Source organism: Mustela putorius, unplaced genomic scaffold, assembly GCF_011764305.1.
Source record: "Mustela putorius furo isolate JIRA1106 unplaced genomic scaffold, ASM1176430v1.1 tig00000596_pilon_pilon_pilon, whole genome shotgun sequence".
Taxonomy (NCBI): domain Eukaryota; kingdom Metazoa; phylum Chordata; class Mammalia; order Carnivora; family Mustelidae; genus Mustela; species Mustela putorius.
The window spans coordinates 15,040,004-15,174,867 of record NW_025421428.1 but is presented as its reverse complement, the minus strand read 5'-3'; the positions used below and the strand labels follow the sequence as shown (position 1 = coordinate 15,174,867).

Genomic DNA, 134,864 nt, shown 5'->3' with positions numbered 1-134,864 from the left:
CCCGGTTGTCCTGGTGGATGCTCTGTTTGCCGCGCTCAGCTGCTGGTCCCGTGGGTGCCGGAGTTGGAGCCCTTCTTGAAGCGTCTGGAGTGCGGAGAGAGACGATCTGTGCTCCGTCCCCATGGCCGTGACCTGCATGAGTGCGTTTCTAAAGCTCTACCAGTTTGCACGCATCCTCTTTCCTGTCCTGTTGCCACCCGCTGAAGCTAACTGGGGCGCGATGTCCACCTCGAAGTTCAGACTGTCCTGAGCCTTTACATGGGAGCGACCCTCAGAGCAGCCGGCCGCTCCTAGGCTGCAGCGGGAAACTCGTGCACGTGCCCCTCCAAGAACCCCGTCCGTGTGACCTTTATTCCCCGACTAGCTCATGGGCTTCCCCTGCTGTTGATTGGCTTTGTGGCCGTGGTACCGTACGTGGACAGTGTTCTTTTTTACTTCCTAGTTGGACGGTTGAGCCACTCCGATTGCTTCCATCTTCTGTCTGATCGGAGCGCGGCCGGGATGGGGCCAGCGGTCACCGTGTGCTGCCCCGGGCCTCACTGTCCTGTGCGCTCTGTAGCCCAGGGCGTCCGTACGGGCCGAGGTGCGCCCATCGGCCTGAAGCCCACGCGAGCTGTGGAGGGAGGGAAGGGAGGTGAGCGAGCGCAGCGTGGCGTCCGTGCCTCAGCCGTCGGAGGCCGACTGGGGAGCTGCCGGCTGGGGGAGTGGGCCCCGTGGAGCAGTGGGCGGGCTTCGTGGGTCAGAGGTTATGGGAAGGATGGGTCCGGTGTGGGAAGCCCCTCCAGGAGAGAGGGGGGCGTCTGGCTGGTTGTGTGCAGGGCAAGAAGTGCTCAATGTGGACCGAGTAACCTCCTGACAGGGCTGGTGGACCGGAATAGGAGGGATTGGTTTAGGAGACCAGTGTGGACCAGATGGCCTGCGGTGTTCCATGCTGGGTGGGGTTTCTTTCGTGATGTGTGTCTGGGAAGGTTTGTTTGGTGGGGACTGATGAGAGACGGAGCCTGGCAGGATTCTTCTAGCAGGTTGGAGTGGGCAGAGGCAGTCCGGTGGGATATCTGGGATCAGCTCTCAGCGTGTTTCGGCTGCCATGATGACATTACATAGCCTGGATGACATCTGTCTCCCCCAGTACTGGGGGCTGCAAGCCCGGGACCCTGGCGCTGGCAGCATCGGCATGCGGCGAGCCTGCTTCCCGCCGTGGGGGTGGCTGCTCCGTGCCAGGGCAGGAGGGACGGGAGAGCTCTGGGGCCTCCTTACGAGGGCGCTGACCCCCCGGTGAGGGTGGCACCTCCTCACGCCTTCAGCCCGGGGCTGGGATTCACTCTGCGGGTTTGGCGGGTGCACATAGGGTCCCTAGCAGAGCTGGGGGGTGTTTTGCTTGATGGGCCGAGGCCTAGCCTAGCCTGTCTGCCGCAGGGACGACAGAGCGGATGAGGCCCTGGAGACGGGCTGGGCTGACGTTGGGGTGGGAGGTGGGCCCGCACAGCTTTTCTGCTCTCGTGTCTTTCCGACTCCTCCGCCCTTGCTGTGCGCCTAACCCGTGCGCTTCCGGGCCCCTCGGTGACTGTCCTCTACTCGCTTCAGACTCACTCACACAAAATTAGATCGCCGTCAGTTCAGCGAGTGTGTGCTGTGGACTCGGGGGTCCTTGACAAGCCTCTCAGGGCTCGGGGAGTGCCCGACTTGGCCGCACACTCGGACACCTGGGATGCACCCGAGGGGACAGGCACCTGGGGAAGGAGCAGGTGCTGTGGCAGCGCAGGTGAGGGGAGCGTGAGGGAATCTCGAGTGTTCCATTCAAGTTAAATGGGGCTTGAGTTTGTTGTGGCTTAGGTGGGGAAGAACCAGGTGGAGGTGAGGGCACAGGCGGTCGGAAGCCGGGATGAAGGGGAGATAGGGTGGGGCCCCTTCTTGCCCAGGGGCCACCAGCCGTGCAGCTGGGACTGGCGTGGGCTCTGGGTGCCTGGTGGGAAGGCGAGTGTGCGTTGGAAGAGATGCCTGGGGCCTGGCCTTGGGCTGCCTTGAATGGCTGGTGGGGAAAGTGGGGTTTTGTTGGGTCAGCTGGGGAGCTGTTGAAGGTTCCTGAGGCCAGAAGAGACGTTGGAAACCTGTGCCTTCCAGAGAAGTCTCTGTAGGGTAGGGTAATGCCCCTCGTGAGGCAGATGCACCGGGAAGAATTTTCCTTCGGACCCCTGGGAAAATCGGCTCTGCGGAGAGACACTTTGCACACGAACGTACAACAAAGCGCACACGTTCCGAGAGTGTAGTTTCAGGAGCCTGAGCACGGTCAAGGTGAGCTCTTTGCTCTGACCGTGTGTCAGGGGTCAGAGTGTGTCCGCGTGTGCCCCTCTAGCGGGTCCCAGCCCAGAGCCTCTCTGCTGTGCGGAGAGGTACGCACGGCCCTAGAAAATCCGAGCTTACCCTCAGCCCCTGGAGCAGTTTCCTGTGTCTGGGGGTGCCTGGCTGGTGCAGTCAGTTGGGCTTCCAGCTGTTGGTTTCAGCTCAGGGTGGTGGGATCGAGCCCCACTTCAGGCTCCATGCTCAGGGTGGAGTCTGCTTGAGTTTCTCTTTCCCGCTGCCCCTTCCCTGGGCGGAATAAGTAAATAAGTAGATAAACAAAGTTTGTTTCCCACTTCGAATGTCTCTATTTCTCCTAAATCCCTTCACCAGATGTGGAATCTGGTTGATGGCTCTTTACCACAAGCGCGTGAAAAAGGTGTTGCTGCTTCGTGGCTCCGGGAGATTCCTGCTGTCTGTCGAGCTCGGGGCACCTGCACCTGTTTGGAGTGCAGGGTTTCTCTTCAGCTGCTTCCAAATATATTTTTTTTTGTCTTTAATTTTCAAGAGTTAGTGATGATGTGTCTCAGTGTGGATTTCTTTGGGTTTGTGTTATTTGGGGTTCACTCGGTTTCTTGGAACCTGTGGATTTATCGTTTCTGCCGTATTTGGGAGGTTTTCAGCCATTATTTTCTTCTCATACTCTTTCAGTCCTGCTCACTGTCCCCTCTGTTCGGGGACTCCAGGGACCTGGATTTTGGCTCTCGTGCTCTCCTGCAGGCCCTGAGGCTCATTTGTCTTCGGCGTGCTGTCTGTCTGTCCAGCTTGGAGGACTGTGTCTCTGCCCACAGGCTCACTGCCGCTGCCCTCCATCATGTCCGCTGTTGAGCCCAGCCAGCCGGTGCAGTTTGTTGCTCTAGTTTGCAGTTTTGTTTTCAGTTCTTTTATCACTTCTTTTTCTTTGCTGAAATTCTCAATTTTTCTTGTTTCGGGAGGATTTGTTGTTGCTTGTGGAATCACTTTTATGAGAGTTGCTTTAAAGTCCTCGTCGGAGAGCTCCGAACCTTCTGCTCGCTTTGGTGTTGGTGTCAGTCGGTGGTCTTTTCTCATGAGTCATGAGTTTCCTGGTTCTGGGTGTGACAAGGGATTCTTGATCATTTTTGTGTCGGGAGCCTCTGGGTCCCATCTGCAGTTCCTGCAGCGTCATCCCTAGTCAAGCACAGCACGGCGGCCTGGGCCTGCCTGTGTGCAGCGTGGTGCCAAGGACAGTCTAGCGTTCAGGCCCGAGTGCTTTTGGGACGGCTGCCTGGTGTGTCTGCGGCCGGGGGGCTGCCGTTGTGCCTGCTGGTGCTGTTTTTAAAGGCGGAAGAGCTTCCTGGCGCTGGAGGGCCTGGCGTCTCTGGAGGACAGAGAGCGTGTCCCGGGCCGGGTGCTGGCCGTGGTGGGGTCCCCCTGTGCAGACCGTCGGGGGCTGGGGCTGGAAGGAGAGTACCTCCAGACGGCGGGCTGTGTGGAGCGAGGTGTTCCAGACTGCTCAGTAGTGCGGCTTCTTGTCTGCCCCTCGCTGGTTCTGCCGGGCCGGCCTGCTGTGTGGGGCTCCCGGTCAGTGTGGGGCAGGAATGAGCCCACTCGGCTTGCCTTCTGTTTCGAGGCGGAGGGTCAAGAAAGCCCGGTCTGGACACTCCTGTTGGGTGGGAGGTCATGAGCTGCCCCATGGCTGTGCCGCTCCTCCAGTGCGGGGGTCCCAGAACGCTTTGCCCTCCTCAGGCGGCTTTCATATTCTCCTTTTGGTTGTCTTTTGACTTTCTTCCGAGGTTTGTCGTTGGACTTGAGAGGAGCAGGGAGGGACAAGTCCGTGCCTCCTGTCCTTGAGCACTTGGCCACAGGGCCCTCACGGCTGCTCGGAGTTTGTGTTGTGTTCTCCGGTTCGGCCGCGCCGCCAGCAGGCTCTTCCGTGCGTGCGCCTCCGCCTGGACCCTGGGTTTCGTGAACTTTGCAAGTGCGGAAGATTCTTGTGTGTTTGCTGGAGGACAGTTTCTGCCCCGTTTTCTCTCCTTCGTCTTCCTGTGACACGCGCAGACCCCTCGTTTTCCTTCTGTGCTGCGTGTCCTCCTCCGTGGCTGGTCCGCGGCTCACCAGTGCAGCCGACTGAAGCTTCCTCACTGCACGTTTTTGTTCTGCAACTTCCGCTTCGTCATTTTTCTTACCTGTCAAGTTCTTTTTTCTTTTTTTGTAATTTCCAGATTGTGTTTCTTTCAAAATGCTTCCCCATCTTTTAAAAATATTTTATATTTTTTATAGTTTTATATTTTTATTTTATTTTTAAATATTTTGAAGATTTTGGGGCGCCTGGGTGGCTCAGTGGGTTAAGCTGCTGCCTTCGGCTCAGGTCATGATCTCGGTCCTGGGATCGAGCCCCGCATCGGGCTCTCTGCTCAGCAGGGAGCCTGCTTCCTCCTCTCTCTCTCTCCCTCTCTGCCTGCTTGTGATCTCTCTCTCTCTCTGTCAAATAAATAATAAATCTTAAAAAAAAAAGATTTTGAAGATTTTATTTATCTGAGAGAGAGTGCGCGCGCGCACACACGAGAGAGCACAAGCAGGGGGAGCAGCAGAGGGAGAGGGAGAAGCCGACTCCCCGCTGAGCAGGGAGTCCGATGCGGGACTGGATCCCAGGACGCCGGGATCCTGACCTGAGCTGAAGGCAGCCGTCTCACCGACTGAGCCCCCCAGGCGCCCCTTCGTCTTGTCTTTTCTCCTTCCGTTGTTTAGCTGGAGGCCTCCGCTGAGTACTCTTAAGTCAGCTCGTCACCCCAGCCGTCGTCTCTGGAACCTGTTGCTTCGCCTTTGTTTCGTTGCCGTTTAATTAGGACGTGTCTGGGCGCTGTTTTCTTCTAGTCGGTTCTGTTTGGTTTGGCTGGGCTTCGTAAGCCTGCAGACCTGTGTCCTCCAGTAAGTACGGGAGAGTTTGGCCCTGACTTACTCAGAAGCTTCCAGGCACCAGTCTCTTCCCTGCATGACCGGCATCAGACGTCCGATGTCGCCCCGCTGCTCCCTGAGGCTCTTCCTTCTCTTCCGTCTGTCCCTTCAGCTTGATGATGTCACGCACACGTCTCGGCTTCACTGACCCACTTCCCCGTCCTCTTCATTCTCCTTCCTGCTCAGGGAACATTTGGTCGATACGCCATATTGTTCTGTCCTCAAATTTTGGTCCCCCCCCCCCCAGTTTTATTTCTCTGCTGAGAACTTTTATCGTCTCATTTATTTCCAGAGTCCTGACCTTGATCTTGTAGAGCCTGGTTGTAGTCTGTGCTTTGAAGTCTGGTCATTCTGACATCGGGGTCATCTCAGCGTTGGCGTCTGTTGCTTGAGTCCCCCCCCCCCCCCACAAGAATTGGTCACATTTTCCTGGTTTTTATTTTATTTTGTTTTTAAAAAAGATTTATTTATTAGTCAGAGAGAGAGAGAGAGCGAGCACAGGCAGACAGAATGGTAGGCAGAGACAGAGAGAGAAGCAGGCTCCCTGCCGAGCAAGGAGCCCAGTGCGGGGCTTGATCCCAGAACGCTGGGATCATGACCTGGGCCGAAGGCAGCGGCTTAACCAGTTGAGCCACCCAAGCGCCCCTATTTTATTTTTTAAAAAAGATGTGTTTACGTATTTCAGAGAGCGAGCGAGAGCACAAGTGAGAGTGCATGAGGGGAGGTCAGGGAGGGGAGCAGAGCATCCCAAGCAGACTGAGCTGAGCATGGAGCCCGTGGGTTTATTCCATGACCCTGAGGTCATGACCTGAGCTGAAACTGAGTCAGACGCTCACCCGACTGAGCTACCCAGGCGCCCCTTTCCTCGTTTTTAGTGTGGACGAATTATGGATTGTGCCTTGGACATTTTGACTGTTGCACTGTGGGGCGTGTTCTAGGTCCTGCTGAGGTGTTCTGGTGCTTTGTTTGTAGTGGGTGGTAGTAATCACCTTTAGGTTCAGGCCATGGGTCTGTTGTGCTGTTGGTGTGCAGTGAGTTCAAGGTCATTTTGGTTCTTTGGGTCTCTCCCTCATGCATGTAGCTCAGGGTTGTGTGGGTTCATCCATGGAATTAGGGATCCCCTTCCTGGCTCTCCTTTCTTGGATTCTCCCTACACTTTCTGGCTCCAAGAAGCCCCTCTTCTCCGGCTAGGACAGGGCTTCAGGTGGAGTCCTAGCTGCCAGAGATGTCACCGTGCAGCCCCAGCGTACCTGGGGTGGGGCGGCCAGCGAAGAGAGGTCGGCAAACGGCAGCTGCCCTGATGTCCTCAGACCACGGAGGCCCCTCCCCTCTCGTGTTCTGGCTCCTGCACAGTCCCCACCGTCCTGTAACCAGGGCAGGCTGGAAGGGAAGAGAGGAAATCCAGCCGGGTCCCACTTGCCAGCACGCAGGGCCCTTTCCTTGGCCATCTGGCAGGAAGGACCCGGTTTGCGTCAGAATTTTGTGTGTCCCCCGTGCGGTGCTGCGTCGGGCTGCCCTCGGCTCAGAGATAGGAGAGGAGCTGGGTACAGAGCTGGGGACCCCATAAGTGTGGCTCCTTCGGGCTTGGCTTCTGCTCGCACAGTTGCCTGCTGTTGTTGGCGTCAGGAACCCTCCCGTGGCTGCTTTCGGTTTCCTGCAGAGTTCATGGTGGTCCCGGGGGGAGAGGCTGACCTGACCTCCTTCAGCCTGGCAGTCCTGCAGGCCCGGGAGCCGGCCGCTCCTGCTCGCTGTCTCTGCTGGCTTTGCTGTTTTGCTCCTCTGCTTCTTGCCGTTTGTGCTGAGAGGATGAGGTGTCTGGGGGATGGCAGGGACCCTCGGAGGCCCGAGACGGAGCCTCCTCTGGGGGGAGCGTGCGTTTGTAGACCCTGGCCCCAGTCGCCGGTCACCTCCCTCCCCTGTGCTGCTCCAGCTGCTCTCAGGGTCTGCTGAGCCTCTGGTGCTAGCCTGTTCTTGGGGTGCAGCCTTTGGGGCTTTCAGCCGAGAGTGTCTGCAAGGTTACCCAGGTTCCCTGCTCTTCGCCCTGCCCTGCAAATCCAAAATTTGCCCTTATAACTTGAAAGGTGCTAGAAATGTGGCTTACTCTCTTTCTCTTTTTCTTCTTCTTTCTTTTTTAAGATTTTATTTATCTCAGAGAGCCGAGCCAGTAGCACAGGCACAAGTCAAGGGGACAGGCAGAGGGAGAGAAGCAGGCTTCCCACTGAGCATGGAGTCCGACACAGAGCTCGATCCCACAACCCTGAGATCATGACCTGAACTGAAGGTAGACCCTTCACAGCCTGAGCCCCCAGGCGCCCCAGCTGCAGGATCCTCCTGGGACACAGGGTGGACTGGACAGCATGCTGTAGCGGCATGGGCTCTCTGGAACGTGTCCGGTGACCTTGTCCGCGTCAGCTAGCCGGGCCCTCGAAGGTGTCAGTTCTGTGTGTACCTACCGTCTGGGGTGTGTGACCTCCTGGTACTGGACAGCCCCTCTCCGTGCGGGGGTGTAAGGATCCCGACTTTGCGTCTGGTCATGAGTCTTCCCTTGCCAGATACGGGGTACTCACCTGCTTCACACTGGTCCTGCTGGCGGGCACTGTGGTGGAACCCCAGGGGTGGTAGCTGCGGGTGCTCTCTCTTCCCTGGGGAGAGGGACTAGCACTTCCTGGGGAGTCTCTGAGGTGTGAGCTAGGAGGGTCTTGCCGGGACACTGGCACTGGGGTTTGTGCTCAACCCTTCCCTCCCCTAGGCACCGTCCTTGGTCAGAGAGCTGTTCTCCGAGCTGTGCCCCCGGCCTCGAAGTGAAGGGGAGAGGGAGGGTGGGGCGGGGCCCGCGGGGGGCTGACACGTCTGCTGCTCGCGGTGCCGCGTGCTGGCCCGGGCCGTGGTGTCTCCACCTCCGCGGGGTAGCACTGTGCGGTCTGCAGCCCCCTCTTCTCTTCAGCAGTGCCCGGCCCTCCTCTGCTCTGGTCTTGGGTTTCCCTGCACCCTGGGACTTCTTTTTAATGGAGTTTCTCACAGTTTTGTGTTAGTGTTTTCATTCATTTAAGAAACATTTGCGGGGCGACTGGGTGGCTCAGTGGGTTAAGCCACTGCCTTCGGCTCAGGTCATGATCCCGGGGTCCTGGGATCAAGTCCCGCATCGGGCTGTCTGCTCAGCGGGGAGCCTGATTCCTCCTCTCTCTCTGCCTGCCTCTCTGCCTACTTGTGATCTCTCTCTGTCAAATAAATAAATAAAATCTTTAAAAAAAAAAAAGAAAAGAAACATTTGCTCTTCCTCCTTGGAGCGTGCTTGTAAACACCCGTCGGTCCCCGTCAGAGGACTCTGACGTTTGGGCCCTCGCGGGGTCGGGGGTCTCTTGACTGTAGGTTCCCTCTGTTTTCTTTGCAGAGTAAATCCAGATCATGTTTTGGGTATTCGGACTCTGACATGTGAGACTCTGGATCCTGTTAAGATCTAGAAAGTTTTTCTTTAAACCGGCGGCCCAGTTAGGCCAAGACCAAGTCTGCCTGCCTCGTGTGCGGCTCAGCTCCGTGTTCGTTGGGTCCTGAAAGGCCTGGGCCACTCTGGCCGGCCCACAGGACACCACAGTGAAACCTGGGTCCCAGCGTAGTTCTCAAGTCGTTGCTGTGCTGATCCCATTGGGGTCATGCCGGGGCCACTTGGGTTGTGTGGGACAGGACCACAGACTCGGGGATTCCCTATGCAGCATCCGCTCCTGCTTTCTGAGGCAGGGGGTGCCCAGGGTCTGTCCTTCTGGTCTGGCTGGAAGACGAGTCTGTGCTTCCTGCAGCCGAGGCAGCCCCAGAACAGCGGCGGCGAGGGCGCCTGCTTGCACGACTGTTGGCTGTGGCGTTGCTGCTGTGCTCGGCGGCTGTAGAGCAGGAGGGTTCACGGGTTCCGCCTGGCACAGCTGCTCGGCTTTCTTGCATTCCTGGCGTAGGCTTGGGGTGTGGGCAGATTCGAAGGCCTCTGGCTGATTTTACTGCCCTTATGATGATTTGTGGGGCTTGTCCCCATGCGTCCCCAGTGAGAGGTGGTGTAGGTGTCCTTGATGGGGACCGTCACAGCCGCCTCTGGCACCTCAGCAGTGGCCACTCTCAGTGGCACGAGTGCTGACGTCTTGGCACCCGCCCGTGGTGGGAGATGGGCTGCGGCAGGGCATGGCGGGGCTGCTGGAAGCCCTGGACTGAGGTTCTGTCCTGCTGGTTGTGGGCGGCTGGGTGGTCTTTGCTGTCCTCAGACCCCCTGGAGCCTGTTGGGGTCTTGGGCTTCCGTGGGGGGCCGTAGCGGAGTGTCGGCGAGGGGCTCCCTTGCCTAGCTCTGGGTGCAGGGGACGTGGCGGCAGTCTGCAGGGCGGAACGTGGCGACGGATGGGTGCTTCCTTGGCGTGCCTCTTTAACCTCTTGAAGTCCTTGACGGTCCTGTGGAGGAGAGTGGCAGCTAATGCTTACGTGAGGCCTGAGACCCAGGACTCCAGCCCTCCCCTCAGCACCAGGACTCAGCTCTCTGCCGTGGACAGGGGGGACAGGCCCTCTTAGCACCTGAGGATCTGGGAGGCCCAGTGGTAGGAAGCGCTGCCCTCCGTCGCCTGCGCACCTGCTGCCATCTCCATTCCGGCACTTGCTGTGCGCCCTCCCTCTGTGGAGTGGGCTGGCCCGAGCCCTCCCATTGCCCACACGGTCTTTGCGTCACATGCACCTGCGGGTCCTAGCCCTGTGTCGCTGGCCATCCACAGTGTGCCTGCTGTCACTGCGGGCCTGTGTCACCGGGACCCCTGTCCCCCAGACCGCGCTCTTGTGGCCCCATGTTCTGCTGGGTTGCCAGGCATCGCCCTCCCGCTCGGGAGCCTCCTGCCTTCCAGCTCTCTGCTGGGTGCGCCTTCGGCTTGTGGCCTCTGCCCTCACACTCCCCTGCTGCTTCCCCTTTCCTGCCTTCTGTCTGTCCTTCCGTCCATCCTTTCCTTCCTTCTGTCCATCCCTCTCAGCCAGACAGCTGGCCGCCACCAGCACTAGCAGTGGCGCCCTCCGCAGCCCCTTCGTCCGTCCCCCTCCTCACCCGGCTCCTCCCAGGGCCAGCGCTGCCTCCCACTTGTAAATCCACGGGCACCTTCCAGTCTCTTGGGTCTTGTGTCGCGGATCACTGCCGCTTGGATGTGTTCTCTTCTGACCCCACCTTCTGGGGTCCCCCGTGCCCTGACCTCTTCTCCGTGTCAGGGCTTGGCAGCCATCCGTGGGCGGTGGGTACTCTGCACGCTCTCCCCGTGGCCGCCCTGACGATTTCTGGGGTGTGGGTCCCAGCCAGCTCCTTTCTCCAGCGCTTGGGTCTCTGGGTTTTTCTGCGTCTGCTGGGAGCCCTGCGAGAGCCCCCGGATGCCGCGGAGCTGTCGTGCCCGGCCGAGAGCGTCCTTCTCTCCTGGCCGTACCCTGAGCTTCTGGTGTTTGAGTTAGCAGAAGCCCCGTCCTCGTCGGCCAAGCGGGAGACTCGCCGTCTCCTCGGTCGCACCGCAGACCTGGTGCCCCTCCCGCTGCTGCCTGTTCACGGCCAGCCCCCGTCGTCGCTCAGGCCGCTGACTGCAGTGGGGCTCTGGCAGCGAGTGACCCCTGTCCTCTGACTCCCCCGATCCCCCCGGGGCCGGTCGCCCCCGTTACTCTAGTCCCCTGAGCACCTGTGCCCGCCTCAGTCCCTGACGACCCCACGGACACCCCGAGTCCCTCCTGTGCGGGCAGTGGGTACGGGCCTAGTCGGTCACCTGGTGGGCGAGTAACAAAGTGGCCTGTGTGGCTGGCTCCTCCTGCGGCCTCGAGCCGTGGTTTCCCAGAATCCTCTCTTCAGGGTCCTGGCCTCAGGTGTCCCTCATGTGTCGTCGTCCCGGCCCCCTTCCTGCCCCATCGGCTGCGACGGCCTGCTCCCTGCCCTGCGGGGCCGGCCTGGGGTCTCGTCTGTGCCCCACTGCGCCTGTCCCCTCTACATGGTGCCCAGAGCCTTGTGTCCGTGTCACTTGGTGACTTCTCCGTCGTCTGAAGAGGCTCTGCCCAGGCGGCGGCTCTGGCTCGTTTGACCCCTCGTTTCTGCACGTTTTTGGCTCACGGGAGGCCCTCAGTAAGTGAGCCCTAAACAAACGGGTAATTGTGACCATCTGATCTTGGCTTGTAGAGGAGAGGGAATCAGTCACTGGGCATAGGTCCAAGATGTTTGCAAGTTGTCTTTTTTTAAAATGGTTGTTGACTTCAGTAAAACCAATGGGAAATTTCAGAAATGTGCCCAAGCAGCCCTGGCAGGCGCTGAGCCCCTGAGGCAGCTGGTTCGCTGACTCTGCTGGAGGGGGACGGGGTGGGGAGGGGCTGCTGCGGCCCTGGGGGGCGGGTACGGGGTCCCGCGGGGACACGGGGCAGCAGGGGGCCTGTGTCGAGGTCCAGAGTGTGTACCTGGAGCGGGTGCATTTTCCCGTAACTGCCAGGGTCCTGATTCCGTAGGTTAGGTGAGTCAGTGATAGGACTCATGTTCATGTCCATACGTGATTAAAAAGTAGTTTATGGGAATCAATTTATAGCAACTATTTATTTATTTATTTATTTGACAGAGAGCTCACAACCAGGCAGAGAGAGAGGGAAGCAGACTCCCCATGGAGCAGGGAGCCTGATGTGGGGCTCGATCCCAGGACCCTGAGATCATGACCTGAGCCAAAGGCAGAGGCTTAACCCACTGAGCCCCCCAGACGCCCCTGTAGTGATTATTTTTGAAGCTCCCACTAAGTGGGCCTCCTGTAAAAGCGAAGGCAGCTGCTGGGTCGTGATGGGTGATCTGTCCAGCCTCGCCAGCTTCCGGGGTTCAGCTCGAGTGTCTTTCTGCCCCTGTGTTCCAGGACCTCTGTCCTTCCTAGGGCCAGCCCCCCACTGTGCCTGGGTCCCGTCCCCTCCATGGCAGTGGCTGTCAGTTTCTGGATCTGTTTCAGAGTGAAAGTCAGCCAGAGTTGCCAGAAGGTTGGCAGGAAGAGAACTGGATGACCCTGAAGCTTTAGGTTTGAGCAGCTGACCTTGAGATGGAGCCGCCCAGGAGGGCGGGCGGGGGAGGTGGAGGTCCCTGACAGCGGCTAGGCTCTGTGGTGGCAGCCTCCACCTGCCAGTCTCCAGGGGGCGGAGGGGTGGAGCAGCTCAGGGGAGGGGCTGGCGTCAGGGTGTGCAGCCTGCCGGCCTGAGGTCACCTGCCTGGTGAAATGGGCAGTGCCTCTTCCAGTGTTTGGAGAAATGGGAACCAGCAGAGGGGATGGAGGTGGGGCAGGTGTGGAGAGAGGCAGAGGACTTGGCGGGGGTGATCCCGAGGCCCCAGTGCTGGCTGGTCCCACTGCCCCTGCCCAGGGCAGCCTTGTGTGTTGCCCCTGAAAATGTCCTCGGACCGTGGACTCCCTGGCTCACTGTCCTCCCCTGACTTCGTGCTGCTGGGGACCAGGTCTGGCGTCCTCCGCGCGTCCTCCAGGCTGCTCTCCGCTCCCTGTCCTGGCTCCTGTCCGTCCCTTAGCACCTGGCCCTGCCTCGGCCCCCACTCTCGCGTGACCATCGCATACCAAGAAGGCAGAAATCTTCTCCCTGTGTTTGCTCCACTGGGCCTTGCGGCTTTTATTGGTGGGACGGTCTGTTGTGACTCAGAAGCCTGGGCGATTTCAAAATAGGATTGTCTCTGACAGGGTCCATTCATTCTGGAGCTGTTGGCTGCTTTGTCCCTGAGGCAAGGGTGGGACCCTCTGGCCCTGGTCCTTCCTCCCTGCCCACTGGGCTACCCTGATGCTCTCATCGGGCTTTGAGCCAGGAGCTTGAAAACAAAGGGCAGCGTACAGGGTAGCTACTGTTGTTGGAAGTAAGCGCTAAGGAGACGGGACACGGAGGAGGCCCAGAGCCACAGTGAAGTGACTCAGGCTCTGAGAAGAGTGCGGAGGCCGGAGGGTGGGGGGCAGGAGGGCAGGCGGAGGGGGCTTTGGGGGTCCCTGGCAAGGTTGCCTCTTCCTCAGGCAGTACCACTGAGAGTTGGACCAGAGCCTGGACTGTGCAGGGAGAGGGCGTGCTGCCGGCCCCCGGTCTCAGCCGTGGGTGTCGTGGGTTTCCTTCAGCAGCCTCCTCGGAGAGACTGGGCTCGTCTGAACCCTTCCACAGGTGGGGATGGTTCAAATAGCTCGGCCAGCCTGTGTGGGGGAGGTCTCAGGCTGGAGAGTTAAAGGTCTGCGGGCCTCTCCAGCGGAGACCAGCTTCTGTGCAGGCTGTTTCCCAATCCACTTGAGTACAGAGTGTCCCCACTTTTGGGGGACAGCAGTTGACATCGTGCAGGGCGAGTGTGAGGGACACCACAGGGCTGACCATTCCAGCCATTTAGAAAACGAGTGTCCCCAGCTGTGCACAGACAGCCTGTGTATTCATGCGGGAGGTGGTGTAGACACCGACTCCGGCTGCGCTCGTGGCCGGCGTGTTCATGCGGGAGGTGGTGTAGACACCGACTCCGGCTACGCTCGTGGCCGGCGTGTTCATGCGGGAGGTGGTGTAGACACCGACTCCGGCTGCGCTCGTGGCCGGCGTGCTCTTGTGGGAGGTGGTGTAGACTCGACTCTGGCTGCGCTCATGGCCGGCGTGTTCATGCGGGAGGTAGTGTAGACACCGACTCCGGCTGCGCTCGTGGCCGGCGGCGTGTTCATGCGGGAAGTGGTGTAGACACCGACTCCGGCTGCGTTCGTGGTTGGTTTCTGCTGCTTGTGACCTTGAGCACCTGGTGTACTCGCTCTGTGCTTCTGTTTCCTCATTCGTAATGCTCGATTTGATGGAGTTGTGATGCTTCATGGGCACGGCTTGGGTGGCCCTGATGCTGCCTGGTCCAAAGTCGGGTGAAGGCCCGGCGCCGCTGCTCTGACCATGGCGCGGTGGCCAGAGGCCCGGCCTTCTCGTCCGTCAAGACCGCAGTATTCAGCCTCGCTCTCCTCTGGATGAGCTGGATGTCAGGGGAGAGATGCGCTCAACTCCTTCCCAGCGCTGATGTCGGCGGTGCTGCCCGCTGTCCCACGGGGTGACCAGCTGCTGGGTGGTCCTGGGGGCCGCACGCGTTGCCGGTGGTGGGACCAGGTGCCCCGCCTCCAGCCTCACTGTGTCTCGGTCGCTTTTTGCCTCCATTACCCCCTTGGGGCTCCCACACCCCCTTCTGGTTCTCCTGTGTCGGGAAGAGGTGGTGGTGGGGAAGCTGCTCCGGGGGGTGCCTTGCCCAGGCCCTCCCAGCTAGGGTGAGCAGCCCGTTTGCCTCTGCCAGGGGAGAAGGTGTGGGAGTGTGCAGTCCTGGGGTCTCTTTATGTCATCAGTCACCCATCGGGATCAGCGGCAGCTCTGTGCTCTGTTAGTGTTCTGAACGGACGCGTCACGCTCATGTGGTCCTCTCTTCCCTCGGCCCAGATGACGTCCCCGAGGACCTCAGGGACCCCTTTTACATTGACCAGTACGAGCAGGAGCACATCAAGCCGCCCGTCACCAAGCTCCTGCTGTCCAGTGAGCTGTACTGCCGTGTTTGCAGCCTCATCCTCAAGGGGGACCAGGTGGCTGCCCTACAGGGACACCAGTCTGTCATCCAAGCCCTGTCCCGGAAAGGTATTTACGTGATGGAGAGTGACGACACCCCCGTGACGGACCCCGACCTCAGCCACGCGCCCATAAAGATGGTGAGTTTCCCGCGCGTTTGTGGGGGTGGGGGCCGTCGCCGCGGGGACTGCTTTTACGGCTTCTAGGGCCACGGCCACCAGCATGGCGCCCTGGCCTGTCCTGCTGCCGGCTGTCCCCCCGTGGCCCAGCTGCACGTGGCGTGGTCTGCCCAAAACTTGAGGCAGAGGTAGCACGAGCACAAGAGTCCCGCAGGCCGGCCGAGGTTTGTGTGTGTGCGAGGTGTTGGCGAGGTCCTGAGCTGCGCGTGTCTCGGGGGGCCCGTCGCTGCAGAGAGTGGGGAAGGAGCCGCTTCCTCTCCGCGCTGGTCGGCGTTGGGAGAGCTCCGTGGACGCCGAGCGTGGGCCGAGACCTGTTAATAAAAACAGCTGGAGGCAGAGGTTTTGCAGGTGTTGTGCTCCACCGTCCCTGAGCCTGTCCTGTTGGGTGGTTTCGTGCGTATCGCCTGTGTGTGTCGCGACACAGAAGGAAACGTGCCTGTCTTTCCCCGTCCCCACTTTCCTCTGGGGGCCGCACCGCTGGTGGGACTGCGCCGGCGGTTCCCCCTGCTTCCCTGTTGCTGCTTGGGCTGGTCACTGGCGTTTTGCACTCGTGGGCTTTGTGACGATGTGTTGTGCGAGTCAAGAGGCTGTTCCTCGGTTCTGGGAAGAAAGGGTGCAAAGGTGTGCTGTGTCGCCAGCCTTCAGGGCTCCTGACTGGCACCCGGGGGCCCGTTTGTCGTCCTGCGGCCTTGGACACACCTCTTCCCCTTGGACCTTTTGTCTCAGCCCTGAAACAGGGTCCCCCCCCAAGGGGCTCTCCAGGTTGCCATGGAGATGAGAAAGGCACGGGGTCCTCCACACCACAGAGTGCCGAGTTGGCCGGAGCCTGGGGACGGATAATGTGCAGATAGTGACCTTGTCAGAACGGAGCTGGGTTGGAATCTGCGAGCCGGGTCTGTGTTGAACCTGACTGTTGCTTCTGCTTCCAGAGCGCCCACATGGCGATGGTGGACGCCCTCATGATGGCCTACACCGTGGAGATGATCAGCATCGAGAAGGTGGTGGCCAGCGTCAAGCGCTTCTCGACATTCAGCGCCTCGAAGGAGCTTCCGTACGACCTCGAGGACGCCATGGTGTTCTGGGTGAACAAGGTGAGTGCCGGGGGCCGCGGCCAGGGCGGGGGCGAGGGGCTGCAAGCGTCTCCTCGAGCCGTGTGAAGGGCTGGGGTGCCCCTTGGGCGGTAGGTGCTGTCTCCACAGAGGACGGGAGGCACCTCCTTGCGTGTCCCACTGAGAACCAGCCCCGAGCGGGGCCCGTGAGGGCAGGAAGCGAGTGTGCTGTGTGCGCCCTGCGCCTGCGGCCGTGCGGACCGAGAGGGCTCCGCGCCTGGCCGTGGAAAGGCGGGGTGTGAGCGGGGCCTGTCGGGTCCCGGCCTGTCGAGGTTCATCTCCCTGCCTCTGGGCATTCAAGGAGGCCTCGATTTTACAAGGTGCTTTGGCGATTAAGAGAAAAGTGGTATTTTCCTGAGTGCCGTTTCCCCCTCTTGAGTTCAGGAGCCGCCAGTGTAATCTGCAGAGTGTGGAAGTAGTTTTAGTGGCTTGTGTTATTGATAGGGTTACCTCACCAAAGCTTTTTGGTTAATAAGCATCCTGATTTGCACGTGTGCCCTGGGGGACGCTTGGGTCATAAAGCAGAGGGAACAGAAGACGGAGCTGTGCCTTGTCACGCTGTTTGAGTGTGCCACGAGTTGTGAATGACGTCCTCATACAGTTGTGCGTGCATTCTTTACAGTGTAAGGCTTTGATAAGAGGCGAGGTAAGGATCCGTGGCCGTGGAATAAGTCAATCATGGTGAAGCCAGGCCCTGGTGTGTGGGTCGGCTCCTTTGAAAGGACCTTCCTTCATTGTCCTGAGAAGCACGGCCTTATGTCAAGTGCCTGTTGTAAATTCTCACTAAGACGCCCGTTGTGTACTTGGTTTCCCACCCAGGTATAGGTCAGGGGGATCAGATGGAGGACCAGATGACCTAGAGCTCTTCCCAGTGAGGTAGAGGCCTTCTCCAGGGTTCACTGGAACCTCTGGGTCCTGGTGTGGACTTGGAAGCTGGCCATGGCCATGGCCTAGCAGGTCGCCTCTTACTTGTCGCTGCATGTCTTACTTGTCGCTTGTGTAATCCCACACGTGTCGGAAGCACCCACAAGAACTTGGTTAAAAAATGATGTTTGGGGGGTTGCCTGGGTGGCTCAGTGGGTTAAAGCCTCTGCCTTCAGCTCAGGTCATGATCTCAGCATCCTGGGATCGAGCCCTGTGTTGGGCTCTCTGCTCAGTGGGGAGCCTGCTTCCCCCTCTCTCCCCTGCCTGCCTCTCTGCCCCCTTGTGATTTCTGTCAAATGGATAAGATTTAAAACAAACAAACAAAGAAAAAGATGTTTGGGGCTGCTGTGTGTTTTCATAGGAAACTGAACCCCGAGTGATTCTTTCCTTCTTTGTTTTGTTTGGAGAGCGAGAGGTAGGGAGGGACAGAGGAAGAGGGAGCAAGACACTCAAACAGGCTTCACGCGGAGTGTGGCGTCCGTTCTGGTGCCACCGTCCTGAGATCATGAGCTAAGGTGAAACTTAGAGTCCACTGCTTTGCCCGTGCTCGCAGGGGTTGTTTCTGTAAATCCAGCGTGAGCTTCTGAGGTCAGGCGTTGGGTGTGTGTGTTCTTACCGGCGACCTACAAAGCTACGTTTGTTTCGGGAGGTCAGCATAGCGATTGGACAGCTCTCTCCCAGCCGTGGTTACCGCAGACAGAGCCGCTGTCCGTCGCCACACGGCCTGCGCAGGGTGTCTTGACCTTGTGCTCTATGTTCCTCCTTCCCTCACCGCTGAAGTTCAAGTTCTAGCCTTTCTCCCCCTCTAACAACTTGCATTGAGTTTTTCCGTTTATAAACGAAATGACATGGTCATTATAGAAAATTTAGAAAACACCATGAGTAAACAAAATCAAATATATATTTGCTGTAACTTTTCCAGTTGGAAATGTAGCGTTTTAATATAAACTCTCATCATTTTTGTTCATTTGGATGTAATATGTAGGCTTAAAGGCACAACTGGGTGCTTCCAGCTGCTGGGCCCCCAGCTGAGGCTTGCTCTTGGCAGGATGGGGAGGGGTGTCTGGGCTGGCCTGCGGCCCGCCTGCTGTAGTCTCTGGGTGTGGGCTACGTAGGTGGCCATGCGCATTTTGCTTCTGCTCGCCACCTAGGTGAGGTTTTTTTCTAAAGGCTTTAGAGTGGTTTCTGCAGGTTCTGAGTGTGGCGGTCGGACTGGTGTTTCATACTGTTAGTTCATGAAGGCGTCTTACTCCGCGACTTCCCCTAGATCGGAGATGACTGAAAAAGAACTTGCCATTTTTAAGGGTGAAACATAGTGTCATCTTTTACTTTTATGTTTTCATTCACTGGGCAAATCAGAGTTTAAAAAATAGGGTATATGTTTGGCTATTTCTTTTTTTTCCCCCCAGTAAATTGTTTATCATCTTTGGTCATATTTCTTTGGGGGTGGGGTGTATTCCTTTTCTCCCCTACGTGATCACGTTTCACATATTTTAGGGGTTGCCCTCCGTGTTGCAGTGTTTTTGTACACGGTTCTCCAGGTTCTTGTTGCCTCTGTTTGCCTGTGGGCCGTGCCTTCGATGCGGAAGGTGGTTGTCGTGTGGTTCGGCAGCGTCACTTTCATCCGTTCACGGCTGTTTTCTGGCACTAACCTCTGTTGTAAAGAAATGCCCTGCTTCTGGCGTATCTGCTTCTGGTAGGCATTCGCTCATGGGACCTTCCCCTTAGGTCCCTGGCGGCCTCCTGTGGTCACGTGGCCTGCTGGGGTTGGATCTGCAGTCAGAGGTGACATAACTGTGACTAGGAATGACATTGTCACAGCTCGCGACCCCTTTCTTGAGTGCCGCACTTTGGTTTTCCTGGAGTTAATACTTGCTTCTGTTTTTTTGGTGACTTTTCTTTGTCCTTGCTCAGTAGTTACATTTTTATTCAGTGTTCTCCATGTTTCGCTAGTTCCTTAGCATTTCCATGTGAACACAAGCTTCTTACGTTGATCGATTTTCCCTCCTTTGTGTTCTTCGACGCTGGCCGAGTGCTGAGCCCTGGCCAGGGCTGCTGCGCTCACAGCTTCACGGCGGTTTCGCTCCAGCGTGGACTCCCAGTGTCAGACGGGGGCTGTGCTCACTCAGCTGCTTGCGAGGCTCCTCTGGGATGTGCGCTCCGATGCAGGGCAAGATGCACCCCACGCTCTCTGCACTCAGGGTTTTCCTGGAGCTGTGACGAGCCGTGAGGTCCCCAAAGCCTTTCCCACATGGACTCCAGTGGCTGTGGGTCCTCGGGCGCCTGGTGGCTTGGAAGGGGGCCTAGAGACCTTCCCACCTTCCTTCTGCGGGTGGGTTTTCTTCCCACTGAAAACTGCTGCATGTTTAACAAGGTTCAGGCGCTCGGGAGTTCCCGTAGGAGCTTTCTCTCCGGCATCAGTCTTCATGCCTGAGGACATCTGGGTCTTCTTCGAAGCTGTGCTTGTCGGCAGTGTGTTCCCCAGATTCCTGCTGGGTGAGTAGGCTTGGGTACAGATTTTGGCTTTTCTCACTGCCGTGTTGGCCTGTTTTCACTTGGGAACATGTTTCTGTGGGTTCACTTCCTTTCTGTGTCTGTGTGCTGCCCCCCCTTTCAGCCACTGTGGAGTCGATGCCTGTCGGCGACCTCTGGGTTTTTTTCCTCTGCGGCATCACTTCTAGGGACTGTGCTGCCCAGCCTGAGTGGTTCGGTGGTTGCCACCTAGCTCTTGCCTACCTGCCGGCTGGCCCTTGCCGCACCACCATCTGGAGAGCCCTTGGCGTCCGTGCTGGGCCGGCCCCCGTTCTCCCTCTCAGCTGGTGCTGCTGTGCCGGGAGCGTGTGCGGACATGGCCGCGTGCTCAGAAAGGTTGTGGCTTTGCCCGCATCCCCAGCTTCTGAGCAGGCCCCTTTCCCTCCCGCTGGGTCATCGGGCACTCTGGAGGGGCCTGGGGATTGCCCTCCCTCGGGCTGGGACTCCCCACTGAGCTGTTCTCCAGAGTCCCTGCTCTCTGTGAGTGACTGAGCTGTCCTGTGTCCGGAGTTCTGGAGTTGGACCAGCACCATCTTGCTGTGGCTTTTTTCATTTTTCTTGATGGCTGGCCAGTTGCTTAGTCTTTGACAAACAAACAAAACCTACCTTCACTGCTGTATGTTTGAGTTTTGACAAGTGGCTGTGTGTTTAACACTCACAGTCAAGGTGACATCTCCGTCACTTCACAGAGTCCCTTTGTCCCCTGTACAGTAGTGCTATAGCCTAGATCACTGCTGGTCTGCTTTCTTCCGTGGGGGTTAGTGTTAGCTCTTTCAGGTTTTGATAGAAATAGACCCGTGTATGTGCTCATTTTGTGGCTCGCTGCTTCCGTGGAATGAAATGGTTCTGACATCGATCCACGCTAGTGTGTCTGCCAGCGGTTTTCTTTTCGAACTCAGGAGGCTTCCGTTGTATGAGCAGAGCGTGGCTTCCCGGTCCCCTGCTGATGGGCACCACGCTTGTTCCCAGGGTCCGTCTCTTGTGACTGACCCTGCCAGGGACACTGTGCACAGGTCCACAGGCGGGGTGTGTTTTCGTCTCGTTGAGTAGCGTACAGAGGAGTACATGGACATATGACCGACCGTTGGAGGAGGTTGCCGGAGTGTCTTCGCAAGTGACGAATCTCCCACTAATGAGGGAGCCCCGGTGCCCCTGACTGTTGCCAGCACTTGGCCTCGTTGGTCTGTCCAGGTGCCCTTGGAGCGGACGTGTGCAGCCAGCTTCCCACGGCTTTCCTCCGTTCCTTCCCGAGGACTGGAGACGCTTGTAGGTAGTCTGTGGTTAGCTGCGTGTTCAAGTATGCTGCCCGACTTCGGGTTTTGTATTTAATTCTGTGTCAGTTTGGGTGACTTGTGACTTCTAAGGAATCTCAGTTTTACCTAAATGATTGAATTAAATTATTATCCCTTCAATGTGTGCATGTCTGTAGTGACGTCTCCTCTTGTTGCTGTCACTTGAGTTTCTTTCCTCCGTTTGGTCTGCTTTGTCATCTTCTGTGATCTTCTAAAAACATGCTTTAGATTTTTCCTGATTTCTTTTATTTGCTATTGAACTTTTCTTCCTTTTTATTTTGAGTTCGCTTTGCTCTCCTCTCTGGTTGAAGGCAGAAAGCGAGCACTTACAGCCCTGTCTCCGCGCCAGCCTGTAGCTCTCCAGCAGGAGCGCCCTGTTTGCGTGCTGGGGCGCTTGTCCTTCTCAGGGCGCCGCCCGCAGCTCCCCCTGCGGCATCCTCCTCCCCCCGTGGCTTACCTGGAGTGTGGGCTGAGTCTGCGCGTGGCTGGGCGGCTGCTGGGCTCCTGCAGTGCTCCGGTTTCACACTCTCTTGTGCTCAGACAGTAGAGTCCGCGATGTCAGCCCCGACTCTGTTGGGGTCTGACGGTCTGCAGAGCGGCTTTCTTGAGCACTCAGCGGGTGAGGGCACACGGCGCGTGCTGTGCCAGCACTGTGGGGTGCTCTGCCATGGGCGCCCCGGCTGTGGGCGCCCTGTCCCGCCGCCTGTGACAGGCCTTGTGGTCTCGGTGCCCGTCTTGGGTTCTGCTCCTCTGTGTTTGTCCTTGCGGTCTGCTGTTACAGGTACGGTCTCTAGGATTTCTGTATCTCCTGGATGGATTAACCCTTTTGTCATCAGGGAGTGTCTGTCTCTCGTCCAGGTGCCCGTCCTCGTCCCCAGGGCCGCCTCCACTCCTGAAGCACAGCCGCTCAGCTTCCTGACCACTGGCGCGCTTGTGCCGCGTCTCTCCCTTCCTCCTCTTAACGTCTTCGCGCTCTGTTGGCGGTCTTCCCTTTTTTATTTTAATTTTTTTAAAGTTCTCGTTTTCAGTAATCCCTGCCATTATGGGGCTCGAACACACAAGCCCCTAAGATCAAGAGTCCAGGGTCCACACTGAGCCACCCAGGCGCCCCTCTCCCGTCTTTCTCTTTAACACGAGCACCGGCCTTGTCGCTGAAGTGTTCAGAGCGGTCACGTGTAATGTGGTTCCTGAGACCTGTGGGCTTGAGATGGGCTTTCTAGTTTTTTTTTTCCTTTCCTCATTTTTTCCTTTTCTTTCTTCTTTTATGGCTTATGTTGGACTATTTCTCAGTACTCTGCTTTATCCAGTAGTTTTTGGGGGCTCGTTTAGGGTTTACAGTATGCATCTTTACTTCTGCACAGTTGACTTCAGATAAAGCGATACCGTTTCACAAATGATGTCAGAAGCGCCTTTTCCCTTCCCGACCTCTGTGGTGCTGGTGGCATTCACTCCCTGCAAGCGCAGACATGCTACTTTGCTTTCAACAGTTAGCCTTTTAAAAAAATCACTATTGTTATTATTATTATTTTAAAGATTTTATTTATTTATTGGGCAGACAGAGATCACAAGTAGGCAGAGAGGCAGGCAGAGAGAGAGGAGGAAGCAGGCTCCCTGCTGAGCAGAGAGCCCGATGCGGGACTCGATCCCAGGACCCTGAGATCATGACCTGAGCCGAAGGCAGAGGCTTTACCCCACTGAGCCACCCACATGCTCTGCCCGTGTTCTTGTTTAATAAAACACTCAGTTTTGGGCGCATGGGTGGCACGGTGACTGCCTTCGGCTCAGGTCATGATCCCGGGGTCCTGGGATCAGGTCCCGAGTCGGGCTCCCTGCTCAGAGGGGAGCCTGCTTCTTCCCGTCCCTCTGTCCCTCCCCCTGCTTATACCCCCCCCCACCCCCGTCTCTGTCAAGTAAATAAATAAAGTCTTAAAAAAAAAAATTCATTTTGGTGTTTTTTCATCTGATTATAGTTTTGACCATATCCCTTGAAACATTAATGAGTATTTTTCTCCATGATTTTATTTTATTTATTTTTTTAAACATTTATTCATTTTGAGAGAGTACATGCGTATGCAGGGGTGGGGGAGGGGAGAGAGAATCCTCAAGCAGACTGCCTGCTGAGCCCAGAGCCCGGCTTCAGGGCTCCATCCCAGGGCTCTGGGATCATGAGCTCAGCCGAACCTGCGAGTCAGACACTCAGCCGACGGAGCCACCCAGGCACCCCCTGTGTATTATCTTATGATTGCAGTTTCGATTTTATCTTTGGGTTAATCATTCAAGAGAGAATACTTTGATTTCTGATCATTTGTATTAGTTGTTTAAGGGGTGTACAGTTAAATCTTACGGTTAAAGTTGATTTGATGTCACGTGTGACCAGGCAGGGAGCACGTGGGACACCCGCTGGGCTCTGCCGCGGGCCGTCCCGGCCACACGGTCTCACAGTGGTTTGTGCTGGTGGTGACAGTCTGCGTTGTCTGTGCGCCCCAGGCGTTCACCGAGGTGGCTCGTTGACCCTGTCGTGAGGTGACCAGCATCACATGGGTGGGCAGGGGCATGGAGTATTGCAGGGAGCAGCGGGCCAGCTTTGGTCTCCCTGTGGAGCGGCCGTGCCGTGGGGTCCCTGGACTCCTGCATCCGCGCGGTGGGCCTCAGGGATGCCTGCGCCCGCGGGACCGTGGACATGCGGGGTGGGGGTGCAGCTGGGGGGTGCAGAGGTTTGGGTGTGCAGATACCAAAGCCATCGCCCTTTTAATGCATTTTTCTTCTGCTTCAGGTAAACCTTAAAATGAGGGAGATAACAGAAAAAGAGGTGAAGTTAAAACAGCAGTTGTTGGAAAGCCCAGCTCACCAAAAGGTAAAGGGCCAGTTCACCTCCTCCCGAACGTATCCCGCTGGTGTCCTCCGGGTTTAAAGAATTGTCGGTGCTATTTGCTTCCTCTTTACTGGCGCGCCCCCGCCCCACCCCTGCGGAGGAGCGAGGCCCCGAGGTCTCCTGGCAGACCAGCTCCGTGCCTCGGTGGGCGTGGCAGCGCACTGGGGTTTCTCCCTGCCGGGGGCGGGAGGGTGAGGGGTCGTGTAGGTCACGTGGGAGGGAGAGGGAGATGTTGGGAGGGACTGGAAACTCAGAATGGGGACGCGTAGGGCTACCTGGGAATTAGCCTCTGGATGCCACAGTTGAGGAGAAAGTCGCCAGCTGTCAGGGCTGCCCCCGAGAATTCCTTCTGTGGCCCACGAGGTCGAGCGTGGCCGGTGGTGTGTCTAGAGCCTGGAGCCCAGGCAGATGATGTTACGTGTCCCGTGGAGCGACACGGATGCTGCATTATCTGTTCTGCTCATTTCTGTCCTGTCCTTCCCCCTGAGATAGTACTTTTTGTGCCAAGCAGGCATGTGACTGCACCCACATCCCTTACACGCGTGTACCATGTGGCCCGGCCACGTCTGTGGTCTTGGCGTCCCTTCGCCTCCTCCGTGCGCTCCCGGACTCCGGGAATGCCGTGGGCACCACGCTCTGGGCCACACTTTCCGAGCCTCATTGGTCTTCAGATGGGCACAGACGACGCCCTCAGCACCTCTCCGAGTGGCCATTGGCATCTGTCGGTGGTGGTGCCTGGCCCGCGCCGAGTTTCCGGGGTGTCCTCTGCTCCCGCAGAGGCTAGTGTTGGTGGAGGTGCCTGTGACTTCCCACCTCAGTCGTGTGGTGAGCGAGGGCGTCCGGGTCACGTGCACCGGACAGCCCTTACCTCTCAGAGGACGTCCCGGCTCGTGAATGTTGCGTGACGGTGTGTCTGGTGCGGTTCCGCCGGGCCTGTCTGCTGACACTCTCTCCTGCTTCCTCCCCTGCTTCCCGAGCAGTCCCCCTCCAAGTGGTACTGGAAGTTAGTGCCCGTAAGTGAACGCCGTGCGCCCAGCCGCACCAGACAGCCTTCGTGTCGCGGTCACTTGCTTCCATTAAACAGCTGCTCACACTCGAACCTGGTCCTTTGGTTGAAAGGTCCTCCCTGGGATGGGCGCTGCTTTTCTCCAGGGCGAGCTGTAACCCGGTTCTGGGCTCAGTAGGCTTTTTGTAGCCCATACCCAGCTTGGTTTTGCCCGATTTTTTAGGTCATTTTATAGGCAGACTCTGGCGTTTCTTCTTATGGACACTTAGTTTACTTCTTTACGTGACGAGCATAAACAGAGACGAGAGGACCCGTCTCTAGTCTCACAGACACAGGAAGGAACGGTCGGATTTCCAGGTTACTCTTGACATTTTATCAAGATGTTACATCCCTGACGGTGAGATTGACTGTGACATCTCCTAGTGAGTGTGACCCGGGTCATGGCGTGGCTGCAGGAGGCGTGCCTCGTGGAAGGCCACTCACGTGGCGGAGGGGGACGTCCCTCTCTAGAGACGTCTCGTGGGGTGTGTGGGGCACCCCTGCTTCCTTCCCACCCCTGCACTCTGGGGTGGGGAGCGGGACGGCCAGGCAAGGCTCTGAATTAGGTCAGCAGATTCAGGATTTCTGGAATCCAGTTTAACAGTAAGTGTGAATTTTCCCATAAGAAGAAAGTTAAAAAGTGGGGATTTGGGTCTGCAGTTTTAGCTGTGCTCCCCTTGCTGATGTGCTCAGGCAGCAGAACCCGTTTGTTGCCCCGTTCCTGTGGGAAACACGGGGCCCTTCCAGTGGTGCGCTTTAGGCTGGAGCTGTGGCGCACAGAGCTTTCCGCAGACTCTTTGTTGCCCGTGCCTTCAGTTTAATTGTTCAGACCAGCCAGTCCGTAGTGTTTTATCATGAGGGAGACACCATGGCTGTCAGCTGGCCAGCGCATGCGTTTGCTGGATTCTGCTTTGTGGCCAACTTTGGGGAGGATTTTGCTTCTCTCTGAGATGCGTTTGTAACCAAGACAAGGACAAGCTTGTTAGGAGAGTTTGTGTGTCTCCGCACTTCTGGAGCCCTGATGGCCAAGGGCCTGAGTGTTAAGTTATGTTACTTAGTGAGGATGTCATCGGGAATTGAGCCATCCTGTAGGAAGGCGAGTCCCAGCGGACAGTGTTGTAGAGTCTGAAAGACGTGGTCAGGAGCAGTGGCCCTTCCGGCCTCGCATAGAGGCTGGTAGCTGGGGCCGCGCCTCCAGCGCCTGGTGGACAGGCTCGTGTGGCCGAGCCTGGGGCGCGGCGGGCAGGCCTGGCAGGCTCCGCCACTACGCGCTGGCGCTCTGCGGCCTGGCGTGTTAGAGACCTGCCTTGAAGGTAACGAGACAAGCTCTTTGGACCCCGAGGTTGAGTCCTTTTCCCCAATCTTCAGCCCATGCCATCCGTCTTCCACGCAACGCCATCTGCTTTGCTGCATGCCGTGCTCCGTCTGTCACGTGTGTGCTGTGTCGTGTGTGTGGAAGCCTGGCCCGGTGCATGCGCTCTGCTCTGAACCCGGCCCGTGGGCTGTCCCCGTGGCCGCCCGCCGTCCCCGCTGTCACGGGCCCTGAGAAACAAGTTAAAGTCTCCGTGAGCACATGTCAAGGGCACGGAGGAAACCGTTCCTGCTTGGACAGAGTTTTGGACGCACGGCCCGCCCCGGCTGTGTCGACTCTTCTGCTGGGAATGATACTCAGACAACTTTAAATTCTTGATTACTCAGTGATGGTTTTTCTTCGGGTGGAATCCGGCATGAGTCTCAGAAATGCGCGGTCGTCAGGACGGACTGGTTTTCTTTCCTGTTTGCCTCGTGTGTTTTCTTCCCCTGGAGCGAGGCGGCTGTGCCGTGAGGGTCGATGCAGAAGAAACGGAGTGCGTGCACGGCGGGACCCCGGGGACGGGCGCCTGCGTGGACTCGCCTCCCCTGGGTGGCATGTGTGTCGGCACACCGTCCCCAGATATCCTGTGGTGGGGGCCGTGCCGGCAGGCCGGGGGTGGCGCGGGACCCGGTGCACAGCCCCTCCTCAGAAGGCAGGAGGGTGGAGGCCGTGGCCGCCTGCTTGTCACAGGGCATGTGCGCGTGTCCGGTCTCCTGACGCCCTGTTGCGTTTATGAGAAGTCTATGGAATTTTCTTTAACGCGGTTTGGGAGTTTCTCAAACCGTACGTTAGTGTTGTTTCGCCCCTTTCTTAACAGCTGAGGTTAGGGCTGATCCCACCGAGCCAGGAGCAGAGAGGCAGGTCTTCCGAGCCTCAGTGTCTCACCATTTAACTTGTTTCTCATCGTGCCGAGCGGGCGGCTTTCGGGAGTGTGGCCGCGCACCCTGCCTCCTCTCTCACACGCCCTCAGAGTGGGACAGCCCGGCGGCGTCCTGCTGTCCCCCAGGGTGGCCGTGGCGCTCAGCTCCCCGGGTCTTAGCATGTGTGTTCAAGGCAGAGCACGTCATCCGGACATTCAAGCTTTTCCTGTGTGGTTGCCATTGTTCCCGCGTCATCCAGTGGGCATCGTGTCCGCTGTCCACGTGACGGGCTGCAGCGTGGCGGTCGTGGGGGCGCGGCGCGCGTACACTGTTCTCCTTCTGTCGACTGCAGGTGCGCTATCGCCGAGAGCACCTGTCCGCCCGGCAGCCGCCCTACTTCCCGTTGTTGGAGGACCTGATGCGCGACGGCAGTGACGGGGCCGCGCTCTTGGCTGTGGTCCACTACTACTGCCCAGAGCAGATGAAGCTGGACGGTGAGTGCTGCACGCCCCCGGGGGGGGGACCCGAGCCCTGCGGGGCGCGCCACGCGTGTGTAGGGCCAGATGCATAAAGGGCTGGGACGTAGCACGCGGAGTCCTTGACCCCAGCCAGGATGTCTGTGGATAGATGCAGACAGACCAGGGGGATGTGCTTATGCTTGACCTGCGTTTTTATTTCACAGAGAAATGGGATTTTGGAAGTATTTGGGTAAAGTCTTAAACTTATGTGACTTCTCTTACATTTCAGTGTGGTTAGGGTTTTGTCTGTCTTGCTACAGTCCATTTGAAACATCTAGAACTGGGGGCCTGGTGGCTCCGTCTCAGCTCAGGCCTTGATCTCAGGGTGGTGAGCTCAAGCCCTGCGTGGGGCTCCACGCCCTCCTCAGTAAAACTGAAATCATCTAGAGCCTAGTTGGGGGGCGGCAAGTGTGGGGTGCGTTTCTGAGTGGCTCCCGCATGCGTCCTGCTGGTGACAGGTCAGCGTGTCTCTTAGGTGCACGTAGCCCGGTGGGTAGGGAGGAGACGCAGACGCTCCGTGGACTGCAGGGCAGCGGAAGTGTGCGGGGGCTGCGGGAACAGGAATTCGGGTTTAGGTTTTGCTAAGCATCTTTCCTTCTTTCTGAGGGAGGGAGGCGCAGGCCAGGAGCGTGCCCAGATGACTCCCTTACCGGTGAAGTATTTGTGTTAGGCGCGGACCCCAGGGGATGGAGTGGAGGTTATCCTGCCTCAAGCACGGGGGAGGTGGATGTCATAGTGTTTGTAGCTAAAGCGGTAGCTGAGCTTGAAAGAAAGGGGCAGTCTTGGGTTCCAGAGAGGGTCTCTGTCATGGAGTGAAAGTCGTGGCTGGCCCTGGGCCCATCAGGCCTCTCATGCTCGTCTGGCCTCGGGGCTGTGTTTTTAGGAGCATTGTGATCGGACCAAGGAAAAGACAAGGAAAGGCCTGTGTATTGGCCTCGGAAAGATTGAGGAGACTTGTCGGAAGCCTGTGGCCCTGGGGCTGGGGTGATCTTTCTTGAGGGAACAGATCTTCCAGGATGCATCATGGGTGTGAAGGGGTTGACTTGTATGTTGCCCGTGTGGTGAGGGGAAGTTTCTTCCTGATCTGAGTCTAGCACTAGTTGGAGTCTGGGGCCATGGCCGGGGGTGGGGTCTGCTTAAGGCACCTCCAGGAGCCAGGGCTCCCACGTGCCCGCAGAGAACGGCCACCCGTCCTGAAGACAAGCTCCGTGGGAAAGCAGGGCCGTGTGGGGAACGGCACATCTGTCAGGTCTGACTCCCAGGCAGGGTGAAAAGGAATGTTGGAACGAGAAACAGAATGTTCAGAATGAGGGAGGACGTTAGAAAAGAGGTGGGAACCCTAAGAAGGGGGCGGGGTTGTTCAGAGTGTGCTGGAACTTTCCTGGGCCTCAGAACCTCGATGGGGGTTTCCATGCCTGTCGCCCTCCACATTCTGGCTGTTTCTTGGGTCCGCCTTCCGGCTCAGCAGTGCAGACAGCTCCTGGTGCATCCGGCCTGCCCTCTGACCTGTGCGTCGGGATCGCAAGACAAAACGAGCTTCTGGCAGGCGGGAGTCCCCGGGACAGAGGAGGTGGAGCCACGGGAAGACGTGGCCGCATTGAGCCTCGTTGCGTCTGACAGCAGCACATCAGCGTGGGTTTTAAAAGTGACCAAAGTCCAGGAGGCACGAATGGAGTCACACCCTTCAGTACAGTCACGGCAGCTGAGGGGGCGCGTGTACAAGTGGGGGAAGGTGGGGAAGATTCGGCTCCAGGGACCTGGCTTGGTCGAGTGCACGACTGCGCGGGGTCTGCGCTTTGAAAATAAGCAAGCCCGGAAGTGTCTATGGAAAATGGATTTGATTAAGGCCCCAGAAGAAGCCTCGGCAGATTGCAGAGAACGGATACTCTTCCCACAATGCAGTCAATGGAGAAATCGTTCTTCAGATCTCTAAAATTTTTAATGTTAAGAAAGCAAAGACGATGCATGGCCGTCCTAGTGGGGGTGTCCAGTGCGAGCTCCCCAAGGGCAGAGTTCCCATCTGTCCCGTCCAGGGGCGCGTCCCGCCCATCTCTCCCGCGCCCAGGACAGGTCGGTGCCGGGTACCCGCGCCGCCCAGCGAACGGACGACACGCACAGAGCTTGTGCTGGGCAGCCATGGGCGGCGGGAAAGGGCAGGCCTGTGGCCGCAGGGCACGTTCTGGAAAATGAGAACTTTAAAACAATGAACGAACGAGGTTGATCTAGCGCTAGAAGCCCGAAGAAAGCCGAGGGAAGGGGAGCGGCGAGTGGCTTCTCTCTCCTTCCGTCGTCAGCAGCCCCGACAGCAGGGAGCTGAGGTGCAGGACTCGGTCTCGGAGGGCGCCGGGCCGCGTCCGGACTCTGAGCGGCGAGTGCCTGGATACAGCGCGGCGAGGAGCGGCGGCGCTCAAGCCGGGGAAGGGGACCCACTCGCTCCCGAGAAGCCCAGAAAGGCAGCAGGACAGACGCACTCAGGGAGGGACACAGTGGGGACTCGGCAGGGATGCCTGCCGCCAGCGCAGTCGCTCCTCCTTCAGGCCGCGGTGACCTGACATAGCTCAGGAGATGGGCCACACAGCTCTCGTGTCGCGCGTCTCACGCACAGCCGGGCAGGCTTGGTGGTCGGGCGCCCTGAGAGCCGGCCCTGGAGGGAGCGTCTCATTCCGGAGGGCGAGACGCTGCTTCTTGATGTGCGCCTGCCCAGGCGGCTGCCTGCCTCCCGCGGCGCCTCCAGTCTGTCTGCCGGTCTGTCTGCCGCGCTCCCGTGCACACGCCTCGGGGTGAATGGGGGGGTGTGGCACGCACACGGGTGGGGGGGGGGGGGGGGGGGGGGGGGGTGGGTAGTACGCAGCCACAAGAGAATGAAATCTGGCCTTTTGCAACCACATGCATGGACCTAAAGGGTGTCAGGCTCCGTGAAGTAAGACAGGTAGATAGTGTATGATTTCACTTACGTGTGGGATGTACAAACACAAGCACAAAACAAGTCAACGCTGGGGGTGGGTGGGTGGTTGCCCCGGGGGGCCGGGGAGGGAGAGTAAGGGCCTCAGCCACAGGAGCAGCCCCGGGGTGACAAGGACAGCTCGGGGGTCCAGTCGGCAGTGTGGGCGCGGCCTCGTGCGGGGACAGACGGTGACCTCACGTGTCGTGGGGAGCGTCTCGTGACGTATGTAGCTGCCAGCTCACTCTTCTCTACGCCTGAAGCTAGTGTAATGTCAGCTGCGCGTCAGTCAGTCGAGCCGGGGCGCCCCGGGGCTGAGCGGGTGAAGCGTCTGCCTTCGGCTCAGGTCATGATCCCGGGGTCCTGGGGTACAGGCCCGCGTCAGGCTCCCAGCAAGGAGAGTCCAAAAGCAAAGTGGACGGCGGGAGAGAAGACGGGGAACAGTGAGAGGCCTTGTCTGGACAGACAGGACCGGAAGGCGGGGGTCGGCTGCAGAACGTGCCGGAAACAGGCTGTGAGAAGCCGCTGGACGCCCTGGGAGCCCGCCGGTGCTGGGCCCCTGCGTCTACACAGCCTGCCCTCGGGGTACCGGCCTCGGGGTCCTGCCCTGCCCCTGCCCTGCCTCCGGGAGCCACTGTCCCTGAGTCCTGAACAAAGGAGGACCCATTGACGGTGCTTGGAAGGAGTTTCTAACTACATTCGCAGATGCGAAGCATCAGTATAAAACCCGTGATTTCCTCGGATTGTTCGTTTGTTGCCGGTCCAGTACACGAATCGTTACAGAAAGGGACCAAGTAACGTGACAATTTACTTGGAAGCGCGAAGGCAAAAGGACGCGCCACTGTTCGACTGCGGTTTATTTGGGTGCGCGTGAGTCACAGGAGACGCACGGGGACTCCCGCTGTAGTTTGCTCCAGACACTGCCTTGGTTCCGCGCTGGATTTTCTCTCTCTGGACCATCTGAGAAGGACTTGGGGGACAAAGGCATTCTGTCCTCACAGCAAGAGTCAGGAACATTCTGTCCATTGTCGCCGTACTGTCGCTGTTTGCTATCGCTCCCAGTGCGGGTTCGAGCCCACGCCACACCGTAGGTGGTCGTCAGGCCTCTTGTGTGGTGTCCCGTCGTCGGGAGCCGGTTCCCAGTCTTTTTTGTCTTTCTCGGCCTTGACCTTTTGAAGAGTACAGCAGGTCCTTTAATTTGTGGAACGTCCGTTGTTTGGGTTTGTCCGTTGGCCCTCCGGCTGAGATCCTGGGCGTGCATTTTTAGCAAGAATGCCCCAGCAGTGGTGTATCTTCCCAGGGTAGGCTGGTGTCGTGGCCCCTTGGGTTGCTTGGTTCAGGAGGTGTCCCCAGGCTTCTCCAGTTTGAGACCGCTAGGATTGCTTTCTCATTAATTCGTCATTTGGGGAAGGGGCTCTGAGACCGAAGCCTGTTTCTCATCAGACTTCAAATTGCTGGTGGTCATGTCCGTCAGCGGCTTTCTCTCTCTGGCCTTTCCTCTTTGCCCGTGAGCCTGCCCCTGAGGGGAGTGACGAGCCTTCTTGCCCCTGCCTGTGTGTTGGTCTGACTCGGGGGCTCGAGTTCTTGCTGGTCCAGCGCTTGTGACGGGGTTTCGGACAAGTCATTCTGAAGAATCAGAGTGTGGGGACTTGGCTCTATGAAGACCAGGTTTTGTTGAACTTTACATTGGCCAAACCGGTGGTTTGGGCCTGGGAGAGTCCAGTGGCCCCGAGGAGCTGGACCGGCCATGTTCTGGGGGCTTGGTGCCGGGGAGGCGCCTGGTGCTGGGGACGGGTGGCCACCTGGGGGGAGGCCGTGAGGTCTCAGTCTACCTGAGGTGGGAGTCCCTGCCTGGGATGAAACACCTACACCTGAAACACAAAACTTAGAGGATTTTGGGAAGAAAAAATAGGAAAATATTTTTTGGACATCAGCGTTGGGATGAATTACTGAAATTACAAAACAACCACAAGCGATAGAAAGAATTATTACATTTAACCATATTGAAGGTCAGGGCGCTGACCAAGGGACACTGTAAACAAAATGAAGTGACAGATGATAATCCGTGAGAAAATGATGGGACCAACAGACAAAGGGTCATTGCTCCGTCCTGCCGTAACCATGGTGAGCAGAGAGTCTGCAAATGAGAGGACAAGGAGCAGCCCGCGGAGAAGGGACAGGCGTCGCGGAGGACGTCAGGGATGCCCCCCGTGGTCAGGGAGGTGCCATTTCAGAAGGGGGACCTCACGCTCGTCCAGGTGGCGGGAGCTCCGAGGCTGGCTAACGCCCAGCTGTGGCAGGGGGGAGCCGAGAGCAGGTGGCCTGGTGTGCGGAGCGCGGCTCCTGCTTCCCCCGCTGCCTCTCGGAGAGCCGCAGGAGCTGCGCGCAGAGTTGGTTCTCACGGCGTAGCAGCGGGAGTTGGAGGACGCCGGTCAGCTGTCCACACGCAGGACTGAAATCTCCCGCCCACACAGACGGACGGGGAAACGTAAACCTGAGCTTGGGGAAAGACAGGCTGCAAAATGGCAGGTGGCCTGTGTTACCCAGAGCGTCCATTGGAGAAAGCTGGGTCGTGGTGCCATGTGCATGGACACCTGTGCGGGCACGGGTGCCGCAGCCGGAGAGAGCCGCAGCCTTGGGTGCGCGGTGGGGGTGGGCTTCAAGACTGTCTGTGGGATTCAAGCACTGGAAGAGAAGACCGGAATCAGATAAGGTGTGCTGTGATCGCTTCTCCCGTCTGCGTGCGGGTGCTCTGGGATCCGGTCCCTGCATTTGTCAGTTTTACAATCTGCACTTAAGATAGGGACGCGCTTCTGAGGTCTGCCGGCGCTCACAGTTACTGGGTTTCTCTGGAGGCGTGGGGCAGGCTGGGCTCCTCCGCGAGGGGGGCGCACGCAGATCTCAGTTGTCCTGCTTCCAAACTCTTGGCGGTGGCTTCTTGAAAAGAGTTATTTTCAAATAAGTTCTACTTCTGGCATTCTTGTGTGTGTGAGCTTGCGGGCAGGGCTCCCATAGTGCTCGGCTCGGCTCCTTCCACGCTGGCTGGAGAGCAGCTGTCTTCCCCCCGCTCCCCCGCCCCCCAGCCCCAGCACTCAAGACTCCGGGGTGGGGGGGCCCGTGTGTGAGTTGACCGCTGGAAGGGTCTGGCATCCTGTAAAGCCGCATACCTGGGAAATTGTCCTGCCCTGGATGCCAGTGGCCAGCGGTCCCCAGCCGCTTTGCTGGAGGGAGATTGCTGCTGCATGTGGTCTCCTGATTTTGTGTGTGTGTGATTAGAAGTATTTGCTGTTATTCCTTGGAAAGCCTGACATTTCCCGTTTGGTACCCCTGTCCCCACCCCCTAGGGGAGATCACGTCTCGCAGGGGGTTTGCGGTTGGCGAAGGAGACGCAGTGGAACATTCGCCAGCTTCGTATGGCAAGGCCCTTGGAGAAGCCACAGGGTGCTGCCGCTGTCCGTTTTGGAGCCCGTCTTAAATCCCAGACGGTTTCTGTTACGCGTTTTAGGTGTTAACAGTTAAATTCAGGTCCTGGGGATTCTCGGATCTCTTTGTTGAGTGTTTGCTTACTGTACTTAGTGTCACTCGTTACATTTCCTGTGACGTTTAGTCCGTGATGCTGCCCTTTCACAGCTGCACTCCCTCCTTTCAGCATGTGTTCAGGGCAGAATTAGTCACAGGCGTGTACGCGCACCTTGGGAGCAGAGTATCCCCAGGGTCAGCCACTCCTGTCTTGTCCGGCAGACATATGCCTGAAGGAGGTCACGTCCATGGCCGACAGCCTGTACAATATCCGGCTTCTGAGAGAGTTCGCCAACGAGTACCTCAACAGATGCTTCTATCTCACGCTGGAGGACATGCTCTATGCTCCCCTCGTGCTGAAGGTGACCGTGAGTTAGTAAAGACGCAGTTTCTAAACCCATTTATGAATAAGCTGCTTACTGTGTGCCTGGTTTTGTTTCCTTTAGCCGAACGTTATGGTTTTCATCGCCGAGCTCTTCTGGTGGTTTGAGAACGTCAAACCGGATTTCGTCCAGCCCAGGGATGTTCAGGAACTGAAGGACGGTGAGTGGGCAAGCCTTCTGGGAGGAGATGGTGGTCTTGTCCGAGCTGCCAGGTACAGCGACAGGAAGGCGCCCGTCACAGGGCTCTGCCTTTCTGCACAAGGCTGTGTTTAACTGCTTTCTCCTGGGAACACGGAGCCCTGGGCGGCCGTCTTCGCTGCCGTGTGCTGCTGCGCTGTGGCCCGCGGTGGTCACTGCACGAGCTTTTCTGCTCTGGGCCTGTGCTTGTCCACAGCATCAGAATCCCAGCATATTTGGAGAAGCGCTGTTGGGGCTTCTGGTTAGCCTTCCTGGAGGGGGGTGTACGGCTCTGCTCTCGCCCACGAGGAAGGAGAAACATCTGTTGACTGTGATCTAGGATCAATCTGCCAGCCCTGGGAATCAGCCAGGACCCTGGGAATCCAGGGAGGGGGAAGAGCATCTCCATGTCCACATGGTTCCTTGTTGAGGATCTAAAAAGCCATAAAGGAAATAGAAATCTGATGTATTAAAATTAAGGTGTTTTTCATTGAAAGAAAGTAAAGAGTTAAAAAAAAAGAAGTCACAGTGGGGAGAAGGTGTTTATGATATGTACAACAGTTACCTGCTGTTGGAGTGTGTCCCTGCTGTCTGACATCCTGGTGCCCAGCGCGTGTCCCTGGCGTCTGGCGTGACCAGTGCCCGGAGCGTGTCCCTGGTACTCGAAGTATATAAAAGCTCATGCATATCAGTAAGAAAAAAGAACAGAAAAATGAGCAAGAGACTGGAATAGGGAGTTTAAGAAAGCCGTACTGCAGACGCCTGGTAACCTTGCGGGGAAGGGCTTAGCCTACTTAGCACTGGAAACACCACTGCTGGGCGGACACCCCACCAGACTGGCAGTAAGACAGTCGAGCAGGGCCAGGGCTTGGGGCGGGAATGCAGGTGCAGCTCTCTCCCCTTTTGTTTTTGGGGTGGCGGGTCACCGCAGCTCAAGGGCCTGTGCGTCCCCTCTTGCCCGAGAGGCCGGAGCCTGTCCCGCCCCTGCCAGCCGGCCCCATCCTCATTGCCGCCTCACTGGCCTCCTTCCCGTGGTGTCCTGTGAGGTCGCGCCCTGACCGTGACCCTTCTCTCCACCGTGGTCCTTGCTGTGCTCTCCTGGGAGCCCCAGCTCCCAGCAGTGTGTGTGGAGCCCGGCCGGCACCAGCGGTGCTGATGGGAACGAGATGCCTCGTGGTGACCATTCGGTGTTGTGACCTGTGCTCTGGCCGGAAGAGCTGGCCTCCGAAGGGGGTGGTGGTTTTTCAGAAGAAGTGGGAGGGAGGCGTGCAGGCAGCCGTGCAGGGCAAGGGGGCACGTGTGAGGCTGCCTGTGGGCTGTGGCCTGGCTTGTGGGACCCACGTGACCCCTCTCTTCTGTAGGGCATGTCCTGGTCTGGCACTGGCCGCGTGGGTGCCAGGCAGTCCTCCAGGCTGACTGCGTGTGTCTGCTCACGGCTGTCACTGGTCCTCCCACGTCCTCACGGTGGGTCTGGTGGAGTTGACATGCCACCAAGTGGTCACTGGGTCTCCTCTGCGGGGCTGTGGGCCACCTTTCGTCTTCCAGGTGCAGGCCCGGTTCTGCCTCTGGCTCGTCCATGCGCGAGGCCTTTGTGCCGACGTAGTGGGGTCCGCGGGCAGCCCAGTTGGCAGCGGCCGGCAGCCCAGTCCGCATTCTGAATTGACGTGCTGTTTGCCAGGCTCGGGCTTTTCTGCCAGCTGGCCGTGCCGTGGCTACGGGCAGGAGCTGGGGTGGGGCCGCGGCGGACGTCGCCCACAGCCGGAGGCACCAACAGCTTCTGGGCGTGGTTGGAGGCCGGTTTGCCCTCCTCACTGGGAGCGTGTGACGGCATTCTGCTCAGGACACGTTGTCCTGGGTGACCTGTGGCCGAGGCGTTTGGTCTCCGCCGTGCCCAGTGTGTGCCGGGTTGCTTTGTTGGTTTGTCTAAAGACGTCCTTATCTGGGGAAAAGAGGGTGAGCGAGTGTGTGCACGCTTGTGGGGGGGCAGAGGGACAAAGAAGCCTGGGCAGACCCCCTCCAAGCGCAGAGCCTGACACGCGGCTCCATCCCAGGGCCCCGAGATCATGAGCTGGGCGACGCTGAGGGTCGGACGCTTCGCCGACAGAGCCCCCCAGGCGCCCCAGGGCTTGGTGTGTGGAGGGGGTGGCTCCCTGTGGTGGGCGGCGCGGCCCTGTGCAGCCGGCGTCCGCGGTTGTCACCCATGTTTCTCCCCTTGGGACTTGGCACCCTGTGGCTCTTTTCCTGCCACTGACGCCTGCAGGGCCGAGGGTCTGCGGAGCTGTGGGACCTGGGCCTGTGGAGGGGCCCTTGCCTGCTCTGTGCTCCCCGGCAGGAGCTGGGGTCCGGTCGCCGTGTGAGCTCCAGGACCCTCCTTCACGGCGGCGAGATGGTGTCTTGTGTTTGACCTCAGATGGTTGTCCGACCCCTGCGCCCCTAGTTCTAGCTCTGAGGTTCTGTTTCCCTGCTGGCACTCCCAGGGCCACTTCATCACAGGCCCTGCGGTGCAGGGTTTGCCCCCGGTGGGTCCCCCCCCAAACTTGGGCCTGGATCTGTCCAGTTGCCAGGGGGCTGCAAGTCCAGAGTCTGTAGGCCCTTCACGGGTGCTGATCTTCTCCGTCCCTGATGGGGTGACTCGGGGTTCTGCTGTCCTCTTAGGGTGTGTGGGGGGCACCGTCCTCTGCACCCTGAGCAGGTGGGGCTGGAAGGGCTTCCCGGGCTGTCTTGAGTCTGGGGCCACCGTGGCAGCCAGTGGCAGGGCGCCCGTGGTGGTGGTGGTGGCGGCTTGGTGGTGTTTGGAGACACCCCCGCCAGTTTCAGTTCTTCTTGCTCTAACCTGTGGTGTAGCTTTTCATTTTCGCAGCCATCACGTTTTCAGTGTTCATTACCACAAAATACACTCATTGATTTGAAACCAGTATTTTGGACAAGTTTGTTTTAGGTAAAAGTTGCATTAATTTTTAGTTCTTATCAAAGCTGTGGATTTTTTTTTTAGGTGTTTTTTGCTGATGTTTTATTACCTTGAAAAGATTTTATTTATTTATTTATTTATTGGACAGAGATCACGAGTAGGCAGAAAGGCAGGCAGAGAGAGGGGGAAGCAGGCTCCCCGCTGAGCAGAGAGCCCGATGCGGGGCTCGATCCCAGGACTCTGGGATCATGACCAGAGCTGAAGGCAGAGGCTTAACCCACTGAGCCACCTAGGCGCCCCCTTGCTGATGTTTTAAGTAACTGTAAATAACGTGAACATTTCTGTAAATTGTGATTTCTGCAGCTAAAACAGTGTCACACCACAAGAGCAGTCGGCCTCCCGTTCCCATTTCCAACGCCACCAAGCGCAGCTTCCTGGGCAGCCCCGCAGCGGTGAGCCCCGCCGACGCGCAGCCGCCCACGCAACCGCCAGCTGAGGGCGGCCACAGGCACCGCGTGCACGACGAGCCCGAGCATCTGTGAGTCCCAGCCTGTCCGCCTCTTGTAGTTGCTTGGCAGCTTGAGTTGCAGCGTCTTTCCGAAGGGGTGATGGAGAGAAGGTGCTGGGGGGTTGGCCGTGGGAGGGCCTCCGCTGGCCTAGCCCCCTGCCCCCAGGACCCTCCAGGCATGCAGAGGGGCCACAAGTCCCTGTGAGCCTGAGTTGCAGTTTTGGGATATTTATCTCAGGTTGGACATTTTGGGTACTTTTTGGGCTTGTTTTTATAATAATTAATTTTTCCCCAAAAATCTACGATTCTCTCCTGGACTGCTGTGAGCCTGTGATGGTCTCTTGAGTTTACTGTATTTGCTGTTGACCTTGCGAACTGACAAGCCAGTGACTCTCGTGCCTGTTCTCTCCTGTTTAGGGGGAAGGGGGCTTCCGCCTTCAGCCCGTCCCATCCTTTACTGCCTCTGAGACAGAGACAGCAGAAGGCCGTGCAGGGGGAGGGTCCGCCTGGTAAGAGCCCCATTTCCCCTTCACCTGCCCTCTGTCCTTTCTCCTGTAACTTAGTAAAAAGATCGTTCTCAGTTGACTGTTCCTACTGTGATGTGGTTATTTTAGTTAGGAAGGTTACAGTAGAATACATTTTAATTTGTATGGATGCTCCTTAGAATTTATAGTCTTTATATGTTTTTTTAATGTAAACATGTTTATACAAAACATGTTTTATATGTTTACATATGTTTATAATTTATAGCCTTTATAAATGATATGAAGTGTACGGAAAATCGCTGTGTGTTCGCTAGGCAGGAACGTGTGTGTGTCGTTTACTTGAGGTCCGGTTATTCCGGGTCGCGATGCGGCCTGATGACTGAGCTCTGTGTCACTCACTGGAATTCCCGAAATTTGCATCGCGATGCTCTGCTTTCCTTGGGCAGTTGTGTCCTGCACTATGGCGCATTTGCTTAAGAAATGGTCATTATGTTGAAAGAATTTCAGATGCTATGAAATGAGTTGCTTAACCCCGAGCGTCCCGCTCTCCCCACACGCAGATCAGAGACACCGGTCCAGTTCTTTAACCCGAGTCGATGCTCAGCCCCGCGGTGCAGCACTAGCGTGGTCGGAAAAAAAGAACAGGTGAGCTCCGCGTGTCAGATTCGCTTGTGTGTGACGCGCTCGCTAGGCGAGCACAGTGGCTCTCCAGATGGGCTCCATCCCTGGTCCACGGGGCAGAACTGTTTCCTGATGGCGCTGGACCCTTCTGCACTTTCCTCACTCTGGAGGTCGATGGAATTGGAGTCAGACGTGGGAGTCCGGGTGGACAGCAGGGACAATTACAAAAGTGTTTCATATTATAAACTTTTAGTTTTTTTAAGATTCTATTGATTTATCTGACAGAGATCACAAGTAGGCAGAGAGGCAGGCAGAGAGAGAGGGGAAAGCAGGCTCCCCGCGGAGCAGAGAGCCCGATGCGGGGCTCGATCCCAGGACCCTGGGATCATGACCTGACCTGAAGGCTTAACGACTGGGCTACCCAGGCGTCCCTCAGTTTTAATTTCTCCTGTGATAAATTTTCATCTTGATAAATATATACTAAAAACTATTGGGTGTCCTTGGTGATTTTTCAGGGTGTAAAGGGGTTCTGGACTGAAACATTTGAGAATTGCTGAAGCTGGTCTCTGTCATCCCCTGCCCTGGGAGAGGGTTTGCTTAATCCTCTAGACCTCCAGTTTGTCGTCTTTTTGTCACTAGTATTGTGTCGCTCCGTGTCTGAGTCACTGCTTGTGTCGACAGTGGCATGCCCAACGGCTTCTTTCCCCACATCGCAGGCCTGTGTCTCAGCCAGCACCCTTCGCTCTCCATCACGCCACCAGCTGTGACATGGATCCCGGCTCCAGTGACAGCGTCAGCCTGGCCCGCTCCATCAGTAAGGATAGTCTGGCCTCCAATGTCATTCACCTGACGCCGCAGAACCAGCCACAGCCCACGGCGCTGAAGACCGATGGGAAGAGCCTTCTGAACAATGTGGATATAGAGGATGAGGAGGCAGAGCTGGTGGCCGTCATTAGGACGGATGTGGCGCCCCACTGTGGTGACCGGAGCCTGCCCCCAAGTGCCAGGTCTCCCCAGAGGCTGGCGGATGCCCTAGAAAGTACGCCTGACAGTTTCTTCCTGGAGCCGTTGATGCCGGCCGTGCTTCGGCCCGCCAAAGAGAAGCAGGCGATTGCCAAGGAGGAAGAGTACGGGGAGGGGCGGCCGCGGAGCTTCACGTCCAAGAGGCCCAGCGAGGGCCACCAGCCCCTGGTGCGCAAGAGGGCGCCCAGCAGTCACGGTGCTCGTGACCTGAGTAGGACTTTCACCCCTATCTCCTGTGCGGAACTCCCTGTGGGCATGGAGCCCGCGCCCACCGAGCCGGGGCTGCCGGTGGCCGGGGACGCCCGTGGTGGGCTCCTGGGCAGCGGTGGTTTCAATCTGTTACCTCAGGGGCAGACTGCCGATGGCTTCTTCCTTCACGTCACCAGAGCCGATGAGGACCCCGAGGGCAGGTTCTGCGTCAGCTGTGCCCGGAGCCCCGGTGCCCACGAGCCCAAGCCGTGGGCCATCCTGAGGCAGGACTCAGACTCGGACGTGGCAGACCTGGAGGAAGCGGAGCAGGATTTCGTGGGCGAGGACCCCCCCGTGGTGACGGCCAGGTGTGTCGGGGAGGAGGAGTCCGCCAAGCTGCAGGAGGACATGAAGGGGAAGGAGCACGAGGACAAGGATGATGCCAGCGGCCGCTCGAGCCCGTGCCTGAGCACGGTGTCTCAGGTCAGCAGCGTCTCCGTGGCCAGCGGCAGCGTGAAGATGACCAGCTTCGCGGAGCGCAAGCTGCAGAGGCTGAACAGCTGCGAGACCAAGTCGAGCACCAGCAGCTCCCAGAAGACCACGCCCGACGCGTCCGAGAGCTGCCCGGCCCCTCTGACCACGTGGAAGCAGAGGCGGGAGCAGAGCCCGAGCCGGCAGAGCCGGGAGCACGCCAGCCTCCTGGCTTCCGAGCTGGCGCAGCTGCACATGCAGCTGGAGGAGAAGCGCCGGGCCATTGAGACGCAGAAGAAGAAGATGGAGGCCCTGTCGGCCCGGCAGCGGCTCAAGCTGGGCAAGGCCGCCTTCCTGCACGTGGTCAAGAAGGGGAAGGCGGAGGGCGCGCCCCCGCCACGCAAGCCGGACGCCCTGGTGGGAGAGTTCGCCCAGCACAACGGCGAGGCCTTCGACGGCGAGGTCTGCAAGTCGGAGGAGCTGCTCCTGAAGGACGAGGGCCGGGAGGGCGTCCTGGTGTCTCCAGACGTGGACGCGGGCGGCCTGCTTCTCCTGCAGCCGCCCAGAGCAAAGGTCCCTGCCGCGCTGCCCGAGCTGGAGAAGAGCAAGGCGCTGTCCGCCGCCCTGCTGGAGGACGCCGGCGAGGCGCTGGACGTGAGCGAGGGTGACCTGTCCATCGAGAAGCTGAACGAGACCATCAGCACGCTGCAGCAGGCCATCCTGAGGATCTCGCAGCAGCAGGAGCAGCTGCTCATGAAGCCCCCCGCGGTCCCGGGCCCGAAGCAGAACGCCCAGGACCAGAAGGTCAGGGCGGCCATCCACTTCGTGGAGCCGCTCTCTCCACCCGGGACGACAGGTCACCGCAAGCCTCCCCGCCTTGGGCAGGGTCGGAACTCCCGCTCGGGCAGGCCGGCTGAGCTCAAAGTGCCCAAGGACAGACAGCAGACTTCCTCCCGCAGCAAGACCCCCACGCCCAGTAGAGAGACCCTCCCTCACCTGCGGCCTTTCCCCGCTCGGCCCCCCTCCGACCCGGGCTGGGACAGTGTTGCGGAGCCTGGAAACGAGGCTCACGACAGATGCCTCTTTGACAGCCACAGGCTCCACGATGAAGACAACCAGCGGACTTTTGTCTTGCCCCCTTCCAAAGACACAAACATCCTCTCGGAACAGGCGGGCCTCAAAGAAGTTCTGGGTAGCAGTGTGGAGGAGGCGGCGCTCGGCTCCCCGGCTGTGTCCGGGAAAGAGAACGTCCCTGCGGACGAGCCCCCAAGGAGCAAGGCCAGTCTCATCGAGGTGGACCTCTCGGACCTGAAGGCCCCTGACGAGGACGGAGAGACGGAGGGTCCCCAGAGCTCGGCGGACCTCGCCAGCGAAGGCGATCAGAAACCGGGGGTTGGCTTCTTCTTCAAGGTAAACTGTCGGACGGGTGGCGGGCTTCCTCTCGTGCCTTTGGTTTTACGGGTGTGTCAGAGGCTCACACTCAGAGCTGGGCCCCGCGCGATCTGTCGCCAGGACCCGGCTCTGCGGGAAGTGCCCGCGGGTGCGGCCTGTTGCAGCGAGCGTGGCCAGGTGCCCGTGAGGCTTTAGTCCGGTCCCGAAACGGGCATCCCATGCCATTTTCACGGCTCAGAAGTGTTCTTTTCCTTTTGATGGTTTCCTGACCATCCGGTAAACGCCGGTGTTGTTAGCTCGTGGGCCTGTGGGGGCCGGGCCGGGAGAGCAGCGGGAGCTCCGCGGAAGCTTCCTGTCGGGCTCTGTGTCTGTCCTTGAGTGTGTTCTTAGGTGGAAAGGGAGGCGGGTTGTGGGAGCTTCCCCGCTGTTTCCCACGACTTCTCCCACGGGCACAGGGTGCGTCTCCTCTGACCAGCAGCCAGGCCGTGTGTGGTGCCTGACGCTTGGAACGTGTCAGCGAATGGCGGTCAGTCCCGGGGTCAGCTCCTGTGTGGAAAGCGAGGCAGACGGGGCCCAGTGGGAAGGTGACGGCTGGGGCTGTTCTCAGGGTGGCCTAGTTGTTCCCGAGTGTCCTCGTGTCTGCGAGGACGGCCCGATCCTCGGTGAGGGAGTCCGGGACGTGTGTGGCCGTGCCGGGACCCACTGTCGGCGCACGTCCACTGCGGGGGCTGTGTCCTGCGGTGACGCGAGCGGCCTGCTTGCAGGACGAGCAGAAGGCGGAGGACGAGCTGGCCAAGAAGCGGGCGGCCTTCCTCCTGAAGCAGCAGCGCAAGGCCGAGGAGGCGCGCGCGAGGAAGCAGCAGCTGGAGGCGGAGGTGGAGCTCCGGAGGGATGAGGCCCGGTGAGCCGGCCCCCCCCCCCCCGCACCCCTGCTCGGGCCTCCCTCCCCCGGCCTGTCCCCATCCCGCCCCCACGGGGCCAAGCCGGGCTCTGCTTTACGCCCTTAGGGCTGGTCCCCCTTGACGTGCGTGACCGTCCGGGCTGTGGGTGCTCTCCGGGGGTGCCTCTGGGTGGGGACGTCGGGCGTGCACGGGCGCAGGTGAGACCGGCGCAGGGGGGGGAGCGCGGTGGCCGCCAGCCCTGTGAGCCCCGGGAGCGCGTGTGAGCGGGCGCGGGTGAGCGGGTGCGGGTGAGCGCGTGAGCGGGCGCGTGAGCGGGCGCGGGTCCCGCAGGCGGAAAGCGGAGGAAGACCGGGCCCGAAAAGAGGAGGAGAAGGCGCGGCGGGAGCTCATCAAGCAGGAGTACCTGCGCCGGAAGCAGCAGCAGATCTTAGAGGAGCAGGGGCTGGCCAAGCCCAAAGCCAAGCCCAAGAAGCCGCGGCCCAAGTCCGTCCACCGTGAGGAGTCGTGCAGCGATGCGGCGACCAAGTGCTCCTCAGCCCGTAAGCAGGCGGGGCGCGCGGGGCGGCCTCGTGCGGTGCTGGCGGGGGGTGCCGCGGCGGGCCTGGCGGCAGCTTTCCTCTCCCACCAGCCGACCACCTGAGCCGGGCCCAGTCGGGCTCTAGCCTGTCCCTGGCCTCTGCGGCGACCACCGAGCCCGAGAGCGTGCACTCGGGGGGCACGCCTTCCCAGCGGTAAGGGGGCCTGTGGGGTGGACATGGGGGGTCGTGGGCTGTGATTCTGGGGTGATTTCCCAGGGACTCCTGTCCGCCCCACCCCGCAGACTGTCAGAGCCGTGGTGCTAGAGCCTCCGTGCGGGGCTGCCTCTTCCCTGTCAGCCCGGCCGTGTCCCTGAGTACCACGGTTCCCAGCAGCGCCTCACTGGGGCCTCCGGCGTGTGCTCTGCTGTCACCAGCCATCCCGTGGTGGCGTTGAGGGCTTAGGACCCCGATCAGGATCGGCCCTCTGCCCTCTGCCCAACATCCCCTGGACGTGGCTCCCGTGGTGACTGCCCCTTGCTGGGTTCAGCCTATGGGTCTGGTGGCTGCTGTTGGTTGACGCTGCCGGCAGGCCAGTGCTCGGCCTGCGTGAGGCTGGGTTTCTGTGGCGTGGGACAGCTTCCCTTGGGACTCTGCAGTAACGGGGGATGCACGGGGGGCCTTGCTGGTACCACCACCGATGATCTTGTGCCTTCTGCACGTGTGTCGTTGGCCCCAACTGTTTTCCATCCTTTACTGTGCGGCGTGTCCTCTTGGGGCTGTGGCCACGTGGTCCTCTTCGTCACGTGGCTGGTGGCTTCCTGTCACCAGGGCCCTGCACAGGGCCCACGTCAGGGACTCTGGATCCTGGCTGGGGTTTGGTTCTGCCGCTGAATCACCTGGGCTGGCCGGCCCCCTTGGGGCAGCCACGTGCTGCTTTGCCACTGTTGGCTTCTGCTGGGCTCTGTGGGGACTGCCCCGAGGGATACAATTAGGCCTGCCTGGTGTTGGGGAGGGGTCGAGACCTGGGCTTCTGGACTCCGTCCATTCTGCTCCCTCCCGGGGTGTGTCTCTCATGTGTCAGCAGTGCAGATCTCCCAAAGTGAGTCTGGAAGCTTCCCGAGCCAGAGTCTCGGTGCTGCTTTCGTGCTCTGTCAGGGTCCCGCCTCAGGCAGGCGTCTGATGGAGGGCAGCGTCCCTCCAGGGCGTCTATTCTAGTCACTGTGTTGGGCCCCTTGTGTTCTGCCCCGAAGTTTGTAGTCGTGCTTGGGGGGGCGGAGCGAGTGGGGTCGCTGTCCGACTCCTCCACGGTGGGCGTTCCTTCCTGCCCGGAGGGTGGGGGCTGGGCAAGAGGGGATGCCTGTGACCGTCCCTCCCCTGCCCCCGCCACCCCTCTGCTTCAGAGTCGAGTCCCTGGAGGCCTTGCCTACACTGAGCCGTAACCCCAGCCGGAGCACAGATAGAGACTGGGAGACGGCGTCTGCAGCGTCCTCTCTCGCGTCCGTGGCCGAGTACACAGGTAAGGGGAGGTCACGGGCGCGTCCCTGCCGCTGGGGGCAGGTATTAGGCAGGTCCTGCCTGTCTGTGGCCCGCAACATGCCTTTCTGTCCCTGTGGCCCCATGCCAAGTTGTGTTGTCTTGGCACTAGGGAGACTTAGACCTTGAGACTATTTCTTGGTTCTTTTACATACGAAAGCAAGTGAAACCAGAAAAGGACTACCACCACCTTGATTTTTAGTTTATTTAAAGATTCGAAGTGGGTGTTGCTTTCCGCTCTCAGAACCATAGACCTTGCTGACCCGGCCCGGTCGCTGCTTGGGGAACTCGGGCTTTTCTTGTGCGTGTGTGCGTTCCTTAGAGTGTAACTTTGTGCCCCTCGCCTGGTTTCACAGGTCCCAAGCTCTTTAAGGAGCCCAGTAGCAAGTCAAACAAACCGATCATTCACAACGCTATCTCTCACTGTTGTCTGGCTGGAAAAGTGAATGAACCTCACAAGAATTCAATATTAGAGGCAAGTATCCAACATCAGCCGCTTGTTCTTTTTAAGTGAGGCACCGTTGGCACGCGGTGGCACTAACCACGGAGTCTGCGTAGAGGGAAGGATGTTAGTGAATGAAGAGCTTTTCCTAAAACAGAACCTGGTCGCTCAGTGTGCGGGTGCTTTCCTGCCGTGGCTTTGCCGCTGAGTCGCCCGGGCCCCACTGGCAGTGCCGGGTGGGCGAGCGCGGGCACACAAGAGCCGTGTGCACGGTGCTCTGCTGTGGGGGGGTGGGGATGGCTTGAGGAAGAGCGGGCTGCAGACGGGCCAGACTCGAGGCTGTTGCCCTGGGGACAGAGCTGGAGTCTAGGGCAGGGCCCTCCCGTGCGGAGTGAGTGGCAGGAGCTAGTAGCCTCGGCCGGTTAGCTGAGGGCAGGGTGACTGCAGGGGGCGGAGGGGACCGGGTTTCTGCACTCTGGTGCCTGTGGCCGAGGCCGCGTCGGCTAGAGACAGGAGGAACTTGCAGGGTGTCCTGAGGGGTGAAGGGGAGCGCTCAACTCCCTGGAGAGATGAAGCTTGGAGTGAAATGCTTGCTGTTGGGCTCCGTGGTGCCGGATGCCACCTTCATGTTGGCCACTGTGATCACAGCTGCCACGGGATGGTGTTGGCCTCGGCCATGTTAAGGGAAGCTGATGGCGGTCTCAGCGAGAAGTTGATCGGCAGTTGGAAGTGGAGGGTCGAGGTCAGGCTCACATGCCCTTAGCCTGACTGGCTCTCGGGGTCGGGGCGAGCGGCGCCCTGTGCCCCACGCATGGTGGGGACGCCTCTCCCTCGGTGTCCTCATGCAGGTCTCGATCCTGGGGATCAGTCGGGGGACAAACCCAAAGGTCCGGGCTGTGAGGTTGACGTTCTGGGGTGTGAGGCAGGCCCTGATAGAGGAGCTCGCGGGCTGCTTCTGGGAGAGGCTGGAGAGGACGCGGTGTCTGCGCTGGTGCTGTGGTGTGGAAATGGCCGCAGACCCTGTGTGACCGAGTGGGCGTGGCTCCGTGCCCAGAGTACCGTTGACAGCAGCAGGTGGTGGCCGCGCTCGGCCTGTGCCGTACAAGAGGAAGCGATGAGTTGCCTGTGAGTGGAGGGGACAGCGGGGCGGGAGCCAGGGGTTGGGTCTGCTGGCAGCTGGGAGCAGCCTGCGTGGGCACCAGGGGGCAGAGGGGCTCAGGGGAGGCCGGTGGGCATGGATGGGGCAGCTCCCACAGGGCGGCTGTCGGCGCGGGACCCCTGCTCGGCTCTCGGCGAAGCGGTGCATGCAGCTGTGGGCAGGGAGGGTGCAGACGCGGACGCAGCCGGCCCTCGGAGTGGCCTGTAAACTGCGGGCCGGGGGCCGACGAGGGGGCGCGAGCATGGGAGCAGGGGTGCGGAAGCAGGGCGGTGGCTGGGGCGGGCCAGAGCACAGGCGCGCGGGGGCCACGTCTGGAGCCGCTGCTGCTTTGCATCTCGCTCCGTGTTGAAACGCACTTTTTAGTTCGTTGAAGTCAGTATTGTTTATACTTACGGATCTGGGTTTCCCCACTTGATCTTTGAAAATATATATTTGTGTGTGAGTTTATTTGAGTAAATGACAAGCCTGTTATTCTTTTTTTTTTTTTTAAGATTTTGTTTATTTATTTGACATCACAAGTAGGCAGAGAGGCAGGCAGAGAGAGGGGGGAAGCAGACTCCTTGCTGAGCAGAGAGCCCGATGTGGGGCTTGATCCCAGGACCCTGAGATTATGACCTGAGCCAAAAGCAGAGCCTTAACCCACTGAGCCACCCAGGCGCCCCAAGCCTGTTACATTCTTACGAAGCTAGTATGTATTTGTGAAAAACAAGTGTGGTTTCTAAAGCAGAAACAGAACAGTGGCTCTGCTTTACATTTTTACAAATCTTTTAAATTCCCGGCTTCATGGAGGGGGGCCGGGTCCCTGTCTGCTTCTGTGGGCAGTCTGTTAGGAACGCCCCTCCCCAGCCTCGGGAGCAGCCCGTGGCACGCTGGGCTGGGTGGGTGAGGGCAAGAGCCCGGCCGTGGCTGTGGGAGGGCACTGGGCTCGGGGACCCCTGGTGGGGAGGGGTGCTGGGTTAGGTGGTTCAGCTTGGGCTTTAACACAAAAACCTGGAGGTCAAAGCGGTGTGCAGTGGACACAGTGACCAGTACCCACACTGGCTCGCTTCGGGCTCCTTTGGGGGCACGTCCCTGGTAGGCTTGGCGGTTTTCCATCTGTTTGTAGACCGGTATGGCTGTCGTCTGTAGCTCGGGTGTAGGAGGAAAGTCTGTCCCTTGAGCCACACTCCCCATGCGCCCTGGCTCCCACCAACCTGCTGTCTCCGGAGGGGCCTCCCCTGGCCATGTCCCACGAAGGAGGTCCCGCACCAGGTGGCCTTTTGGGGCTGTGTGCTCCCCGACCGCGTCATGGGTGTGTCCCATCCCTGTCGAGCCTGTGGCAGGGGCGCTCTCCCTTTCGTGAGCAGATCCGACTCCCTTGTGCAGTTCTGCCCCAGTGTGTTGATCTGCTCTCCCGCTGAAGGGCATCTGGCTTTCTCTTCTGTCACAGTGGTGACGAATGCCGCCGCAAGCATTCACGTCGGGGGTTCTGTGTGGAAGCTTAGACAAGAGCCGCCGAGCCACGGGGGGGACTCTGTGCTTAACGTTCCGAGCAGCCGCCCAGCTGGTTCTGCTCCCTCCGGCCGCGCGGGAGGCTCCAGTCTCTGCACACCGGCACCGGCACTCGCTGTCGCCTTTCTGTTGGGTGGTGGCCCTCCCCGTGGGCACGGGCGCTGTCCCAGTGTGGGTTTCGATCTGCGGTTCTCTGGTGGCTCGTGAGGGCGTGTGTGATCGTTCACTCCATTTCAAAAGCATTTTTTCTCACACACGTGGACCACCCGAGTCAAGTCTCAGGGGCAGGTGCTGCTCCTCCGCTCTGCGAGTGGGAGCACCTCGGCCAGGTGTGGGTGGGCGGTGCTGCGAGCGGGAGGAGCGACTCTCCAGCCCTCGCCTCTCCCTTTCCTCCCTCCATGCAGGAGCTGGAGAAGTGCGACGCCAATCACTACATCATCCTGTTCCGGGACGCCGGCTGCCAGTTCCGAGCGCTTTACTGCTACTATCCCGACACCGAGGAGATCTACAAGCTGACCGGCACGGGCCCGAAGAGCATCACCAAGAAAATGATCGACAAGCTGTATAAATACAGCTCAGACCGAAAACAGTTTAACCTGATCCCAGCCAAAACCATGTCCGTCAGCGTGGACGCTCTCACTATTCATAACCACTTGTGGCAGCCCAAGCGGCCCGCGGTGCCAAAGAAGACCCAGACTCGTAAATGACAGCGGCGCCAGCGGGCGGGTCCGAAGGGTGTGTGGACAGGATCGATATTTATTATTTTCATCCGTTTGGGTACGAAGTGTGCATAGTCACAGACCCTTTCCAGAGAGGCTTCCAGCGAAACCACAGAAAACCGTCCCTTGGCTCCCAGCGCACGCACAGGACGCCGGGCGGAGGACGAGGCACCCCGCTGAGTGGCTCATGGAGGCCGCGGCCGCTGCTGGCCAGGGAGGGTCAGACGAGGGGTACGCGTGTCGTGAGGTCTCCAGGCTGTGGATCCCTTTACTTGAAGTTCTCCTTCGGTGTGAATGGAAAGTGATCTTCGCTTTCTCACCTCCTGCCCCCCCCCACGTGACCTCACACCCCTCGTGCTGGAATCCCAGGAGATGGCGGGCCGAGGCTCGGTCTCGGGTCGGGGTTTGAATGTGTTTAGGAAAGGGATTTGAATTGGGGGAATCTTGTTCATTTGAGAAACTGTATGATATTTATTGATTGTGTCTACTGCCAATGTTCATATCCAGTTCTAAGATTTCTGAAAAAAATTCTTGTTCTTTGCTGCTCAGACAACGTTTACTGAAAATACCAGTTCACTAAAAGCACTGAAAATCTGCAAAGTCTGTCTTCTGCTAGGACGACGTTTACAGACGTGGCGACGCTGCTTGCTGGCACGCGATCGCGCGGTGGCGAGCGGTTCCGCCGGCCGGCGGCTGCCTGACTGCAGATGCGCAAGCCGAGCAGATGCCAGCCCGCGCTCGTGGCGTTTTGGGTAGTTCTCTAACGATTTGTTCACTTTAATAAAGACAGATTTTGGTAACGTAGAATATTTTCCACTCTGAGCATGTTTCTCTCGAGAGCTGATGCACTTAGGCTGACGGGTCCCGCAGTGGCGTTGCGATGTCCCGACTTGTCCACCCCGAGTCTGGCTTCTGCAGGGCAGCGCGCCCTGAGAGGACTGTGCGGGGCTCCGTTCAGACTGGCCGTTCTGTGCTGTTGCATATTTACAAACAATGTAAGTGGTTGTTTGCAGTTATCTTGGAACTCCAAGCAAGCGAGACGGCTTTGGATTCTGTCCGTGTTGGCGCAGATGGTCGTCCGCGCCTCTCCCGACCGCAGGCTCCCGGGAGACAGGTGCACCCGGTCCCCTGGCCTTCACGCAGCTGCAGTCCTGCTGACGCTGTGTGACTGACCAGCTGCTCTGAGCCTTGATCCGAGCCAAGTGCCGGAACATTCTGGAGTCACGCGTGTTAGTTTTGCACATGTTTTCTTGGGAGTATTACTTGAATCTATCTCGAACTGCGGAAGACCCTTCGGATCAATGGGAAAAGTCAGACCCTTGTCCCTGCTCCCTGATTTGCAGAAGGTTGGAAGGTAAGTGAGTTCTGTACCCGGGGAAGGAGGGAACCGGCTACAGAACACGGGAAGGAACTGTGAGCCTTCTTCCCGCCGCCTCCCGTCGGCGCCCTCCGCCCTCCGAAGACCCCAGGTTCGTACGTCCTGTGTTCGCCGCGGCTCCGTCCTGGGAGCCTGGGAGCGGGTCGTGGGGCTGCGGGATTCTGGAAGCGGAGTGCGAAGGGGTCTGCAGTGGACTTCTTGTCCCCGTGCGTTTCACTCGTGGGCTTTGTTTCTCCTTGTACGTTTGATCTTCTACTGTTCTATTTATTTTAAGAGATCACTAAGATGTAATAAAGTAATGAACTAATTTGCTTTCTGTTAGTCACACCTGTGTGCTGTCGCTGTGGGTCCTTCCGCCGGTCCGCGTCTCCGCTCCTTGCTCAGAGGAGCTTCTGGTGGTTTTTACGTCAGAAACACTCCGCTCCCAGAGAGTCACGTCCTCTTGTCGTGGGGAACAGGGAGGCTTTCTGACTAGCCGCCGGCCTTCGTGGAGTCCCAACGGGTGGCCGCTTCTCGGCTGACCCGCCGGGGTCCTGGTGGAGTGAGGGACGTGGTGGCTGTTAGGGAGGACCCGGAGCTTACGGCGGAGCCGGGGGGACGCTCCTGCCGGGCCTCCGGGGATCCTGCGTTCCCTTTTCTGTTTTTTAAAGAGTGTTATTTATTTGTTTGACAGAGATCACAAGTAGGCAGAGAGGCAGGCAGAGAGAGAGGAGGAAACAGGTTCCCTGGCAAGCAGAGAGCCCGATGCGGGGCTCCATCCCAGGACCCTGAGATCATGACCTGAGCCGAAGGCTTTAACCCACTGAGCCACCCAGGTGCCCCAAATCCTGGGTTTTCTTGATGGGATTAGTCGGCCTGTGGAGTACTTGGACGTTGTCCTGTACCGTCTTCTTACTGTCCGTTATCTCAACAGGCCCTACCTTAGAGGCTGATGCTTTTTAAAAAAAAATTGGTTTTTTTTTAGGATTTTATTTATTTGAGAGAGGCGGTGTGAGAGCACAAGCAGGGGAGCAGCAGCAGAGGGAGAAGCGGCTCCCCGCCGAGCAGGGAGCCTGATGCGGGCCCGATCCCAGGACCCTGGGCCAGAACCCGAGCCCAAGGCAGCTGCCTCGCCGGCGGAGCCCCCAGATGCCCCCAGCAGCTGACGTTTCTGATGTCCTGTCATCAGGCCGGTGCTGAAATGGCCAATAGAAGCGTTTGGTGTATCGATTGGTAGAGCCAGCTTTTTTATTATGGCAAATTTCAGACCCATGGGATGCATTTCGTGGTTGAGATTTTATTTATTTCTTTTTATTTTAAAAATTTATTTATTTGATAGCGATCACAAGCAGGCAGAGAGGCAGGCAGGGAGACGGGGGGAAGCAGGCTCCCCACTGAGCAGAGAGCCCGATGCGGGGCTCGGTCCCAGGACCCTGAGATCATGACCTGAGCCGAAGGCAGAGGCTTAACCTATTGAGCCCCCCAAGTGTGCCTGGTGGTTGAGATTTTAGTCCCTTCTGGCGTGACGTGGCAAACATTTTTTAGTTCTGTAGGATGGCCTTACAGCTTTATAAACAGTGCACATTTTCCAACGCCCCCGTGGTATTTGTGTTGTGTCGCAAATCTCATAGGACGGAAAGGCAGCCATCTCGTTGCCTGCTGGAATGCTGACGGACAGTCGGGCTGTGCTTGTCCAGCCGCGGAGTTCAACCTGTGGAGAAAGTGGCACCCGGACGACTGGTCTGGACTGGGAGCGCCAGGAGCCCCGAGGGTCGCTGTTCGAAGACGGAGGACACTGGAGCGAGCCGGTCCTCCGTTGACCTTGCTCTCGTGTCCACACACACACGTGCACCAGTGTCATAGATAGGGATGTGGGCACGCGCACAGGTGGCCCTTTTCCCCGTGGGGCCTTCCCCGCTGTGTCCTCCGGGCGCCGCCCTAGAGCCGTGTCTGGGCAGGTGTTCCAGGCCCCAGGCCTGCTTTTGGAGAGGCAGAGGTGCTAGAAGTGTTCTGAAGTCACTCCTCGCGTGTACTTCTGCCTGTGTCTGTGGTCGTGCTCTGAAGGGGCAAGTACTCACCTAAAGAAACTTCCCTTTTGGAAGGAACTTGGGTTCAGATGAGCTTGGGTCACCTTTGATGACGGATGCCGACGTTTGCGGACTGGCTTTGACTTCAAACATGTTTCTGTCAGACTGCGTCACGCATGGGAGGGACATGGCTCCGTGGCTGCTTGTGCCCCACTGACTCTGGCCAAGAAGTAGGACGTGCCGGGGTGGCCTCTTCTCTGGGCAGCTCGGGGCGCCTGGCTCTGACCCTGGGTCCGGTGTCGCCAGCCGACTTGCGCTGGGGGCTCTGCCGTCCGTCGCACATGAGGCCCGGCCGTGGATGTGGCCTGTGATCTCGGGCAGGCACCGGGCCCAAAAAGCGTCTCGGTGTCCCTGTCCCACTCTCGGCTTACCCCCGTCCCGGGCAAATCTGTGTGCTCGTTTGACAGTGAGCAGAGAGGGATGATCCCCACTCTGTCCCCACTCTTGGGCCTGCCGTAGAAAGAGTGAGTTACACGTCCGAAATCACAAGGGACGCATCTCCCCGGAGCCGCTTGTCTTGGGAATAAGTCACAGAGCCCAGAAGCGTCGTGAGAACCACAGCGAGAACCTCCATACGGGCACACGGTCTGTGAAGTCTGCTTCGGGGAAACACGTTTCTGGGCGATGAAAACGTGGGGTTGCTTCCCCTGCAGAGAAGTGGTGATGGCGTCAAACCCGTTCCCCGTGGAAGTGCAGGCCCCGTGCGTCTCTGTGAGGCCCGAGGCTGTGGCCGCGGCGTCCGCTAATCAGCTGTCTGCATGGAAAGTGGCCACTTTGCCCCGGCCTTGTGGGGCCCGCCTGGCGCTCTGGGGGCTCCCAGGCTGTCGCCAACCCCAGGGAGTCAAGGTTCTGACCTCAGCCCCGCTGGCCGGCGTCGGGGTTGCTGGAGCACGCCACTGGCGGGTCAGTGCACGTGTGCCGACGGTGTGGGCGGTGTTCCGGGGTGACGTCGCTCCCCCGCGGGGTGACGTCGCTCCCCCGCGGGCTGACGTGGACCGAAGCTCTCGCGGCCAGGCATGAGACGACCTTGTGACTCGGCTCTTGTTCTAGAAAGAAGGCACAAGACCGTCCCTTGCTGTCTTCCGTCGTCCCCGAGGGCCGTCACGTGGCCGTGAGGCTGGTGAAACCCTCTGGTCTTCGGTTTTGCAGGAGCCGGAGTTTACTTTTGTCTTCTTATTCCAGAGGACGTTTTTGTTGGTTTCATTACAAAACAGTCCTCGCTCTTTCTGAACCGAAGCAGGACCTACGTACGGAAAAGCGGCTCACGGGTGTGCGGCGCAGTGGATTTTCAGTTTTCGGACGAACGGTTCCCCGTGTCTGTTAGCCAGGTTCTCCCCGGGACGCTCGGCTGCGACGCTCCGCTCCCCGTCCTCTCCTCTGCCCGCGCAGGCGTCCACTGCCCGGCTGGGGCCCCGCGGGGCGACGTGAGGCGAAGCGCGGTTGGAGACTTGGTGGGGTGAAAGGCACCACCGTGTCGTTGGTTGTGATGTACTCAGCTCAGACTCTCGTGCAGCTGCAGACACCCCGAGTTTGACAGGCGGTCGGTCCGTGGGCAGGAGCTCGTGTTACGTGGCACACGCGGGCCCAGGGGTGTGGCCGTCAGGACCAGCTGTGGGCTGACCAGGGGCGGCTTGGGGCCTTCTGCGCATCTTTCCCTTGGGCCACACCGGCTGTTCCTCCTCTGGGTGGAGTGTCCGGAGAGCCGAGGGTTGGGCTCGGCCAGGGAAGAGCCAGGCGAGGGCACCTGGGGAAGGCACAGGCTCCTGGAGGGACCGCAGAGGCCTCCTTCCCCTCGCTGTTCGCGCCCAGGCTGGGCTGCGGGCACCGATGGGCATGCAGTAGAAGTGGGCTGAACTTGCCCTTGGGTTGGGTCCGGGGACACTGAGGCCTCGCTCCTGCACCCGGACGGAAGCTTTAAGAGGAAGGTTGTGAGGGATCCTGTGTGACCCTGGGAGTGCCACAGGTTAGGGGCCAAGACGGCCATGCTGAACTTCATGGGGCCTGGGGCACGGTAGCGTGGACAGCCCGTGCAGCTGGGACAGGGGCTGAGCAGAGCCACCACCTTGGTCAGACGTGGACAGGGCCCCGCAAGGACGGGAGGGAAGGGGGTGTGCTCGTGGAGCGTGTGCTTGGTCGCGGACCGGAGTCTCCATTACGGGAGGGTCACGGGGGTCTTTGTGGGGGAGTAGACAGCCACAGGGTACATGTACCTCTCCCTAATCGGGGTGGCAGGAGGGATGAGGCTGGACAGCCCGGCCTTCTGAGCCCGTGGGCCTGCGGAAGCCCCCCGGAGCCGCACCCACGATGGCTTTGTGCGGGGCGGGGGTGGAAATAGGCCAGGCCTCAAGTGACCATACATGGCGAGAAGGCAGTGGCACTCTGGAGGGGCTGGGCCTCCTCTGGTTGCCTCCTGCTGACCCCTGTGGGCTCGGCGCAGTGTCAGGCATGCAGGGCAGCCGGGGCCCAGTCGGCCTTCATCCCGGCGGTAAGCACCGTCCGTTGGACAGGAAGGTGGGGAGAAGAGAGGGGGCGGCGGTCCAGTAGTGTCAACAGCCAGTGCTTGGCCGGCGTCCTGCGGCTTTCCGGGAGGGTCGCACGTCTCTGTAGAAGATCGCAGCCTCACGTTTGCCCTGTGCACGGACGCCCGAGCATGGGCCAACGTCGCCCTGCACTCTCTCGCCGGCCGCGTCCCAGGCGCCCGGGGTCTGGGTGCCCCCTGCGTTAGGAAACCGAGAGCTGCAGGTGGTGTTGGAGGAGGAATTTGTGTTTTCAGTCGAAGCGTTTATTAGCAATGACTGTGGTCCTGGCTTTCCTGCTTTCAGATCGACCCTGTACCGCAGGCCTCGTCTAGCAGCCCCGCAGAGGGAGCACCGCTGTCCCCAGGGGGAGGAAGTGTTCTCCCTACGGCGTGCTGCTTTCGCTGGGACCCGGGGATGGTGCTGCCCATGCGGAGGGACTCTCCTTGCCTGGACTGGGAGTGGGTTCGTGCAGTAAAACAATCCCTGCTTTCCAGACACTTACGTTTGACTTTTGTTTCCACAGTTCTGTGGGAAGCAGGATGTGTGTGGTCTCCTCTCCCGGGAGCCTCCGGCCTGTTCTTTCACTGCCTGGTACTTTTTCTCACCGATTCACAGAAATTCAAATAATAATCTAAACAGGGTCTTAGACGCCGCTGCTGGTGTCTAAGCTCATCTGGACACAAACTCATCTTGGGTGCTCACAGCGCTGCCCTGACCACAGCGGAAGAGAGCACGTTTCCGTGTCTTTGCAGGTCGTTCGGAGTTTCCTCTCTTGTAAGGTGCCTGTTCAAGTGTTTCGCCTATTTTTCTGCTGGGTTGTCTGTCTTTTTTCTTATTAATTCACAACAGATACAATTTTGAAAGGTGACACAGGAAAGAGAATACGAATGGTCCATTCTCTGATGTTCCGTGGTTTAGCGGGTGTCGTGATAAAGACATTATTCAGATCTATTTGGCCTGATTACCATGGATGATCTTCGGGCGGCCGAGTGTATGGAGGCGTGTTGGAAGAGAATGTGTCAAGCGTGTGTGGCAGCCTGCTGTGTTTGGGTCTGTGCGCACGTGGCTTTCACGGCCGTGTGTGAGGCGGACGCCCCGTAGTATTTGTTTGCGTGGGTCTGATGGCCCAGAGCCCTCTGGAGCACACCCCTTTTCCCCAGCATCCCACCTGGGCCACGATGTGGCTCAGGCCTGCTGGCACCCATGGAAGGCAGAGTGACGGCCACACAGGTGTCCACTGCCTCGTCTGCAGACCCTGTGTGTGACTGTGCTTGGTTGGTGGTGAATGGGCTAAGGCTGGGGCAGGAATCGGGCTTGCTTCTCAGCTGACCTTGTCTGTGGAGCCCAGCAGGGCACAGGGGCTCTCAGGAGTGCAAGAGGGAGGCAGCGTCAGAGGAGGAGCTGTGGCCACAGAGGAGGGCACAGGTAGGTGCCACGCGGCTGGCTTTGACCGTGGATGAAGGGACCAGGAGCTCGGGAACATGGGTGGCCTCCAGGATCTGGAAAAGGCAAGACACTGATCCTCCCCCAGCGCCTCCTAAAAGGGGTGAGGCCCGTTGGCCCCTTCCTACCCAGTGAGGCCTGGCTTGCGTTTCTGGGCTCCCCGAACGGGTGGTGAGCAGTGCGCTGGCGGCCTGTGGCCTGCTCGCAGGTCGTGGTGTTTGGGAGGCACCTGCCCCCGTCCGGAGCGTCTGACGCCTTCTGCATGTCGCCGTCTGCGGGCTCCCACGACCAGCCTCAGAAAGCTGCAGTCCCAAACGTCTTTGTTGGAAATTTAAAAAGATCAGAAAAAACCAAATGAGCTTTCATCAAGGAGGCTAAAATCATAGTAGAAGGTGGCAGGAAGGGATCCGGCGTGGGACAAGCGGACGCGGGAACCACGCGCAGTAGAGCTGGTCGGTGAACCCCGCGTGGCCGCGGCAGGGCTGACCGAAAGCAGCGCGGGGCACGGGCCCGCGGTCCCTCTCACAGGGGACTGACGTGCAGAAGCCGGGCTGAAGTCGTGGAGTGGGTCCAGCCGCCTTTTGGAAGATGCGACACCACAGGGTTGAAACCGTCTCGGCGTAATCCGTACCAGTAGCGTGCGAGAGAGCGTGCGTGGGAACGGCCGCCCGCGTCGAAGGCGCTGTGCTCGTTCCTGCCGTTAGAAATGCGGTGACTCGGCTACACCCGCCAGGGGCCTCCAGCAAGCCCCACATCTGGCAGGGAGATGCCGGAGTGTCCCCGTGTCGGTCAGGATGGAGGCCAGGTTGCCTTCGGTCACCAGGACGAGGCGAGGCGTCACTGGACGCCCAAACCATCGTAGTAAGAGAAGAAAAGTGAGGTATGACTTGTGGAACTAAACGAAGGAAATCTCATTGAATATCGTGTCTGGGGCGCCTGGGGGGCTCAGTGGGTTAACCGTCTGCCTTCGGCTCAGGTCAGGGTCCCAGGGTCCTGGGATCGAGTCCTGCGTGGTCCTCCCTGCTCAGCGGGGAGCCTGCTTCTCCCTCTCCCTCTGCTCCACCCACTTGTGCTCTCTCGGTCAAACAAAGTCTTAAAAAAAGAAAAAAGTGCCCCCCCCCCCCCGCCCCCGCTTGCGTTGCCACAGGAAGAGCCTGTCTGGTTCTCTGTCCCCGGCAGAAGGAAGGGGCTCGCGGGAACTCGGCAAAGGAGCCCCCCGGCCTCCACCGCTGGGCTGGCCTGGACCCACCACACGCCGCTCGTCCGGAGCTGTAATTCTCTGCTCTACCCCAGTAAACTCGTTTTGCTGGTAAAGTCGCTGGCTTTTTTTTTTTAGGTCAACAAAAGATAGGAAAAGAAAAACCCAAGTGGTTATTATCCGAAGAAACATGAAAGCTCTCCTCGAAAAGCAAAGGTGAACAGGGGACGAGTGTCCTGGTCAGACGGGGGATGCCGACAGTCCAGCGTGTGAGCCGGCATCTCTGGACCCACTCGGCACCAGCTGCGTCTGGAAACGCGTTGTGCGAGGGGGTCACGGAACAGTGAGACCGTGAAGGCCCCGGGAAGAAGCCCCGTGCGAGACGCGCGGGACGCCTGCGGTCACTTAGGACGCATTTGGAAGCAGGGCAGTGGCCAGGGCTCAGCTGGGGAGACCCCGTCACCCGGGCGGGTCTACAAATGGAACGCCCCCCCGCGCCGAAGTCCCCAGGCACTTAGCACGCGGTTTGACCACTGGACTCTGGGTTTGGATTTGGGGACAAAGGACAAGACAGCCCTGAATTTGGTGCCCACTGTTGTCCTGTCTTTGAGGCTTGGAGAGGGGCTTTGGGGCCCTGGTGTGTCTTGTCCCTCTCAGCTCCTTCACTGGGGACCCAAGGGCTCAGTACCAGCTCTCGGAGGAGGTGCTGGGGGAAGGGGTTCCCCTTGGAAGAGCCCTGAGACCACGTGTACAGCAGGACGGCTGGGTACCAGCCACTGCAACCATCCCAGAGCTCAGGGTGGGTGAGGAGTGCCCCCGGCCTCCTGTCCTGAAGGGCCAGGACCCCAAGATGGGAAGGAAGAGGGGGCCGCGGCAGAAGCCCAGAGCAAATCTGGAGCCCGCAGCGTCTCAGGACACAGGACAGGGCAACAAGTGGCATAGTGAGCAGTCCTCCTGGCAACCCCAGAGGGACCCTGGAGGCTCGGTGTTGGCAGCCGTGAGGAGCCCTACCTGGGAGCCAGGCACACTGCAAACGGGGGAACCCTATCTGAGGAGACCTTCCAAGAAGGGGTCCACCGCTGGGGCCCAGAGACCCCGGGGGCCTGCCTGTGCAGTGGGGGAGGATGTGTGCACTGCCCCCTTTAGAAAGGGCCCCTGCGGAGTGCCATGGGCATGAGGGGCTACTGCCCCGAAGACCCCGGCTCTGTGCCAGGCCCGGGTGGGCAGGCCAGACCTGATGGGGTCATTTGTGGCCGCTCAGCACTGCCGCCAGGGCAAGGTGGGAGGAGCCACAGATGCAGTGGGCTCAAGCTGGCAGGCCCGGGGCAGGGCCCACGACCCAGCTCCGTGGGTGGACACATCCCCAGGCTCCTGCTGACCTCACTAGGGGTGAAGGTGGTTCCGGCCAGCCGGCTGCCCCTGGGGGCCTGGAGTGGCAGAGGCGCTCCCCGCAGCCCCAGCCGCAGGCGGGCGGCTGAGGTCCTGGACTTGGAGTGGCCCAGACGCTGCCCTGGACCACAGACCTCCGAGTGCATCCGCCCTGCCCTGTGGTCGGGTCCCACTTGCGGTGCACCCACCTTCTCCGCAGACCCGCAGCCCAGCCCACCTGTGGTAAGACCCCTGCCTCTGCAGCTCTGGAACGCGGGGTCCAGCCTGAGCCCCGCAAGGGGGTCCTGGACGGGGTCGCAGGCTGCTCCTGCCGACACACAGCGCGTGGCTTTTGCTAATCTGGGGGCTCCTCCTGCCGTGCGTGTAGGTGGGGTAACCTCCCTGCTCCTTGGTGTTCTCACGGCCTGTCCTTGGTTCTGTCCTTGGTTGGGGGACCTGCGTCCTGCCTGCGGTGGGTTTCACGGCACCTTCCCGGGCGCCGCGTCCCCTTCATCTCTCGGCTCATCGCTTGGACCTTCGGAGACGGTTTGGGGTTGTCCTGGCGTTTGCCGCCTCTGCCGCCACTTGTGGGCACAGCTTGCCCTTTTGTAGGGGGCGTCCCCCTGCCGCATCCCCACGACGGCCCCTTCCCCTCGCCCTCCCGTCGGCTGGGCCCGCCTAGCCCCTCGTGGGGACTCCTGTCCGAGCAGTGTCCTGTCAGAGGAGGCACCAGAAGTTCCTCCTTGTGTCTGAAGACTCCTGCCAGGAAACGCGGAGAAGCTGCTCGCCCATCCCACGGGGGCCCCTCCTGGCGTTGGTGCCATCGGCCCCGTTGTCCTCACGCATCAGTGCGGGCCGCTGTCCCCGCCGGCCCTCCCCGGAGGCCGCCAACCCGCTCAGCAGCCCCGGCCCCAGTATGGCCGCACGAAGTCCTTGTGAGCTCACTGAGGGCAGGAGGCCCTGGGGGGTGGGGGTGAGCTGGACTCGTGTGGCCCGGGCTGGGGGAGCGGGCCCCTCTGCTGCCTGCCACCATCTGGATGCCGTGTCCAACACCTGCTAGGGGGCTCCGGCAGAGCCTGGGGTCCCCGTACCATCCCGGGGAGCCCCCGCCCCAGCCATGCTTCCCAGCTGCCAGCACCCAGATGCCCGGCGGCCATGAAGGCCCAGGCCGGCAGCATTTCCTTGGGACGGGGCCTTCCCTGTGGGGTCTGGGTGGGGCAGGGGCCACAGCACGCGTGTCTCACCCTTGGAATTGGGCTGGGGGGGCGGCTAGGGAGTGGGACTGGGCCAGGCCTAGACCACGAGGCCACGGCGGGAAAGCCTTATAACCGACCCCGATGTTTGCAGAAAGCATCCATTTAATAGAAGGTCCCAGCACTAACCGCACAACACCTGTCACACACAGTGACAAGGAAAGCCCGGCGGCGTGGCACCCACGGCCTCCACATCCTTCCCTCGCAGAGAGAACCTGGGCCAGCAGCCCAGGGTGAGTTGTGCTTTGGGTCGGTGCTAACAAGCGTCCAGCAGCCAGTGGAAACGCACCAGCCCTGCCTGACGCCCATGGACGCGGGGCCGCGGCCGTTCACGTCAACACGGACGGGAAGGACGACTTCTTGTTCTTGGCCGCAAAGTCCTGGGTCGCAGGAACCTTCGTATGGCAGCGGACCCCTCGGGGGTCTCGAGGCAGCCCGCTCCCCTCCATGTGCTCTGAGCAGGCCCGGCCTCAGGGTTGGGGGCTCCAGGCCAAGCTGCTGACTTCCCGGGGTTCACGGCTCCCCTCTCCTGCCGGCCGCACCGTGCTGGAGCGCTCGCCGGCAGGGGAGCCCCTCGGCCCGACCCTGGGCCAGACCCTCACTGTCGCGTGGCCAGATCCGGCCCCGTGAGCGGGCCATCGGTACGTGGCCGCGGGAACACGGCTTCCACGTGAGCTGTGTGAGTGAGCACAGTCGTCGGGGGCTTGGCTCCCTCCCGTCCGCATGCACCCCTGCCCGCCTCCTCGTCCGCCGCAGCCGGACCCCGTCACGAGTTGCAGTGCGTTGCGAGGGGACGCGGACTGTACAGGTTTGTAAAAACAGGTTAAAAAAGGCCTCCCCGCCCGCTTCTCCTGGGGCCCGGGGCACGCGCCCCCTTCTCCCCGGGGAGGGCTCCTGTCCGGGGTGGGCCAGACCGACACCGGGGCGCTGTGGGGGCACGGCGGGGCCCCGGCGCTCCATGCAGCGTGAGGCATGCCGTCGTGGGGTGGGGCTCCTCGTGGGGCCGGCTCAGAGCTGCGTCTCGTCGCGGGTCTCGGGGTTGCAGGAAGCCAGCCTGTGGCTGCCGCTGCTCTTCTGGCTCTGCGGGCTGCTGGCCACGTGCGCCAGGGGGTCGGAGCGGATGAGGTACCTGCGGGGTGGGAGAGCCCTGGATGCTGTCCTCCGCCCGGGCCGGGGTTGGGGGGGCATGGGGTCTGCCCGTGGGGGGAACACGGGACTCACACGATGTCGTTGGGCTCCAGCCTCGTGTCGGGCGGGGGGTTGATGAGGACATAGGAGAGCGTGTTCTGGTGGTCATTCATCTCGTCTGCAAAGGACACGGGCCCGTGCTGGTCACCGGTCTGCTGCGCCCCTCCACTCTGCCATGCCCCAAGAGCCGGGGGCTCTGGCCTGGCCCCAGGATCTTCCTCGCCTTCCCGGGCGTCTTGCCTGCACCCCGTGGGGCTGGCCCTGCCGGATGGGTACCTGCTGCGGGCCCGGCACGGGCCGGGGTCTGCCACGAGGGCGTGGGCACGGGCTGACACCCACAGCCCCGGGCAGCCGGCAGCTCCGACGTGGCAGCCACGGGCACACCTGCCGTTTGCACACACCTGCGTGCGCCCACGTGCCCACACACATGCGCACACGCACCCTGGCCCGGCCCTCCTGCCGGCCCCTCCCTACCAGGCTGACCACCCTGCCGGCCCCTCCCTACCAGGCTGCTTTGGACATGCGTCCTGTTTCCCAACGCCTGCTCCACGGCGCCGGCCCACAGGCCCCTCCGCCAGCCCCTTCGGAGCCCATAGGGATGACCTGGTCTCTGGGGCATGGGTGGCTGTGGGGACGCAGCCCGTGGGGGGGAGAACGGGGTCTGGAGAAGCAGCAGTCCCGCCTCAGATGTCCCCCTGGCCACGCACAGGACTGCCAGAGGCCCTGTGCTCACTGGCAGGGAAACGAACGGCTCGTGACCTCAGTTTACTCATCGGCAATGTCAGAAGGCATCTCCTGACCCAGGGCGGCCATCCAGGGGACGGCACTGCAGAGGGGTCCAGCTCCGGTGGCCGGTACCCCCAGCTCCTGCGGTTTCCTTCTTGCACCACCCCGTCGGCAGGACCGCGCCGGCCGGGCCCCCGAGGAAGGGATCCTCTGCAAAGCTGGAGAAGCGGCCCGTGGGCCGGCCGGGCTGGGGGCCAAGCTGTGCCAGCCGACTCCACACGGCAGCCACAGGCCGGGCACGGCAGCTTCCTTGGAGGCAGGCGGGGGCACGGGCTGGGCCCTGGGGGCCAGTGAACATGCTCAAACTTTCGGGCCGTCCCCTGGCGCCAGCCTCTGCGTCCACTCCGGGAACAGCTGCCTGGTGACCGCAGCTCTCTGCTCTTTCCACGGCTCGTGTTGGGGCCCTTTGGTGGAAGCTGCCGGCCTTTGAGCGGGGGGGGCTCAATCGGTGGCCATGTGGGACAGCACACCTCCCAGCCCCAGGCCCCCCGAGTGTCTCCGGGGTGGGCCTCGTGGCACGTGCAGGGGTGCCGCAGGAGGAGAGGGAGATGGGTCTTACTGACCCCCAACCAAAGGCACCAGCGGAGCGGCCACGTGGAGACGGACGCTGGGTCAGCACACAGAAAGTGGGGGGTGGTTCTGGGGTCAGAGCCACCAGCTGGTTCCCCCAGGGCACACGGGCCACCCCTCCGTGGCTGGGCAGCCATCTCACACGCTGGCTCCTGCCTCATGGGGCCCTCCCCACCCAGCCTGGGCCCCCGCGTCTCCCCCGGACGACCAAGGTGTTCCTGAAACCAACAGCTTAGGACCGGACCGAGCCAGGCCCACCTTTGTGCATCTGGGGGTGCTGGGCCGTGGGGCGGGTAGGTGGGCGGGTAGGCTGTGGGGGCCCAGCCGAAGCGCCAGGGGGTGGGGGCTGCTTGGTCACGAGCCACTGACCCCAGTTTTCCCGGGACAGGTGAGCTGCACTGTGGCCACCGTGCTCAGGTGGGGGCAGGGGGCTGATGACGGCCCTCCCGGCAAACGGCCAAAGGAGCTGTCCCCTTACTCTGCGCCCCACCCCCGCACTCCTACTGCCCCAGGCCTTCCAGCAACCCTGCAGACCTGGTGCTGCCATGCCACTGGCCCTCCCCGCCCCACACCGGGGTCTGCGCTCTCTGCCCCCCAGCCCCGCACCTAATCAAGTCTCAGCCACCTGCCTCACGGGTGGCAGCCAGCAGGGATGAGGGCCTGCAGCCGCACCCTCCAGAGGGCTGCCTGGGGAGGATGCCCTCCCCTGGGGGCCTGGCTAAGGAGCTTCCCTCTCCTCTGCCCCGAGCCTCAGGCACTTCCCAACACCCACATTGGGAGGCGCTCAGCCTCGGTGGGAAGCAGGGGTGGCCGGACACTGGGAGGGGCCACGCGGCCACCCTGCTCATGGAAGCTGCCGGACTTGGATCCGTGCTGGCCCGTGGGTCTTCCATGAACACCATCCCCGCTTGCAAGGAAAAGCACAAGAACCCAGGAGAGGCCAAGGCCTTCTCAGCACGGGCCTTAACGGGCCAGTCCCCCACTGAGGTTTCCATTCCAGGGCCTGGGTCTGGCCCAGACGGCTCCTGGCCCAACTCTGGATGGAGGTGCTGCCCCAAGGGGCCTGGGCACGTGCACTTGGACCTTTCTCTAGGGCTGCAAAGAACGGCCCGGGAAGGAAGGGGGCCTGGCAGCAGGGCCTGCGGCCTGATGCTGCTCTGCCTCCTGTTGGGGGTCTCAGAGCTGATCTGGGAGGCTGCTGGGTGTCTTCTCGGAAGAAGCCTGACCCCAGGTGAGAGAAGGGAGGACCGGCTCTGTCTTGGCCGGAAGCGGAGGCCCCTCTTGCCCTCTTGGAGCTCCGGCCAGTTCTGCCGACACAGGTGGCCCATGAAAGCCCAGGGCGGAGCAGGCCCCGGGGTCCCTGTTGCCGGCCCGGGCCTCGCCGTGCTCCCCCGTGTGTGTGCACCCACGGGACCCAGGCCCAGAACCATCTGCCTGGACAGCTTCCCTGGAGGCGGGCGGGCTGAGAGCACACGGGAGCGACTGTGGCGCAACCCGACGGCGGCGCGGTGACCGCCCGGGCCCTGCACAGGGGCGGCCTGGGAAGCACAGGGGCCCTGCCTGCAGAGCCCTCTCCTGCCGACTCTCCTGTCCGCCTGCCTGGCTGGGGCGGCCCGCCGGCACGGCCGGAGGCCCCTCGTGGGGCGGCCGGACCCGGCCGAGCGGAATTACCTTGCAAATATCCCAGGTTTACCCGGTTCATGACATCACTGGCCGTTAAATTTGCTACATCCTCTACGGAGCACACAGCGGGGGGCGGGCAGAAACAGAGAGAGAGAGAGGTCAGCGAACAGTGCGGTGGCCGGCGCGGCGGGGGCAGCCAGCCGCACGCGGGAGGCCGTGCACGCGGGGACGGCCAGCGCCAGCCGCCGGGGAAGCAGGTCCGCCACCACCATGTGGCTTCCTTCTCTGCCAAGCTCTGGGGAGGGCAGGGGGGCGCGGAGGTTAAGGGAATGAGGGTCAGGTGCCAGTCCCGGGGTCGGTGGGCCGGAGTCTCTGCTGACCCTGGCCGTGGGGCCCGGTGAGCACCGTCCTGAGGGGCAGGGACGTGGAGGGGAACAGAGGTGGAGCGTGCAGCTTCTGCGTGGTGGGGGCAGGGCCGGCCCCAGACTCTAGCCTCTGGTCCCACCTGGAGAGGGCACTAGGGCCCCTGAGCCAGGCACACGCAGGACGCAGGCTGCTGAGAGCCCGTGCCCGCAGGGGGACAGCCAAGCCTGAGCCCCAGGCAGAGTCCCCGAGAGGGAACCCCACGCCCGCCAGAGGCTCGACCCAGTGCAGGGTGTGGGTGCCGACGGGCAGCAGCAGGAACAGGCAGCACCTCCAGAGCGGGCGTGGGATAGAGCATCTCTCCTCTGGGTCTGCTTTTAGCCAAGGTCATGAACTTTCCTCCAAAATAAGCTCCACAGAAAAGGGGGCTGCCAGGGTCTGGGGAGCAGCCACAAGCAGCGGAAGCAGGGCCCGTGTCTCAGGAGCAGCTGTGGGGCCCCACGTCCATGGTGGCCGCAGCTCCAGCTGCCCGCTGCCGAGCCCCAGACGCTCTGGCTGCTGGGAAGGCCGGGGAAGGGGTGGCCGGGGGCTGCGGGGTCTCCCTGCCATATTCCCGTTCTCCATGGGAACACAGTGCACCCTGCGTTTCTGACCCCAGAGGCGCCTCACTGAGCCCGGCCTGGCCTGGCCCGCACCCCGGCCACGGCTCCCATGAGTTCCACACGCTGGGCTCAGTCACCTTGATCTAGTCCCGTTTTACAGATGGGGAGATTGAGGCCCCAGAGCGGTGAGGGGGAGCCCTCCCTGTGGGGCTCAGGGCCAGTTCTGGGAGGATCCTGTGTCCTGGCACCAGAGGGTCTCTAAGGGGCCGCATGGGTGTGGCGGGCAGCGCAGAGGCCCTGGGCAGAGGTGGCCCCTGGGCACCCGGGTCAAGCGCCGTGTCTGTCCCAGCCCCGTGGCGGGCGGTGGCGCCCGGGCTCTTACCGTAGCCGGTGGTGGGCAGCCCCAGGTGCTTCATGCGGTTCTTGACCAGCTCGGAGAGCTCCTGGCGCTCGGAGCGGCCGTACAGGCTGAGCCTCTGCTGGCCGGCCCACTCGGCGGCCGCCGCCTTCCCCGCCGGCTTGGAGCCCCTGCGGCTCAGCTTCCGGGCCCACGGCAGGCTCTTGCGCCGCAGCAGCGGGTGCTCGGCTGGGTCCCCACCGACCGGGTGCCGGCCGTGGGTGCTGCCGCCGCCCGCCTGCATGCCCCAGGGCCCCCTGGCTTCCTGCGTGTCCTGGCAGTCCTCCACGCTCACTGAGATCTGGGACTGGCCGAGGGGGGAGGGTGAGGGGAGGGGAGCCAGCCTTCTGCTGGGGGACCCCAGGCCCCAGGGGCACAAGGGCCTTCCTCCTCCAGCCCAAGCCACCAGCCTCCAGGTCTGTCCACGTTTGCCGGGGGAGCGAGGGTGGCTCCTACCACCTCTTGGGGCCCTCCCCCCGGGACCCGGCCAGGCCTGACTTTGCCGCGGAAGGCCCACCCCTGCGTGAGCCCCAGTCTCCCCCTCTAGGAGAGTGGAGAGCTGGAGAGCAGGGGCGGGGGGCGTGGCCGATGGGAGAGTGATAGCGGCTCAGCGGGTGTGTGGGAACCCAGGGGGCGTGGGGAGACTCCTGCCTGGCAGCGGCCCTGCGAGGCTGGGGGCACGGAGGTCCGGTCAGAACAGCAAGGAGGGGGCCACTCGCTATGACGGGCGCCACAGTGGGACATGCACAGTGCACATGGGGCCGGAGGAGCTTGGTTCCTCAGGGGCCCTCTTGGAGCTCTGCCAAGGCTGACCCATGCTGGGGACGCGTCCCCGGCCCTGCCGTCACTCTGTGTCCCCCAGGCTTGGGGTCGGGGGCATACCTTCACGGGATGCTCATGGGGCCACTCACCTGGGCTCTGAGGTCGTGGGGCTGCAAACGAAACCAGAGACAACCTGGGTGCCGGGGGGGTGCCTCTGCCCACGGCCCCAGACACTGTCTGAGCCCCTCATGGGCCCGGGACCTGCGTGGCAGGCTGCCCACTGTGGCTCCAGCTGGCTCCCTCATTCTCAAGCTCCCCGGCCCCACGCGGGAGTCCCAGCCGCCCAACCCCACGTGGGGGCACATGAGCCTGACCCCAGGAGGGCCTGGCAAGCCAAGGCCTGGATCCTGGAACTGAAACACGGCGGCAACACGAAATTCACAGGAAGCCTGTGGGCCGCCGGTGCGCGAGCCCACCCTCCGGAGCCCTTCGCCCGAACCTCGGAGTTCGAGAAGACGTGGCACTCGGTGCGGTAGATGCCGATGGGGATCTCGGCGCTGGAGGAGCACAGCTTCTGGAAGAGCCGGCCGTATGTGCGGATCCACAGGTCCTCCTCCGTGACCCGCATCTAGAGCGAGCGGCGGCCCTGAGTGGGGGCCGGCCGCGTGCACCCCCACAACAGCCAGCCCGCCCGGCTGGCCCCGTGACTCACGGCGCAGAGGTAGCCGGAGCCCGGCGTGGTGTCGAGGCCCAGCAGCAGCCTGGTGATGGAGATCATGTAGTCCTTCACGAAGGACTGGCCGGAGAGGAGGCCGCAGTGAGGCGCGGGCGCCCCGGGGACAGGCCGGGTCCCTTCCCGTGCCCGCTGGGGCGCCCACCGTCCCCTGCTGGGAAGCCTGACTCAGCCTTGGGGGTCGGAGACCCAGAGGCTGCCGGGAGCAGAGCCCAGAGCGGTGTCTTTCTGGGAGGAAGAGGACGGAGACACCAGGGGGACCCAGGGAGGGATGCTCCAAACAAGGCTTCGTCGGCTGGAGGTGGAGAGGAGGTTGGGCTGCGGCGTTCCCCGCCCCCGCTGACCTGGTAGAGCAGGGTGTCCAGCATGCTGATGCTGAAGACGCGGCCCGCGGCGAACGGCAGGCGGAACATGAAGGCCAGGTTGGAGCCGTTCTCCCGCTCCCTCTGCGGGAAAGGGGGGCTCAGGTGGGCGCTCAGGCCGCGGCCGCGTGGGGGGTGGAGGGAGTGCGCACACCGGCAGACGGCGGAGCTTGGCCCCAGCACCCAGCTAGTGCCCCCCAACCCCAGACGCACTCGGGGCCAGAGCTCAGGAGGGGGGACCTGGCCGGTCCCACGGGACCGCCCACGCATGCTTTCACGAACGGCTCTCGCCATCCCAACATTCGAGATAATCTCCGTCACTTTATCCTCGAGCCTGGGTAAGTGAAGTCGGTGGGACTGTGGACATGAAGCCACGGGAACGCGTGCACCGTTCTGCCTCCTGTTCCCCACGGCGAGCGCTGAGTTCCAGGAACCCGCCGTGGAGGCTCCCCGTGGCTGCGGGACACGGCGCCACAGCCTCGCAGCAGGAACACAGAGCCACCCTCACCCAGCTCCGGACGTCGGGAGCCCAGCGTGGATTTCATGGGGTGGAATGAAGGTGCCAGCGGGCGGCGCTCCTTCCCGCAGCTCTGGGGACAGTCTTTTCCTCCTGCTTCGTTTCTAGAAGCTGACCAAGTTGCCCAGCTCGTGGCTCACTCCTGCCCCACAGCCAGCAGTGCACCTGCTGACCACTGGCCCTCCGCCTCCAGCCTGGCAGGTCCCCAGGGAGGACAGTGGGCCCCCAGGGGGCCCTCTCCTGTCTACAGGGTCCCTTGACTGCACACCACACTGCATCTAGGCCCTAGCGAGCCAGTCGTGGACGTCTTCGGGGCCGTTTCCCCCCAGCACCCAAGATTCATCTGCAAAAACTGACAGCCGAGAGGCCTCTTTTCTCATGGGACCAGACTTGCTTCAAAGTCGGGAGGCAGGCAGGGGACATGGAAGACCCAGGGGCCGCCTGGAGGGCAGCAGCGTGTGGCATCAGGGCGTGAAGTCGCGGGGTGGGTTCTGGTGGCGGCATTTGCCTGGTCAAGTGCACCCCGTTTGGGCGCGGGTCTGTAGGCCCCAGTCCCCCAGGAGCGTCTACGTCCCACGGGTGTGCGGCAGAACCCGGCTGCCTTCCTGTTCAAGTGGCACCGGGGAACTGAGGAGGAACTGGGTCCACGGGGCCTTCGGAGGGGCAGCTGCGGCGTCTTTAACACGACGTCCCCAGTGCTTGAACACGGGGTCCCATGACCTCAGGCTGCAGGAGACCCTGCCGATTCTGGGGCTGGCGCCTCAGGGACCCCTCCTGCAGGCAGAGCGGGGCGGGAGGCTGGTCGGGATCAGCAGCCCCTCGGCAGCCAAGCGGCCGGAATGGGGTGGGGGATCCCCACCGCTGCGTCCCGGCGTCCCCGGCCGTCCTCCTGTCAGGTCCTGTCTTCACCCGGCTCTGTGGCCGGCACACACCAACGGCAACGTGGGTCGCCGTTTCCAAAAAACATCTCCTTCATCATCTCAGTGTTGCTTGAAGCAGAAGACGTGCACACTTTTATAAAAACAAACTGCCGTTAATTCTTCAAAAGACGAGCCTAGCCGCTCCCGGGGGGGATGTCGCCGCCCGGCCATCTGCTGAGCCCTCGGAGCTGGGGCGTGCCTGGGGGCAGAGCCCGTGGGGGACCCCAGGCCAAGTCTAGCCGGCGTGTCAGAAGACAAGGCCTCCGTGGCCTCCAGGCCCGGGGCTCACGGTGGTCGTGGGGGGGATGTCGGCTCCGACCCTCTGAGGGATGGTGACAACCCGCAGCTCTGGCGGCGCCCCCCGTCTCCGCGGCCCAGGACCCCCAGCCCACGTCAGCCTGGAGGAGCCCGGGCTGTTTCTCGAGGCAGTGTCCTGGGGTCACGCGTGCCGATGCCCTCCCTTCTGTCCGGGCCCAGACCGCGCAGCCCCACGATGGGGTTCGTCGTCCTGAGCTGGGCAGGGGGTGTACCAGCCACGGGAAGTGAGGCTGCGCGGGGGCCGGCAGGGGCCGTCAGCGCAGAAGGAAGGGGAGCGGGAGTGCAGGCTCCCTCGAAGCCCACCTCCTACAACAGTCTGTGTGGGAGGCCTGAGGGACCGCCTGTGTTCTGGGGAGCGGGCAGCGAGGGACCAGCGGCTGGAGCCCGACCCCGTGCCCGTCCCCCCCATCCCTGCTCGGGTCAGACCAGAATTCCTAGATCGCAAGACTCTGGCTCGATCCCGAGCAACATCTGGACGGAGTCCGGCAGGTTCCCGCCGTTCCAGGCACGGACGCTCAGCCCCTAGGCTGCTGCGAGGGTCTCAGCGTGGCCGGGAGGACCGGCCCCAGGCGCCCGGCAGAGCGCACTCCAGAGAGGGCCTGGCCAGGACGGGCGCCGAGCAGGAGCCCCTGTGTGTCCTCCGAGGGGCTGGAGGCCCCCTGCCCGGCGTCCCTCTGGCACGCGTGGCGCTAGGGCCTCCTGGGCCTCGTGACCTGCCCCGGGGCTCCTTCCACCGTCTGCCCGCGTCAGGGTGACGCTCTAGCGCCTGTCCCTTCTATCTGGGGTGGACGGCCTGGCCTCGCTTGGGTGGACGGCCGCCGAGGCTCCCTGCTCCTGCCCTCACCCCAGCACAGGCCCTGCCCCTTGCTGCGGAGAGGTGCCTCCCAGCGGCCTTGTCAGGGACGGTATCACCAGGGCCTGTGTGCCCCGTCGCCCACCCCTGTGCCCCAGAGCACCACACCAACGCCAGCCCGTGGATATATCCCTCCTGGAGCCCTGCGAAGCCCCCAGTGGATTCCCGCCCCGCCTCCCCGCCACTGTGCGGTCCGGCAACTTCCTCCCCTCTCTGCCCCCCGCCCGCTGGCGGAGACTCGTCACGTTTCCGATCTGGGCCCAATACGTGGGGCACGGGGAATTAGTCGGTGTCCCCATCCCGTGCTGGTATTTACGGACATGGCGGGCAGCCTCAGCCCCAGGCACGGCCAGGCCTGGACCTGGCCGTCAGGGGGACCAGGGTCCCTAAAGGCTCTGGGCGACATAGGAGCCTCAAGGGAGCTGAGTCCCCGTCTCGGGCCCCCTTTGGCCAGAGGAGAGCAGGTGCCTCGGCCTTCCGTGGCCCCTGAGCCCCAAGAACCCCCTGGCTCACTCCCTCCGGGCTCAGGGACCTGACAGCTCAGCACGTGGAGCAGGGGAGGTCCAGTGCGGCTGCTCACCTTTTCCAGCTTGGAAAGAGCCAGAGAGTAGCTGTCCTTAGCACGGAACTGCATGAAGCGCATGTTGGAAGGGTGGGTGAGCTCCGTGGTGATGCTCAAGCTGGGGAACAGCCTGCGGGGCAGCGGGGTCAGGGCGGGGTCTGCGATGGCGGACGGGGCAGCGGGGGCTCAGGACGGGTCCTCCGGTCACGGACGGGGCAGCGGGGTCAGGGCGGGTCCCCCGGTCGCGGATAAGGCAGCGGGGACTCGGGGTGGGGTCCCGTGGTCCCAGCGGCTGCAGAGGGCCGGGCTCCTGGATGGCCGGGGCGCTGGTTCTGGACCCAGCCTGGCCCTGCTGCGGCCGCCCCGGGAGCGAGCCCCGGCCTCTCACCGGAACATGGTCTGCACGTTGACGATGGTCTTAGCGTCCGCCATGTAGTCCTCCTCGGCGCTCATGGTGCTCTCCTTGTCCACCACCACCAGGTTGTCCGCGTAGATGATACCGCACTGCAGCAGGCTGTCCAGGCTGGGGTCGGGGGGACACGCCACGTGGCTGGGGGCCCCCAGGGCCAGGTCGGGTGACCCGGGAGCTCCCTCTGGGTGCAACTTACCCCCCTCCCCTGCACCTCCTGGGCTCCCCACAGCTGGGGAGGAGGGGCGGGGTGGGGGGAGGAGGGGTGGGGTGGGGAGGGGAGGGGCGGGGCAGGGAGGGGCTCCGTGGGGAGCCGGCGAGGCGGATGTCCCTTACTTGTCCACTGAACCCTCCATGTAGTAGACCATGGGGAAGCAGCAGATGGCCTCCAGGAAGTGGTGGTCAGGCCTGTGGGGACAGTAGGTCCCGTGGGTGCCCGCCCTGCTCTGCCGCTCGCCCCCTGTGCCCAGCTTGGCCCTGCCCCGAGTGAGCAAGGCTGGATGGAGCAGGGGTCCCCCAAGACCACAGCGCATCAGACGTGGGGGCCTTTACAGAACCACGCGGCTGTTCTTTGTTTTGCCTGAGGGAGAACCACGGCCCCGGTGGGGGAGGGGGACTGGCTCAGGTCAGACCCCAGGCTCGGGGGGTCGAGGTGCTGGGGTTGGGCCAGGGCCCCCCGGAGATTCATAGTGAGGGGACAGGACAAACCGTGCAGGAGGAAGAAGGGTGCTCCTGAGCACCGGGGGGCCCAGGGACACAGGGGCCTCTGCAAGTGGGCGTGGGGGTGCGCGGCGGGTCTCACTTGTTGTCCAGCAGCAGCACGATGGGGTTGAGCTCCCGGCGGGATCTGTAGTAGGCCCGCAGCGGCACGATGAAGTTGTACAGCCCGTTGCCCGCCGTCTCCGCCGACACGATGATCAGCTTGTTCTTGAAGCCGTAAGCCTTGGCGTCCTCGTAGCTGTTGTGTTTGCAGCCCTGCCGAGAGCCCGGGGCCGACCTCAGCCTTGGGACCGAGACCGCCGGTTACTGTACCAGCAAAGCCCGGGTTTACCGGGAAGAAGCGAGATTCCATCCGGAACAAGCCATGGGCCAGTTCTGAGAAGAGCAGGCCTGCTGGGCTTCGGAGAAGGGGTGAGTGGGCAGGGGCTCTTCAGAACTGAAAGTCCACCGGGGGCGGGTGTGGTGGCCTCTCACTGGCTGCCCCGTGGCTAGCCCGTCTCCTCCCTGTGGCTCTGCCCTGGACAGTGGCCGTGAGGAGCTCCCTCTGCCCACCTCCTGTCTCTGTGGGGCTTCCCCTCACTGACTTTCACACGGCATCAGCCACCGTGGCGACGCCAGGCTTCTCAGGGACCCCTTGCCGAAGGGCACCCACAGGCACCTGGTGGCCAGCTGCTGGCCCTGGCCCCTTTGTGGCCTGCAGCAGCTCCCATGGGAGCCACACGCCCCAGCAGACCTGCTCACCCCGCCTGCGGCGGCTCCGTGTATGACCGCCCTGGGGCAGAGCTGCGGGGAGAGGGGATGGTGCCGTGGGACCCCTAAGTCCAGAAGGGGAGGGAAGCACTGTACGAACCTGCATCTCAGCAGATGCAGAAAGGAAATCTGTGTTGTGTGTGTGCGTGTGCACATGTGTGTCACGCGTGCACATGTGTGACACACACGTGAGCAACACGTACGCACACGCGTGCACATGCATGTGTGCACACGCCATGCATCACATGTGCACGTCATGTATGTGCACAGCGTGCATGTGTTGTGTGTGTAATTGTGCACATGTATCACATATCATGCGTGTGGTGTGTGTATGCCACGTGCATGTGCACATGTGTAACGTGTGTACACCCGCGTATGCACATGTTCCAGCTCCATCTGAGGCCCAGATGCAGTGATACTGTAGGAGCTGCGAGCACGCCTGTACCCAGAACTTGGTGTCAACCCCGTTTTGCACGGAGAGACGCGGGGCTCCCTGGGGGAGTGGCTCCAGGACAGGAGCAGGGCAGGGCAGGTGCACGACAGGGCGGGGATGCTGTGGAAGTGTTCTGGGGACAACAGGGACACAGTCTCGCCCCAATGTGCCCAAATGGCTTCCCCCCGCAAAACAGGAAAGTCTGAGCCCCGAAATCAGTAACGATTGGCCACAAACCGCAGCACCACAGGAGTAAGCGTGGTGACAGTCCTGAACCAAAGAGGAGTCAGAGGCCGTACTGTGCGAAGCGCAGAAGCGGACACGCCTCCTCGCGGCTGAACGCTTAGAAGCAGGTACGAGGGATCCGGGCTGAGACCCCTGGGCGAGGACACACCTTCCCCGTCTCCCCACAAATGACTCACTAGCCACAAAGGCAGAAGCAGAGGAACCTGGGTGAGCCATGTGATCCACACCAACACCCCCAGGAATGCAGCGCACGAACGTCTCGTGCCTCCGAGCACACTGTCACCTTCGGAGATTGGGCCCCAGGTGCACAGGCAGAGTCGTCTCACGAGAAAGCTCTCAGACCCATCCCCTCCATCCAAGGCAGGTGCCACCAAACCACTGTCCACGCCTCCAGACGCAGGGTTGAGAGCCACGTGAGAAGGGTCAGGACAGGTGTGTGCCCCGTGAGGTGTGGACAGGCCCCGGAGGCAAACCTGCCGTGTGAAGGGCAGCGAGGGCTGCAGGACGAGGGGGCACCCGAGGCGGCCGGTGGACCCGACAGGGGCGCTGAGGGACGTCCTGGCTCTCAGAAAGCACACAGGCGGGGGACAGGGGGAAGGGGCTCCACCTGCTCCCAGGGGGTGCGGGTAAAACCCGCATGTCTTTGGAGGCCGAGAGCAAACGCCGTGAGTCTGGGCAAAGGCCCAGGATCTCCTTCTCGTCTCGAAGCTTTTTCTGAAAGTTCTTGGTTACCTCGCAAGGTCAAGTCCCGTGGAGCGCGGGGGGGGGGGCACCCACCTTGTCCAGCCGCAGACAGCAGAACGGGGCCTTCACGGGCAGAAGGTGGCACAAGGTGGGGGAGCTGCCGATGTAGGGCGAGTTGGGGGGGTAGCCCTTCACGTACCTGGCGTGGGAGACAGCAGTCGCCTGGCCGTTGGGCCTGGGGGCTCCGGCTCCGCCCCCGCAGCCCCACCCCAGCCCCTGCCCGCACTGCCCCAGCGCAGCAGGGCTGTGCCCCCAAGCGGCCACATGGAGGCGCCAGACCCCATGGACCCACCCCGCTGTGGGACTGCGTGTGGGGGGAGGAGAGCTGGGCCCAGACCACCGGGTCCCAGGTGAGGAGCCACGCAGCACGCACACGAACACACAACTCATGGACACACACACACGCTTACACAGAGCCTGCGATCACCGGCATAACCCGAGGCTCCTGCCCTCCCTGAAGCTGCCAGCACCCCAGTCCGGGGGCCGACGCTGGCCCTCGGCCCCTCTCTGCCGGCTGCCCGGGGCTGGGCTGGTCTCCCCAGCAGCACCCAGTGCACCCCACACGAGGGTGGCCACAGCCGGGCCTTGAGCAGCGTGGGGGAGGGGACGGCCTTCGGCTCTGTCTCCAGCTGGCTTCAGGGACACGGCCTTGGTGGTCAGCCACGCCACCTGCCTCTGGGGCTGGATGGCGCCTCCCCAAGGGCTCCCCTACCATGACCTCGATAGATGATGCGCAGAGGACAGCCTCCCCCTCTGAGCAGGCCTGGCCCGCAGGTGTGGCAGCCCGCGGTAGAGGTGGAGGGGAGACGGGACAGGAGGCACAGCCCAGCTTTCATTACATTTGCCAAACGAGGTCTCCCATGAAGCCCTGACTCAGCCCACGGGGACTCCACCCTCCCTCCCTGCTGGCCGCAGCCCCCAGGCCCGTGTCTGCCCCCACCCCCGCCCCCATCGGAAGCTTCTGTCTGGGCGCAGGGGCACTCACTCCACCACCGACAGCCCCTCGTCGTCTGACGGAGTCATCTCGTCCTCCGACGGGTCACTCAGCAGGTCGCAGGGCAGCAGAGCCGAGCTGTCTGTCGGGCGCTCCAGGACGGGCGCGATGCTGGGCCGCCGGCTGCCAGAGCCGTTCTCTGTGGGCAGCGCGAGCTTGCCGCCCCCGCCGCCCCCACCGCTCTGTGCGGGCCGGCACTCTGTGTTCTGGAGGTCCATGGCCACTGTCCCTGGAGCAGAGCGGCTGACCTTGGCTGGCCGTCCCTCCCTGGGCTCTGCTGGGGGCGGCTGGTTCGCGGATCGGAGTGGGACCGCCGGTGCAGGGCAGCCTCCCCCCGCCCGGTCCCAGGGCGGACACTGGGACGCCAGCGCCCCCGACGGCCCTGCGGGGCGGGGGGGGTGTACCGACGGGAACACGAGGCGCGGGGCGGGGGCTCACCCATGGAGGCCACGATGCTGTGCATGGGCAAGCGGGAGGAGCCGTCGTACAGCCCCTGCGCCGGGAAGCCCTTCTTCTTCTGCTTCTCCTCCTGCTTGAAGATGAAGGCGGAGTTCTCCTCCTTGGTGATGTTGATGTAGAAGCAGGTGTCGGACGCCGCCAGCGTGTGCCGCGGCCCGGGGTTCAGCAGGATGCTCTTGTCCTCGCGCTTCAGCCCGATGAGGCACACGCCGTACCTGCGCGGGGCGCACCTTGGAGGCGTCCTGCCGCAGCTGCTGGCTACCCCGCGGCCACCGCCCCCGGCCCCCCGGCCCCGCCCCGCCCCGCGGCGCCCCGCCCCTCCCCGCCGGCCCCGCCCACAGGCGCCCCGCCCCCCGCCCTGGCCCGCGGTCCCCGTCCGCGGCCCCGCCTCCGGTCCCCTCTCTTGGCCCCGCCCCCCGGCGCCCCGCCCCCTCCCGCGGCCCCGTCTCCGGTCTCCTTTCTTGGCCCCGCCTCCTCCCGCGGCGCCCCGCCCCTCCCAGCCGGCCCCGCCCATAGGCCCCCGCCCCCGCCCACCCCCGCCCTGGCCCGCGGTCCCCGTCCGCGGCCCCGCCTCCGGTCCCCTTTCTTGGCCCCGCCCCCGGAGCCCCGCCTCCTCCCGCGGCCCCGCCTCCGGTCTCCTTTCTTGGCCCCGCCCCCGCCCGCGGCCCCGCCCCGCCCGGGGGCGCGTACTTCTTGTGCGCGTGGAAGGCGGCGTAGGTGAAGCTCTTGCCCTCGTACTCGCGGAAGAACTTGCTGTCCCCCATGCGCACGTGGTACACCTCGTTGCCCGAGCAGCGCCCGTACATGCGCTGCCACTGCTCCGGGGACTCCTGGCCTTCCCTGCGGGGCGGCCGCCCGTCAGCGGCCCCCGGGGGCGGCCCACACCGCCCCCCACACCCCACGGCCGCCCTGCCCTGAGGGCGGAGCCCAGCAGGCCCCCCCCCGACGGCCCCGCCCCCGCCCCGCCTGCCCCGGCCGCGCACTCACTGGCCGCGGGACGTGTGCACCAGCAGCGTGATGAGCGTGGACGTGGCGGGACAGATGCAGTTGAGGGCCAGCATGGCGTACTTGCACTCCTCCTCACACACCACGTGGTCTGCGGCGGGACGGGGCAGGTGGCCGCTGGGGCCTCGCCGTCCCACAGCGGGCGCCCTGGCCTGCGCCCTCCCCCCGCAGCGTCGGAGCCGGACTCCCAGCTTGAGGACCGCTCCAGGGCGGGGGTCTGCTCGCCCCCTCCCACCGGGAGCCCAGCTGGAGCGCGACCACAGAGATGCCTCTCGGAGGCCCCACGGACACTTGGGTCCGCGTGCCGGACGGTCACCTCCCACAGGGACGCCTGCGTGGGCTTCACCGCGCCCCACAGCCCCCCGAGAGGCTCTGTGAGCTCGCGGGTGCTCCAGCCCTTCCCACACCCCACGTGGGCGCACACCCGCCCCACGCACCTGCGAACTTGACGTGGAATTTGTTCTCCGGCTTGAGAATCTGGACGTAGAGGGGGCAGTTGGGTGCAAAGTCCTTCACGGCCCAGGCTCGCAGGATGGTCTGGTGGTCCTGGGGGAGGGGAGGCGGGGTCAGTGCTGAGGGGTGCAGCGGCCCAGGGGAGGGTCTCTGCCCTCAGGCGTCCCCCTGCTCGGGCTGGGCTGGGGGCCAGTGCACTCACCGCTGCTGTACGATCCACTTCATTGCGGCTGCTGAGGATAAAGCAGGCCTCCCCGTTGTCCATCCTGCAAAGCACCAGGTCTGAGCGCTGCCTGCACCGTCCACGCTCCTCAGATGTCCCGGGCTCAGAGGCCGGAAGGGTTGAGCCCCGTCAGACCCCACCTCGCTCTGGGCTGATGGGCTGGCGTCAGGACTCAGACCAGCTCGCGGGGGGGCCCATCCTCTATGACCCGATTAAGCCAGGGCCAGGTTGGGGCGCAGAATGGGGGAGAGCATGTGGTAATTAAGAGGCCGGACCCTGTGTCTCCCAAGGGACTTGGATGGCCTATTCGGCTCTCCTCTCCCACCCCTGAGAGCCCCCGCCGGCTGCAGCAGGGGCACCGGGGAAGTGCTCACAGCCCAGGGCAGGGAGGCCGCTCCCTCCCCAATATGCTGCCCTGCACCCCACCCACCCTGGCTCATCACTGGCCCCTGCCAGGCCTCTGCCTCTCCCTGCCCCTTGGCCTGGAGCTGGGTCACAGGAGAGGCTGGGTCCCCTGGCCACGGCCACCTCCATGCTGGAGTCCTTTCTAAAACGTTACAGATGGGAAGGGGGGCGCCCTGGCTATCCAGTCTACTGCTTCCCCTTGGCCGAGCACCCCACACTCCATCGCAGGATGAGAAGAGGTCCCTGGAATGAAGATATGCCGAGGGGGACTCCCGGGCTGTCCTGCAACGCGCAGTGGCACATTTGGGAAGTCCCATCTGACAGCTTCGTCTTCTTTCCTCAAGTCACTCTGGCAGCTTGTCTTTTTTTTTTAGATTTTATTTGTCAGAGAGTGCTCAAGAACACAAGCAGGGGGAGTGGCAGGCAGAGGGAGAAGCAGGCTCCTCGCGAAAAGGGAGCCCGATATGGGGCTGGATCCCAGGACCCTGGGATCACCACCCAAGCCAAAGGCAGATGCTTAACGGACTGAGCCGCCCAGGCACCCCGCAGCTTGTCTTTAAAAGAAACCTTACCCACGGCCCCTGTCTTCCCACCCTGACCCCACCTGGAGCCGTTCCCGGAACCTGACTGCATCTCCCATCCCGGAGCAGGGGCGAGTGGGAGCCCCGGCAGGCCGACCCTTGGGCACGGGAGGACAGGTGGGCTGGGCCAGCCCTGGTGCTCCGAGGTGGGGTCCATGTGGGGCTTGGCTGGCCTGGGCGGGCAGCAGGCCCAGAGCCTGAGTGGGAGCCGCTGGCTGCCCCGATGACCCTCCCCAATCGGCTCCTCCCTCACCCCGGCCGGCACTCACTTGGCTCGCATGAGGTCCTGGTCTTTGAGCGCGGAGCCCTGGAGGTAGATGACCCGCTGGGACCACAGGGGTATTTGCAGGACCCTGCGGACCTGGATGTCCATCTCGGTGGGGCACAGGATAACCACGTAATAGTCCTGCGGGAGGCGGGGTCAGTCCCGCCCCGGCTCGGGTGTAGCGGGCCCATCCGCGGGGCGGCCAGTGCAGACAGCGGGGATCGGGGGCCGCAGCTCTCACCTGCAGCCGGGGGTGCGCGTAGAACTCGTTGAGGAAGTCCATGAGCAGGTCGACCTTGAGGGAGCTGACACACAGCACCACATGCTTCTCCGTCTGCGCCCTGTGGCGGCTGTAGTTCCCGCCGGACTTCTGGCGCTCCATCCACAGGTAGACCAGCTCCTCAAACTGCGGGGGGAGAGCCGCTGCGTCCCAGGGGGCCCGACTCGGGGGCAGTGCAGGGAAGGGGCCCTCCCTCATGGGAGCTGCACGCAGAGCCCCCTTCCCCGACAGCACAGGCCGCCTGGTGGGGCGGCAGGGAACGGGGGGGGGGCGCGGGGGGGAACGGAGCCCTGCTTCCTGGCCCCCGGAACCCTGGCGACAGTGACGCGATGCCCAAGTCCACGCTCCTGACATGGGGGCGATGATGAGAACTTGGGGTCGCCATGGACCCCTAAGATCCCTTTGGAGAAGCCTGGGGGTGGCAGGAAACTCTCGGGCACAGGGACCGAAATCCAGACTCCTGGCGAGGAAGAGACTGTTCTGTCCGGTGGGGACTCGCCCACTCTGCCCACGCCTCAGGGACGCCAGCCTCACACACACCCCTTGTGAGTCCTTCTGAATTAGGAAGGAGAGGGAGGGGTACCAGCGGCTCAGGGAGCGGAGCAGGGCTCCACGGACCCGCGGGGGTGTGGGCGGCCTCCTTCCCCGGCAGTTTCCCCGCTATCTCTGGGCCCTGAGATTCAACACCCCTGCCTTCGGCAGCTGCCCTCTGGTGTGCTCACCCCTGCTGGGAGGCCCACTAGTATCCCGCCAAGATGGGATCATTTCACTGAGTTTATGGCGCACCTGCTAAGTTCCGGGGACAAGACCCCATGGCCCTGAAGCACAGGACTGGCTCCGCGGCTGGAGAGGTCACCTGTGTAGGGTAAGGGCCGCGTGCATGGACGCTGGGCCTCAGCCTCCCCCTCTGTAAGATGGCACGATCCTGTCTACCTCCCGGGGCCGAGAGGCAGCTAAGTGACCTGTGTTAGGTTCGACCGTGTCCCCTCAGATTCACGCCCACTCCGAACCTTCCCGTGGGATCTCCCGTGGAAACAGGGTCTTTGCAGGTGAGATTAGTTAAGGTGAGGTCAGACAGGATTGGGGTGGGCCTCCTCCAATGTCTGGGGCCCCTAAAAGGAGGGCAGTGGGCACGGAGATGCGTAAGGAGGAGGCACGTGAGGCCGGGAGCAGGGGTGGGAGGGATGGGGCCACGGGCTGGGGGAGCCCAGGGATCCCCGTGGCCCCAGAAGCAGGAAGGGTGTGAAAGGGAGCCTCCCTCGGGGTGTCCAGCAGGCGCTCGCCATGCGGTCACCCTGCACGCAGATGCGGGGTCAGGATGTCTCTGCCGTGTGAAGCCTGCGTGCGCCACGCGGTCAGCTGGCTTTGCTCTTGTCCGCGGGAGCTAACCGGGCAGCAGACTTGAGCAGAAGGACACGGGGAGAAAATGGGAACCACCCCTTTCCACCTTCCACGAGGGGGCGGGCAGCCGCTCTAGCGCCGCGCTCAGCCGCAACCTCGCTCCTGAGGCTCCAGCCCCGCCTCCTCCAACAGACCGTCTGCTCCAGCTGACCGCGGTCCCCCACTGAGAATGCCGCCCCTGGCTCCTCGACCCCCGGGAGGCGGTGGCCTCACCAGCCCCAGACCCACCACGGCTCCCACAGGGCCGGAGGTGACGGGCTCGCCCCCTCCTGTCCCACGCGGGTCTCTGGCACTCCTCCTTCCTGAGCTGGGCGTGGGGGGTGGGTGGGGGGCGCGGACCGGACACGCACCTGCAGCGGCAGCACCACCAGCGCCACGCAGATCATGATGACCACGAGCAGCTGAGACGGCCAGATCTTGGGCGTCACGTCGCCGTAGCCCACGGTGGAGAAGGTGACGATGCAGAAGTAGAAGGCCGTGAGCAGGGACAGGTTCTCACCTGCTCGCTCCAGGTGCTGGATGCCACAGGTCCTGGGGAGCCGGGCGGTCAGAGGGCCGTGAGCAGGGCCGTGGCCACCTCACAGCTCCCTGGGTGCCCCATCACTGGCCGGGGGATCCCCCACCCCACACGTAGTCCTGAGTCTGGCTCAGTCCCTGTGGGCTCTGGGTGCTCCCTCCTCCGCCAACGGTCTGCCAGAGCCGGCACAACCGCCCGTCGGATTCCCCCTGACATCCCCTTTCCTTCCCACGGCTTTTTTGAGGCCCCTGGAAAATGCACCCCGAAGTTCGTGCACTGGCTGAATGTGGGGCTGGGGGCCCGTGGAGGTGGGCGTGTCCTGGCTGTGAGCCCCCACATGCCACCCCACCGGCCAGCCTCCTCACCCAGGAGGTCAGATGGGGTGCAGGGATTGTCCAGCCCCTCCTGGGCCCGGCTGGACAGCCCTGCTTCCTGTGCCTGGGACCCCAAGGCCCAGTCTCCAGATGGAAGGTGCTGCTGGCAGGGCCTGGGGGGCCCATAGCACCCACCATGGGGTGCTCAGCAAAGAGAGGGGCTCAGAGACCGTCCCCTAGGGGGCAGGCACAGGGAGAGATCAGGTTGAGCCCCCAGTTCTGCTGGACTGTGTGTGTGTTGGGAGGGCAGGGCGGGGGCAGCCAAGAAGCCTGTGGCCTTCCTTCTCTCTTTCCCAGACCTTGGTGCCTGTCCTGCATCCTTGCCCGAGGCACAGGAGGTAGTGACCAGCTTCACTAGCCCTGGGCAGGGCACATCCCCAACCTCCTCCTAGAGGAGCTGGACTCAGGACCCCGCTGGCTGCAAGAGTGGGCTCTGAGCCACCCCCCAGCCCTGGGCCGGACTGCCAACCGCCCCCTTGAGGCCTCCCTGACCTCCTGGATACGCAGCAGGCGAGGGTGGCGGACCCCCTGCAGGGCGCACTCACCCCGTGAACACCAGGCACAGCAGGGTGCAGAACAGGATGAGCACTTGGTTGAACATGGCCGACTGCGTGCGCAGGATGGCGCGGTGGAAGTCGTTCTGCGGGATGCCGGCCGGTCAGGGCCACAGCCTGGGCCCGCCCTGGAGCTGGGGCCCTTCCTGCGGGGCGTCCCAGGGCCCCCGGGAGCGAGCGAGGGGGTGTGTCTGCGGCCCGGGCTCCCCTGTGGGACACCTGCCCTCGGCCCTCTGCTCTCGGCGGCCCCTCAGGTCACCCGCAGTGGGGGGCTGCCGGGGGCACAGACCGGAAGGGCCTGGCTTCCGTGAGGATGGGGGTGAGCCCTGGGGGGGACGGCTGCCCCGGGGGTAGTCTGTGTCCCACTGCTGGCTGACCGCTCGGGAAAGGGGTTTTGGCCAGATACTCGACAGACGGTCTGTCCGTGGGTCTGGGTCACGTGGGCCCCGTGTGCGTGGCCTGTTGGCTCCCGCCCCTCCTCCTGCAGCTGCAGGCAAAGCTCGGGGCTGGACCTCGGCTGCAGCACGAGGCCGCCATGGGTCCCGGTCGGGACAGAGACGGGAGGGCCGAGACTCGGGTCTTTCTGCTGTGACAGAGGTGGCGCGCTGCCGAGCCTCAGCCCAGCCTCCTGGGCACGGAGGGACGGCGGCCCGCTCCCTGCCAGGCCGGGGGCGTCCTGGGGGGCTCACACCCGGGGAGGCAGGCCGCTGCGTGGCCCGAGGCTTACGATCATGTTTTCCAGGGCGTGCTTGGCCAGCCAGCAGTTCAGAAACACGGGGATGAACAGGTTCCTCAGGGGCGCCCAGAATATCTGTGGAGGAGACGGATCAGGGGGCTGGTGCTGGGGGCCCCCCCCGTTCCGCCGGGGCTCACCCACCGTCACGATGAAGGGCAGCGTGTTGATCATCTCCAGGACAAAAGAGACGCGGAAGATCTGCTCCCAGATGTTCCCCTGGGCGCCGTGGTGGCAGAAGAGAGGCACAAACCAGCCAGGAGGTCAGGAAACGGGGTTGGTCAGGACAAGCCGGCCAGGAGTGGGGTGGGGGGGTCAGAGGGGAGGGTCAGGCGAGGTGGGGGTACTCACTTTGTAGCTGAGGTAAATGAGGAGCATGGTCTCCAGGAAGCTTATTATGGCCACGATGACCTAGGAGGGGCGGAGCCTGAGTGGGGCGAGGGGCAGCAGGCCCCCCCGGAGCCACGCCCCCACTCACCTGAATCGCCCACAGAGTCATCTTTCTTTCCACCCAAAGGATGGGCGCCCTGGGGAGGGAGGGAGGTGAGCCTTGGGCTGTTGTCCCCCAGCCCCCCGGGGCCTCTGGTGACCTGAGCTGCTCCTTGGGAGGATGGAGGGCACCAGCCTTGCCCCCGGAGGCGACAAGGACAGGAGGGGAAGGGGAGGCTCCCAGGAGAGGAGGCCCGGCCCGAAGCTGGGGACGAGGGGCAGGGCTGCAGGCTCAGGGGGGCCCTTCACCCTGGACAGGCTCACTGGGGCTCCCCAAGCCCGGGGCTCCCTTCCTCCCCTGCTTTGGGGGGTGCAGGCCAGCGGGGGAGGGGACGAACCGAGCGAGCGGGAAGCCAGAAGCCCTTCTACCCAGGGGGTGGCCGCGCCCTGGGGGACGCATCCTAACTCTGAACCAGGCATCAGGGGCGCTCTGGGGCCGCAGCTCTCCTTGGGTGAAGCTGGCACACACGGGAGCCGCCCCCCCTCACTCAGGCCCCTCCCTGATGCTGCCCCCCCCCACCGCCGTCTGCGGGCCGAGCTGGAGTGGGGGGCTGCTGAGTCAAGTCACTTGGTGGTGCCTCGAAGTCTAACGCTGCCCCCGAGGCGTCAGGGGCTCTCCAGGGGCACCCCGGTGCCGCGCGCGCACGGGCCAAGGCCACGCCCCAGCCGAGGGGCTGGGCCAGGGGACTCACCAGTTGATCTCAGAGGATGAGCTGTTGAAGGTGTAATTCTGCTTTGGGCAGCCCCAGCTGTGGAGAGAGAGAGGTGGCCCAGCCGAGGCCCCGAAGACACGCTTCCCAAGGCTGCCACGGGCGCGGGAGCACGCCACGGGACCGCCCTCCGCACCCCACCCAGGGCCCGCGGACCCCCAGGCCGGCGGGTGGGAAAGCACCCCACGCTGGGGCATGGACGGCAGAGCCCAGGGAAGAGCTGGGGCTTCGGCCTGGTCTGACAGGAGGGTCTGGAGGGTTGGAGACGGAGCGGGGAGGCTCCCGGAGTCCAGAGTTGCCACACACATGGCAGGACGATGTGAGAGAGCTGGGCACGGACAGCGAGCTCCCTCCCTGACCCTGACGGCCGACTCCAAGACGCACGTCTCTGGGTCATGCCCAGAGACAAAGCTCTCCGGGGCCGCTGGATGCCCGGCCCCTGGGGAGGGGGGAGGGGCGGGGCAGGCCTGCTCATTCTGCCCCAGGATGTAACCAATGCCAGGGGCCCTGGCCGAGGGGACCTCGCTCTCACAGAGCCCCGTGGTGACAAGTGTCACAAGAGGCAGCTCCCTCCTCCTCTTTCCCTGAGCCTTACTGGGGCTAATGTTGCAGACTCAGCGCCCGTAGATGTGGGGGGCTGTCCTCCCACCGGGGCGCCCCCACCCCCGCCCATCCACCGTCCACCGACCACCATCCACTGTCCACCGTCCGTGTAACCACCACCGCTCCGTCTGCTCTCTGTAATTCACCTGTCCATCCGTCCGTCCATCCAGCCGCCACACACTCGTCCATAACCCATCCATCCGCCCCTACCCACCCGCCCCCGCACCCCTCCACCGGCCCCTCCGCTGTCCCTCCCCCCTGCCCAGCCACGCGCAGGGCACTGGACAATGAATATAATAGACCCGGGCCCTGTAGGGTTGTGGAACCAGATGCCTCAGGGTGCGCCGGGGGAGAAGGTGACTCAGGAAAGCGGTTTGAGAGTCCGAGCCCTCAGTTTTCTCCTCAACCCCCCACAGCCGGATCTGTGCAGCCCCCCGCGTTGAAGGCAGGAGGGGTTCCAAGGGAGCTGAGTGTGTGGCTTGGGGACACTAGGCCTGGGGCAGACAGGGGTGAAGGGCGGCTTGCCCTGTCCTTGGGCCCCAGCTTCCTCCCTGGCTCAGCCTGGGAGCCCGGTGGCTGCCCCTACCCTCAGGTTAGAGGCAGGAAGACCGGCTCTGCGGAGGGAGCCCGTCCACGGGAGACAGTGCTGAGCCCGCCCGACCCGGCTCTGCGGCCCTCGCGTGGGGCTGTGGACACCCACTCAGCGCGAGCTCGGAAGAAGCAGAGACCGAGCCAAAGAGAAAACCACAAGCAAGAGCCCGGTTCCAGATGCCGCCTCGGGAGAAGCGGGAAGGCTGCGCCTGCCCAAGGCAAGGGGAGCTCCGGGAATCGGGGCCCAATGCAGGAAGACGGGCCGGGCTGAAGACGAAGCTCAGAAAGTGGCCCCGGAGGAGACGCGGGGGACACGGGATCGTCCAGAGCCGCACGCCCGGGCATCGGAAGCCCGGGGACGGCAGAGGAAGGGAAGGGTGTCCTCTTCCAGGGCCCTGTCCCCCGGTCCGGCGTGGGAGAGAAGGGGCCACCCAAGGTGTCCCTGAGACTGCCAGGCACAGAGACATGATTCCGCCAGCTGGCCGGTGAGAAAACCAGGCGTCCCCCAAGGCTGACCAGCAGAACCCGAAGCAACAAGGCCACGCGGGGCATCCGTGAGCCTGTGTGACAGCCCAGACCTGGGGTGGCGGCGGGTGCCCCCTGCCAGGGACAGGGGCCCAGGAGGAGTCATGGCACCGTGTGCAGCCCTGGGCTGGCATGTGTCCTGCCCCCTCCCTGGCCGAAGCCGGCACCGAGCTGCTGGCCGAGCCCCTCCTGTGCTCCGCTGGAGGCACAGCCAGCCACTGTCCACGGCCGGGGTGCCCTTGTCGCCGGGCTGAGCCCGTTGGTCAGCAGGACCCTGAGTGAGGACACAGGGAAGGCAGGAGTCCCCGAGGGGCCGGGCTGGGCTGGACGCCAGCGCACACCCCACGCAGACCCCCACGGCCTTGGCCCCGGACAGTGGCGGCCCCCGCATCACCCACCATCCGATCCCCAGGGCCGGGTCATCAAGGAGCACGCGGACAATGTACAGCAAGCAGGTGAGCAGCTTCAGCGAGAAGTTGAACAGCCGGATCCTCAGGCCTGCGGGGGAGGGGCCGTCAGGGCTCCGGCACCACCGGAGTCCCACGGTGACGGTCACTGCTGACAGCTCCCCCGCCCCCCGGACCCCTGGGACCCCCTGGGCTGGGCTGCCCCAGGGACTGAGGGACCGCTCTGCATGGCCCGGGGCTGCTACTGTCCTGCCCTACAGATGGGGGTGCAGACAGCTCCCCAGGCCACCCACTCCTCGGGACGGGAGGGTGGGAGTCTCGGGGTCACAGGGACGGGTGAGGCCCCGGGGGGACCGCCACCATCCTGTGCGCCAGGAAGAGTCTGAGGAGGCCAAGCTCCTCCTGGGGAAGCAGGTAGAGGGAACCTATAGAGGAAGGGTGGGGTTGCACGGAGGGGAGCAGGGAAGCTTGCAGGGGGCAGGTAGGAGGGCCCCAAGTCCAGCAGGGGGCAGGGTCCCCACAGTTTCCAGGGCCTAATGCTGAGACCAGGGGCCTTCCCACCCTGCCCTGCGTCCACCACTCACTGGCATAGCCCCTCCTCTGCCCCACGCCCCTGCCCCGCACAGGCCCCCTGGCTCAGTGACATCCCCCTCCTGCCCGCCCAACACTGCTGCCCCCGCGGGCCCTGCCCTCGCCCCTGCTCACTGGATCTCTGGTTTTTGATGAAGAACAGCTTGAGGCGCTCCTTGAAGGTGTTCTCATTGACGTAGAACTCCACCTGGACCCTGGGGGCGGGGAGAGGGCCATGGGGGGCTCTGGCCAGCGGGGGCTCCCCAAGGGGCCGGACCAGCTACCCCTGCACTTCAGGAGCTGGGCAGACAGACGGACAGAGGGTGTAGCAGGACAAGGAGGGTTCCCCCCGCCAGTGATCCATGCACCTGTGTGGTCCTGGCAGACCTGCCCACCCCACCCTTGCAAAGCCAGTGGGCAGAGCGGGGGCTGGTCAGCAGCCACCTGCTTCCCACCAGGGCCCTTCAGGCCCTGAGTGTGAACACGCACGGTCCCCAGGCTTGCTGTCCCAGGCAGCCGTTCACCCGGGTTAAATGCACCCTGTGTGGCCCTCAGCACGGGCTCAAAACATGCCAGCTCATCTATGTAGAATGTTCTGGAAGCTGACAGTTGCTCTTTTTGATGGCCCCTGGTGGCTGTGGCCTGAGACTCGCTGCAGCCTCCAGGATGGTCACACAGAGGGGCCGGGAGACGTGACCTCCCCTGCAGCCAGCACAGGCCCCTCCAGCCCCAGCTGCCCTCACTTCCTTGGGCTCACCGATGTCCACAGGCCCCCACTCCTGCTCAGGCTCCCAGCGTCCTGGGATGGACAGAGCAGAGCCAGCACATCAGTGAGGGAGTCGCTGTGGGGAAGGGCCATTTGGTCCCCCGCAGTGACACAGGGCCTGGGGCAATGGGCCTCTGGCCGCCACAGCTCTGGCCTCACACAGGGGCCCCCCTGGAGCTGCTCTGCCCCGCGCGCTGGCCTGGTGGGGGTTTCAGGATCCCCCGGCATAGAAACTCCAGTGACGACAGCCAGCAGGACAGGCGGGCGTGGTCCTGGGACCAGGGATCCCATGGCAGGCAGCCTGTCCTCCTGCTGGCCTCCTGGCCACTGCCCACGTGGCGGGTGGGTTGTGAACCGAGGCCCCGGGCATCCCCCCGCCGCCGGGGCAGACGTCAGCCCTGCTCTCACCCTGACGGGGCGGGGCTGTTGGGCCTGGGCGGCTGCCGCGTCTCCAGGAAGGGTCTGTGCCGTCCTCATTCCCCAAATGCTGCTCTGGGCAGAGTACACGCGGCCTAGACGTGGAGGCCGTCCGCGCCGGCCCTGGTCCTGGGCCCTCGGGAGGGGCCTCGGACTGGGCACCCGCACCTCCCTGCCCTGCTCTGGTCTGGGGGCCTCGGCCCCGGCTACTGTGGCCTCTGCCGCTCACAGGGCTCAAGAAGGGTCCCAAAGGAGACAGGGGTGCTGTGGGCCCCTCTCCTCTCTTGCGTCTGGTGCAGAGGGTCCCCCAGCCACAACCTGGACTGCTGGAGCCGAGCAGCAGGAAGAAGCTTCCATAGACCAGGGCGCTCTGACCTCAGAGCCAGTGACCAGTGCACTTCCTAGTACCCCAGCACATGCCCTGAACCCTGACGTACGCCCATGGTACCCCAGCACAAGCCCTAAACCCCGACACGTCCTCTGTTCCCCAGCACACGCCCATGGTACCCCAGTATACCCTCTGTACCCCAGCACAGGCTCGTACCGCACTGGACCCCAGCACATGCCTCGTACCCCACTGGACCCCAGCACATGCCTCGTACCCCACTGGACCCCAGCACATGCCTCGTACCCCACTGGACCCCAGCACAGGCTCGTACCCCACTGGACCCCAGCACAGGCTCGTACCCCACTGGACCCCAGCACAGGCTCATTTCCTCTCTCCCCTTGGAGCGCTGCCCCTGCTCTCTGGGCTTCCTTCAGGGCCCCTGAACCCCATCTTCCCCTGTAGCTGTCACCTGGTGCCAGGTTGGGGGCCCCCGAAAGTCTCTCTGGGGAGTTGGTCAGACAAGCCCGGTGGGGCCTGCGCCCGGTCTGGTCATGTCAGGAGAACAGATGCGACTCAGTAAGTCCGAGGGTCTCCCCAGGGCCCCAGAGCACCCAGCTCGGGAACACACCACTCTGGCCCCGTCACTCTGGCCCTGGTCCCAGCGAAGCCTCGACATGGGTCTCCCCACACCACCTGTGCCGTCCACTCTGGCTTGTCCCTGGCCAGCAAGGCCCCGCCTGCCCTCGGGCACTGGTAGCCGTTGGGCATCTTCCTCCTCAGCTTCCCAGGGCACCGACCGTGCTGCCCCCCACCCCCACCCGCTCTGGTCCCCTCCGTCGGCCCCGGGCTCCTTGGCCATCCCACATCCCAGCTCTGAATGTGCGATGCCCCAGGGCTGGTCGCCGGTGCCTCTCGATGCCCAGCTGACCGGCTTGTGCAAGGTGACTTCGAAACCCCCGCTCTCCTACGACCCCCCCGCTGCCCTCCAGCATCGCCCCTTGGGGTGTTGCTCCCTAAACCAGCAGGACCAGCCCCTCCCCAGGTCAGAAGCGGCTTCCTCCCCCACGTAGGACCTCAGAGCCACCTCCTCCCGGGGCCACCCTCTATGTGGCCGATTGGCGCCTGTTTTCTCCCTTCCAGGGGTCCCAGCACTTCTGCCTCCCCTGCCTGTTCCTTCTGGAAGGCTGGACACCAGCCGGTGAGACAAAGGACAGGGGGCTAGAGTCCCTAGGTCCTTCCCGCTCTCTGTCGGGAAAACCAGAGGGCCCCCAGCTCCTTCCCTGGCACCCCGACCCTAACCCCACCCGGCCCCCAGCCCCTGCTTCCCACCAGCCGCTCACTGCGCCGGAGCTTTTCCCGATGGTCCCCCACCGCCCGGGCCCACGGGGTCAGGACCGCCGACCTGGGGCTTGTTGGGCCCCGGACACCGTCGCTGCCCTCCCCTGCTCCTGAGAAGTGGAACCCTAGTCACTCCTTGGCCGGCCCTTGTCCCCTTGTGGGGCAGCTGCAGACACCCATCAGGACAGCCCCCAAGGCGGTCGGTGGCCAGCAGCCAGCAGCCTGTGGATGGAGGTGAGAAAGGCTGGCGGACGTGGCCTCGTGGCCCGAGCCTGCAGGGCTGGGGAACACAGGAAGCCGCCTGAGCTTTTAATTTTTCATGAGCTGCGGCTGCCCACTTCTAGCCCGGCCACGAGAGTGGGCTCCGAGCTGTCCGTACCCCGAGGTACAGGTGCTGATGAGCGTGACGAGGCCCAGGGGGCGCGGGCGGACGCAGGAGGAAACGCCTTCCCAGCCGCCCGGCCCCGAGCCCCCAGTGCCCCCGCAGGCTGGGCCCGGCTGAAGGACACGCTCTGGGCTCGGCGAGCTGGCGGGAAGACGCGAGGGTCCCCGGGGCCACAGGCAGTCTGGCCCTCCTGAGGCCGCTTTGCTGTCCGGCTGCTCCACAGCCCCCGCACCTGCCTGAGCCTGGGCCTCCTCACCTGGGGAAGGAACAGTGACGGGACCGTCTGCCACATCGTCTCGAGGGAGCCAGGCGTGGGCTGTTACCTGCCCTCTTGGGTCTCAGGATGCTTCCTGGGAAATCTGGCAAAGCGTTCATTCCGGATGGAGGATTAAGTGACTGATGGCCCCTGTGCACGGCCTGGGGCCTTGGCACCCCCCACCCCCCGGCTCGGACTGAGTCGGGGCGCCCACAGTGGCCCGCTCTGGATCTCACACTGCCCCAGAGAGATGGGCCCTGGGCCGTAAGTCCGCATGTGTGGCTGCAGATGGGGCGTGGCTGATGCCCTCCGTGGGCAGGGCTGTGACCCTGGCTGGGGCCACCCCCTCCCCTAATGGCTGGTCCCGCTGTGGCTCAAGGCCCTGGGACGGGGCTGGGGACCGATCTCCCAGGAAGCCGCCCACGGGAGAGCCAGGAGAGGGTCCCTGGGAACCCACACACGGTGCAGTGGTCTTGGGGCGGGTTATCAGCCCCCAGTGGCCAGCAAACTCCGCCTGGACACCACAGGCCGGGACGAGCAAAGAGGTCAACCTTTCTAACATCGTTTTCGGCAGGAGGCCTGGGGGAGGACTGGGCATGCCCAAGGCCCCTGCTTCCCGCTGCCAGGGGCCCAGGAAGAAGGTCGGAGGCAGGGGTGTCCCTCAGGCTTGCTGCGGGTGGGCCTGGTCTGGGGCCCAGAGGCTGCGGGGAGCCCGAGGCTCAGACAGCTGGGGTCAGGCCACCAGCCCCGAGGACCGGACGGGCTAAATGTGGGCCCTGTCCCTGGGACAGTCCTCAGTCCTCAGAGGTGAGTGGCTCTCAGGCTGGGAAGGACAGGCCCAGGCCGAGCAGACAGAAGGGCCATCTCGCTGAGTCCCGCTGTGGGGGCCTCAGAGACTCCCAACCACACTCATCCCTCCATGCACGGAGAGGAAGGTCTCACAAGGCCCGAGACTGGCCAGAACCACCCAGTAGTCACAGGCGTTGGGGGTCTCCGGGATCCCCATGAGACCAGGGCCTCATGAATGTTTGGGGTGGAGAGTCAGTCCCCAGCCTGCTCTGCCGCATCCCCAGCCAGCTCGTGTTTGAGGGAGGCCCACCGCCCTCCTGGGCCCCACGGTCTCGCCCACGCTGGAGTGGACCCGTGCAGCCCCCCTTGTGCCGGCAAAATAGCTCAAACTTCCCTCACCTCATGCCAGGACAGGACCCACCAAGCAAGGGTAGCTGTCCAGTGGCGAGGCCGGTCGAGGGGAGGCGGGGGGCCGTCCCTCTCCCCGCTGCCCGGTGGGCCGCCGGGTGAACCGACAGGCAGGCCCTGGGGAGCCCTGGCCGGCAGCTCCGGCATGGATGGCCTGTGCCGGGAAGCTCCAGAGGCAGGCCCTGCCGTCAGCCAGAGGGGAGGGTGGCCGGACACTAAACCCGTGGCCACAGAGCCGTGCCCTCCCGTGGGGCTGAGATCCCACTGCCCACTTCCCTTGGCTCGCTGCCACGTGCTGCCGGCTCCACTGGCAGGTGCCCGGGAGCTCCCTCCACACCGAAACCCACGGACAGACAGTCAAGAGACAGGCCGGGGCCCAGGCCTACCTGCCAAGCCCGAGGCCAGCTACTCTGAGCAAGGGCAGGACGGGTGAGCAGCCCAGGGGCCCAGCGCAGGACAGATGTGAGGCTGGCGGCTCCCCCGCGCCCCAGCTCTTCCTGAGGCCTGTGGGCGCAGAGCCGGGCGTGGAGGCACAGAGCACTGGCTGGGGTGTCTGCAGGGCGGCGGGGCACCGGGGGTGGGGTGGCGTGGGCACGAAGGCTGCTTTTGTGCCCACTACCCCCAGCCCCCAGCCCCCAGCCTGCAGACCCGCCTGTGGAGGGCGGGTGGCCACATCCTTCCCGTGCCCCGACCCTCACCGGAGCTGAAAGCTCTCCTCTAGCGCCTGCCCGCGGCCAGGGACCGACTGCCAGGGACGCCCCTGGGTGGGCACCCTGGAGGAGCACAGCAGCCGGGGGAAGGGGAAGAGGGGGGTGGACAGTGGCTTCTCAAAACAGCAGAGGAGCCCAGCCTGGGCCTTCCGGGTAGGGTGGTCCCGCCTGAGGCCTGCTGCGTGCCTGTTGGGGAGGGCCCGGTGTGGGCAGGGGCCTGGGAGAGCCTCTGTGGGCCTCTGTGGCCCAGGGCGTCTGCTCTACCGGTGACGACTCTGGGGGGTGGGTAGGACTTGTAGCCTCGGCCCCTCGGGGGGCTGCACCCGGTCCACATCCCCCAGGCAGCCTGGGGTGCCCTAGAGAGCCCTGCGGGCAGTGGACCCCCCATTACCCACTGCACCACGGGGGCCTAGGCCGGCCCGGCCTCCTGGCTGCCACGCTCCAGACTGGAGAATCCCAGCCCCAAGCCTCAGGCCACAGGGAGAGCGTGGGCGGCCGGATGCCCCGAGGGAGGGCGACCGTGTGAATGGATGAAGTCAGGCTGCACTCGGTGGCCACACTGAACGCCGAGGGCCTGGGCAGGATGTGACCACTCTGAGGACGACGTAGGTCTCCCCGGCCTCAAAGCCACCCTCCACCTGACCTAGATTGGAGCTGAGCCCAGGAACAGCCTTGTGCCTGGGGCCTGGACCGGCGCACATGGCCCAGGCTGGGTGAGGCAGGAGGGTCCCAGCAGTCGTCTGCCTGTCCCCATCCAGGCAGAGGCTGGGGGTCCCCGCCTCCGGACAGCCCTGTTTCCCACGGTACGGCACCGCCCGGGGGACTCAGCCCACGCTCCAGCCCTCAGGCCCACATCTCCTGTTGGTGCTGGGAGGGGGAGGCCGGTGCTGCCTTGGGCCTGCTCCTGCCTGGAGCTTCCCCCCCGCCAGAGTGGGCAGGGCCCGAGCCCCTGCCTCCCTAGGGTGCCGTGGGTGCCAGGACCCCTGCCCGTTCCCGCGGGCGTCCCTGCAAGCACTTACTGAGACAGAGAAGACTCCAGGCTGAAGTCTTCCACGTGAAGCCTGGGGACAGACACAGGCGCTCACGTCAACACGGAAGACGGATGGACGGGGGGCCTGGACTCCTGGACCAGGCGGGTCACGGACATTCAAGGAGGCGCTGGGCAGGGCCCGAGGGAAGCGGAGCGAACCCATGGGCACGCACCCCCTCCCCGACCCATAGAGCCCTCAGGCGGCAGAGGGGCCCACGGGACACAGCCTACAGCGGGGCAGTGACTGTGCCTGGAGACCTCAGTGCCCTGGAAAGCAGCACAGCGCAGGCAGCAGCCGGCACATGCGTCCCCTGCCCAGGCCATACCCCACCCAAGGCCAAGGCCAAGGCCACCCGCCTTCAGCCCAGGGATTAGGAAATGATCAGCCCATTCAGCTGTCCCTGCTCCTGCCACGCCTGCCCCTGGCACCACAACCCTGGCTCCAAGGAAAGGCACTGTTACCCCACTTCCCACCAGGGAAGCCGACTTGGCGAGAGCCAGTTCCCACATAAGGCGCGGCAGTCAGGGCTCCCTTGTCTCAAGTCCACCCACCTGCCCTCTGCTCCCCTGCTCTCTATGGGCCACAGAGCCCATGAGCCCTGCACCCTGACCTCCCAGAGAAAGGACAGGCCGAGGCTGGGTGCTGATGCTTCTTAGGAGGTACCCAGGTGCACCCCCTCCACTGACCAACCACCACACGGTGGCTGCCCTTTGGGCCGCCTGCGGAAGGGTTCTGCCAACCTGGCCACACACAACTGACCCCAGGATGGCTGGGCCTGGGCTGGACAGGAGGCGGGTGGGAGTTCTGGGGCTCTGGGGACGGGCCTGGGGGGCTGCGGGGGTCTGTGTGTGCCGAAATTCTACTCTTCTTTGATGACGTGCTCTTAATCCTCAAAGCAGCCACGTTCCAGAAGAGGAAGCATGGGTTCAGACAAGACCACTTCTTTGCCAAGGCCACAGGCAGGAGGAAGGAGCCGGCCTGTAGGGCTGGGGCAGTCCCTTGCCATGGGCTGGGCCACAGGCACTCGCCCACCCGTTCCCTGTGGGTGGGCAGGCTCCCCTCCCAGCGCCCAGCCCGCAGCTCCCTGTGCTGGGGTGGGCAAGGTGGGGCCACAGGACGCTCTGGGAACGAGGTCTGGACCGGGTGTGTGGAGCGGCGCCCCCCATGGAGCAGTGGGAGCCAGGGCTGCACCAGGCCTCAGCCTGGAGTCACCGGGTGCTTCCGGCAGAGGCTACATGTTTGCTCAGATTCCCTTTCATAGACCCCAGCACTGCCCCAAGCCCCAAGTTGGGGTGACAGCTGTCCCAGGAGTCTGGCAGGGCCACGGCCGTGGTGGTGGAGCCAGGAATTCAGGGAGAGTGGGTGTGGGGCCCTGGGGGTGGTGGTGTGGAGGGTTGAGGTTCCTGGAGGAGCATGGGGGTCACAGGAAGGGGAGGAGGGCGAGTGCGCCTGCGGGGAGGGAACTCTGCCTGCCGCCCTTGGACTGAGACAGGCAGGCGTGGGGTCAGGGCAAACACGTGGGGTCCTGGGAAGAACAGCAGGAAAGCAGGACCACACTGGCACCCCGAGGACCCCCAGATGCAACCTCGACGCTCGGGGCTTGGCACACTGCGCGCCTGCGCGGGAGCGCGGAGTGAAAGGTGTTTCCTGCAGTCCTGGCGCCCCTTCCCTCCTCAGCCCCAGTTCACAGATGCTCCCGGGGTCCTGCGTGCGGGGATGGGCCCTGCCCCCCCAGGCCCCTCCTCAGTGGTCAGAGACGCAGCGGGGAGGGACAGACTGCGCCCAGGGGCCGCTCAATGCCGCCCCCACCCGGGCTCACAGGGATGCTAACCCAGGCCCGGCGCCCGCAGCCACCTGTTCCGGCCCCGCCCCCGTCAATCCCCGCCCACCAGGCCCACCTCCGGGCCCCGCCCCCACACCGCAGGCCCCGCCCCCCGAGGGCCTGGGCGCGGAGCCCCTGGCGGGCAGCTGGAGTTCCCCTCTACTCCCTAAACCCTGCCTGTCAGCCCAGCTCAGAGATGTCCCCTCCCTGAACTACCAATGGCGGGGGCACAGACAGGGGCACGGCCAAGTGCACGACTCCTCCGCCCAGGCCCTCCTGCTCCCCTTCCTCCTTGGGGACCCCTCTTCCTCTCTTTCTGCCCTGCGGACACCCTGGCCTCCACCTGCCGCCTCACACCGGGCCCGATTTCCATTCTGGCCTCTGACCTGCTCCTCCCCTCCCCTCTGAGCACCCAGACCCACAAGAGGGTCCTGCCCCTGGAGTTCTCCTGGCTGTGCTTCCAGATGCCCCAGACTCAGCTGCCCACGGGGCGCCCCTCACACCCGCCCACTCCCCACAACTCCCACAGCCCCCGACTCTTTCCTAGATCTGCAGCCCTTCCCTGCTCACTGGTGCTGCCTTCACGCCTTCCGGGCTGCCCAGCCAGGCGTCCCCTCCGAGGATACACCAGGGACCCCTCCTTGGGTGCAGAACCCAAACCGAGGTGGAGGGCGTTCCCAGTAATCAGACCTATCCTCTCCCGCCCTGTCTGCCTTTCCAGGTCAGCCTCCCTGACCTGCCATAGCACCTGGGAAGAACAAGCCCACCCGGTCCTGGGGTCGCTGGGGCCACGGGGGGGCCCCAGAGCAGCGATGACGCCTGTGGAGGGCCCACTGGGCCCCCTGCTCAGAAGCTCTCGAATGACGGGCTGCATCACTCCAACCTCCAGATCCCAATCTCTAACCATGTCCCCCTCCCACACCTGCCTCCCAAGGCATTGAGGAGGCCCATGAGCTCTGAGCCCAGGGAGCCTAGGCTGGGGGTGTGTTGGGGAGGAGCCCATGCGGGCCCACAGCATCCCTGTGACCAGGGAGCACTGTGTTGGGAGTGGGTGGGTGAGGGGCTTGGGCATGGGACTGGGAGCAGGACTTCCCTGGGCCCCGCTGCCTCCCCAGCACTGGTGAGGCATCCAGAAGGCTCTGGGCCACCCTGCGGAAGGCTCATGCCGCTAAGTGGCCCGAAGAGCTCTGGCCCTGGCTGGCCCCAGCGGGCAGCCAGGCATGCAGGTGAGACCGGCTCAGGAGCCGCAGCCCCTCGCTCCCTGTGATAACCGTCTCCAGCACCCGGACCCTGGGTGCCGGGTGCTCGGTCACATCTGACTGCCTACGGAGGCCTGCGAGGCCTGCTCTGCTCAGGAACCTGTTGTGGGTGCTCTCTGCTCCCGTCCAGAATGAACCTCGTAGCATGGGTCTAAAGTCTGGGGGCAACAGGCAGCCGGGCTCCCGGCCCTGATACTACGCAGCCTTGGAAAGTGCCCTTTGCTCTGCGCGAGGAGGCTGATATGGGTCCCACACTTCAGGGGCTGCCGGGGACAGAATGAGCCTCTCACGTAAGCACCAGCACGGAACTGGGGGCAGGAGAGTGCGGGCATGGGAGAGAGCTTCTTGGAGGAGGTGGCCTGGCCATCTCAGCTCCCGTTGGGCACTGCAGGCTCAGACGCAGCCTGGGCAGGACCTGCCATCTCCGCGTCCCTGCAGGAACAGGGACAGCAAGGGGAACCGATCTCTTCCAAGGGCTGGGCTGGCTGTAACCAGAGCCTCAAGAATCACTGCCTCCCACAGTGTCCAAGAAGCCATGGAGGGGAGAGAGCCGTCCTCAGGGCTTTGGCCAGCATTCGCTTCCTGCCCAACCAGGCTGCCCATTAGCTGCCCCGAGCCTCTTAGACACGCTTCGCCTCCATTCTTGACAGTCTGCTCCAGGGACTGGGAGTAACCACTGGGCAGCTCCAAGGAGCCGGAAATGGGGTGTGAAGGCAGGGAGGGGCCTGGACAGCCTGCAGCCCGGTGGGAGGGGCACGGGAGAGACTCCCTAGGCACCCCCGATTCTGCCATCTGCCAGGCCAACTCCCTGCCAACCTCCGCCCTGACCTTAATGAGGCCTGGCGCCCCTGCCCCTGGGCTTCGGCCCTGGCTGCTGGCTCAGCCTGGAGGGCCCCTGCTGACCTCCTGGACTCCCTCCCCGAAGACCAGCAGCCCGGGGAGCCCCCGCTCTCCTCACCCTGGCCCAGCCTGCTCCTCTCTGCCAGACACAGGATTCCGTGCCCACGATGTGTGCCTACACCAGGGCGGGTCTGATTCATCTCTGTTCCTCCCGCAGCATCTAGAAGGGCTTCCTGCACACAGAAGGTGCTGGCTAAGTACTAGTGCTAGCAGTCCAAGCCTCAGTGTCCTCATCCATGAGATGGGGGTGCTGCGTGCCCCCCTGCCCGTGAGATGGGGGAGCTGCGTGCCCCCCTGTCCTCAGAGGAACCGGAGAAGGACCTGTGATGCCCCCTCCTCAGGAGAGCCCCCTCCCCAGGAAACAGACCTCCTGCACCCTGGGGGCCACTAGCTTGGGGCACTCGTCCCCAGGGAACCTGAGACCTGACTATGTCCCAGCTCCAATCTGCTATGCAGCCTTTGGCCAGGCCCCCTACCTCCCTGGGCCTCATGCTGCCCGCCTCTGAAGTGGGGATGAGGACGCTGGCCCTGCCTCCGGACACGCAGCCACTAGAACCAACAGGAGTGTGGGCTCAGTGAGCCAGGGCAGGGCAGGGTCCTCGAGCCACCTGGCACTGTGTCGGCTCCTCTCTTTCCTCTCCCCTGCAGTCTTACCTGCAGGCCCGCCGTACCAGTTACTGAGAGCAGAAGGGAGTTGCGGGGGGAGGGGGGAACCACAGGCTCCGCACGCGCCTGGGTGAGGGTTCCCAGTGGGGAACCCAGTCATCGCCCCCCTCCCCGGGGCTGCAGGCAACGCGGCAGGTGCAGCCCAGCGGAGCCCGTGCGAGATGCGAGCGGCAGAAGCAAAGCCCCTCCCGGTGGCTCGCGGGGTCCCCAGGCACGCGCCCCTACCTCTGGCCCACGTCGCTGCCCACGGAGCCCCCGCCGCGGGCCGGCAGCAAAGGGCTGAGGCCGTGAGGCTCCTCTGGCGCCGAGGCGCCGGCCGGGGCGCCCCCCGGGCCCGCCTTGCCCTCGGACGGCGAGCGCGGCAGCTTGGCCCGCGCCATCCTGCGGGAGCGCACGGGCGGGAGGCGGCGGGGGCGGCGCTCCCATCTCCGCGCCCCGCCCCGCGCTCCCCGCGCCGCCGCCGCAGTGGATCGGCCCGGCCGGGCGGGCGGGGGGCGCCGAGAGGCCGTGGGGGGGGGGGCGGCCGGACGCGCGGGGGAGTCCCGGCGGGAGGGGTCTCAGCGCCCAGGGGCCAGCGCCGCCTTGTAACGGAAGTAGTAGTAAGAATCACGACAGTCACGGCGCTGGGGGAGGGGAGCAGTAGTGGCGCGGTGACAGCTGGTGGCTCTTGGCCACTCACCTCCGCAGGCAAGAGCGGCTGGAGCCCACGAGCGGTGCTCAGCTGTGTGCCCAAGTCCCAGGCAGCTTTCGAGTCCTGGGGACTCAGGTGGGGCTCTGGATGGCCTGCGGGAGCGGTGCCCACCTGCCAGGCCCCCAAACCCACGCTGGCTCAGGTTGGGTGATCCCACCCCCGCCAGGTGGGACATGCCCGATCTGTCTGCCCACCCTCCCTCCATCCGTGTTCGCAGGGGCACTCGCTAAGCAGGGCCCGTATGCTAGGCTCAGCTCTGTGCCAGGTACAAGGGCCCTGCTTTGGACAAAGCAGCTGCTTCGTGGAGCCCCGTCTGCGCTTGATGCCCCGCTGGGGACGGCTCGGGTCACCCCGGCGACCGGGAACAACCCGGGAGACAGTGCAAGCTTCAGTTTTGTTAAGTGGGGAGATGCGGCACGAAGGTCGGAGGTGGCTTCCCCAGGAGCTGGAGGCGGGGAGAAACAGTCGGAGGAGCCAGCAGGTGAGGCAGGTGAGGCCCTTGGCCAGGGAGCTGCCAGCAGGTGTGGGTGCGGGAGGGGGGTGGGGGGGGCCGAGGCTCTGGCTGGAGCCCGCTGGGGGCAGGAGGTGCTGAGAAGCACGGCTGAACTCAGCGGCCAGTGCTCCAGGCTTTCCTGACTTGCCTGAACCCGGACGCCCAGACCGGGGGGCTCCAGCTTGCCTGGCTTCTGGAAGGTCTGTGGAAGGACGGTAGGCCTCAGAACCCGCAGCCCCTGCCGGCCCCTGCCCCGACATGGAGAGGCAGGACGGTCTGGCACAGAGCCATCTGGGGTCTCGGCAGACCCCCAGCACCCCCCCCCGGGCTGTGCCCCCATCAGGAATCTGCCTCAAAGGAACAAGGTGTTGATGTGGAAAGCCCCACGCCTGCTCCTGGGGGGTGGTGCGAGGAGCTGGCGGACACTTGTCCCCCTTCCCGCGGGACGACATGGAGCGGCTGCCCCCAGTGAGTGCGGGGTTCTGGGCAATGCTGTGGCTCCTTTGCTCAGTAAGGAGCAGGGCGGGTAGCGGGCCACCGGGGGGGGGGGCGGAGGAAGCCGCGGGGCTCCTTGGGAGTCATTTTCACCCACAGACAGGACGCAAGCTCGTGGTCGTGTGGCCACGATGGCGCGGCGCCCGGCTGTATGTGCGCAGACGGCCAGCGCGCCCGTCCACCGCAGGACAGCCTGCACATCTGGCCGGACGGCTGCGTCTGCCACGGCTACCCTGTGTTCTCCTGTTCCTGGGTTTTGAGGGCACTTGGTCCACATGCAGCGATGGCTTCCGAGGTCCATGGTAAGGGGGACCTAGGAGGGTTTTCCCAGTGTTACATATGACGGGGCCTAACGGAAACCCTCCGCTGATGCGCAGGGACGGACCACCAGGCGACCGTCGGCACCGCGCTGTCTGGAGTGGGTGGCGGAGGCCCTTCCAGCTGGCCTGCTGCAGCGCTTACATAAGCTCTGATTTATTTGGAAGATGGTCATCCAGTTTACTGTACGGTCCCTGTTTCCTGTACGTGGAGGAGAGACCCCGGGCATGGGGCACCAAGTTCCCTGGCCACGGCACACCGTGAGCAGTGTCCCAAACTGCCCACTCCTGCTGGGCTTGGACAAGCTCGAGCCCCGTGGCTGCGGCAGGGGGGCGGAAGCCGAGAGCCGTCTCCCTTTCCCCAAGCACTATGAACACGGCTTTCCTTCTATTGCTGGAGCAGCCCCGCGGAGCAGGGGTCGCTCTGCATCTTCTGTGCCCAGAGGGGCTGGGCCTGGCGGAGGCGGGGAGCACAGGTGGAGGTTGCCAGGCTTCGGGAGGACTGGATGGTGGGGGAATCCACCTGGGCTGAGGGAGTGGGTGGGCGGTGATGCCCCGAGACAGGGAGGACCAGAGGAGCGGATGGGGTGCGTTGCCAGATCCACTCTGGGCACCCTTCACGTGCCTGCCCCACACTGTCTCGTGGGGGACTGGGCGCCCACGCCTGGCACGCTGTGGGCGGCGGGGCTGGAGAGGGACCTGGAGCGGGTGAGGCCTGCAGGTGGGACGTTACAGGTGTGCAGGCAGGGAAGAGGGCTGGCCCCAGAGCCTCGAGCCCAGGGAGAGGCAGAAGCTTCTCGAGATGGGGCTCGGGAGAACAGGAGCAGCAGGCAGAGCGTGGGCCGGGGACCCCCAGGTGGGTGCCGGCCTCCACCCTCTGAAGCCAAGCTGGGGTGTGCCTGCGGGGTCCTCGGCATCCTCACCCACAGCCCCATGTCGGGAGAGGCGACCCGGGGGGGGTGTCCTGATGACAGGCACCGTCGCCGGGCCGGGGCGGTGCCTGGGCGGCTCCTGGGGGCCAGGGAGTCCTCGGAAAGGTGCTCAACACTGCCAGTCACGAGGGCAGCGTGACTCAAACGAGACGCCACCGCGCACTCGCCGGGACGGCGGTGATCGACCCGCAGAAAGAAAACGTACTGGACGTGGAGAACTGGGCACCGCGCGCGCTGCTGGGATCACAAGAGGCGGCGGCGGCGGTGGGAGGGCCTGGGGCTTCCTCAAAGAGCTGAACTCGGTTTCCCCGTGAGCCGGCAGCTTCGCCGGCAGGAAGCAGGGTCTCCGGGAGGCAGTCGCACACCGTGTCCGGCATCACACACGGGAGCTGAACGTGGAAGCGGATCGGGAGCCCAAAGACAGAAGGAGGGCGAGACGCGGTCTGTCCGCACCACGGAGCAGCATTCGGCCTCCGAGAGGAGGGAGCCCCAGCGCCGGCTGCAGCGCCGCGGAGCTGGAGGTCTGGTGCCGGCAGAGGTCAGCCCCGCACCGCGGGACCAGTTCTGTGTGAGCGGAAACGCCGCAGGGGAGCCGGACCCACAGACGAGGGGCGCGGGGCGCGGCGTGTGCCCGCGGCTGAGGGAGGGGACAGTGGTTCACTGGGACAGTTTAGGAAGATGACACGTTCTGGGGAAGGCTGCCCAACATGCGTGTGCCCTGAGCTATGTCCCTACACACGATTAGGATAAGTTTTCTGTTAGGCGTGCGGTTCGCCGGGAGGAGAAGCTGGCAGGGAAGGCAGGGAGCCCGGCCGGAGGGGCTCCCGCTGGGCCAGCAGCGACAGGTGAGCACCCGGACGGGCGAGGATTAAATCGCGGTGGAGGGCTTTCCTGCCGCTGCCGGGACAACTCACCCCAAACTGAGTGGCTGAGAACACGAGTTTATCATCTCATAGTCCTGGGACCCCAGCTCCACGCTGGGCAGGGCTGGTTCCTTCTGCAGGCTCTGGAGAGGGATGTTCCCGGTCTCTGCAACTTCTCGGGGCCCAGCCTCATGCCGCTGACCTCTGCTTCGGTGCCTCCGCCTCCCTTCTCCGAGGACTCTATGACACCACGGGGGCACAGCAAAGATCCCGCACATCAAAAGCCTCCATCTCACCACGTCCGCGAAGGCCCTCCGGCCCGTGGTGGCGACACGCGCCAGGTGCCGGGAACTGGGGTGTGGGCGTGCTGGGGGTTCCGCTGAGCCTCTGTGGCCCCGCGGGTGAACTCGTGCCCACAAGGAGGGTCAGAGAAGCGGCCCTGCGGGGTCACGGCCGGGGCTGCCAGGACACGCTGCCTTGCTCGGGAAACCGGTGACGAGAGAGAAAGAATTGTGTGCATTTTTCTGCCTTTCCAGCAGGAGTTCTGGGTCAGGGTACACACCCAGCTCCCCTGGACGAAGAAGCAACAGCAGCTGCAGAAGCGCGTGGTTGACACTTGGGGGCGAGACTCGGAGGAGGCAGGTGGCAGGGCCCCGCGGGGATGCTCCTGGAGCTGCGGTCCTTGGACGCACATGGGGTCCGTGCAGGGCAGCGGGGGGCTGTGCCCGCCCAGAGCAGGGATGAGCAGCCAGCCCCAACCCAGCAGGATACGGGGCGACTTGGCGGCCACAGCATCACCTAAAAAGTCCTTCCTGTTTGGTCCACGAGGCCTTTGGGCCCAAGAGCCAGCGTGTGAGGAAACTGGAGGCAGAGGGACAGGCTGAAGCCCCTGGAAGGGGCAGCCGGACGCAGCTGGACTGCAGGCAATGCCTCACCCCTGCCAGTGCTGCAGGGTGAGTCCGGGCACAGCCCGGCTCCGTCTGTCCTGGGGGATCGCCAGGCTTCGGCCCCGTCCACGGGGCTGGGCTCTCTCGCCGGCAGCTCCTCCAACTCCTCCAGACCCCGGCGGGCGGCCGGGCCCCTGGTCTCGCTGGCTGCCACCTGCTCCCTTCCCCAGGGCTGCCTCCATCTTTGGCTTGCGGCCCCCCATCTGGAGCGCCAGGCACTGGGTGCCAGAGGCCCCGTGCCTCAAACCGCCCGCTCTTCCATATCCCGCCAGAGAAGACGTCCTGCTTTCAGGGCGCTCATGCGACGGGACTGGGCCCCCCAGAGAATGTCCTTCTGATCAGCTCAAGGTCACGCTGAGTCTTCTTAATTATACAGTGGAGTTCCTCCCGGCGCAGGGAAGCAGCGCTGAGCCAGCGGCTCGGACAAGGGAAAGTGGGTGTCCCGACCCCGGGGCTGGCAGGGCCAGCCCTTCTGCGGCTCCCTCCCCGCCTTGCCCCTGGGGTGTCCTCCTCGGCCTGCCTCCAAACTGCCTTCTGTAAAAGGGCCCATCATGTAGGCGCAGGGCCCCCTCGACGACCTCGTGGGTACCTCGTGACCCTACTTTCACACAAGGACTCTTCTGAGGCCCCGGGCGGGTTGAACCCCAACCTGTGACTTTAGAAGTTCAGCCGCTGACACCGTGTCGGGTACCGTGAGGCCGGGTGTGGCCTCCCACCCCATTCACAGTCCCCGGCAGCCGTGGAGACCTTGGGGGGGCCGCCCCGGGTGGGAGCTGCTCGGAATCACGAGGAGTCCAAGGATCCCAATAACCAGACAGGACACAGGACTCCTGGTCTGAGCAAACCAGTCGCGAGGGGTGAGCTCCCCCCGGGACCCCCAGCCCCCACTCCCCTCCACGCCCTCCACTAATCCCCGGGCACCACCAGAGGCTCCCCAGCACATGGCGTGAGTCTCGGGGAGTCCCCTGTACATGCCGCCGGGAGCGTGTTGCCGGGAGACAGTGGCTTCCCAGAGTGGGGCTGGCCCGCGGGCCGGGGCACACCCCAGATGGAAACGGGGTGGTTTCTCCCATGGCCACTCTCCCCCGATAATTCTGTGCATTCCAGTGCCCACGGCTGTCCTAGCAGTTCCCTCCCAGTTCTGAGCCCCAAAGTCCGTGGTCAGTACCGCAGGGCTGTGACCCCTGGAAGCTGCCGTGTCCCTTGGCTTGGACTGTGTCCCCCTGATCCTTACCTCTGTCCTCATACGAGCTTGTCTGTGTAAAACTGCCCTCTGCCTCTCTCTTTTCAAATTGGGGTAAAACACACACAACAAAATTGACCGTTTTAACATTTTTTGCCTCCTTCTAATGAGGACACTTGGGACAGCGCTTAGGGAGAAGCCTCTCCTCATCCTAAAATCCTTCCTTTGGTCCCACTCTCAAAGTCTCTGCCATCTGAGGCCACATTCACACGAATTAGGACAGGGGCATCCTTGGAGGACTATCATTCATCTGACCTGGCGGGGGGTGGTCCTGGCTGGCTGTTTTCCTGGGGCAGCTCCCACAGCCCACCCGTGTGCCCCGTTCCCGCCCAGCAGGTCCAGAGGAATGTGGCGGGGCTGGCTTGTGGGGGCTGCCGCTGCGGTCGGGGCACTGCCTGGCCATGGGGCCACATCTCCCCTCACGGGCATTAGAACCCCTGCCAGGCTCAGCTGGAGTTCTTGGCCACAGTCCCCTCCAGAAGGAGACACAGGGCTGGGGGCCTTCTCCCTGCTCCCAGGCCCTAGTTAATTGCTCTGGAAGGGCCTAGAACGAAGGACAAACCGGCTGGAGAGGCAGAGCAAGACCGAGCAGACATGGAGACAGAGACAGAGGGAGACAGTCAGCTGCTGGTTAGCTGCAGGGGGGTGGGGCGCGGGCAGGGCAGGCCCCTGGGGAGCGTCTGGGGCTCTCCAGGGGCTGCATACGGGGAGAGCCCCGGTGAGCTCACCTCAGCCTCTCGTCCCCGCCCCACCCAGGGCCCACTGAGGCTGGAAAGGGGCAACGGAGGAGGGAGGGAGCCAGGACGGGGGGGGGGCCCCGGGTAGAGGAGGCAGCCGGCTCACCTCCCAGAAGGGACTCCCACCTCTAGAAAAGACAAAGGCGCAGTGCGGGTTGGCCGGGGCCTTGCCAGGCTTGGGGGTGTGGGTCTCCTGCCCGGCACCCAGCTGTGGAGAGGAGAGGTGGGCACCTCGGCCTCTGTTGTCGCGTACCCCCCTGCGCACCTGCCCCAGGCCCCAGCCCCCGCCCAGCACAGACACCCCTGCGCACCTGCCCCAGGCCCCAGCCCCCGCCCAGCACAGACACCCCTGCGCACCTGCCCCAGGCCCCAGCCCCCGCCCAGCACAGACACCCCTGCGCACCTGCCCCAGGCCCCAGCCCCCGCCCAGCACAGACACCTCCTCCCCGTCCCTTGCTGCCCCAGGGGAGCCGCGTTCCCTGCCTGCAGGTGGCCTCCTTCCTGGGCTCGATCGAGGCTCAAGGTCACAAAGGACGCAGGCCCCCCCCCAGCCCGAGCCCTGGGAGCCGGGAGCCGTTGTTCCCACAGGCCGGGGGAGGCCCAGGGGGAGGGAGCCTCTCTTTCTCCGCTGAGAAACTGATTTTCCACGTCAGTGTAGGACCCGCTCCAGAAAACACCCCAGCAAAAGGACGCGCCACGTTATTCCGACTCCATCCAACTTCCGTGGGCCAAGGGTCCCACCGGACAAGGGCAGGAACCACTCTGCAGGCCCAGGGTGCCCTCCACAGCCCCACGCCACAAGCTCCCTTAGTACCCAGACAAGGGGGCAGGTGCCGGGTCCCTGGCTTCGGAGCACCCCCCGCCTTTACCCTGTGATAGCCGTGTCAGCGTCCTGGGGTGCGGCAACCTGGGGCCCTAAGACAACAGGGACTCATCTTCTGCCCGTCCCGAGGCCAGCGGTCCTTCCGGAAGCTCCAGGTTAGGGTCCTTCTTGCCTCTCCCGGCTCCCGGGGCCCTGCTCCTGGCTTGAGGCCACGTCCCCGCAACCTCTGCCCTTGTCCCCTCTTCTCTAGGGACATTGGCCACGGGGCTCGGCACCCAGCCTAACCTAGAATCATCTCACCTTGAGAGTTTTACCTTGATCACAGCTGCAAAGGCCCTATTTCCAAAAAAGATCGTGTGCACAGGCTCTGCGTAAGCATGCGTTCTGGGGCCAGGGCGGGGAGCCTCGCTGCAAGCACTGTTAGGGGTCTGGGTCTGGGGGACTCTCTGCAGCCCACCCCTCCCAAAGCTCCCCTAATCAGCCTTGGAACCCTGGACAGGGCCCCTCGCTGCGCGCACGCCCAGCCTGGAGGGGACACAAGAGGCTGTGAAGTCAAAGCAGAGCTTAACCCTACGAAGGGAAGGGCCACTTGCCACCTGCCGTTTCTCTCGGGGTAGCATTAACTCCTCCGCCAAGCCTGCAACTTCGTATGCTGAAGGCCCAGCCCCCAGTGGGATGGTGTTGGGAGGCGTCCCTGGGGGTGATTAGGGTTCGCTAAGGGGCAGGGGCGCTCCCTCAGTCTCTCCACCACGTGAAGACACGAGAAGGTGGCTGTAAACCGGGAAGAGGCCGTCAGCCCGACCCACCGTGTGGGCTCCGTGCCCTCGGACCTCCCGTTGCCAGAGCTCTGAGACGTCAGCATCTCTTGCTTCAGCTGTCTGGTCGAGGCCGTTTTGTCGCGCAGCCAGAGCTGACTGCAGCACGGCCCGAGCCCTGCCGCCTCCCTGCTCTGTTCCGGACGCTTGCACGGTGCGACGGTCCCCCCACGACATGGCCGCAGTGGTAAACGGCCATCACGGGGACCCCAACAGGTGCTACCGGGAGCTACAGTTTGAAACCAAAACCAATCATGGTTCTGGAGCCCCTGGAGGATGCTGGTGCCCCTCATAGGGGGTCCATGCCGCGCTTCACACTAATTTGGGAGGAAGCGAACTCTGAGTCACGCACACGTGTCTCCCAATGTGGGCTTAGAGCTGGCACAGCCCAGCGCCAGGAGGGGGAGCACGGCTCCCGGGGGACACCCAAGTCCCCATCTTGGGGACTCCGAGATACCTCCAGGGCATGAGCAGGGGGGCCAGGACAGCCGGCACACGGATTGAGGCCCACTACTCCCCCAGCGCCCAGAAGACAGCGGCGTGCCCAGTCCACAAACACACACACAGGGCCCAGAGCCCGGCTGACCCGTCTCGGCACACGTGGGCCTGTGCCCTTCCCCGTCCTGTCCTTCCCTGGTGTCCCTTTACTCTCTGTCTGCCTGCTGCTCACTTTCTCAGGCTGGGGGACCCCAGTCCCCACAACCCCCACCTGGAGAAAGGCACGACCTGCCCCCAGGAGCCTGGACTCCACAGGGGTCACCGCCTTCTCTCTACCTTTTACCTCCCCCTCCCCACCACTCAGGCCCTTGTTCCCTGTGGGGGACCCCAGGTGACACGGGGAACGGAATCAGACAGCCCCGGCCCACTCACAGTGCCGTGGGGGAGGCACAGCCATGAGTCTTGGACCGGGAAGGTGAGTGGAAAAAATCAGCAATTTTACTCCCCAACACTAGCTCTTCCTTGGTTGGATCGCGCAGCCGTGCCGCAGTGAGCCCCAGACGGACGCGTCCCTGGAGCAGCCTCACGGCATCCAGCATCAGCTCCCGGGGCCACACGCCAGCGCCCGGGCCATGCCGCGACAGCGCGAAGCCAGACGCTGCCCAGACTGTGCGTGAGGCAGCGGGCCTCGGGGCTCAGGTGGGATAGAGGCGCGGCGGCAGCTGGGGGCACAGGGATTTCGGGTCAGAGCCGGGGAGCGGGGGAGGAAGACTGGGAGTCCGTCAGAGAGGCCGGTGGGCAGCAGGCAGGAGCCCGGGGGCAGGAACAGCCGCTCCCGGGGGTGACGGGCTCTGCAGGGGTGGCTGCGCTGGTTGAACAGAGTGTCTGGGGGGAGCTGAGGGGTTTGGCTTTAGCCCCATGTCCCCCCTGTCCCGGGCCCACCCAGTCCTACTGCGCAGGTCCCGAAGGTGGCAAGAATCCTCCAGCCCTGCCTGGGCCCCACCAGCCGGGGCCCTGGCCGTTTCCCCGGCCCGTGTGTCCTCCAAGTCTATGTGTTTGCAATGAACCCAGGCCGCCAGCTGGGGCAGGGCAGGGAGCAGGTGCTGGGGCAGAGCGGGGTTGCCACCTTGTCCTGCCCTCATTATGGAGCCACGAACCCAGCCCTGCCCATGAGTCACGACACAGAAGAGGCGGCAGGCCCCAGGAGGTCTGAGCCCGGCAGCCCCACACAGGAAGGACCCGGCGCGAAGCAGTGAGCTCCTCTGGCACCAAGCCAGCTGCCTCTTCAGCCTGGCCGGCATGGGCCGGGGCACGTCCATGGTCCCTGGTCCCCCTCTACTGTGACAGGGCGCTCTGTGTTCGTCATCGGCAGGGAACCCCCACGTGCAAAACTCGGGCTAGCCTGCTGTCCCCACGGCCTCCCTCACGGCCCCTAATCTTCCCCGGACCCCCTCCAGAGTAGGGATCCCCGGTGGTGCTTGCCCTCCGGGGCTCTGGGGAGGGCCCTGGGTCCTGTGCCGGTGAGCAGGGACAGTGTCCCGCTCTGAAGCCTGTGCATCTGCTGGAGCCCCGGGGAGAGAAACAGAGGGGGGAAGAGAAAGAAGGGAAGGGCCCTGGGGCGGTTCTGACCCGGCCACACTGAGATCCGCCTGCGCTGGCGGCCTCTCCCATGGGGCCCAGCGATGTCCACTTACTAACAGTTACAGCTGAGTGGCTCTGAGGGCAGCTGTTCCCGATCCCCCTGCTGCGGGGGCCTGAGCCTCTTCTGCTCAGCGGAGGGGAAGGGGCGCGCCTCCCGCAGGGACCCCAGTCCTGCCTGCTCCTCTCCGCACCCAAAACCTGGGTTTGAGGGTCCCCAGGGGACCGAGAGCTGGGGACTCCTTGCCCCGGGAGCCCCGACTGTCAATCACCCTGCGGCAGGGCGGGCAGGGGTCTGTGCTCGAGCCCCCGCACCCCACCCCAGGCTCCAGCAGCGCAGGACTGTCTTCCCACTTCCCAGTTTGTTGTGTGAAATAATATTTGGCACTGCTCGACTCCAGAGAAGCAAGCCCGGCTCCCTCCTCTGTTTTCAGAGGAGCAGAGACCAACAGCCCAGTGGGGTCCCCTGGGGTCCTGGCCTCTTCGTCCTTCCAGCAGCAGCCTGGTGCCCCCCCAATCCCCAGGGCCCCCGAGGGCACTGATCCCTGGATGCTTCTCAGGGTCCCTCGGCCCTCCACTCAGATGCCTGGGGGAGAGGGGAGGGCGCCGATGCTGACCCGGCCTCCAGCTGCGCCCCCCCACCCCGCAGGCTGAGTTCTGGCCCGGCAGGCAGCCGTGGAAAGCAGCTGGTCAGGGACACGCAGGCCAGGAGGTGGCCACATGCCAGGCCCGTTGCCTTCACCTGTGGCTCTCCCCACCCCAGCCCTTCCCACAGTTCTTCTCGTGGGGGACAAGGCAGTCGTGTCCCCGCGTCCCCCTGTACCTCAGGGGACAGAGCCCAGCTGCATCTCCCTGAGCCTGGGGGTGGGCAGGGCGGAAAGCCTCCCATCTGTGTTCCAGGACAGAAGGCAGAGAAACACTTATGATGACAAAACTCCCCCTCCATGTCGCTGTCTCATCACAGTGCTGTTTGCGGGGTGACTGGGGCTGTCATCACCCCTTCCTGTGGCCCCCAGCTGTGAAGCACTCAGATCCCTAGGTCTATCCCCCAGGACGCTAGCGCCACGTGCTCAGGTGTCCAAGTGCACGGGAGGGTCAGCTGCAGACCTGTTGGGGGGCGGGTAGGGAGCAGGAGGTGGAGCGGGGAGTCCCGAGCCCCAGGCCTTGCCTGGCCCAGGGGCACTTCTGCAGAGTCCTGCTCTCCTGGACCTCAAGACCTGGCCCTGCAGGCAGTGGTGAAGGTTACCCCGAGACCTCAGCTGCTCCCTGGAAGTTTTGTGAGTTCTGGCTCTGCCCTCCTCCCCCTCCCGGCTCTTCCCCATCCCCCCAGGAGAGGCCGAAGCAGCCTCCTTGACCCACGTGGGCTGAGTCCCTCCCTCCCTCCAAGGCCACAGCGTGTGAGGCTGCAGTGACTCACTGCTGGTGGCTTTATTTCTCCGGAGACGGAGAGCAGGAAGCCCACAGCCCTTCCTGCCCACTCGCAGCCTGCCAAGAGTCAGGGCGGCAAATCACAGCTCACCCCACAGAGTCTGCCCTGGGGCCTGGGGGCTGCAGATGGAGGGCTGGGGGGACGGAAGGGGCTCCAGGATAATGCTGGGTGTGGTCTGCCAGAGCCCCCAGCCTCATGGTGCTGGGGGACAGCCTGCAGCCCCAGAACCCCAGGCCAGGCCCCTGTCCCCGGAAACACCCTGACCAGGTTTCCATACATGCAGAAGGGGACCTGCCGGGGCCGGGCGGAAGCCTGCCTCCATCCTCCACCTTGGGAATCGGTGATGGGGGAGGGGACATAGGCACGGAGGATGAGAAACGGACAGAGGTAGCAACTCTAGGGGCCCATGTCACAGGCATCCAGGAAGTGGCCTCCAGCAGCCCGGCTTCCCTGGCTCCTCCTCCCTGAGCTAGGACTGTCAGCTCCGACCCAGGCTGGGCCTCCCTGCTTGTGAGTCCCGATGGACGGGGGTCTCAGCTGATCTCAGCCACCCCCACCTCCAAACACAACCCTGGCCCCAATAAGACCTAGGAGCACAGCCTGTCAGCATGAGGGGTTCACGAGAGGGACAAGGCCACAGCTGAACCAAAAAGCTTGAAAAAAAAAGCTCTTCTCGCTGTGCTCCTGGCACAGTGGCTGGCAGGGGGCAGCAGAAAGGTCCCTCCAGGTCCCCACCGTGCCCATTCCTCAGTGCCCCCCACCCCAGCTGTCTGCTCCTGGAACCCTGGGCAGCCAACACCGCACCTCCCCGGCTCTCCTCCAGTCCCCAAGCAAGCAGGGGTAGCATCACCTGGAACCCGGCAGGAGAGGTGCAAACCAGTGGCCCCCTCCCCACCCAGGAGCCCCGTGGACCCTCCAAGGGCCAGCCACACCCACCAAGGCCCTGTGCCTCCTCTCTGGGGCATGCAGTGAGAAGACCTCTGCCATCCTCTCCTGAAAGCAGAGGGATGTGTGGCTTCAATTATGCCAGCCGCAGACACTGGCATTTACCGACGCAGCCAGAGGCCCCCGGCCTTCTCCGGGTGACAGACGCCATTCCTGCCCACGTTGGAAAAATCTCTGGGGCTGCTGTTCTCAAGACTTAACGGAGTCCCAGGGAAGCAGGTGCCGAGGGGCTGGCGCTGGCCTAGGAAGATGCTCAGAATGCAGGTCCAGCTCTGTGTTCCAGGGGGGCAGGGGCGCCCTGGCCACAGGCAGAGTTCTCCTGACCCCTCTGTCTCCCCAGAGAGGGATGGGAAACTTTCCTGTGGGTGCTCTGGGTGGGCTTGTCATTACGATATGCAGTCCCACAAGGGGAACCAGGGAGCGGGGAGCCTGGCTACTGAACTCTCGACCTTGACGGTGAGTGGGCAGGTGGGGTCTGCTCGGCTCTCCTCCCGATGGGAACGCAAGCAGACGTGCTGGGGTCTGGTGGGACGTTCTGCTTCCGGCGGTGGGCACAGCGGTCTTAAAATCCCTTTCCACACGCTTTGGCAGCTCCTCACTGTCCTTACACACTGACCTTGTTCACAAATCTGACTTTTCCCAGGTCAGCTTCAGCCAACGATCATCCCAGGGACTCAGTCCGCGTCCGACCCTTTCAATGCGTGTGCTAGGTGCTGACGTCAACCGCTGCACCGCAGGGGGACACTGGGCCTCACCCAGCTGCTCCCGAGCTGGGCGGGGAGGGACCTGCAGGTGCCCCGGGGCCATGGAGGGCGGCTCGGGTACACACAGCAAGGAGAGCCAGCTCCTTCCCCAGCCCTGCAGGCTCCTCCGCTGAGTCCCTGTGCTTGCAGTGAAGGCGGGTGGAAAGGCGCCTCCCTTGAGGCTGACGGAGCTTAAGTGCCGGGTGTTTACCCAAGACAGCTATTTGGGGAAAAGGCAGAGAAAAGCAACATTTCTTCCCGCTTCCTGCCAGCTCTCCTGGTGTATGAATTATTCCCGAGAGCTGGTTCTGCGGGTCTCTTACCGAAAGACTCATGTTGGTTTTCTCCAGCCAGGAGAATTGGAGGTGAGGGGCCGTGGTCACCCTCCCTAAGGGACCACGGCAGGAGCCTGAAAGAAGCTCCCTCAGACAAGAATAAACGGCCGCAGCCAGAGTCTGGAGGACATCGGCCTTCAGCCAGACTCCCGGGCTCCACCGCGGCTTGCTTCTGGCCTTGTCCCCCAAGTCAGCCGGGCGTGGAGTGGGGCAGGGGGCGGGCACCCGCCTTGGGGAGGCCAGGCCGTGGGCGGTCTTTGGGAGGACTCCCCGCACAGAGCTCCCCGTCCCATCCCCCGGGCCCCCTGCAGGAAGGTGCGCGCCCCCTCGCCCAGCCCCCTCCGAAACTTCCCCCGCGGAAGCCCGGGAAACCCGGGAAAGTTGCAGGGCAGCGGGCGGCGCGCCGGCCTTCAGCACCGCGGACAGCTCCGAGCGCGCGGCGACCCCCGCCCTACCTGTCGTCGTTCTGGAAGGACGGGTCTCCCAGCAGCAGGTCCCGGAAGCGGTACCGCGGCGGCAAGGGCAGCACCTCCGTGTCCAGGTCGCTCATCTTGAAGCTGCCGGCGTCCGGGCGCTCGCCGTCCCCGCCGCCCGGCTGCCTGCGGGCACACACCAGCGCCCCCTCAGCCCGCGCCCGTGCCGCGCCCGCGCCCCCCCCCCCCCCGGCTCCGCCTCCCGCAGACCCCCGCCCGCCCGCGGGGTCATCAGCGCCATCCGCGGTCTGTACCCCCACCCCACCCCCATCTCTCCCACACGTCCCCCCGTGGGGTCAGCAGGAGAGCGGCCCCTGCCCACATCCCCCCAAGTACCCCCTCCACTCGGAGCCGGGTCAGCTTCACGCAGCCCCAACCTGCCCACCTGACCCCACCCCCGGCCCCCTGCAGGCCCCTGCCTGCTGGGTCAGTCATGCACAACTCCCCCCCCCCCTCCCTGGACCCACCACCCCTCCCCTCTGCATCCCCTTCCCCTGTGCGTCCCCCTCCCCTTCCAAAGACCCCTGCCTGGTCAGCCCACAGCAGCTCTCACCCCACCTGCACCCCCAGTCCCCCTCCCTCCCCAGCCCTGCCTTCTGCAGGCCCGTCACCCACACCGGCCAGCTTCCCCCCACCCCACAACTCCACCCTACCCACCAGGCCTGTGGCCACTGGAATGCACAGCACCTGCCAGGGGCTCACTCCAAAGCACACAGGGAGAGGTTTGTCAAGTCCAGTTCAGGGCCATGAAGCCCGCCCAGCAGCCCCCTCCACAATCCTTGCTGCTAAGGCTGTCTGCTCCGTTTTCCTCCAGGTCCAGAACACCCGTCTTTGACCCGGAGTCCTCCTCCCAAACCCTCAGGCTCCTGGGGAGGGGGAGTGCCTGACCAGAAGACTTAAGAGAGGACCTTGTTCTCGGCCTCCCTGGGGCCAAGGGGCTTGTCTCAGATCAGAGCCTAGGAGTGGGGTGTCACTTGGGGAGGGCTGAACTGCCCTTGGTGGTGTCCACAGGATTCAGAGACCACAGAGCCCCCTGCCCCCATCACCTGAGTGGAAGAGACCTGACCATGCTGGCACAGGGGGTTTGGGGCCAGACTAGGTAAGCCAAGGGGGTCCCTGGAGTTGCAAGCATCTTTCGGGGCTCCTGACCCTTCCCCATCCGCCCCCATCACCACATCGGAGTGAGTTCTGGCTAGTTACCCGTAAAAGAAGTGTGGGCAGATACCAGCGCAGCCACCCCCATGCTCCTGGCCTTCTGGGGCAGCAGCTCCCAAGGCTCATGCGCCCTCTCTGCTCACCAGGCGAGAGGGTTACTAGCCACCCCTTGAGCCCATAACCTCAGAACAGCTTGGTGGCTCCTGACCCAGCAGGACAGCTGCACATCTCTTAACGGGATGCCTCTGTGGCACAGAAGTGCAAACAGGGACCCAGGCTCCCAACCTCAACCAGTACCCTGGACTCCCGGTCCTCTGGCATCAGTGGACCTTCCAGGGCAGTCCAGCCCCAGGTCACCCCTTGGTGTTGCTTCCCAGACGGCCCATGGTGGGATGTTTGGGAGAAAGCAGGACTCCTTCCCTTGCAGCCTCTACCTGCGGGGCTCACCTCCCCAGGCTCCTGTAAGAGCCAAATCCCGAGGAGGGCCACACCACAGCTGTGGTTCTTTAGAGTCGGGGGGCCCTGGGCTGGGCCTCCTGGGCCCCTTCTAATCTGCTCCAGGGAGAGCAGAAGGAGCTGGGGACGGTACCCTCACTTTAGCAACCCTGTTCCCGAGTATAAAGCAGGGCTGGCAGGAGGGCAGCGGGAGGACGCAGGAGCTGGACTTGGCCTCCAGGAGGGCACAGGAGTCTGCTGACCACACTCTGTTCCCTGAGCTGGAAAATTGAGGGCAGGCTGTGCCCAGAGGCTGGGAGCGGCTGCGGGGTTGGGGGGCACTCACCTGGAGCACGAGATCCTCTCAGGCAGGCGGGCGGCCACCTAGAAGCCCTCCTCTCCTTCCTCAAACCCAGAAGGCCAGGCCCACTCCTTGAGCCCCCAGCAAGGGCTCGTCCCACGCTCCCTGTGCCCTGAACACGCAACAGGGGCGTCTCGACACCCCCACCCCACAGGTCTCAGAGCTGCTCGCCTCGGAGCACTCCCAGGCCAAAGCTGCAAGTGGCAGGCGCGGGCCTGACACGCCCGCGCGGTTTTCCCATGTTACAAGGTCAGCCCCGAGGATCTGGCAACGTTTGAAAAACAACATTTTCCTAATTGCATCAGTGTGGCTGTGTGTTTTTCCTTAGTCACACGCTGGCTGGGCTGTGGGGAGGTGCGGGCAGGCAGGAGGGCAGAGCCTGGGGGCTGTAATTTCTGTTTGGCCCCTCTCTTGCTGAAAGCCTCCTTCAGTGGCAGAACCCCGAGAGACTGCCAGGTCCCTGGGCAGGGCTGCCCTGGATTCCTTCCCAGAGTTGAGCTGCTTTGGGCCCTCCACCTCTCCTAACCTCAAGGTCCAGACCTGCAGGGTCCGTGGAAGAGTTCAGAGGGGGGACTCCGCTGCGTGGGGGTGGAGGTGGGGGCAGGAAGCGCACCAGGAGCCGGCAGGCCTGGCTTCCCACTCCTGGGGTGGGTAAGGGTGTGTTGCCTTCATCCCCGATGGTGCCGCAGGGACACAGGACACTGGAGTCAGTACATGGGCACCCCACAGGCCTCCTGGCACCCTGCCTTGTTCCCCCAGCAGAGCTGAAAGCCCAGGACTGTTTGTTGTGCTAGCTGAGGGCTGGGGCCCCTGGGGTCTCCTGGAAAGTGGCCCATGGCTGAGCCACGCTCCCTGAGGCACTGGAGTCCGGTAGAGACCCCTCCCCAAGCCCCAAGGCACGTGTCCCTGAGAGCTTCTGGGCACCCGGGAGGCATGCTGTTCCATCCATGCCGCGGCTGAGGTGGTCTGGGTGGGGCAGGGACAGGACCCTGGCTTGGCTGCCCAGACACATTGTCCACTGCCCCCTTCCTGCTCCCTTGTCCCCGCCTGACCTGAGGAGCCTGGGGGGGAGAAGCCTGGGAAGTCCGCGACCGTGCCCGTTGTCTTTACATCTCCTGTGACGTGGCCGTACCAGAGGACCACTGATTTCTACGAGCACCGTGTGCTCTGGCGGCCCAAGGAAGGCTCCCATCTCCCCACCCCTCACATGCCCTCAGGACAAGCCTGGGGGCCCCCTCTGTGGGACCTGCCAACCCTGGAGCCAGGGCAGAGTGGGGGGCGTCCCTGCTCCTCCTGGAGACTCTCAGGGCCCGTGGGCACCAAGCATGAGGCCCAGGCAGCAGCAGAGGGGTCGGAGGGCTCGAGCAAGGCTCAGGCTTGTCCATTCAGTTCATGCTGGGCAGCCCCAGTGGAGTCACCACCCCTCTCTGAGCCGCAGCTTCCTCATCTATAAGTGAGTGTGCCTCCATCCTCCCAGGCTGGTTGTGAAGGGGTAACAGGGAGGTGAGTGAGACACATACGGCGTAACCCTGGCACAGGACGGCTTCGTCTGCATCAGTGTCTAATTCCAGGCTGACTGGGCAGCGTCTGGCCAAGTTCCCATGGATAAAGGTTCCGACCCCAAGCGTCAGGTTCCTGGGGTGGCCAACACCCCATCCTGCCATTTCCAGGTCAGTTGGAGGCCTCTCTGGGAAGCTGGGATTTGTGACGCTGACCCCAGGCAGAGAGGCCGGGGACGGGAAAGGACGTGTACATCCTGACACACAGCGAGTTCCATGCGTGCGCTTTCCTGCTCCCCAAACCCGCAACCCTGCGGGAGGAGAGCCTTGGAGGCCCGGCGGGGTAGTGGCTGGGAGTCCCGGAAACAAAGAGCACAGAGCCAGGACTCACAGCACCTCTCCTCTGAGGTGAGGACCCATGGGCTCATGGATCCCAAGGACCTGAAACACAAGAACAGGCCACGGGGGAGAGAAGCCAGGCTGGCCTGATGCCGGAGCCTCCTGCTACCAGCAGATGTGCTCGCTGCCTTTGGGTGGTGAGGGGAAGCCCCGAGAGCCAGGAAGTCCTGCTTCTCTGTCCTGCTTGCATCGGCCCCTTTGGCGCGCAAGGAGTCAGTCAGCAGGACCACGGGAAGGAAGATAAATGGTCAAAGCCCTGTTCCTCCCACCAAAGGCACCAGGACCTAACGGTCTTACGCTCTGTTTCTGCCCCCTCAGTCAGACGGCCCCATAGCCCAGAAGGCAATGGAACCTTCTCTGCTCCTCCATCGGGGCTGGCCCCAACCTGTCGCTAAAGTCACACTCGCACGGAACCGACGTTGGCATCAGCCCGTCTCCCTTAAGACTCACTGTACAAACAGCCTGAATCGGCTGTTCACGATGGGATCCAGGAGTCGTTAATGACCAAAACCAAATGCAGTTTACCTAAAAAGAACGTGCAACGTACTTTGTTATGCCGAGAAATTCAAGGACGCAGTCCATCTGGGTCACATTGGCAGGTACCAAAAAAATGTGTTAAGATCCAAAACCCACTGATACGTTCCACAGAGGAAGACACACCCCCAACTTAATAACAATAAAAGGAACCTTCCAGCGATTGAGGCCGATGTGGTGCCTGTGGCCTGGGATGCCAGTCGGCCTGGTATGACCGGAGACCCGGCCGGCCCAGGAGATAAAGACAAGAGCAAGAAGAACAAACGCTGAAAAGAAACGCACGCGTCTTCTGGCGTGTGGCCAGCACACCCAGAACCCCCGAGAGAATCAACTCAGGAGCTATTCGTACAAACGGGAGCATCTCGTCGCCGGGCCCCACCTGAGCACATCCCACAAGCTGGGAGCGGGAGCAAGAACACAGCGGCGAGCATCTCGGGCAGACCCTGCTTGTGGCGGCCGCACGGACCCCTGGGGCCGAGGGGACCCCAGGGGAGACCCCCTCGGCACGCGGACGCCGGCTGGAAGCCGTCGCTAGCAGGACGAGGAGGTCATGCTCCCGACAGGTCCACAGCGCGTTCCCCGGACAAAGCAGCAACTCGCTCCCATCAACACACGTGGTCAATCTCTCAAAATGTAACAAACTGTTTCCGAAATTCAGACTGAAATATAAACAATAAACGTGCAACCCAGGCCAAGACCAGCCTCATGGCTGCTGGCACAAGCAGCAGCCACGGGAGCTCTGGGGTTTGGCACAAGGACACGTGGCAGGGAGCCAGGGTCATGCGGGGGTGGTGGGCGTGGTGGCCCTCCCCCCCCACCAACCGCGGTGACGGGACATGGGGACGTGGGCTTGGCGGGGTAGGCGCTGGAACGCAGGTACACGGGCTGGGGCGAACACGAGACCCCCACCTTGCGGCCGCCCACGGAGGAGACTGGAACAGGACGCCGGGGAAAGCTATCTGGCGTGGAGGAGGCCTCTAACATGTGACGACCACAGAACGTCGAGAAACGGAGCAGAGGGCAGATCTCCAGGGACAGCCGCCGCCGGCAGCAGCAATCCCACCGGGTCCCCTGCGGGACCGCCTGCAGGTCGCAGAGGAAAGGCACACGGGCACAGACGGCGAAGGACGGGTGCGTGGCAGGTCAACGAACACACCCAAAGTGGTCAGCGTTCACTGGAGAAGCTTTCCGCCCCTCTGGCGTTCGGGGACACAGAGCCCAGCACGGGCACATGCTGGTGGCCGCGTGTGGTCCAAGAACGTCCAGCACGGGGAGGGTGTGGGGCGGGCTCCCGTGCCCGCCATGGGGACGCGAGTGGAGCCGCTGGGAGCCACGCCCCGGCTATGAGGGAACAGTGGGGCTGTCCCGCCTGCAGACGTGGCCCTCACAGGGACTCACACTGAAGACAGCCAACTCCAGTCCCAAAGAACTTCCACAGGAGGGCGTTTCATCTGGGCACCCAGCTTGTGGGCACAGACTGTCCCCACTGTGCGGTGACCTTGGTTTAGGGGCAGGAGCAGGTGGAAAGACCACGTCCCACCCACAATGCCACACGAGGAGCCCGTGTCTCATGAGCTTGTTGCTGGAGGCCAGGAGGCCAGGACCGGCCCTGCCCCCGGTGTCCCCAGGCTGGAGCACCCGTCCCCTGGCCCTTGTCCTGGGCCCACCTCTGGGCAGGCCTCTGGGGAGAAGTGCCCTGCTCCTCATGGCGGGCGTGGGGCATCCTGGGAAAACACTCCCCCCCCAGGGCCGTTGTAGGGGTCCGGATTGCTGACCGTGCTAATAATGGACTGTCCCAGGGCCCACAGTGAGTGGCAGTTTCTCTAAGGGACACAGTGCCTCTCCTATGACGTGTTCCTCTGTGGTTCAAACTCAGTTCAACATTCCCAAGGAGTCTGGAGAGCCACGCCCATCAGAGGCACTTGGGATGGGGAACGTGTGCACGCGGACGTGTGCACAGATGCATGTAAGCACACGTGGGTGACGACGCCCGTGTGCATGGGTACGTGTGTGAGCGCGACCCCACGCGCCCCTGCTTGGCATCCAGGAGAGCCCTGAAGTCACTGCAGCGTTGTCGGGGCGGGGGGGCAGCGGAGAGCCGGGCACGGTGCCCGGGGAAGCGGACAGCCACGGAGGGCTAAGTGCTTCCTCTGCTGATAATTAAAAAGCCAGAGCCTTTCAAGCTCCTCAGCAGCAGGCCGGCAGGCGTCTCTGGGGAGCATCTGCCCTCTCTCCACAGGGGACGGGGCTCTGACTCCTTGCCTCGAACGGCTGGCTCCCCACTGCCTCCCCCCTGTGTCGAGTTCCAAAGGGAGAGCTTGGAACATGTCATTGAGCTGAATTCAAACTGGAGTCACTCAAACGGACCCTTCCCAGTAGCTTTCTCCATGCACAGAGCTAATCCGGAGGGCAGGCAGGAAGGACCCGGTGTGCTGGGGATACTGAGCCCGACATCCACCCAGAAGCCACGGGGATCTGCAGTCTCCAGCCCGCTCACCCAGCTGGGCTCGGGCCCACCTCTTAAGAAAGCCCCCCGTTGCACACGCCAACAAGGACATGTCATGTCCTTGTCCCTGGTCCCTCAGGGACGGCTGGTGGGTCCATGTCCAGATAGCCAGGCCCAGCACTCCCCCACTGGGTGCCCACGACCCTTAGCTGGTCCTGCCCGAGAGCCACGTCCCATCCGCTGGCCAAAGGTGCCCGAGGACCTGTCCCTCCAGTCCCCCTGATGGGGGCCCTTAGGAACCCATCGGGACAGCCAGCCCGAGGTGGGAATGTGAACTCGCCTCTGTCATGGCCGGGCATGGGGGCTCCCCCAGAGCATGGCTACCCCATCTGTCCCCGCCAGGCCCTTGCTCAGCCCACAGAGCTGGCCACGGGGCGTGCCCCCGAAGGCTGCCCTGTCCTGCAGAGGTGTCCTCACGAAACAGAAGCCCAGTGGGGCTGTCACTCTGTCCACGCATGACACCTCACTCCTGGCAGGTCCTCGGCTCTTTGAGTCTCGTGCACTTGGCGTCCAAGAGAACCCAGTGCTGGGTGGCTCCCCTGTCCTCTGACACCTGCCAGCGCCTCCAGAGTCACGTTCCTACCAAAACCCTCAGGGTTCCCACAAGGACTCCACACCAGGCTGTCAGCCTCTCCTGGGCCCCAGACCCCTGCCGGCCTGGCGCTGTCATGGTTACTGCAGGTACAAACCCCGAGCTCTGGTCACGGTCCCCACGGGGGCAGTCGGAGAGGTGGCTGTCACTTGGCTGGGGGATAGACAGGTTGGTCAACTTCCCCAAGCCTTGTCACACCACACCCGTGTCCCACAGGGTCAGGGAGGACCTTTTGGGGCCTCCCGGTCCCCCAGGTCCTCAAGTGCTGGCCCCAAGACCACAGGAGCCCGTCTCCCCGCACCGCCCAGCGCAGCGGTCAGGGGCGCCCCCGCAGAGGCCGAGCTCCACCTGCTCTCCTGCCCGCTTCCCGCCCTGACCACTTGTGAGAAACAGGAGCTTGTGCTCTGTCCCCATGCAGTGTCCCTAGCGGCTTGGCAGGGGCAGAGCTGACAAGGATGCTCGCCCCATGCCTGAGCCACAGTGTGGGCAGCGGACACCACGGCCTCCATGCTGCTTGGGACCCGGCATGGCCCCTTCCTGCAGCTGCCCAGCAACCCAGAGCTGAGTCCTAAGGTTCTGGGTCCCCTCCGCTAGCAAGGACATGGCCTTCTTTTCAGGAAACCAGCACCAGCTGAGGTCCCCAGCAAACAGCCTCTGGCTCGCTCGCTGTCAGTGTGTCAGGCAATATCACGGGCCAGCAAGAGCCATTGCCTAGGGTGGCTGGCGTGTCCGGAGGCCTCCAGACCTCCCTGCCCCCCATGGGACAGCCCAGAGCAACAACATGGCGGACTGTCCACTACGCCCCCCAAGGAAGGTCTGGACGGCGTCACAGACTTCTCTGGAGCGGCTCTCAAGGGACTCAGTCCAGGCAGCCGGCCCGGCCCCGCCTCCATCCCCCACAAACATTTTAAGCTCACCAGCGTCTACTGTGAGCCTCACCTCCTGGGCAAGGCCCCTGGCTCCGCGGGGGAAGACCTCGGGGAAGGTGCGGAGCAGGACCCACCACAGGCACGGCCCGAAGAGCTCATGAGCCGACTTGACCGCCTGCGGCGTCCGGGGCAGCTCCTGAGCCAACACCCATCTCGAGGTGTCCCCAGACTCCCCCACCCCCCCCTGCAGCAGCAGGCAGGGCCCCGCTCCACATTCCAGGGGCCCCACTCTCCTACTGCAGTGCACGTGTGTGACACGCGCACACACGCCCAGGCACGCACACACCCGCCCATTAGGCCCCTTCACGCATAAGGCTCCGTACACACTCAGGGAGACATGCCCGGGGCACAACTCCGGGGCTTGTCTGGAGAGAAGGCAGGCAGCCCTCCGAAGAGCCTGCAAACCCCCGCTTCCTCCGGCAGCCCGAGCAGAACCCTCGGAGAAGAATTCACACTGAGTCGCTAACCGTCCGTGGGGAGAGGAAGTCACAGTCACAGAGCCGACCTCGGCCACGCTGCGGGTTACTCAGACGCAGACAGGCGGACCAGCTGGCGGGCGCACGGACTGGCACACTTAGTGGCCGCGGGACAGCTGCGCGTGAGGACACAGGTCACGCCCTCTGACAGAAGCACAGCCTCCAGCGGCCACCCCCACCTCAGTCTCCTCACTCACCGCTGTCTTTCCGAGCTGCTGCTGCAGACTCCCCTGGCTAAGGCAGGCCCAAGTCCCCTCCAGCCCCCTAGGCCAGGAGGCCACCCTCGCGTGGCCCGAGCTGGACTGGACCTCAGGTCCTGGGAACCTTCCCCTCAGGCCTAGACCACTTCCTGCTGCCCTGGAGGGACTGCTCCCTAATATGGGCCTGGAGGGCCGGCCGAGACCTCTGGCCAGGCACGTCCCTGGCAGGACGCCAGCCCTGGATCTCTGCGCCCTCTGCCATCAGGGCCCACAGGAGGCCACGGCAGCCCCAGTGGGGAGGGGTAGGGCTGAGGGGAATTGGCAGTTCTGGGAAAGGCCACAGGGCTCGGACCAGAAGGCTAGCACTGGCCAGCTCCGGAGCAGGACTGGCCTCCCCAGGCCTCTGTCCCTTCCATAACAAGCGTCACCTGCAGGACAATGACCTCTGTACTCGGGGGAGGAAGAGAATAAAAAGGGCAGTGCCCGTTGATCTGACGGGCGGCTCGAGCCTGGGAGCCTGGGACCCCACCTCCCAGGGCTAGACCCAGGGTCCAGGCACCAAGGTAAAGATTCCTGCAGCCCAGCGAGCCGAGAGCCCTCCCCAGGACCTCTCGTGCTTGACCTCGGAGCCTAGAGGCCGGCCCCCAGCAGCAGCAGGCAGGGGTACCCGCAACCCCCCCCCCCCGGCCCAGAACCATAGCGCCATTACCGGTACCATGCAGCCCCTCTCAAGACAGAGCCTCACCCAAGGTCTGGAGAGCGCACCAAGCCAGGCCCCTGGACTTCAGAGCTGACCCTGCTGTGAAGCCTGGAGCAGGAACCTCCCCAACCCAGGCCCCCAATGCACCCAAGAAAGGTCTTCCTCCTCCCAGCTAAAGCCCGCGTCCCCAACCCCGCGGCCTGCCCTTGCTGCTCCCACTCCAGTCCGGCCTCACCTTCGTTGGGTGGGGGTGGGGGGTGGTCCTTACCCAGGCCAACTTCTCCTGTGGCCTCTCCATCTAGCCTGACCTTCTCCTGGGGGTCCTCACCGTCTCCCTTATCCCATTCAGCCTGACCTTCCACCCGGCACGGCCTTCCCTGGCTGGGGACAAAAACCCCAGCAGGTCTGCTGGGGCTCTGCCTTCCCCGGGGCTCCCTGAAGCGCTGTGCCCTCTGGGCCAGTCACCTGGTAGCACAGGACACGTGGCATCCTGGGACACTGCGTGCGGAAGGAGGGCCGACCGTCACTGGCTCCCAAGCCACCTAAAAGCTATATCAGAAACTACTCTCACATTGCTGCGCAAACCGAGACCCAGAAGAGAAAGGACAAGCCGAAACATCCAACAATCAAAAGCCAGGATTCCTGCCTTTGATGTAAGAGCACACCTCCCTCCCGCACCCCAGTCTGGGTCCTTCCCGGAAGGACGGCCCTCGGCCCCCCACTTCCTGGCGCAGTACCCGTCTGCCATGGCCCACTTGGGGGCCGCAAAGCCACGTCTCCCACCCCCCCACCCCGCTGCAGGCGTGTACCCCAAGGGCCCTTCTTCCAGCTTGGGTGGAGGGAGGCTGGGAGACCAGCGTGGCTCCAGCTCCCCAGCCCGCGAGGGCCGCACCTCCCTGCGCCTGGGAGACGCTGAAGCCCCACAACTAAAGATGGCCGGGCCAGGACCACCTGCGCGCGGAGAGCGCAGACACATAGACGCCATCCGCGGCACCTGCGGGTTGTTGGGGTGAGTGCCCCTTTGCCGTGGCCGGTTCCTGCTGGAGTGCTCCTGTCCCCCCACCCCGGTAGGCGGGGGAGGGCGCTCGCGGGCGCGGGCCTGGAGATGCACCTGGGATGTGGGGCTCTGGGACGGGTGTGGGGAGGGTTTCGGGTGTAAGGGTCCTGGGAGGGGGCGCAGGCGGGGACTGGGGTCCCTCCACCAGGGGACAGGCGCGTCAGCGGTACCTGCGGGCGCATCTGCCGTCGTCGAACACGAAGGTCCGGTTGGTGTGGCCCCTGCCGCGCGCTCCCCGCCGCGCCCCGCTGGACGAGCCCCCCGGGACGCGCGACCCGTCGGGGAGAGGCATGCGCGGCGGCAGCGGCTGGGATCCGGAGCGGAGGGAAAAGCTGCTTCGCCTTAGCCGGAGCACCGCACTTTTCTCCCTCCGAGCAGAAGAAAGCCTGTTCCGGGGTGGAGGTCGGGCGCCAGGCGGGGCGTGTCCCCTGCCGGCGGCGCTACGACCGGTCGCACGGGCGCATCCACACCCGGGGACCCGCCCCCTCCACCGATGGGCTCGGAACCCTCGCTGCGCTTTAACGCTGTAAACCCCCAAGGACGCACGGGGCTCCTCGCTCCTGGGGGGAGGGGGCTCTGTCCTCCCAGTGACACCGCCCGCGTCCCTGGAGGCGCAGGTGGCTCAGTGGGTTAAGCCTCTGCCTTCGGCTCAGGTCATGATCTTAGGGTCCTGGGATCGAGCCCCACATCGGACTCTCTGCTCCGCGGGGAGCCTGCTTCCTCCTCTCTCTCTGCCTCTCTGCCTACTTCTGATCTCTGTCAAATAAATAAAATAATGTTTAAAAAAAAAAAAAAGAGGAGCGGACAGAGCCTGGCGCTCGGGCACAGGACGCCCAGGGACCTGCGGGGCTTGGGCTCTGAGCAGCGCTCCCCCGGGCAGTGAGCTGAGGGGGTGGCGCTGGGCAGGCTGAGGGCACCGGTGCGGCCAGAGGCAGGGTGGGGAGGCAGGCCGGCCAGCCCTGGGCGCTGGGGCGCTGGGGCGGCCGAGGGAGGGAAGATGCCGTCCAGAGCTGTGGCTGGGCACGGTCGGCGAGACCCCTGCCCCCCCCCCCGCCCCACTTCACCGAGGAAGAGCGCCTGGGAAGGGGACATGTTTCGGGGGACAGGCACAGGCGCACTGCAGACTTGCCGGCCTCCGGGGCCGGTGGGTGTCCTCCAGCTCCCCGGCCGACCCGATCGCACGGATCTCCGACGGCAGTTCTCAGACCAGCTGTCCGCTCTCCTCTGGGACCCCCCCCAGCGGGTTTCCTGGCTGCAGAACCTTCCAGAAACTCTCAGCTCCTCCTCCTCTCCCCACACCTGTGGCTGCCCAGCCTCAGGCAACATCGACGGCTCCAGGGCTCGCCCCGTCCAGAAGGCCACTCTACCCTCCTGCCCTCCTTCCCCGGGCAGGGGTAGCCTTCGCCTGCGTCCGCCTCCCTAGCCAGGCTCCCTGCGGGCAGGCCCGGCCTCGCAGGTGGCTGAGCCCAGCTGAGCGGGGGTGGGAGCGGCCCGACCCCCGACCCCCCGGGAGAGGGCAGAGGAGCACCCAGGCCGGTGGACTCCAGCCTCAGAGCCCGCAGACCACGCGCGCTCACCCCTGCCACGCAGCTTCTGCGGGAGGGCCGGGGCGGGGCCGCACGTGAGGCAGGGGCCACGTGAGTGGGCGGAGCCGGTCTGACGCATGCGTGGTGCGGGCGCGGCGTCCCCGGCGCGTGGTTGCGTCCGTGCGGCTGCGCTCATGGCGTCCTGCGGCCCGGAGGCTGCGCTCGGGGGGTGCAGGTGAGGAAGGGGGGGCGCTGGAGGGGTCAGGCGGAAGGCCTCTGCTCAGGGGTGCGGGGCTGGGGACCCGAGCTGCAGGTCCCCATCCGGCGGGACGGCCCGGGGCAGGGCACCCTGTGCAGGCCTCGTGGGGGGGTGGCGGGCCAAGGGGGTCCCTGCCCAGCAGCAGCCCCCACCGTGCCCGGCGGCCCCCAGAGAAGACCGTGAAGGCCCCTGGGTCCCGGTAGGCTTTTCTGGGGTTCACGGAGCTCCACGCTCTTGCCTGTCCTGGGCAGTGGCTCGTCCCCATCCAGCGTCCCGGGCTGCAGCGAGGACTGCGGTCAGGCCGCCTGCCTGGTCAGGGCGCCCCGCGAGCGCCCCGGCTCCGGCTCCAGCCTTGGCCTCCCGAGGAACGTGCTCAGCGAGAGGGAGCGCAGGTGGGTGGAGGACGGTCCTGGGCTTGCGGGGGCCTTGGGGTGGGGGCGGCCGCGGACATCAGACATCAGACTGGTGACGTGGGTGTGGGCAGTGGACCAGGGATGTGGGGGCCGTGCAGTCAGCGGGCAGTTAGCATGCGGCAAGGAAACCCAAGGGAGGGGCTTCCCAGGGCCCACCCGGGCAGCCCCCTCTCTGACCCCAGTCCTGGGCAGCTCAAGGGTGTGCCTCTGGGGTCTCTAGTAGGGGTGGTCCAGGCACGGGCTGGCCAGAGCTGGTACAAAGATCTGGGTAGCCTGTGGCCCACAACCTTGAGGGGTTACCTTGAGGGGTCACCTTGTTCCGAGAGCCACCCAGGGGTGAGCCCGGGGTCCCTCTGAGGGGAGAGCCCGTGGCCGTGGTCAAGGCCGGGTGGGCTGCTGGCCAAGGCCGGGTGGGCTGCTGGACATGTGGCTTGTCTGGAAGCAGGAAGAGGATCTCGGTGAGCTGCGAGCGCCTGCGGGCCCTGCTGCCCCGTTTTGACGGCCGGCGGGAGGACATGGCCTCGGTGCTGGAGATGTCCGTGCAGTTCCTTCGGCTCGCCGGCACCCTGCTTCCCAGCCAGGAGCCGCACACTGTGAGTGGCGTTCGGCCCGGGGCCACACTGCGCGGAGGAGCTGCCGGAGGACATCTCGCCCCCGGGGGGCAGCCAGGGTGGCTGTGATGGCGGTGGGGCGGTGTTCTCTGTTTGTGCCGGTGCCAGCTGTCCGGGCACCGTCTCCCCCAGCGAGGTGGGAGCCCCCGGGAACAAGCTTGGTCCCCGCTTCAGTCCCTGACGTCTCCTCGTCCACCGTTCTGCTCTTCCGGGCCGTGGTCTGCGCTCAGGCTGAGCCTCTCAGATCCCCGCAGGGCAGCCTGTGACGACCCATGGCCTGTGTTTCCTGCGTGTGTGTGTGTGTGTGTGTTGCTTGGCTGTTGTCATTTACAAGGCTTGTTTCCATTGTAGGTTCTGGGTCCGTCCAGGGAGGCGTGGAGCGAGTGGCAGACGGACGTTCTGCCGCAGGCCCTGTTGCGTGCGGGCGCAGCAGAGTCCCCAGACCGTGGCGCAGGAGCCTCCGGCCTGACTGTGTTAGTGTCCTCTGGGGGCTGGGGGGCCCATGGGGGCAGCAGGTGCAGACCGTTCAGGATCTCCCTCTGTCTTCTGTCACCTAGGCCATCAGTTCCTGTGAGCTGTGGGACCGCAGGCGCAGGTGAGGACGAAGCCCCGCCGGGGGCGGCCGAGGTGGTGGAGCGGCCGCCAGTCCTCCCTGGTAAGCGAGAGTGGGTCACAGTGTGGATGGGTTTGGTGTCCTCGCCAGGGGACAGGCCTGGGCTGCAGGATGGCTTCTGAGCCCCGGGCACGACGGGGTCCTTTTCTCAACGAAGTTGGGCACCTACCGTGGTTTCATCATGGCACACCCACGTGTCGGGGTGAACCTCGGGGACCCCATGCTGCTCGCAGCTGCGACAAACAGGTTCACGGACGCCACCGAGAGCCGGGGTGCGGCCGAGGTGCCCGGCTTCTCGGCTGCGGGCTTTCCTTCATCCACCCTGTGGTCCTCCTTTTTTGGGGCACAGCGTCCACGCTCTTGCTCCCTGAGGACAGGCCCCCGCTCCTCGGGCCTCTGGGGGCCCCTGGGTCCCGTCCTCGTGCCTGCTACTGGCCACTGCCGTGCCCGGCTCTCTCGAGCAGCCCCCACACAGCCTGGGCTTCTTGGCGCCCTCGTGATCCTGTGTTCTGGAGCCGTGTGAGTCACAGGCTGCACGGGGAGGGCATCTGTCCTCTGTTACTGTGCAACCGCACACGCAGGGCATTTCCGATGACTGCGTCTGGCTTGTGCTGGACCCCGCAGCCCGGCCGTCTGTCACTCCTTGGGTGTGAAAGACCGCGGGGGGTTTAGGCCCCATGCACTTGACTGCCTTGGGAGCCAAGGCTGCGCTTTCTGATTGCCGGAATGTGCCCATGGAGTGGGGGAGGGGACCGCCTGTCACAGGGGCTGGCGGCCGAGCTGGGGCCTCAGGGGAACTCTGGGAGCCGAGGGCAGGCGTGAGGGTGCAGAGGTCACGCGGCAGGGAGCGAGACCCGAGGGTGGAGGCTGGGGTAGGGACTGTGGGCAGCTGGGGCAGGGTTCCGGATCTGAGCTCTAAGGGCTGAGCTGAGGCCAAGCCGGCGTCTCCTCTGAGCAGCTTCCCTGACCCAAGTTGCCCAGCACCGCGGCCTCAGGTGTCTATCTCTGGGTCATTTGTCTGCCTCCTGCTTCTGAGCTCTCCTGTCACTGTGCCGGGGACTGTGGACGCAGGCTGAGGGCTTGCGGGGAGGCCACCCTATACCTCCCTTCTGTCGTAGAGCCCTACAGCCTGCTGTCCCAGCCCCCAGGCCCAAGTGCTCCCCAGGCCCTGAGGCCGCCCCCGCTCTGGCCTCCCGGCGCGTGGCAGCCGCCTTCCCCGCTGGTGAGTGCAGAGGCTCAGAGCTGCCTGGGCCGGGCGGGGCCCCCGGCGGACGGGGCCGACCCTGTCGGGACGCTGGACACCAGGTGGGTGCCCCGGTGGATCTTCGCAGCAGCCGGTACTCTGCCCGCCCCCGCCCCCGCCCCGGGGACGTCTGTCCCCCCCCCCCGCCCCCCTTGCTCTCTGTGCCTGGGCCGCAGCTGGCTTACCCGGGCCCGTTTAAGCCAGACGCCGCAGTGTGGCTTTCTGACGCGTGTCCAAAAACGTTGTCGTGTTTCTAGCCGGTCTGTGTTTTGGCTGATAGTAAACGAGTTTGTGTTTTGCGAGCGTGCACCAGCTGGGGCGTGGGAAGGGAGTGCGGCAGAGGCTGGAGGGAAACCAGCAGAAGCGGGTGGCGGGAGGGGCCGTCTGTCCTTGGTTCGGTCTGGTGGGGAGGGAGGGGCACACTGTTCAACCTGAGCCTGAAGCCACCTTTGCACTTTGGTCTTGAGCTTTAAGGAGTTGGGCTCAGCTGGTGTCACTCACGATGGTGTCTTCTGATCCCACGCAGGCCCGTGTTGGGATGTGATGCAGAAGAAGGGGTGTCCTGCTTGCTGAACACTGGTCCCGACTGGTGTCTGGGTGAGTGGGGGTGTGCCTGGGTCACGCCTCAGGGTCTTAGCCAGTCTGGGTGAGGGGCGGGGCCGGTGGCTGGGATGCACGGGGAGGTGTGAGTGGGCTCACCTTGCTGTGTGCTACCGAGGTTCTGCTGTCTGTGTCTGGGCCTGTTTTCTCTGTGCTGCTGGTCGTCGAGGTCCCAGGGGTGGGGAGCACGAGGTGGCGCATGCACGTGGAGCGCCTGTGTGAGCGTGGCGTATGGGGCCAGCGGTGGGTCTCCCGCCGCTCAGGGTCTGTGTGTTCCCTCCCCCTAAGCATCCTTGCGAGGGCATCAGGACGGGAGAGCAGGACGTCTGTGAGATGCCATGTGGGACATGGTTTCCCGTGAGAGCATGGCTGTGCTCTCACGGGTCCTCGTAGGTCTCGAGCACGGCCAGCAGGAGTGGATTCGTCTACCTGTTGAGGCACTCGGGAGTCGAGGGTTTCCAAGACGGGCAGGACAGAGAGGGTGGTCTCTTCTGCACCTTGGTCTCGCCGTGTCGGCCGCGGTACCTAGACTGATGCGTCCGCTCTGCTTCCAGGGTCCGTGGAGGGCAGAGGGGCCCGTGCCCCTTCTTGGAGCGCGGTCCGGAGCAGCCTGCTGGACGGGGCCGAGCCGGGCTTCCCAGCGGACCCCGAGCCCGGCCTCCACGAGTTCCCGGATGGCCCCCTGGAGCCATGGGGCTCGGAGGTGGGCTGCCCCAGCCTGGCCCTGGCCCTGCGGGAGGAGGTGGACAGTATCTTCCCCGACTTCTTCCCCTGCTAGGCCCGTGTCGCACATGTCCATGTCGGGTGCCTTGTGGCTTATTTTGGGCTCGGGAGGCAGCTGTGCTGAGCTGTGGCCAGGCTGGCGGGCCACGGCCGGGGGAGGCTGAGGATTAAAGGCGGCGATCCTGTGGAAAGCGAGACTTGGGAGCATCTGTGTAATCAGCGCCATTCACTCGTTCACTGGGCAGATGGCTCGGCTTCCGCGGGGAGCTCAGGCTCCTGCCCGGGGCTTTGTTTCGGCGCCGTTCATGGCCCTGCAGAATCCATGAATAGCCCTGCAGCCTGGGGAGGGCTCCGGGGCTGACTTCTGTGTTCCCGGCCGGCTCCCTGGAGCGGCAGGCATGCGACCCCACCTCTCATGCCCTGGGATTGGTCCGAGTGGCCCTCACGGCCCAGGGGTCTGTTGGGGGAGGCCCTGGTGCTCTTGTCCACAGCCAGAGCCCCGAGGGAAGGACTGGTCTCCCTGTGTTCAAGGTTGGGGGGGGTCCTCTGCACCCTTCTCTTGAGGTGTGGGTGTGCCTGGGACAGAGGCCACCTGGTGTCAGCATCTGGACCCTTCTCCTGGCGGGCACAGCTCCAGCCCCAGCGGCTCTGGACCACTGGGGGCTGGGGAAGGCCTGGGTTACTGGGAGGAGCATCCCCAGCCCCTGCGGTCAGGTGCGGTGGACCCTGCCCTGCCTCTCACCCCTTTCCGTCCAGCAGAGGCGGGTGTGTGTCCCTGATCCAGGCTGGCCAGGGCCTCACTGTTCTGCTCCTGCTCGCACCTTTCTGGAGACGCCCCAGCCCCCCGTGACCCTCCAGCCCAGCGAGTGCTCCGGGGGCCAGAGGGCTCCCTGTTCTCCAGGAGAGTAGGTTCTCCGACTGTGAGTCCTGCGCCCCTGGCCTGGGCTGCCTGCCCCGCACCTGTGTGCGTTTCCTGTCCTGCAGCCGGAAAGTTCCATTCATTCTGTGAGTCACCGAGCGGAGAGGCTGGCGTGGGATGGAAGTTCCGGCAGAGCAGGCCCGCGGTGGGGCTGGAGGAGAGCCAGGCAGTGGCGCGGGGTGGGGGGGGCGCTGGTGCGGGAGGCCAGGTGCCCGTGGGGGGCTGCTGTCGCCCCCAGACCTCAGTCCTCAGGAGCCCCGTGCTCTTGTGTGTGCTCGTGGGCGTTGCTGCTGGTGTGCACATGCATGTTCATGTGTGTTCCTCAAGTGCACACCTGTGCCTCTCTTTGGGGGGGAGCACGGCGCTGCAGGTGTCCCAGCATCAGGCCAGCACCCTGAACCCAGCTGTGGAGGACCCTGCTGTGCCAGGCTGCCGTGTCGGGGCTGAGGCAGGTGCAGGCCCTGCCCCCCTAAGTTTCCGGCTCCCTGAGCCCATGGGGGACCTGGGGAAGTATTGTTGAGCCCTGATCCCCGGGAGCTGGTCTGTCTCTGCTGGGGTTCGCCCCAGGGCTCCCTGGAAATAAGCAGCTGATTTTGGTCAAGCTGACCTAGAGCAGGCAGACTCCGAGCCCTGGGGCCCCCCCGCACCTTCGACCTCAGGTCAGCACCTACTGAGGGAGATAGAGATCGGCAGCCCAGGCCCTGGAGAACAAGGAGACCCAGCCCCCGGCTCTCGCTCCGCCGGGGAGGGACACGGCCCTGTCTCCGATGGCACGCTTGCTGCACCTTGAGCCCAGGGAGGGGCACCTGGAGCCAGTGTCGCAGATAACCCCGGGGCCCAGTCTGGGCCTGTGGAGTGAGAGCTGTGGTTGATCAACAACGTCTGCCCCTCCCTCCGGCCCCCAGGAGAGGAGAGTGGCCCAGAAGCGGCAATCCCTGGGGGGCCATGGCCCCTGCCCTGCCGGCCGTAGGAGTGTGGACGCAAAACCCCATCCCTGAGCTGGCTGGGGCCTGGCCTCCCCCCATGGACGGTGACATGCAGGGCAGAGGCAGGCGGGGCTTGATGGCAGGACCCCCCAGGGGAGCTGGAGGAGAGAGGGGCTGCCGCAGGGGCTGCTGGGGGCTTGGCCAGAGCTGGAGGGAGCTGTGGAGTCCAGGGAGCTGCCCGCCTCCTGCCATCCTGCCCGCTGTCCTGCTCTCCAGAGCTTTGTGTACCCGAATTCCGGCCCCGGGCGCAGTGGTCCTCACTGCGCTTCAAGCTGGGCTGCTGGTGACTTCGGGCTTGTTCTGGGGCCTTGGGGGTGCCTGGGGGGCTTCAGCAAGTCTCCAGTCAGCTCTCACGTGACCTGCTTCTCTCCCCACTACCCCCACCATGAGGAGTGCCTGGAAGTAGGACACACAGAACGGACGCGGCCTGGGCAGGACCCCAGACACCCTCAGGCCACACCCTCTCAGTCCACTGAGTCCGCTGTCCTCGTGTCCCTCTGCTGCTCCTCGCGCTCCCTGGGCCTCGGGGCCACTGTGCTCACCGTGAGCTGGGGTCTGGGTCGAGGTGTTCGTTTCTGCTCAGGGACCTCATCCAGCTCTCTGGCCCCACGGGTCCTGCCCTGGGGGGCCGGGTGTGCCACTGCTGGGAGGAGGTGCCGTCCCGGGCCCCTCATTTGCCCCCAGGCTCTGGTTGACTCTTGGCAGGACAGGCATAAGCTCCCTCGCCCGTCTCAGCTGGCCCGTGAGAGAGAGGAGACCCTCGCCGGACTGGTCAGGCCTCGCTGTCCGCCCCCCCGACCCCGGCATTCAGACCCGAGGGAGCCACACATCCGCGGGTGCGTCTCTAGCCCTGCCCTCGTTCGCCAATGGCCAGGACACCTTGTCCCCCAGTAGGCCTCACTGTCCCTCAGCCCGTCACTTGGGCCCCACAGCCCCCAGGCCTGCTCACAGCCCGTGCCCTAGTTTGGAGGTCCCATTCCCGCTGCTCAGACGATGGTAGACGGGTCCCTTCACCCTGCCTGTCCGCCTCCCTGTGCCTAGACAGGGCATTCAGGTTGTGGGCCAGGATGGGCTGGGCCTGTCCTGGAGGGTGGTGGGTTATGGGGGACAGGCGCTCTGGGGTGAGAGCAGCTGTGCTGGCACGGAGAGGAGCGAGGACACCGGGCGCCCCGAGACCGGGACCTAGACAGACGTCACCGTGGGCCAGGGCGGGGGGGAAGGATGCGGGGGTGGGACGCAGGGGGAGCCCGGGCTCCCGGGAGCCGAGGAGAGGGAGCTGCCGTTGCCCCCGGGTGGGGGAAGCAGGAGAGGCTGGGGTTGTTGACCTGCTGAGCAACGAGGCCTGGGGCCGCTGGGACGGGCCGCCGCCCCCCCCGGCTGGACGTGCTTCCAGTGTTGGGTCTTGCTGGAAGCGCTCTTGGTGGGTACTGTGGGTACAGCGGCTTCTGATGCAGGAGGCCGGGGTGGGGGCCCGAGGGGTGGGGACCACAGAGGGCGTCAGGCAGGGAGGGCCCCTTGGTGCTGGGGGGTCTTGGGGGTGGGTCCAAGGGGCCTGGGAGCCTCAGACCAGACCCCCTCTCCTGACTGGGGGACACCACAGCCAGCTCCCCTTCTCCCAGGCTGACACAGGCCTTGGTGCTGGATGGCACGGCCTGCCCTGAGAGACTCCTTCGAGGAACCCTTGACTGCTGGCAAGAGCCCCCAGTCTGGGGCGGGGGTGGGCTTGAGGGATGGGTCAGATGTGGTGACCCCGGGGGAGGACAGAGCTTCCATGCAGCCGGGCACCCGTGGAGGGGAGGCTGGAGCCTTCAGTGTGTCTCAGTGGGGGCTGCGGGCACGCACCTGCGGGGCCTGCACGGTTGGAGGGGGAAGGGGCAGCGGTGGCGTCCCCTGCCGGCTGACCAGTGGCTGTCCTTGCCCCCAGGGCCTCAGCCCCCATTTAACAGAGACACACGTGTGTGGCCAGAGGGGCTCCTGAGCCGGGCCCGACCTAGCCGGCCTGACAAGGATGCTGACCTCTTTGTCCCCACGACATCTGCTTCTGGCCCAGCTGGGTGGAAGCCCTGGGACTGGGCGCCGGGTGGCCCTGGGTTCTGGCCTCGCTGACTGCCTGCGTCATGCATGGCTGTCACTTCTGAACGGTGCCCTGGGAACCCCTAGCAGCTTCCTCCACTGTGTGGACATGAGCCCGCAGTGAGCTGGGTTTACTCAGGGGGGCGGTCCTCACCTCTCTGACCGCTGCGGCTCTGGCCCTGTGTGGTCACTGGCTGGATCACCCCCACAGGGCACACTCGGTCTCGGGGCAGGAGTCATTTATTGGACACACCAGGAAAGGTCTTCGGGGATGGGGTCTTCCTGGGGTGATGGGAGCGGTTGAAGGCTCTTGGTTTACTGTGAACTGTCAGTCCTTTGCAGCTCCTGTGAGGGAGAGGCAGGCAGGGTGGGTTCAGGAGTGGGGACAGGTGGGGCGGATCCCGCAGTGCCTTGGGCTCTGCCCCTGGGCGGGGGGGTGGGGATCTTCCATGAGCAGACCTCCCCCCATCTGCTCTGCCATACTCTTCCTTCTGCAGACCTGCCCTGAGCCTCTCGGCAGGTCCCCCAGGCCAGGCTGGCTCTGCCCCTGTCAGTACTCCGGGGGACCCCGTGGGCATCCCCACCTTGGGTTCTGGCCAGCAGAACCAGCGGTTGAAAGCTCCGTGCCGTCCGCCTGCGGCTGCACGGTCCCCACGGCTGGTGTGGCCGGTGCTCCGTGTGTGGGGGGCAGCAGTTGCCCCCTCACTGCCCCGCTCGAGGGGCCCTGAGCCACAGCCCTGCAGGGTCAGAGGTCACTCACCTGGACCCAGTGGCCTACTTACTGTCGGGCATGCGGGCGGCGATCCGTGAAGAGGGGCACGGGTTCCTGAGCCGGGGTCCGAGCTGCGCCCTTCCGGCATCCAGGGCTGGGGCGAGGGTGGCCACTCACCCATTTGGGTCAGGTAGATGGCGTTGGCCGGGCTGATCCTGTGGTGTTTCCAGTAACTCTTGAACATCCGCATGATGTCCCAGCTCACGGTAGGGCTCCGGCCTGCAGACAGAGCGGCAGGGGCCGTCCCTCCGGCAGGTCCTTTGAGACGATGGGCTGTGGGGTTCTGGGAGCTGGGAGACGGCCCTGGGTTTTCTGGGTGCAGGCAGGGTTGTGGGGATGAGCCGCCGTGGCCAGAGTGGGAAGGGTGTGCCCGGAGGGCCCCATGCCAGGCTGGAGAGGAGGCAGGGGCCCCACAGAGCTCCAGCTGGCCCTCGGCTGGGGTCCGGCCCGTCCTCTGGGCCCTGGGCCTTGTTGTTCCCAGCCAGTGATTGCTTTGTCAGCCGCACGTCAGGGTAGGGGCCTGGGCCCGAGAACATCTGTGGGTGTCTGGTTGTTGGGGTTGTTTAAAGGCCAGCAGTGTCTGGGAAGCACCAGGGGGACACAGGTGAACGTTCACCATCGCGTGCCCTGCGACCCCAGTCCCACACCCGTCGCCCACAAAGCAGAAGCAAGCAGCTGGGGGCAGCGGTAGTCCTGCCCGTCCAACGGTCAGCCTCTCCTTGCCTTTCCCGAGCATCGCTCTGCCCCGGGGTCCGCAGTCTGCGCCCCCTGCGCGCCTCTTGGCCTGGGCGTGGCCAGTGGCTCCTGGACGTTTGGACCTCACCCCACCGGCCCTGCGGGTCTGGGGGCCCAACACGGGGCCACGCACAAATCAGACGTCTTCATGCTCCTTGCATGGCTGGAATGGTCCCCTGAAAGGTGGGGATGCGTCCTGGGTCCCAGAACTTGGAAATGGGGCAGAGTCTGGAAGCAGGAGATTTGCAGGTGTGGCGAGCGTCTTAGGGTGAGGAGGTAACGGCTGGGTTCAGAAGATGGGAAAGCAAGTGGGGTCCACCTCCTCCAGGAAGATGGTGTTGTGGCCAGCATCTGCGACTCGGGCAGCAGGGCGGGCGGTGGGAGTACGGGGTTCTCCCTGGGGCCAGAACCGGGCCCTGGGAGCCCTGCTGTCCCCCACCCTCTTCCCACAGCCTTGGACAGCTCCGTGCTTGTGAGCACTTGGGGCCCACGAAGGAACAGGACTGCGTGCAGGCTCCCCGCCCTTCCCAGACACCCACTGCTGGTGGAGGGGCCCTAGGGAGTGCTGAAGCCGGCTGGGGACACTCCTGCAAGGGGGCGTCCTGGCAGGTGAGCTGCTGGCCACACGCTGCTGGGACTCCCAGGGCTCCCCACTCACAGCCTGGGTGATGCTGACCGTTCATACTTCATCTCAGCGTGTACTGAAAGTTCTGTTTTGTTTCCTCTGCCGTCATTATAATCGGGACCCACGTGTCCTGTATTCTGGGGCAAGATTCCTTAGGACCCCGGAGCCAGAAGATGTGCCCACAGCGCCCCTCGGTGGGACTTGGTGGGGCTTGGCTGTGCTGGATGTTGGACGCGTGTATCCCAGCACAGCGAGCCCCAGCCCTGCCCTGTGTCACTGTGTCACCCTTTCTCCAGTGTCTCGGTTAAATGGCCTTGAGCTGACTGGGGATAGGGCACAGGGCTCCCCTGGACCTTGGACCCGTCTGGAAACCTCTTCCCGGACTTACCTTCGGTAGAGATGAA

General features: G+C 63.6%; 4 protein-coding genes across 15 annotated transcripts in view; 3 read left to right on the top strand and 1 right to left on the bottom strand.

Moving 5' to 3' along the window:
• Nucleotides 1-49,669, top strand: part of CAMSAP1 (calmodulin regulated spectrin associated protein 1) — a 54,357-nt gene extending 4,688 nt beyond the window's left edge. The window contains exons 2-18 of one of the 2 annotated variants that reach the window (XM_045082850.1): nucleotides 14,677-14,939; nucleotides 15,908-16,069; nucleotides 23,609-23,689; nucleotides 24,688-24,720; nucleotides 27,319-27,460; nucleotides 34,167-34,306; nucleotides 34,391-34,487; nucleotides 37,776-37,950; nucleotides 38,338-38,429; nucleotides 38,966-39,050; nucleotides 39,743-42,119; nucleotides 42,866-43,002; nucleotides 43,334-43,542; nucleotides 43,632-43,734; nucleotides 44,922-45,037; nucleotides 45,411-45,529; nucleotides 48,551-49,669. In XM_045082850.1, the coding sequence (XP_044938785.1) occupies nucleotides 14,677-14,939; nucleotides 15,908-16,069; nucleotides 23,609-23,689; nucleotides 24,688-24,720; nucleotides 27,319-27,460; nucleotides 34,167-34,306; nucleotides 34,391-34,487; nucleotides 37,776-37,950; nucleotides 38,338-38,429; nucleotides 38,966-39,050; nucleotides 39,743-42,119; nucleotides 42,866-43,002; nucleotides 43,334-43,542; nucleotides 43,632-43,734; nucleotides 44,922-45,037; nucleotides 45,411-45,529; nucleotides 48,551-48,853 (4,634 nt within the window). In that variant the 3' untranslated portion in view covers nucleotides 48,854-49,669. The remainder of the gene's footprint in view (nucleotides 1-14,676; nucleotides 14,940-15,907; nucleotides 16,070-23,608; nucleotides 23,690-24,687; nucleotides 24,721-27,318; nucleotides 27,461-34,166; nucleotides 34,307-34,390; nucleotides 34,488-37,775; nucleotides 37,951-38,337; nucleotides 38,430-38,965; nucleotides 39,051-39,742; nucleotides 42,120-42,865; nucleotides 43,003-43,333; nucleotides 43,543-43,631; nucleotides 43,735-44,921; nucleotides 45,038-45,410; nucleotides 45,530-48,550) is intronic. The other variant, XM_045082851.1, reaches the window with a different exon arrangement.
• A 10,508-nt stretch (nucleotides 49,670-60,177) lies between these two features.
• On the bottom strand, nucleotides 60,178-122,707 carry KCNT1 (potassium sodium-activated channel subfamily T member 1). Of its 8 annotated transcripts, none has more exons than XM_045082853.1 (32): nucleotides 97,388-97,575; nucleotides 92,504-92,545; nucleotides 86,223-86,302; nucleotides 85,509-85,608; nucleotides 83,374-83,430; nucleotides 82,671-82,719; nucleotides 82,544-82,603; nucleotides 82,337-82,411; nucleotides 82,187-82,270; nucleotides 81,451-81,545; nucleotides 80,365-80,545; nucleotides 78,575-78,739; nucleotides 78,338-78,474; nucleotides 77,062-77,125; nucleotides 76,844-76,952; nucleotides 76,389-76,497; nucleotides 76,092-76,241; nucleotides 75,381-75,616; nucleotides 74,934-75,165; nucleotides 73,982-74,087; nucleotides 71,858-72,030; nucleotides 71,392-71,463; nucleotides 71,035-71,169; nucleotides 70,665-70,776; nucleotides 67,459-67,560; nucleotides 67,094-67,177; nucleotides 66,881-67,009; nucleotides 66,531-66,551; nucleotides 65,605-65,926; nucleotides 64,306-64,368; nucleotides 61,312-61,396; nucleotides 60,178-61,219 (listed from the first exon to the last, which is right to left on the bottom strand). In XM_045082853.1, the coding sequence occupies exons 1-32, from the start codon at nucleotides 97,540-97,542 to the stop codon at nucleotides 61,099-61,101; spliced, it is 3,705 nt and encodes a 1,234-aa protein (XP_044938788.1). In that variant the 5' UTR covers nucleotides 97,543-97,575; the 3' UTR covers nucleotides 60,178-61,098. The 8 variants fall into 8 exon arrangements, with proteins under 8 accessions (XP_044938788.1, XP_044938787.1, XP_044938795.1 ...); XM_045082852.1 differs by having other exon boundaries at nucleotides 74,934-75,171; nucleotides 97,388-97,574; XM_045082860.1 differs by lacking the exons at nucleotides 64,306-64,368; nucleotides 92,504-92,545; nucleotides 97,388-97,575 and adding exons at nucleotides 111,502-111,645; nucleotides 122,533-122,707 and having other exon boundaries at nucleotides 74,934-75,171.
• On the top strand, nucleotides 97,685-103,258 carry LOC101682792. Of its 4 annotated transcripts, none has more exons than XR_001180200.2 (3): nucleotides 97,685-99,143; nucleotides 99,219-101,294; nucleotides 101,493-103,258. XR_001180200.2 is itself a non-coding variant. In XM_004756975.3 (2 exons), the coding sequence occupies exon 2, from the start codon at nucleotides 99,327-99,329 to the stop codon at nucleotides 100,227-100,229; it is 903 nt and encodes a 300-aa protein (XP_004757032.1). In that variant the 5' UTR covers nucleotides 97,685-99,143; nucleotides 99,219-99,326; the 3' UTR covers nucleotides 100,230-103,258. The 4 variants fall into 4 exon arrangements, 1 of the variants encoding a protein (XP_004757032.1); XR_199774.3 differs by having other exon boundaries at nucleotides 101,490-103,258; XR_006607499.1 differs by having other exon boundaries at nucleotides 97,685-101,294; nucleotides 101,490-103,258.
• Nucleotides 122,708-124,042: 1,335 nt separating the features above from the next.
• Nucleotides 124,043-128,553, top strand: SOHLH1 (spermatogenesis and oogenesis specific basic helix-loop-helix 1). The gene is made up of 8 exons (XM_045082887.1): nucleotides 124,043-124,123; nucleotides 124,399-124,539; nucleotides 125,006-125,153; nucleotides 125,523-125,644; nucleotides 125,729-125,826; nucleotides 126,903-127,089; nucleotides 127,554-127,624; nucleotides 128,182-128,553. The coding sequence occupies exons 1-8, from the start codon at nucleotides 124,083-124,085 to the stop codon at nucleotides 128,403-128,405; spliced, it is 1,032 nt and encodes a 343-aa protein (XP_044938822.1). The 5' UTR covers nucleotides 124,043-124,082; the 3' UTR covers nucleotides 128,406-128,553.
• The last annotated feature ends 6,311 nt before the right edge of the window (nucleotides 128,554-134,864 follow it).

Excerpts from the sequence above, each read along its gene's own strand:
- KCNT1 (XM_045082860.1), bottom strand. The coding sequence starts at position 122,654 with ATGCCTCTCCCCGACGGGTCGCGCGTCCCGGGGGGCTCGTCCAGCGGG. Across the intron at positions 82,412-82,543 it reads TCATTTACCTCAGCTACAAA|GGGAACATCTGGGAGCAGAT; the intron begins GTGAGTACCCCC and ends CACGGCGCCCAG. Across the intron at positions 74,088-74,933 it reads GAGGGGCTGTCGGTGGTGGA|GTACGTGAAGGGCTACCCCC; the intron begins GTGAGTGCCCCT and ends CTCCCACGCCAG.
- SOHLH1 (XM_045082887.1), top strand. The coding sequence starts at position 124,083 with ATGGCGTCCTGCGGCCCGGAGGCTGCGCTCGGGGGGTGCAG. Across the intron at positions 124,540-125,005 it reads CTCAGCGAGAGGGAGCGCAG|GAAGAGGATCTCGGTGAGCT; the intron begins GTGGGTGGAGGA and ends GTCTGGAAGCAG. Across the intron at positions 125,645-125,728 it reads GGAGCCTCCGGCCTGACTGT|GCCATCAGTTCCTGTGAGCT; the intron begins GTTAGTGTCCTC and ends TCTGTCACCTAG.
- LOC101682792 (XM_004756975.3), top strand. The coding sequence starts at position 99,327 with ATGGTCATCCAGTTTACTGTACGGTCCCTGTTTCCTGTACGTGGAGGA.